Genomic DNA, 144,179 nt, shown 5'->3' on the forward strand with positions numbered 1-144,179 from the left:
ATATACAGGACACAGGGGATGATATACAGGACACAGAGGATGATATACAGGACACAGAGGATGATATACAGGACACAGAGGATGATATACAGGACACAGAGGATGATATACAGGACACAGAGGATGATATACAGGACACAGAGGATGATATACAGGACACAGAGGATGATATACAGGACACAGAGGATGATATACAGGACACAGAGGATGATATACAGGACACAGAGGATGATATACAGGACACAGAGGATGATATACAGGACACAGAGGATGATATACAGGACACAGAGGATGATATACAGGACACAGAGGATGATATACAGGACACAGAGGATGATATACAGGACACAGGATGATATACAGGACACAGGATGATATACAGGACACAGGATGATATATAGGACACAGGATGATATACAGGACACAGGAGATGACATATAACATATATAACACATACACACAGTACAGGACACAGGATGATATACAGGACACAGGATGATATATAGGACACAGCAGATGACATATAACATATATAACACATACACACAGTACAGGACACAGGATGATATACAGGACACAGGGGATGATATACAGGACACAGGATGACATATAACATATATAACACATACACACAGTACAGGACACAGGATGATATACAGGACACAGGAGATGACATATAACATATATAACACATACACACAGTACAGGACACAGGATGATATACAGGACACAGGATGATATATAGGACACAGCAGATGACATATAACATATATAACACATACACACAGTACAGGACACAGGATGATATACAGGACACAGGGGATGATATACAGGACACAGGATGACATATAACATATATAACACATACACACAGTACAGGACACAGGATGATATACAGGACACAGGATGATATACAGGACACAGGAGATGACATATAACATATATAACACATACACACAGTACAGGACACAGGATGATATACAGGACACAGGATGATATATAGGACACAGGAGATGACATATAACATATATAACACATACACACAGTACAGGACACAGGATGATATATAGGACACAGGATGATATATAGGACACAGCAGATGACATATAACATATATAACACATACACACAGTACAGGACACAGGATGATATACAGGACACAGGATGATATATAGGACACAGGAGATGACATATAACATATATAACACATACACACAGTACAGGACACAGGATGATATACAGGACACAGGGGATGATATACAGGACACAGGATGACATATAACATATATAACACATACACACAGTACAGGACACAGGATGATATACAGGACACAGGATGATATACAGGACACAGGAGATGACATATAACATATATAACACATACACACAGTACAGGACACAGGATGATATACAGGACACAGGATGATATATAGGACACAGGAGATGACATATAACATATATAACACATACACACAGTACAGGACACAGGATGATATATAGGACACAGGATGATATATAGGACACAGCAGATGACATATAACATATATAACACATACACACAGTACAGGACACAGGATGATATACAGGACACAGGGGATGATATACAGGACACAGGATGACATATAACATATATAACACATACACACAGTACAGGACACAGGATGATATACAGGACACAGGATGATATACAGGACACAGGAGATGACATATAACATATATAACACATACACACAGTACAGGACACAGGATGATATACAGGACACAGGATGATATATAGGACACAGGAGATGACATATAACATATATAACACATACACACAGTACAGGACACAGGATGATATATAGGACACAGGATGATATATAGGACACAGCAGATGACATATAACATATATAACACATACACACAGTACAGGACACAGGATGATATACAGGACACAGGATGATATATAGGACACAGGAGATGACATATAACATATATAACACATACACACAGTACAGGACACAGGATGATATACAGGACACAGGATGATATACAGGACACAGGATGATATACAGGACACAGGATGATATATAGGACACAGGAGATGACATATAACATATATAACACATACACACAGTACAGGACACAGGATGATATACAGGACACAGGATGATATATAGGACACAGGAGATGACATATAACATATATAACACATACACACAGTACAGGACACAGGATGATATACAGGACACAGGATGATATATATAGGACACAGGATGATATACAGGACACAGGATGATATATAGGACACAGGATGATATATAGGACACAGGAGATGACATATAACATATATAACACATACACACAGTACAGGACACAGGATGATATACAGGACACAGGATGATATACAGGACACAGAGGATGATATACAGGACACAGAGGATGATATACAGGACACAGGATGATATACAGGACACAGGATGATATACAGGACACAGGATGATATACAGGACACAGGATGATATACAGGACACAGGAGATGACATATAACATATATAACACATACACACAGTACAGGACACAGGATGATATACAGGACACAGGATGATATATATAGGACACAGGATGATATATAGGACACAGGAGATGACATATAACATATATAACACATACACACAGTACAGGACACAGGATGATATACAGGACACAGGATGATATACAGGACACAGAGGATGATATACAGGACACAGGATGATATACAGGACACAGAGGATGATATACAGGACACAGGATGATATACAGGACACAGGATGATATACAGGACACAGAGGATGATATACAGGACACAGAGGATGATATACAGGACACAGGATGATATACAGGACACAGGATGATATACAGGACACAGAGGATGATATACAGGACACAGGATGATATACAGGACACAGAGGATGATATACAGGACACAGGATGATATACAGGACACAGGAGATGATATACAGGACACAGGAGATGATATATAGGACACAGGATGATATATACAGGACACAGGATGATATACAGGACACAGGATGATATACAGGACACAGGATGATATACAGGACACAGGATGATATACAGGACACAGAGGATGATATACAGGACACAGGATGATATATACAGGACACAGGATGATATATACAGGACACAGGATGATATACAGGACACAGGATGATATACAGGACACAGGAGATGATATATAACATATATAACACATACACACAGTACAGGACACATCTCTGTGCTGCAGATGACACGTGACTTCCCAGCAGCCCCCGCGCTCCATCACTATGACCGGGATTATTACACATGGAGATCACATAAAGAGACCGCATCACACGGCCGCCCCCTATTCAGGCTCCCGGTAGTCCCGTGTGGCCCCGGGGCGGGATGTACGGCGGCCGGGCCGGGACAGTTCTCTCACCTCTCGTCCTGCGGCGCTCGCCCCACGTGACTCGGCGCTCCAGCTGTACGTCAGGTGGGCGGGGCCCGGGCACTTTCCCCGACCAACCAGAGCACTGCCAGCGGACACGCCCCCGGTCTCTAACCCGTTACCATGGTGACCGCTCATCCTGCAGGACGGCGATGAGCCAGCGTCACTCCGCCCCGCCCCCTGGTGTCACGTGTCTCCCAGGTATGTATAATGTGATGTCACTGAGCGAGGTCAGGGCGCCCCCTGGTGGTCTGTACCTTCCTGTGAGGGATAATGGCGGCTCAGCCTCTGTATATAACATGTGTTATACACAGTGCAGGGATGACTGCCTCACACTGGATGATTATCACATATATATATAATATCATGGCCATACTGAGTCTCGCATTAAGGCACATACTGCATCCAGCGTATGTTGTTATAACACGCATGCGCAGTGGGTACACGTCCTGCCCAGTACAACAAGGAGCGGATGTGAAGATCCCTGTGATGATGAATACGGGTCTAGGTGCGCTCTGCTCTACTCGTCAGTGCACGGTACGTCCAATGCTCATGTGCAATGTAAACTCACAAAAGAACGCACAGAAATAAAATGATTAATGTCACCTGCCATGAAATGTTTATTAGGATTTTCATTGTGTCTCCTGCACATAAAACACATGTTGTTGCTGCATACACAGCGTCACCACTAGAGATGAGCGCACTCGGATTTCCTGAATCCGAGCCCACCCGAACGTTGCCGATCCGAGTCGGATCCGAGACAGATCCGGGTATTGGCGCCAAATGAAAACTTGAAACTGAGGCTCTGACTCATAATCCCGTTGTCGGATCTCGCGATACTCGGAACCTATAAATTCCCCGCTAGTCGCCGCCATCTTCACTCGGGCATTGATCAGGGTAGAGGGAGGGTGTGTTAGGTGGTCCGCTGTGCTGTGCTGTGCTGTGCTGTGCTGTGCTGTGCTGTGCTGTGCTGTGCTGTGCTGTGCTGTGCTGTGTCCTTCTGAGGTCAGTGGTGCTGCTGGGACCTGTGCTGTGTCCTGTTCATTCCAGTGGTGCTGTGTCCTGTGCTCTGTGCTTCTAAGGGCATAGTTATTTCCCCAATATTCCCAAGTGTTTAAAAATTTTAAAAAAAAAATACAAAAAAATTACAACAAAATTTGCAAAACCAATCCTGCAGTATAAGTCCAGTGGTACTGCAATATTACCAAGTTCACTGATTCAGCAGTATAAGTCCAGTTGTCACGGGCACTAGGAGTCTTTGCCCAGGATATCACCAGATGATGTTCTTACCAGAGTAATATAGCTGGTACTATGGTCCTCTGGTAGCAGGGTGACAACGGAACAGGAGAAACAGCAGATGGTGAGAGAATGCTCAAGGAAAGTCTATGACTAGCAGCAACTGGTAATGAGTAGATGAATGTACACGAGGATCCAGATGGACAAGGAAACGTGAGGAGAGTCAGTGGTCTGCGTACAGCAAGTTGTACCACTGCTATAGTGAGGAGGAATGTCCAGGAGTAGAGAGGAGAAAGTGAAAGTCAGTGGTCTGCGTATAGCAAGTTGTACCGCTGTCTATAGTGAAGGAATGGATTCCAGGTGCAAGTAGGTAACGGGGAATTCAGTGGTCTGCGTTCAGCAAGTTGTACCACTGCTATATATATGTGAGGAGGGACACGAGGAGATGAATGTAATGCAGAAGATACACGGGGCACACGGAACTTGATCCCACGATGATAACCACAATACAATAATAACTGACAAGCGCTGCTTGAAGTATACAAAGTCACTATAGAGATCCAGGTAATAGGGAACAAAGTCAATATTAACAATAGTCTCAGTAGATGGAAGACTATGGAGATGAACACAACACAGTCCAGACGGATATGCAATACAATAGCAAAGTCAATGGAAAGTATTACCGCGGTTCAGGAGAGCAGGCTGTCAAGGAGACGTGCAGGGATACCTGAACGGCTGAACGCCGGCAGGAGGAGAGACCACTGGAGGATGGAAGCGGTAATCAGGTTGGTGCAGCGCACGGAAGGTAACCGGTAATCAACGGAGCAATACTCAGGAAGCAGTAGTAAGTAAAACTGGAAACATGATGAACACAGGAGAGTTGAGACGGTCTGGAAACCGGCAGGAGTAACGGAGGCAGCGGAGAGCAGACACGCTGAACACAGGAGAGTTGAGGCGGACTGGAATCCGGCAGCAGTAGCAGATAGGAATCAGCTGAGTGCAGACACGATGAACACAGGAGAGTTGAGGCGGACTGGAATCCGGCAGCAGTAGCAGATAGGAATCAGCTGAGTGCAGAAACGATGAACACAGGAGAGTTGAAGTGGTCTGGAAACCACAATCGAAGTAGACAGGAATCAGCAGGAGCTGAATACACGAGGAAACACAGGAACACCTTCAGAGGCTCATGGGGAATGAGACTCCAAGATCAGGCAACCAGGTAATGATCACAGGTGGTTTAAATAGGGAGGGTTGCCTGATCATCCAATCAATTAAAAGCAACAGGTACTGAAGGTTTCATAAGGGCTGCACATGCGCAGACCCTCAGGATGGCGGACGGCCACGGTTCCTGAATACAGGAGAAATGGCACTCACAGTCCGGTGAGTGACACCAGTGGTACTGATATATTACAAAGTTCACTGATTCAGCAGTATAAGTCCAGTGGTACTCTCCTGTGCCGCATATAATTTTTAAAGGCTTTGGCGAGTGTGTGTGGCTTAGGGGTACGCTCTCTTGTGCTACATATAATGGAAAACCAAAATTTGGAGTATAAAGTAGGGAAAGATCAAGACCCACTTCCTCCTAATGCTGAAGCTGCTGCCACTAGTCATGACATAGACGATGAAATGCCATCAACGTCGTCTGGCAAGCCCGATGCCCAATCTCCTAGTACAGGGCATGTAAAATCCAAAAAGCCCAAGTTTTCAAAAAATAGCAAAAAGAGAAACTTAAAATCATCTGAGGAGAAACGTAAAGTTGGCTTAGGCCCTGGCCCATGTTCATGAGTAGTGGTCCAGCTTCACCCAAGGATCTAAGCCCTCCTCCCCCCCCTACAAAAAATTTAAGAGAGTTATGCTGTCAGCAACAACAACAAAACAGCAAAGAACTCTGCCTTCTAAACAGATGGCATCACAAATCCCCAAGGCGAGTCCAAGGGGGTTGTTGGTTGTAAACCCTGACCTTCCCATCACTGTACGGGAAGAGGTGACTCCATCCAGCATTTGCAGCACGCCCTCTGCATATGCTGGAAGGATCACCCACAGTCCAGTTACAGATTTGGCTAATGAAGGTGTGAATGTTGTACACGGGGAGGAGGATATTGATGTAGCTGGCGCTGAGGAGGATGTTGATGATTATGATGCAGACAGATACCAAATTGCCTTTCTCAATTTCTATTCATATTCTAGATTATATAACGGCTGAATAGTATTTTACTCCTAGTGGAGAGGGGATCTGATGCAGACAGATACCAAACTGCCTTTGTCCATTTCTTTGTATATTTGAATTTCTAGTTCTACAGTCTATGCAGGCTGCTTTTTTTATATTCAACTACAAGTGTAGGGCGGGGGGGGGGGGGGGGGGGGCATAGATAGCCACCAAAGTAACGTGGTCCATTTAAATTCACTTTCTAGCTCCACAGTCTGTGCAGCCTGCTTTTTTATCTTCAAAGTATTTATATTTACAAGCCTTGCAATCTAAATTAACTAGAGGTAGTGACGTGCTAGAACTCCAAAAGGCAGTTTGGAAGCCCCTGTACAAACTGGCTCTATTTTACCTGAGTTGTCCCCCCTCCAGTGTGTACTCGGAAAGAGTTTTTAGTGCAGCGGGGAACCTGTTCAGTGAGCGGTGAAGGAGGTTGCTTCCTCACAACGTTGAAAAAATGATGTTTATAAAAATGAATAATCAATTCCTCAATGAAGTACAGCACTGCCCTCCAGACAGTACAGAGGGACCTGTGGTTGTGGAGTCCAGCGGGGACGAATTGATAATGTGTGAGGAGGAGGAAGTACACACTGTAGGGGGAGAGGAATCAGAGGTTGAGGATGAGGACGACATCTTTCCTCAGTAGAGCCTGTTTAGTTTGTACAGGGAGAGATGAATTGTTATTTTGGTGTGGGGGCCCAAACAAACCAATCATTTCAGCCACAGTTGTTTGGTAGGCCCTGTCGCTGAAATGATTGGTTTGTTAAAGTGTGCATGTCCTATTTCAACAACATAAGGGTGGGTGTGAGGGCCCAAGGACAATTCCATCTTGCAACTATTTTTTTGGCATTATGTGACCATTCAACAGTCGTTTGCCATGTTCAAAAAGTAAAAGAAAATGTCAACAAATTCAAAAAATTTAATCAAAAGTTAAATGCCCTGTCATTATTTAAAACAAGAGGGTTTGACGTGCTAAAATTAGTGTAGTGTTAATATGTTATAAACACTACACTTGGAACTTGGAGGAGGTATTGTGGCCCCGGTATCAAATCTAGTACCGGGGCCACCCCACTACGCAGTGTTATGTGCGTATTGTCGCTAACCAATAACGATTGTCGAATCTCGATTTGTGTTTCCAACGCACAAAGATTTATTCGCAATAAGTAGAATAATATGCTCAAGCGAAGTAATAGTAAATACAGCCGTTACTTATCGCAGGTGCTCTGGATCCAGTGCAGTCATTCAATCCTGAAGTCTGGGGACAAGATGTCTGCACACTGGATCACAAGCTGCTGCTTATATACACAATCAAATACAGTGATACAATGAAGATGGTATAGCTTGCATCTATTGGTCCAGGTCTCAGGAATGTCCAAGGGGTCGTCAATCATTGGCTGGTTCATCCTAAGGAATCCAAAGGAGGGGGTCATCTCTGCAGGGGGTATGCTCTGCTCTTCCCGCCAAGATTCCTTAGTCTTAAGTAGTTCATAATTCCCTATCATTCATAACTTGTGTATGCACTCTGCGATTCCCTCGCAGAGTGAACCAAACAGTAGGATATGTAACAAGGTTCATTATGATACCACTCATGATGTTATTCCTTCAACCCGTTCCGTGTATTTCACTAATGTATGTAACTCTGATATAACATATAAATACTACTATATTTCGACATAACTGACTATGTGTTGCAACTACCATTAATGTGTACTATTTTATAAGTATGCGTGTTTGTGCGAATGTATGGTAAAAGACCAATTACTGTTGCTGCCACGTGTAGTGGATGCGTACGCCCTTTCACGCCGCAGCGTGCCCTGGTACGTCGTAGCGTACCGTACGCATCTATTCAGACAAAGACAACCAAGTTCGCTAGACTTTAATTGAAATGACTTTATCCAATTTGCTGACTTCGACAGCAGTCCAGATACTTGTTTGTTGGAATTCTGACCAGTTGAGGGTGTAACTATTTATTATATTGTGGCCCCGGTATCAAATTTAGTACCGGGGCCACCCCACTACACAGTCCAGATACTTGTTTGGTGGAATTCTGACCAGTTGAGGGTGGAACTATTTATTATATTGTGGCCCGGTATCAAATTTAGTACCGGGGCCACCCCACTACGCAGTTCAGATACTTGTTTGGTGGAATTCTGACCAGTTTAGGGTGTAACTATTTATTATATTGTGGCCCCGGTATCAAATTTAGTACTGGTGCCACCCCACTACGCAGTCCAGAATTTTTTTGGGGGAAATTCAGAGCCGTGGAGGGTTTTTTATTAATTATATTGTGGTGACCACTCCTCTACGCAGTCCAGGTACATTTTTTGGTGCGATTCATACCAGTTGATGGTTTTCTTATTATATATATTGTGGTGACCACTCCTCTACGCAGTCCAGGTAGATTTTTTGGTGCGATTCATACCAGTTGATGGTTTTCTTATTATATATATTGTGGTGACCACTCCTCTACGCAGTCCAGGTACATTTATTGGTGCGAATCATACAAGTTCAGGGTTTTTAAATTATATTGTGGTGACCACTCCTCTACGCAGTCCAGATACATTTATTGGTGCGAATCATTCAAGTTCAGGGTTTTTAAATTATATTGTGGTGATCACTCCTCTACGCAGTCCAGGTACATTATTCGGTGCGATTCAGACCAGTTGATGGTTTTCTTATTATATTGTGGTGACCACTCCTCTACGCAGTCCAGATACATTTATTGGTGCGAATCAGACCAGTTGATGGTTTTCTTATTATATTGTGGTGACCACTCCTCTACGCAGTCCAGATACATTTATTGGTGCGATTCATACAAGTTCAGGGTTTTTAATTTATATTGTGGTGAGTGACCACTCCTCTACGCAGTCCAGATACATTTATTGGTGCGATTCATACAAGTTCAGGGTTTTTAATTTTATATTGTGGTGAGTGACCACTCCTCTACGCAGTCCAGGTACATTTTTTGGTGCGATTCATAGCAGTTGATGGTTTTCTTATTATATTGTGGGGACCACTCCACTACGCAGTCCAGAAAAATACCTCTTTGCAACCTTTTGGACTAATAACTATATTGTGAGGTGTTCAGAATACACTGTAAATTAGTGGAAATGTTTGTTATTGAATGTTATTGAGGTTAATAATAGCGTAGGAGTGAAAATAAGCCCAAAAACTTGATTTTTGAACTTTTTATGCTTTTTTCAAAAAAAATCCGAATCCAAAACCTTAAATCCGAATCCAAAACCTTAGATCCGAATCCAAAACCTTAAATCCGAACCAAAACCTTTCGGCAGGTGTTTTGCGAAACAAATCCGAACCCAAAACATCACGAAAATCTGAATCTAAAACACAAAACACGAGACACCAAAAGTTGCCGGTGCACATCCCTAGTCATCACTGGTAATTGGCACTTGGACCTGTAGTCGGCTGAGAGATGTTCAGATGTTGCATGTGTTTGAGATTGGCACGAGACTGACACGCCCTTACTGTATATTTCCTATGGGCAAATGCTCTTTCTCCGCCCTGTTGTAGGCTGTAGTAAAGGTCCTTTACTGGAAAATGAATTGGACGTTGATGTGTTCTGTGGCTTATTGTCCAGACACGTGCAGAGTAATTGTGTAGATTATACGTACAAATTTGCCGTTTATGTGCCTTAAATGCATGTCTATTGTATGATGAAGGCCCCAGAGACAGTAAATCACATCCAGACATAAACTGATCACCTGAATAAGCCTAAATATGGAGACAAATTAATTGAGGCAGAGCTTAAACCCTGTGCTGTGTCCTGAGATGGTGGTGGATGATTTCAACTCTGCGGAACGGCGATGGGGACGATTTTTGAACCTAGTTTTGCTAATTTATTTATGGGTAGTTTTGTAAAGTAATTTATCTATACTAATAATATATGCTCTGAGGACATCATACTGAATAAAGGTAAAGTATATATGGGCAGCACGGTGGCTTAGTGGTTAGTACTTCTGTGTGAATCTGTGAGGAGTTTGTATGTTCTCCCTGTGTTTGCGTGGATTTCCTCAGGGTGCTCCGGTTTCCTCCCACATTCCAAAAATATACTGGTAAGTTAATTGGCTGCTAACAAATTGACCCTAGTCAGTGTCTGTCTGTCTCTCTCTCTCTCTGTCTGTCTGTCTGTGTGTGTATGTTAGGGAATTTAGACTGTAAGCTCCAATGGGGCAGGGACTGATGTGAATGAGTTCTCTGTACAGCTCTGCGGAATTAGTGGTGCTATATAAATAAATGGTGATGATGATGATGAATTGGTTCCTTATTATACTATATGCCGCTTTGCATCGATATGCACTGTTATTTCATGCAATGCCCCTTGCCCCCTCTATATAGTGAGTATTACAGGACAGTGACGTACCTGGACTGCAGCAGGGACCAGCAGTGAGGAACATGCCATCAGCACTTAGCAGTCCTTTATCGCTGCCACCACATACACCGCTGTGCAGCTAGTAGTTTGAGATTAGTTACAGACTATGATTATGAAGAGCTCGATGTGTGCATGTGTTCCTATCGCTTAGTCCTATGTACGCAGCGGGTTACTTATCTCTGCCAGAGTTTTGCTTTTCAGTGGGGGAACCTATCTGTCAATTTATTACAAGTATTATTAAGTATTGTGTGGTGGTCAGAAGCCGCAGGAAAACATTGTTTTACATCTAGCATTTCTCAGTGTGGACACTAGATGTCACCAGAGGTCACAGAGCTGGACGAAATGGGAATGTAGTGATTTCTCAACATCCTTGTTTATTTATAGGAGGCCACAGATTCCGTAGCGCCAGAAGATCATCTTACAGATGACATACGTGAATATAATAAACATAATAAATCTACACCATTAAGCATAATAACATATGGATATTCACGAACTAACATATACAGCTGGCAAACGGCAGCAGATTCAGCATAAGACAAGAGGGTCGTACAAGGTGGACAGACATCAGATATAGGGTAGAGAGGACCCAACTCACATTCTATAAGGGGGGGGGATGGGAGATACTAGGTGCAGGTAGGATACCAGTGGATGTGGTGGATGCAGGAAGTAGAGGGAGTGGACATGGGGGTCTAGATGAAGTAGGGTAGACAAGCATGAAAAGGTGAGTTCTGAGGCAGCGTTTCCAGTGGTTAAGGCAGTGAGCTCCATAGGTGGGGAGCAGTGTGGGAGAAGTCTTGGAGATAGGAGAGGGAGGATGTTATAAGAAGGGAAGTGAGGTGAAGGTCAGAGGCGGAGCAGAGTGGTGGAGCCGGGGTTTATCTTGTGACGAGGTCAGAGATGTATGAGGCTCCATCATTGTAGTATTCTCTTGTGCTCTCCTGTGTTACTGACCTCCTCTAGTTTGACCACTTGTCTGATATTATGCCCCACACTTCCTTCACCATCCAGCCTGCTCTTACTAACCCATCGCAACATGAAGCAGATCGTAGGACCGCGATCTATGGACTCTCTGGTTCCTTGTGGGGGCTCCTGGTGAATACCTGGGAGGTTCCGCTAGACTCCGTGCCTCTATTCAACCAGCGATAAGCTTGCTTGACAGTAAGAATCCACCTTCTAGCTGCAGCGTTCAGGATGGAGGGTGGGTGAGGGAAGGCCAGTAAGGTCAGGGTTACAGGAGTCAAGGTGGGAAATAATGAGCGAGTGACCAGGGTTTTATTAACTTCCTGAGTTAGGAAGGGGCGTATTTTGGGACTGGATGTGAAAGCTGAAGCTGAGGATGGAGTCAAGGATTACAGAGGCAGCAGACATGGGGAACAGGGGAGAATGAAATTGTCGAGTATCTTCATTTATTTATATAGCGCTGGCTTTACAATTGGGAACAAACATTAATAAAACAACACCGGGTAGTACATACAGACAGAGAGCCTGAGTCATTAAGGAAAGTAAGGTAAAAAAGGAGTAAATATTCTCCGGGACAAACCATGTTACAATGCAACGGGTGCAAATTAGTTTATTATTTTGCAGATAAGTTTAAATACTGGTTGTTTTTTCATGTAGCACACAAATACTTGATAGCTTATTTGTACACTAAAATTTAAAGTTGATATTTGTGTGCTACATGAAAAAATAGTCAGTATTTAACTTATGTACAAAACAGAATGCTAGTTTGCACCCCTTGCATTGTGACATGGTTTTGTCCAGGAGACTGAAATAAGAAGTTTCTCAAGCTAAGATCCTTAATGAATCAGGCCCTATGGGACAATGGGAGTAAGTGCTACATCATATTGCACACTGGACCAGCTAGAATGCAAAGGTAAAAGTACTGAGTGGGTTGTGTGTGTACCAATGTTGGTCAGAGGGTTGTTGTCTTGTGTTAGCTATGTAGATGGTGGTAATAGGGTAACTTAGGGAGGATAAGAGGGTGGTTGAGGAATATTATAAGCTTGTCTGAAGAGGTGGGATTCAGAGATCGCTTAAAGATTTGAAGACTTACTGTGAGGGAGATGGTGAGGAGGTGACGTTAGCAGGGGGAACGAAGATAAGGTCAGGTTAGGACTGTTAAGTTGGAGATGATTGGAGAGGCAATTGGACATATGGATATGAAAGAGGATGAGAGGCCAGGGGAGGAGAGGTAGATTTGGGTGGCATCTGTGTAGAGGTGGCAGTGGAGACCGAAGAAATGCATATGAGTTCACAGAGCGAGGAGAATAGAGAAAGAGGACAGATACCGAGAGATACATCCAGAATACAGAACAGGAGAAGTTGTACTGGGCCTCTCTACACATACAGAACGAGGACAGATACTGAGAGTTAAATCCAGAACACAGAAAGAAGTAGTATTGTGCTCACAGAAAAGCATATTTGTAGTAATAAGGTATTTGCAGGGTAAATGCTGTTACTGAACAGAGAATATACTACTATATAACACTGGGACTAGTGACTTGCATTGCCAGGTTATATAGGTACAATATATTCCTGACTGATCAGTTATTGTCACAGTTTATTCTTGTTAGGTAAAAGGTTTTCTACGTCTTCCGGTCTCCTGTGTTCCTGTGTTATAACCATGGGTACATGTATGTGTGCATGGATTTAAGGTCAGGAAATGGTTAAAGTAATGAATAAATTAGTGGAAGTGACAATGTAACATATTCGTATCACTGTAACCCAGGCTCCTCATCTGTCAGCTGGGTATATGGGGAATAACATCCTGTATGGTGTAAACATTGTGTCCCTCCGCTATCTATCTATCCCACAAGGAGGATGAGCTGGAATAAGATCAGCCAGCCAGCCCAGATACGTATCATATTAGTAAAGGCTCGTCAGTCTCGTCCAGCCGGATGGCACCCATTGTTCCTGCAGTCTGAGGGACGCGGGCGCCAGGGATCTGGGATGACAGAGGCTTTCATCAGGGGTTGGTGGCAGCCTGGTCCTTCTCTAATATAAACAGCAAATCCCCCTTCTGGGTAAAGTCTACGTCTCTGTCTGGCCAGCGCTCTACGCATGTAGTGATGTTACAGGGACAGCGATCCCGGTCTCATGGCATCAGGATCCATCGCTTCTAATGCTTTGTGTGATAACACAATTTCTAATGCTTTGTCTAATAACACTGTGAGTACATAACACAGAAGCACCACAGGAAACATGTTTTCTGATTGTCTTTTAACAATCAATACACAAAGAGAAACAGAAGGAAGCTGACGGAACAAGAAGTAGAAAGATGAACTGTGGGATTAGGGGGAGAAAGGGGGGGGGGATATTTGTGGGGTGTGAGCCGTATCATTGTAACCATATGGCAGAACTCTTGGGGGTAATTGTATGAAGCTGCTGGTTTGAAAAAGTGGAGATGTTGCCTATTGTAACCAATTAGATTGTAGCTGTCATTTTTGAGATTGTAATAAATAAATGATAACTAGAATCTGATTGGTTGCTATAGGCAACATTCATCATCATCATCATCATCATCATCATTTATGTATATAGCACCACTGATTCCGCAGCGCTGTACAGAGAACTCACTCACATCAGTCCCTGCCCCATTGGAGCTTACAGTCTAAGTTCCCTAACACACACAGACTAGGGTCAATTTTGTTAGCAGCCAATTAACCTACCAGTATGGTTTTGGAGTGTGGGAGGAAACCAGAGCACCCAGACTAAACCCACACAAACACAGGGAGAACATACTAACTCCACACAGATAAGGCCATGGTCGGGAATTGAACTCATGACCCCAGTGCTGTGAGGCAGAAGTGCTAACCACTGAGCCACCGTGCTGCCATTTCCACTTCTTCAAACCCGCAGCTTGATACATTTACCCCCTGGGATCTATCAATCGCTGCAGTGCTGAATTCATTGACAAATAAAGAGCTAAACGACTGAACCATTCCCTGATGGAGGGGGGCAAATAAGAGCTCAAGACATCGGACACAATGATAAAAGATCTGTGGATAAATAAAAACAGCAGTTTATTAAACACATCAAAAAACCTTTAGAATTGAACCAATTTGCACAGATGTTATAGTGATCACCATCCAACTGCTCCTGACAATACACCGATCGCTGTGAATATTAGCAGTAACGTATGGTAATAGTATATATAATATAGATCATAAAATGTCTTGGCATCAGTTATCAGCCACGAGCACCACTGCTCATAATAGTTGTTTCATTAGGTATCTCATCTGGTTTTCCTATTGCCTTCAGCCATGTTCCGTCCATCTTTAACCCCGCAAAACCCAGAGATATTAAGCCCTACAACTATGAGTCCATTCCTTTGGGCCGCCGTGTGATATGCTCTACTCAGTGGCCCAAAGGAGGCTTGAAGTATTAGGGAGCGGCGAGGAGTGTAGGTAGAGATGAGGTTGGAGATGTAGGGGGGTGAGGACTGATTGAGAGCTCTGAAGGTGAGGGTAAGAAGTTTATATTTAATTCTGTAGGCCACGGAGAGCCAACGTAGCAACTGGCAGAGAGAGATGGCAGACATAGAGCTGCTGGAGAGAAATATGAGGCGGGTAGCAGCATTGAGGATAGACGTAAGAGGGGCAAGACGAGTGTCAGGTAGGGCAGAGAGAAGGAGGTTACAGTAAGTCCAGAGAGTACAAGGGACTGAATACCTGACTGTGACATTCGGGGGGAGGCGATCTACAGAAGGCTGTTTTTTCCAACCTTGTTCAGATCGAGCAAGAAAAATTTTAAAAAAATAAATAAAATAAACCATTAATTATTTCCCCAACTCTCTATGCTTCGCAGCAGCGTTTTTTTTTTTTAATGATTTCCTTCAATTTAAGAAAGGTGAATTCACCAGCGATGTTTAGAGACCTTGGAGCTTTTCTCCACTCATTACAATGGGGTTTCCAGTTGTCGCACTAAACGTAGAAACCCCAATTGATTTGACTGGATATTGAAAGCTCTACCTGCAATTCCATTGATGGAATAGTTGTTAGCTTTCAATATTGAGCATTTTTTTCACTATCGAGCATAATGAAACTGACAGCAAATTTGCTTTTATTTCCACTGATGTGGAACTAAATTTATTTTAAAAAATAGAATAAAATGAATCTGTTATCTCCATCCGAAGTTGTCAGTAATTGTTAATAAGGTTTTTGCAAGCCTTGGTCGTTGAAACTTTCCACCAGTAGGGTTATGGAGTCTCCTCACAAGCATAGTGGCTGAAATATAACCCCAGAGAGACATAACACCCAGGGAAGCCCCAGCTCAGGCACAGCAATGATGCACAATACAATACAAGTACAGTACTCATTTTATAAAAACTTTAAATATTGTTTATTTAAAAACAAAAAAACTTGGTGCTGCTCAGACGGGTTATTAAAGATACCAGAGGACCATTTGTCAGGCCCTCGTAACATGTTAGAGACAAGGAAAACATGGGAGAAGTTGTATGATTTCTCTCTGATATCATAAAATAATTTACCAGATAATTGTAAAGTCTTGTGTATGATATATATTACCGGCTGTATATTCACCAGCAGGCTGCATTCACCGATAGGCCCTGCCCTGACCAACACCAGTGTCAGCAGGTGAATGTAACCGTTTCAGAGGACTGTGTCCTATTCTGCTCCAGTTTTCCTCACTGACGTTTCGTTTGCAGTGATCTGGCGAAATAAGCTCATTACTGCTAAAAACACTGATAAAATGACTTCATACGTCCGGTATAGGAGGAAGGTACTCTGGGCCTTCAGAGTTCATCATGCGGTGTTATCTGGACACTTTCTGGGAGGAGACACAACGTCGTGCTCCTGACACTCCGGAGGTAGGTGTACCAGGGGCTGCAGGGAGTAACTTTCTTGCCCATTGTCTTCCGTCTTGGGGATCACCCGAGAGGTGAACGTTCCCTTCACTGTTCCGTGAACGGCATCTTTCAGCTGTGGAAATTCAGAGATTACTTATTTAGATGATCTAATAACCAGGATGAGTCCATTGCCCATCAGGCCCCACTAATAGCATCACAGACCTCTCTTGTGCTAAGTGTAACCTCCATACAAGCCCCCACAGCTCAGACTGGAATGCTGTGACACCCTGGCATATGCTCAATGCAGGACATGAGTAGGAATTAAAGTGGACCTACACAGTGTGAACTATGAACCCCTATCTTGTGAATATTATCTAGGCAATGCCTAAGTGATGTCACTGGATCTGAGCAAGGTGATAGGCTGCATACTGGTACAAAATGGCCGCCTCCACGGTGTGGAGGGGATAGGTCCACTTTAAGGACAAATGAATGTTGTCATTGTGGGGATAGAAGCGATGTGGTAAGTTGAGATCAGCCAGTTAACCTACCAGTAAGTTTTTGGACTCTGGGAATAAACCGGAGCACCCGGAGAAAACCCAGGTAGACGTGGGTTAGATAGGGACCTGCTTGGGAATCGAACTTATGACCCTAGTGCTGTCAGGCAGCAATGCTAACCACTGAGTCACCTTGCCAGGTGCTACAGTCCATGATGTCATGGTAAGTGCAGGCTTAAGTTTTCAGTAAATCACTAGTAAAGTTCTCAAATGAGAATAAGGGGTCAGTTTATTACCAGAACCCTTATCACAGCGATGACAATCATTTATCGCTGGTGTTTATGAACAAAACACCAAGGCAGATGAGCGGTAACACAGTGGTCAGCATTGCTGCCTCTAGGTCATGTCTCGGCTCCAGGGAATGATGTGAATGGTTATATATATGTGTAATAGTGTAATATGGTGGCGCTATGTAAATAAATAATCAGATACCGTATGACATATCTCTACATAAACACATCCTGGCAGTCATATGATACTCACCTCACACAGAGACACCACACCCACCAGCCTGCCCGTACTGGTGACGTAAGCTGTGCGCAGCCCCAGGAGGTTAAACAGGTCGTAGCACTGTGGAGACAGGAGGGAGATGGATGCGTTGTGTAGAGTTATTCCTGAACATGGCAGCGCTCATTCAGTCCCCCAATTCCATCCTCTCATCTATGGCTTCCTAGACTGGCACTGGGCATGATGCAGTCATTCCAGCCCTTCTGGCATCACTAGGCGCGGTTAGTGTGGACGGACATCATCCAACGCCATTTACCGATGTGCCCAGTGATGATCTTATCTACTTCCATAGGCTCATTATCTTCCATTGTGCCACACTGCGGCATTGGGACATGGGACAGTAAATGAGTGCCCTTGAAGCCTCATGCACTGAGTGTCTGACTTTCTGTACAGAGCATTACATTGGGCACAGTACGCAGCCATGGAATGGAGGCAGTAACCATTTGTGGATAGTGTCATATTACACCCAGGTTGTAAATGGTCCCACATTAGATCCATCCCGGATCAGTTCCAGAGGATGAACAATCTTCCGTTCAAAGTAGTTGCTGATCTGATGGTCAGTGTCTCACCTGGTATAGAGTCTGCTTCTCTACCAGTCTGTATGGAGCTGGATCGATGGTCAGGTCCTCCGCCGGCACCACTTCATTAAGCTGACAGCACTCCCATTCCTCCACCTGTAATACACAGAGTCCTGATAACCTCCACCTGTATGTATACACCCGTAACGTAGTGTTTGTAGTCGCATTACCCTATTTGTGCATAATATAGTCATGTACAGAATGCCATAGACACGAGAGAATAATGTCAGTAACAGTGTTAATAAATGTGAACGTTGTACTCACCATTCTTAGGTAATGGTTCCGGAATTTAGACGATCGTCTCTTGCGGCTTTCGGGTCTCTGTCTTTGTATCTGGGAATGAGATAACGTCAGAGATCTGTCAGGTGCATGTAGGCCCTCTGTGTGCCCTCTAAGGTGTACATAATGTCATTCACTCTACATCCAGTAGTAATGACCAACAAGTGTATCTAAGGCTTCATTTATGATTAGAGTTTTCGACTGCCGGGGATGGATCTTCACCTCTTACCTCTTCACTTTCATATGTCACAGTGTCCTGAGTGCTGTACGTCACGTCAGCATGTTCTGTCTCGTCTGTTGAAGAGAAGAAATATAAATTGGTTTGGTTACATCGAGGACAAGAATCTAATGAAATTAATCAACACTCCATCCAACAGCACTACTCTCTGTTCTGCTGACCATACACATTGTGATAAGGAAGGGGATATTTAGTGGCCTAATAAAACCAAAGTGACTGTAATACCTGATAATGACCCTATTGGAATTGTGTGGTAAAATCACCAGATACCCACCTAATAGAGCAATGTAATCCTGTCATGTTACACCTGGTTCTCCATAGTGTCATAGAGGACACATTCACCTCTGGTCTGTCCCATGTACCCTCACACAACCATCCACTTTCTCTGCCCTTTAACACACCATAGCCCTATGTCTTCTGATCACCCTTCCTCGATCCTTACACGATCTATCCACCCCACAATCCTCTTTGCAGCCATTGCTTAATGTTGGCCATGTATGGACCAATCCTGATGCTGCGACCAAGCACCAGGATCAGATGACAATTTGGCTACACTTGTACCCTATCAGTGCAGATCACAGCAGATGTTCGGGTATCCCTATAGTTTTGGGGCCACCCACACTAATGTTATTGAGAAACAAGTCAGAGATTACCTGTCTCTTTAGAAAAACAAACAAACTCAGATAATGAATTGAAATATAGCCGTGAAGAATAGATAACGATGACTGATAATTAGCAGGAACTAATAATATTACATACTCACCAGTTCTGGGCAGTCTGGATCGGCTGGTGGAATAATCCCCCATAGACTGAAATAAAGGAAATATGATAAGATACATTTACAGTCTTCTATCTACTCCACCACCAACTGCTCTAATATCTACCTGTTCCCACCACCATTGTCCTTTACTCTAACTCTTCCTCTTTATTGCTCTAACACCACTTTATATCTTTCTTCTCAGGTGTCTCTGGCTCATTCCCATCATCCCCTCTCTCCACCTCCAACTGCTCTATAATCGTTCTGTTCCCACCATCGCCTTTTGCCCTATAGCTCTACATCTCCGTCAGTCTAACATCACTTTATATCTTTCTTCTCAAGTGTCTCCGGCACATTCCAATCATCCCCTCTCTCCACCTCCAACTGCTCTATAATCTTCCTGTTCTCACCATCGCCCTTGGCCCTATAGCCTTACATCTCCGTCTCTCTAACACCACTTTATTTAATCTTTCTGCTGACATATCTTTGACATGTTCCTCAGCATCCCCTCTCTCCACCTCCCAGTTGTTCTCTCACAGTTAAAGTCATGGTGTTGTCCATGTTGGTCCCAGTTTGATTCATCATGTATTGGATCCTGCGCTCTGTGCCAAGTTGATCTGAGAGTAGTTTACTGAGAGTTTTACGACTGACGGAACCAAGTAGGATCTTAGAATCTGGGGGAAGGAGGAGACAGGGGTTATAAAGTTACTGTGGAGAAAAAGGAAAATTGAAAGCTGATAGTGAGAGGCACAGGTTAGCAGAGGCATTTTGATCAGTAAGATGCTGGGTGGCACAAATCCATTGAACAATTCTTGGCTTCATATCCTAAATAATTCATTATTAGTTGTGGCTGAAATGTTGAACTGTGCATCAGAAAGATAACACTGCAGGCACCATCCATGTTACTGACCAGTAGAGAGAGCAGCTTCGTTGTACAGCCAATAACAGCTAGCAGGCACAGTGCCTCCCATTCCCTAGCATATGCTGACTATAATAATCTGCCTGCATTGTACATTAATTGTGGTTGTAGACCTGGTGGTATACTGGGTTACAGAGTTCTGGTGAACTTGGACGTCAGTAAATGGTTGGGCTTTATAATGGTAAAGAGGACATTAGAGGACAATGATAGAGCTGACGATGAAGGAGTCTGAATGAGATAAGAGAGGAAAAACCTTCAGCATCCACGATAGGGTACTGCCTAAGATCAGAAGATTTCAAGAGACTCCGGACGTCCTTAAATTTAAATCCTTGCACCAGATATTGCAGGTCGGTCACCATGATGTCCTCGGCACATACATCATGGGCACTAGGAATGAAAGAAAAGGTGACTATCGTACACACCAGAGACTGAGCTTCCATATTCCCAGCCTAAGTTACCAATACTCCTGCCCAACCAAACATGTTTAACCCAGATTGGGGAATCCGCCCCTACCAGGGTTACCAGCACTCTCATCCAGTCCATCTCACCTGTTCTGTCCCATTGCTAGCTTTGGGAGATATGGAAGCTTCTTGATAATAACTATAAGGTCAAAGAAGGAGTTCTGGCAGCTTTGGCTGATAGCATTTGCTATAAGAACTGCAATCAGGACAGGTAGAATATGTGACATTTGTCCTGTTAATTCAAATACAAGCAGAGCCGTAGAGATAGTATGAGTGACGGCTCCAGAATATGCTGCAGCACCTGCAAGAGAAAACACTGAATGAGAAGAGGGGGTCAGTGGCAGAGAGTGAGGAGACAGAAATTGCACCGACATACATCTCCTCACTTGTCTCAAAATATCTCCCAACTCAACACCTCCGTTCTGCACAAGATCTACGTCTCTCCTCCACTCTCATCACATCCTCCCAATCTCGGTTACAGGACTTTTTTCGGGCTGCACCCACTTTGTGGAATTCCCTCCCTCACACAGTAAGACTTTCCTCTAGTCTTCAAACCTTCAAGTGTTCTCTGAAAACCCACCTCTTTAGACAAGCTTATAGTATACATCAACCACTATCTTAATCTCCCTAGGTTACCCTATTACCACCCTCTACACAGCTAACACAAGACAACAACCCTCTGACCAACATTGCCACACACAGCCCACTCAATACTTTTACCTTTGCGTTCTAGCTGGTCCATTGTACAATATGATGTAGCACATGCCCTTTTGTTTCAAACTGCCATTGTCCTATAGATTGTAAGCTTGTGAGCAGGGTTCTCTTACCGCTCTGTCTGTATGTATTACCCAGTATTGTTTTATTAATGTTTGTTCCCAATTGTAAAGCGCTACGGAATTTGCTGGCGCTATATAAATAAATGTTGATGATGATGATGAGAGGGGGGACAGTGACAGAGAGAGTGAGGATAGGGGGGGCAGTGATAGAGTGAGGAGAGGGGAACAGTGATAGAGAGAATGAGGAGAGGGGGACAGTGATAAAGAGAATGAGGAGAGGGGGACAGTGATAGAGAGAATGAGGAGAATGGGGACAGTGATAGAGAGAATGAGAAGAGGGGGACAGTGATAGAGAGAATGAGGGGAGGGGGACAGTGACAGAGAGAGTGAGGAGAGGGGGACAGTGATAGAGTGAATGAGGAGAGGGGGACAGTGATAGAGAATGAGGATAGAGGGACATTGACAGAGAGAGTGAGGAGAATGGAGACAGTGACAGAGAAAGGTTAAGGAGAGGGGGGCAGTGATAGAGACTGAGGAGAGAGGGACAGTGATAGAGAGAGAGTAGGGAAAGGGGGACAGTGATAGAGAATGAGGAGAGGGGGACAGTGATAGAGAGAATGAGGAGAATGGAGACAGTGACAGAGAGAGGGGAAGGAGAGGGGACAGTGATAGAGAATGAGGAGAGGGGGACAGTGATAGAGAGAGAGAGTAAGGAGAGGGGCACAGTGATAGAGAATGAGGAGAGGGGGACAGTGATAGAGAGAATGAGGAGAGAGGGGGACAGTGAAAGAGAATGAGGAGAGAGGGGGGCAGTAATAGAGAGAATGAGGAGAGGGGGACAGTGATAGAGAGAATGAGGAGAGAGGGGGACAGTGAAAGAGAATGAGGAGAGAGGGGGGCAGTAATAGAGAGAATGAGGAGAGGGGGACAGTGATAGAGAGAATGAGGAGAGGGAGACAGTGACAGAGAGAGTGAGGAGAGGGGGGCAGTGATATAGAGAATGAGGAGAGGGAGACAGTGACAGAGAGAGTGAGGAGAGGGGGGCAGTGATATAGAGAATGAGGATAGGGAGACAGTGACAGAGTGAGGAGAGGGAGACTGACAGAGAGAATGAGGAGAGGGGGACAGTGAAAGAGAATGAGGATAGAGGGACAGTGACAGAGAGAGTGAAGAGAATGGAGACAGTGACAGAGAGAGGTTAAGGAGAGGGGGGCAGTGATAGAGAATGAGGAGAATGGGGACAGTGATAGAGACTGAGGAGAGAGGGACAGTGATAGAGAGAGAAAGTAAGGAGAGGGGGACAGTGATAGAGAATGAGGAGAGGGGGATAGAGAGAGAGAGAGTAAGGAGAGGGGGACAGTGATACAGAATGAGGAGAGGGGGACAGTGATAGAGAGACTGAGGAGAGAGGGACAGTGATAGAGAGATAGTAAGGAGAGGGGTACAGTGATAGAGTAAGGAGAGGGGGGCAGTGATAGAGAGAGAGAGTAAGGAGAGGGGGACAGTGATAGAGAATGAGAGGGGGGCAGTGATAGAGAGAATGAGGAGAGAGGGGGATAGTGATAGAGAGAATGAGGAGAGAGAGGGACAGTGAAAGAGAATGAGGAGAGAGGGGGGCAGTGATAGAGAGAATGAGGAGAGGGGGACAGTGATAGAGAATGAGGAGAGGGGGACAGTGATAGAGAGAATGAGGAGAGAGGGACAGTGATAGAGAGATAGTAAGGAGAGGGGTACAGTGATAGAGTAAGGAGAGGGGACAGTGATAGAGAATGAGGAGAGAGGGACAGTGATAGAGAGAGAGAGTAAGGAGAGGGGGACAGTGATAGAGAATGAGAGGGGGGCAGTGATAGAGAGAATGAGGAGAGAGGGGGGACAGTGATAGAGAATGAGAAGAGGGGGACAGTGATAGAGAGAATGAGGAGAAAGAGGGACAGTGGAAAAAAATGAAGAAGAGAGGGGGGCAGTGATAGAGAGAATGAGGAGAGGGGGACAGTGATAGAGAATGAGGAGAGGGGGACAGTGATAGAGAGAATGAGGAGTAGGGGACAGTGATAGAGAGATAGTAAGGAGAGGGGTACAGTGATAGAGTAAGGAGAGGGGACAGTGATAGAGAATGAGGAGAGAGGGACAGTGATAGAGAGAGAGAGTAAGGAGAGGGGGACAGTGATAGAGAATGAGAGGGGGGCAGTGATAGAGAGAATGAGGAGAGAGGGGGACAGTGATAGAGAATGAGAAGAGGGGGACAGTGATAGAGAGAATGAGGAGAGAGAGGGACAGTGAAAGAGAATGAGGAGAGAGGGGGCAGTGATAGAGAGAATGAGGAGAGGGGGACAGTGATAGAGAATGAGGAGAGGGGGACAGTGATAGAGAGAATGAGGAGAGAGGGGGACAGTGATAGAGAATGAGGAGAGGGGGACAGTGATAGAATGAGGAGAGAGGGGGACAGTGAAAGAGAATGAGGAGAGAGGGGGACAGTGATAGAGAGAATGAGGAGAGAGGGGGACAGTGAAAGAGAATGAGGAGAGAGGAGGACAGTGATAGAGAGGGAATGAAGAGAGGGGGACAGTGACAAAGAGTGAGGAGAGGGGGGACAGTGACAAAGAGTGAGGAGAGGGGGGACAGTGACAAAGAGTGAGGAGAGGGGGGACAGTGATAGAGAATGAGGAGAGGGGGACAGTGATAGAGAGAATGAGGAGAGAGAGGGACAGTGAAAGAGAATGAGGAGAGAGGGGGGCAGTGATAGAGAGAATGAGGAGAGGGGGACAGGGATAGAGAATGAGGAGAGGGGGACAGTGATAGAGAGAATGAGGAGAGAGGGGGACAGGAATAGAGAATGAGGAGAGGGGGACAGTGATAGAGAATGAGGAGAGGGGGACAGTGATAGAATGAGGAGAGAGGGGGGACAGTGAAAGAGAATGAGGAGAGAGGGGGACAGTGATAGAGAGAATGAGGAGAGAGGGGGACAGTGAAAGAGAATGAGGAGAGAGGGGGACAGTAATAGAGAGGAAATGAAGAGAGGGGGACAGTGACAAAAAGTGAGGAGAGGGGGGACAGTGACAAAGAGTGAGGAGAGTGGGACAGTGACAGATAGAAAGTGGGGGATTGAATTGTTAATAAGTAAGAAATGAGATATTCTGCTGGATATACCATTAGATATATATATATTTGAAGGGGTAATGTTACATAGATAGTGTTGTTACCTGCCAGTGCATATCCGGCCGGAGTGATCTTGATGGGGATGCCCTCTGAGATGAACCCATCGGGGAAGATTTTGGCAATTATTTCTCCATAGAGTCGACCTAATCCAGCACCTGTAGGTAAAAATGGAAGATGTTCAGTAGGGAATGAGCGAGAATCAATCCAATGTCATCAAATGTTGATAACCAAACATAGTGCTCAGAAGGTGTCCTACAGCTGTTTCACCTACCTGGGATATAAAGCTGCAAAACACTAATGGCCTCTAACACGTAAGTACACAGTATCAGGACTTAACCGGGTGCTAAAAACCACTAATAGTCGTAAAATACATGTAAACGTGAATTTGCAGGGGGTGGATGGAACAGAGCAATGTTCTGCAGATCTCTAGAGAGGTCAGTAATGTAATAATCTGCAGAATATATCACTATGTATCTGTCAGGGGGTAGATGGGACAGTTCTGGAGATGTTGAGCTTTAAGTAGTGATGAGACATCCAAGTACAAATGGCATAGAAACAGTTGGAGACATGGGATAAAAGAGAAGTGGACAGATCAGGGGAGGAGAGGTAGATTCGAGTGTAGTCATCGTAGATGTGGTAGTGGAGGCCTAATGATATTAAATTGCAGAGAGAAGAGGTATAGAGAGAGAAAAACCAGAGGGCGATGAACAGAGCCTTGAGGAACGTCAATAGATCAAAAATGGCAGAGAGGTTAAGGATGATGAGAAGCAAGAAGTTACCCTTTTAGCTGTGAGCAGATTGTTGCTCACTCAGTCGAGTGTAGAAGGCAGAAGTCCGATTGCAGAGGGTCGGCAGGAGTAAGTGGAAAGAAAGTGGGTCAGGTGGTTGTACACAACCCACTCAAGTTGTTTATATTCTCTGTCGCTCTCTATTCCAATAGATATCTCACCCCATAAGTAACTCACCCCATAGGCAATGCAGCGCTATAACTCGCCTCTATAGGTAACTTACCATATACAAACACAGGCAGGAAGTATCCGGCTGGGATGATCATGGTGTTGGCAAAGAGCAGCAGGAAAAACTAAACAGAGACAGAAAGGAAACACTAAGTCCTGGATATTCCAGTTATAATGAGTAATATGAGCACACAGCTCTCAGCTGAACAACAGTAAAAGAGTCAATAACATAACATGGAGATAGGGGGGTTCATACAGTGAGGCAGGGTTAGGAGGGTCAGGCCGCTGTATGGTTGGGGTATAAATGGAGGCACGGACCCCAGTAGATACACAGTGAGCCAGGGTTAGGAGAGTCAGGCCGCTGTATGGTTGGGGTATAAACGGAGGCACGGACCCCAGTAGATACACAGTGAGGCAGGGTTCGGAGGGTCAGGCCCCTGTATGGTTAGGGTATAAATGGAGGCACGGACCCCTGTAGATACACAGTGAGGCAGGGTCAGTAGGGTCAGGCCGCTGTATGGTTAGGGTATAAATGAAGTCACAGAGTCCGTAGATACACAGTGAGACAGGGTTAGGAGGGTCAGGCCGCTGTATGGTTGGGGTATAAATGGAGGCACGGACCCCGGTACATACACAGTGAGGCAGGCTTAGGAGGGTCAGTCCACTGTATGGTTGGGACATAAATGGAGGCACGGACCCCGGTAGATACACAGTAACCCAGGGTTAGGAGGGTCAGGCCACTGTATGGTTGGGATATAATGGAGGCACGGACCCCGGTACATACACAGTGAGGCAGGGTTAGGAGGGTCAGGCCAATATATGATTGGGGTATAAATGGAGTCATGGACCCCGGTAGATAGAGCGTGCCGCCCTACTGTTCATACTGGATAATACCAATTATAAGGTATTTATTAATAGTTCAAGACCAAGGTAACAAAAGCCAACTCATTAAATGGCTGAACCAACATCAATCGCGTGAGGGCTACTTACCTTCAACACAACAAAGATGGCCAGTTTCTCTAGAGATGACAAATGTGGATGTGTCCATTGCAGCCAATTGTTGTCATACGTGGGGTTGGGCGGCTGCCTGGAGGAGTTTATATTGAGGGATAGTTCTTCCACTCCCCACGTGATGTTGTTGAAGAAAGTCTCTAAATGTTCCTTCATGGATAACTGCTCGGAGGTAAAGAGGTCCGTTAGTGACCACTCGTGAGGGCCAGCACTTTGTATATCTCTTTTTAAATTGCCTCGGCATATTACTCACCCGAGTTCCACCCATGTACTGGCCAAATCCATGTGGGAAGGTGATGCTGGCCAATACCACAGAGACAAAGGCAGCGTAGACAATCTTACTGCAAGAGGAAAGCAGGACATTGAGTGGGTTCAAGTGTCTGATCTCCATCACTGAAAACTTAAGGTCGAATGTGTTGCGATTCCATAGAACTCACTGATGAAAGATCAATGTAAGGTCAAGAGGAAACATGCCATAGGATAAATAAAAGTACCTACTTGTTGCGTAAGATATTTCCGATACGCTCATTGTTATTGAGGAAAAGTAGGGTGACACGGTGGAGAAAGAGGTAGACACAGCAGATGCAGCCGCACACAACGCTGGAACAACAACAAACAAAGAGGGTACAAATGGTCCTAATAACAAACATTCTGCTGCCCCGCCTGTGTGACTTTATCAATTTCTACACAATAGGTGGCAAAGTTGGGTGAGATCCATCCATTCTCCACATGGCATGAGCTGACGGTTCTCTTTCGGCATCAGTGAAGCCTCTTAGTGCAATCAGAGGATGACCATAGACAAAAGCCTATAGCGGCCACCTCCTGGCTGCATGTACCAAAATGTCCAATTATAATCCAATTGGATTAATACTGATGAGGCAGTTAAAGTGTTAGGGCTAGATTTACTAAACTGCGGGTTTGAAAAAGTGGGGATGTTGCCTATAGCAACCAATCAGATTCTAGCTTTCATTTAGTACCTTCTACAAAATGACAGCTAGAATCTGATTGGTTGCTATAGGCAACATCTCCACTTTTTCAAACCCGCAGCGTAGTAAATCTAGCCCTAAGTCTCAGTTATTGTACAATAGATCATTGTTGCGTTATTGTGTCTATGGTCTCAAAGCAGCTGCAATATCTCGACATGCAAGGCCAGCAATGGGCTATTCCGTGCAATTATTCTCTACAACTACTAACTCCAGCTGTGTCCAATATATTTATTTATTATTTGTTAACCTCTACATAATGCCCACATGACTTCTCTTCATCCAGTTGTTTTACCTTCCTGCACGAGCATATGGAAATGCATTTAGAGGAATATAATAAATTAATTCTACTTTATTACTAATACTCATGGACTGTTGCCTGTGTTAAGAGTGTCAGCTCTTCCTTAAACTCCACAGCTTAAAAAAAGTGACCAAACAATTTCACCCTCGATAGAAAATATTTTCTACACGACTAAATGCAAGTCAATCCACATCCTGAAGACACAAAGAACATTCAGCAGCATTATCCACAGATACTCACCCCAGGATGGCGTAAGACAAGTATTCGGGGAGGTCAAAGGGGAATTCTACGCGCCAATTTGTACTAAAGAGAATGGCAACAGTCTCTGAGAGAGAGAGAGAGAGAGAGAGAGAACAGATGAATGTCAGGGGAAAAGGAGGGACAGTCAAATTACATTTTATGAAAATTTTGCATGCTGTTAATTACACCGGTGGTAGTAATTACACAATTTTTGCTATCAGCCTTTATTGTCTAGTCTAACATCAACCCTTAAACTTAAAATTTTTTTTTTTTTAAAAAATTTGTATAAGCTATGTTGAACTAGGAAGAATTTAAATTCAGACAAAGTAGGGATCAGTAAATGGCCCATATATATGGGCCCGGATCAAAACCGACCATGCAGCAAAGTTGCTACTTATAGTGCTTTCACCAAGGTCAGTCTACTTGAGCTGGTCCTGTTCTGATGGGCAATGGGAAGAAAGTTATGCCCATCTTTCACATAGTACCATGCAAACTGGGTATCCAAGTCTTTAAGGAGCAATAATCTGCAGGACTCACCTCTCTCACTATTAATGACTGCCAGCAGACGGAACATTAATGCTGCACAGGTAGCTGCAAAAAAGCCGCGCCAGTAATTCCGGATGGCGAAATGCGTAGCTGTCGCCTCCACACTGAACAGGACACCTGGAGCAAGGAACAGCATGAAATTAGCTATGAGAAATCAGAGAATCATTAATATATATATATATATATATATATATATATATATATATATATATATATATGTATACAGGATATGTATACGGGAAGAACTTTGTTTGTAGGCGAATATCTTCCACACCCCTGCACCGCTTCGGATCAAACCAATTGGAGGTCGTCCAGTTGGATCCCGGTTTAGAGACCCAGTCAGACCTTCCGTTCGTGTAAGCTGGCCAGAACTTTGACCTGGGGAACCTGTTCTGGGCCCTCCACTGGATGGATTTGGTTTGTTTGCATTCGTACCCCGACGCGAGGTGGTCCAGTTGGATTCTGGGCAGGTTTTAAGGGGGTTAGTGTCCCTGTCGGACCTCCCGTTGATGTACGCTCGACAGAACTTAGACCCAGGGAGATTGTTCTGAGCCTTCCACTGGATGGATTTGGCCAAAAACTTCACAGACATGTAACATTGGATCCCAGAAGACATATTAGGGGATTAAGGTCCCGGTTGAACCTCCCGTTGGTGTACGCAGGCCAGAACTTTGACCTTGGGCACCTGTTCTTCGCCTTCCACTGAATGGATTTGAAAAACATCTATATATATATATATATATATATATATATATATAAAATAAGAAGCTTGTTTGTTTCTTTGTTTGTTGGCGAATAACTTAAACACCCCTGCACCGATTGTGATGAAATCAACGCAGGATGCTCCAGTTGGATCCTGGCCAGGTTTTAAGGGGATTAGAGTACATGTCGGACCTCCCATCGGTGTACACTGGGCAGAACTTTGACCCGGGGAGCCAGTTCTGGGCCTTCCACTAAATGGATTTGGATAACATTTAATATAAAAACAAAAACGACACTGGGCAGCCACCTCATGGGTGTGTTGGAAGAGCTTCTATGCTGCTAGTTATTTTTAAAACGTTGACAGTTACATCCAACTCATTGATAACTTAATAAGCTGAAGATTCAAACACGGGGAACGTCGGGTACTTCAGCTAGTATATATATATATATATATATATATATATATATATATATATATACATATACATATATATATCACTCTGCTGAAGTCTTGATGACGACACACTTCAGCGTGTGGCTTGGTGCATTACAGAATTAACTAACATCGGTTCTTTCCTTCTCTTGGTTTGATCTTTGGATGTATCCGACTCCACATCTGCAGCATATGCCTCTGTAGCAGTTGCAGAAGGTACGCCTCCTAACAGGTATACACATGTCTTTTTACTGTACTCGGTCAACGTTAGATTAATTGAAAATGTGGGTTAAGCCTTCTGGCATCCCCTCTCACCAGGGTAAACTGTATTAAAGTACACAGTTAATATTAAAGAATGTCTTATTGTTATATTGTTAAAAATGTTCTTAAGTGCGCCAGGTGGGTTCTATAACCCAGCAGTATTGTGTACCATGCCCTCTTTAGAGCTATTGTCACTGGCACTACAGATACCCTGACATCATTCTTGCAGGACGTCCTCTGTTAGTGGTCGGCCATATTTCACAGGAAGTGCCAGTCAACTGGAAGCACCATGTCACCCAGAGGGTTAATCAGGAGGTGGCTCTAGATGCCCAGATACAAGGGTAATCCTGCTCCATTGTATGGCCAAATGGGATCCCATTGTTTAACATCTAGGCCAAGCAGACTTGCCGGAGCCCAACACTACCGGGGACCCTGCTGACTACCAGTGGGATGAGGGGGGAAGACCTATACTGTGGGAATCTAATGAGTGATAAAAGGTGTTATCTCCTGAGTAACAAGAGTCTTATATTGGGAGGGTGCTGATGAGAAGGGTGGGTGCTGATGGCTGTGGCTAACCAGAGGGATAAAATGTTAGTGCAATAGCTGATTCAGACAAGCTGGGGCTGACAGAGGGAGTTGGCTGGTTAGACTTATAGGTTATGTAGCAGTATACAAGTGACATGAGTTTCCAGAGACAACAATCTGAAATTGACCTACCTCCTACAGGAGCAACAAAGCAGCATGCAACACCCACCGCAGCTCCGGCTATTAGCAGCTCATACTTCCGGCTTGGATTCTAGAAGAAGAGTTCACATTGCAAGGATATGTGCAGTGACATAGCCAAAAGGACCCTTGACCCTACTGCTAAATCTGTGTTGGCACACATCGGATAAGCGAAACCTTCAAAGATGCTTAGAAGATATTGGTGTCTTTCTACATCTCACTAGAGAGCTTTGTGGTTATGTAAGACCTTCAAGGGCTTCTAAAGTGGCCAAATTGGTGCCAAACAAGTATCTCTGATGTCTAAATTTTTATAGTTACATCATTAGATCTGTGTCCCGCACACATAATTCCTGTAAGTTATAGGGTCAGTGACCTCTCTGATTGGATAATAGTGTCTCACACACAAGATACCTATAAGTTATAGGATAAGTGACTCCTCTGATGGGATAATAGTGTCACATACACAAGATACCTATAAGTTATAGGGTCAGTGACTCCTCTGATGGTATAATAGTGTCACACACACAGGATACCTATAAGTTATAGGGTCAGTGACCCCTCTGATGGGATAATAGTGTCACATACACAAGATACCTATAAGTTATAGGGTCAGTGACTCCTCTGATGGTATAATAGTGTCACACACACAGGATACCTATAAGTTATAGGGTCAGTGACTCCTCTGATGGGATAATAGTGTCACACACACAGGATACCTGTAATTTATAGGGTTTTACCTCTTTTGCTCCAACTAGTTTAACCATGGCTTTTCCTAGAAGAGTCGCAAGTATAGCTGCCATATGTACAAATGGTCCCTGTATGGGGATGAAGGTAAAACAAAATTACTACAAATCCTATTTTATCAGCTCCTTTAACTCACCACATTATCCATCACCTCCATCCTGTCCTGTATCTCTCTGCTATTCCTGTACTGACCTCACACACAGCTCTGTCACTACACCTCCATCCTGTCCTGTATCTCTCTACTATTCCTGTACTGACCTCACACACACACAGCTGTCACTACACCTCCATCCTGTCCTGTAACTCTCTACTATTCCTGTACTGACCTCACACACACAGCTCTGTCACTACACCTCCATCCTGTCCTGTAACTCTCTACTATTCCTGTACTGACCTCACACACACACAGCTCTGTCACTACACCTCCATCCTGTCCTGTATCTCTACTATTCCTTTACTGACCTCACACACACAGCTCTGTCACTACACCTCCATCCTGTCCTGTATCTCTCTACTATTCCTGTACTGACCTCACACACAGCTCTGTCACTACACCTCCATCCTGTCCTGTATCTCTCTACTATTCCTGTACTGACCCCACACACACACAGCTCTGTCACTACACCTCCATCCTGTCCTGTATCACTCTACTATTCCTGTACTGACCTCACACACACACAGCTCTGTCACTACACCTCCATCTTGTCCTGTATCTCTCTACTATTCCTGTACTGACCTCACACACACAGCTCTGTCACTACACCTCCATCCTGTCCTGTATCTCTCTACTATTCCTGTACTGACCTCACACACACACAGCTCTGTCACTACACCTCCATCCTGTCCTGTATCTCTCTACTATTCCTGTACTGACCTCACACACACACACACACACACACACACACACACACAGCTCTGTCACTACACCTCCATCCTGTCCTGTATCTCTCTCTACTATTCCTGTACTGACCCCACACACACAGCTCTGTCACTACACCTTTTGTAGCTTTCATGTAACAATACTTACCACTTTTCCCAAAAATATTGTGCTACCAGCAGCAAGTGTGCAAGTCACACCGATTAATTTGGCAATAAATGTACGGAAAGTGAAAAATTCAGCCAAGACAACTCCACGCAATGTGACCTTAATCTCTGGGATTCCAGAACCTGTAAAATATAAAAAAAATAAATAATTAATCATTATTTTGTCTGTGTCACCCTGCATTGGACTCCAGGAATAAATGCTTACTACCCCCAAGAATTGGGGAGGTCTGTCCGTATTGTGGGAGCCTCCTGTGAAACAGACAAACCTCTGAGGTAACTGAGTGTATTAGGAACTCACCTGCAGCCTGCGGAGCGATGTATTTGGCCACTCCGGCAGAAACAATCATGAGTAACATATGATACAGAACCCAGGAGAAATACTGCAGGTATCTGTACTGCTCAAGAGTGTCATACACCCACAAATTAACTGCAAAGGATCAGAAAAAGGGAGAGGAGAGGAGGAACACAAAATTGTGAGTTAAACATAGCAGGATTAGTCAATATATAGATATATTTGAATATATAGGGTATAATAGAATTATATTATGAACATGTCCAGTGGTCAGGTCATGTTGGGGGTGTAGTGTCCTATGTCTGTATATAGTGTAATAGAATTGTATTATGATCATGTCCAGTGGTCAGGTCATGTTGGGGGTGTAGTGTCCTATGTCTGTATATAGTGTAATAGAATTGTATTATGATCATGTCCAGTGATCAGGTCATGTTGGAGGTGTAGTGTCCTATGTCTGTATACAGTGTAATAGACTTGTATTATGATCATGTCCAGTGGTCAGGTCATGTTGGAGGTGTAGTGTCCTATGTCTGTATACAGTGTAATATAATTGTATTATGATCATATCCAGTGGTCAGGTCATGTTGGGGGTGTAGTGTCCTATGTCTGTATAGAGTGTAATAGAATTGTATTATGATCATTTCCAGTGGTCAGGTCATGTTGGGGGTGTAGTGTCCTATGTCTGTATAGAGTGTAATAGAATTGTATTATGATCATGTCCAGTGATCAGGTCATGTTGGGGGTGTAGTGTCCTATGTCTGTATAGAGTGTAATAGAATTGTATTATGATCATTTCCAGTGGTCAGGTCATGTTGGGGGTGTAGTGTCCTATGTCTGTATAGAGTGTAATAGAATTGTATTATGATCATGTCTAGTGATCAGGTCATGTTGGAGGTGTAGTGTCCTATGTCTGTATAGAGTGTAATAGAATTGTATTATGATCATTTCCAGTGGTCAGGTCATGTTGGGGGTGTAGTGTCCTATGTCTGTATAGAGTGTAATAGAATTGTATTATGATCATGTCCAGTGGTCAGGTCATGTTGGGGGTGTAGTGTCCTATGTCTGTATACAGTGTAATAGAATTGTATTATGATCATGTCCAGTGGTCAGGTCATGTTGGGGGTGTAGTGTCCTATGTCTGTATAGAGTGTAATAGAATTGTATTATGATCATGTCCAGTGGTTAGGTCATGTTGGGGGTGTAGTGTCCTATGTCTGTATACAGTGTAATAGAATTGTATTTTGATTATGTCCAGTGATCAGGTCATGTTGGGGGTGTAGTGTCCTATGTCTGTACAGAGTGTAATAGAATTGTATTATGATCATGTCCAATGATCAGGTCATGTTGGGGGTGTAGTGTCCTATGTCTGTATAGAGTGTAATAGAATTGTATTATGATCATGTCCAGTGGTCAGGTCATGTTGGGGGTTTAGTGTCCTATGTCCTATGTCTGTATATAGAGTGTAATAGAATTGTATTATGATCATGTCCAGTGGTCAGGTCATGTTGGGGGTGTAGTGTCCTATGTATGTATAGAGTGTAATAGAATTGTATTATGATCATGTCCAGTGGTCAGGTCATGTTGGGGGTGTAGTGTCCTATGTATGTATAGAGTGTAATAGAATTGTATTATGATCATGTCCAGTGGTCAGGTCATGTTGGGGGTGTAGTGTCCTATGTCTGTATACAGTGTAATAGAATTGTATTATGATCATGTCCAGTGGTCAGGTCATGTTGGGGGTGTAGTGTCCTATGTCTGTATAGAGTGTAATAGAATTGTATTATGATCATGTCCAGTGGTAAGGTCATGTTAGGGTGTAGTGTCCTATGTCTGTATTCAGTGTAATAGAATTGTATTATGATCATGTCCAGTGGTCAGGTCATGTTGGGGGTGTAGTGTCCTATGTCTGTACAGAGAGTAATAGAATTGTATTATGATCATGTCCAGTGGTTAGGTCATGTTGGGGGTGTAGTCTCCTATGTCTGTATACAGTGTAATAGAATTGTATTTTGATTATGTCCAGTGATCAGGTCATGTTGGGGGTGTAGTGTCCTATGTCTGTACAGAGTGTAATAGAATTGTATTATGATCATGTCCAATGATCAGGTCATGTTGGGGGTGTAGTGTCCTATGTCTGTATAGAGTGTAATAGAATTGTATTATGATCATGTCCAGTGGTCAGGTCATGTTGGGGTGTAGTGTCCTATGTCTGTATACAGTGTAATAGAATTGTATTATGATCATGTCCAGTGATCAGGTCATGTTGGTGGTGTAGCGTTCTATGTCTGTACAGAGTGTAATAGAATTGTATAATGATCATGTCCAGTGGTCAGGTCATGTTGGAGGTGTAGTGTCCTATGTCTGTATAGAGTGTAATAGAATTGTATTATGATAATGTCCAGCAGTCAGGTCATATTGGGGCTGTAGTGTCCTATGTTTGTATATAGAGTGTAATAGAATTGTATTATGATCATGTCCAGTGGTCAGGTCATGTTGTGGTGTAGTGTCCTATGTCTGTATACAGTGGAATAGAATTGTATTATGATCATGTCCAGTGGTCAGGTCATGTTAGAGGTGTAGTGTCCTATGTCTGTATAGAGTGTAATAGAATTGTATTATGATCATGTCCAGTGATCAGGTCATGTTGGGGGTGTAGTGTCCTATGTCTGTATAGAGTGTAATAGAATTGTATTATGATCATGTCCAGTGGTCAGGTCATGTTGGGGGTTTAGTGTCCTATGTCCTATGTCTGTATATAGAGTGTAATAGAATTGTATTATGATCATGTCCAGTGGTCAGGTCATGTTGAAGGTGTAGTGTCCTATGTATGTATAGAGTGTAATAGAATTGTATTATGATCATGTCCAGTGGTCAGGTCATGTTAGGGTGTAGTGTCCTATGTCTGTATTCAGTGTAATAGAATTGTATTATGATCATGTCCAGTGGTCAGGTCATGTTGGGGGTGTAGTGTCCTATGTCTGTACAGAGTGTAATAGAATTGTATTATGATCATGTCCAGTGATCAGGTCATGTTGGGGGTGTAGTGTCCTATGTCTGTATAGAGTGTAATAAAATTGTATTATGATCATGTCCAGTGGTCAGGTCATGTTGGGGTGTAGTGTCCTTTGTCTGTATACAGTGTAATAGAATTGTTTTATGATCATGTTCAGTGGTCAGGTCATGTTGGGGGTGTAGTGTCCTATGTATGTATAGAGTGTAATAGAATTGTATTATGATCATGTCCAGTGATCAGGTCATGTTGGGGGTGTAGTGTCCTATGTCTGTATAGAGTGTAATAGAATTGTATTATGATCATGTCCAGTAATCAGGTCATGTTGGGGGTGTAGTGTCCTATGTCTATATAGAGTATAATATAATTGTATTATGATCATGTCTAGTGGCCAGGTCATGCTGGGGGTGTAGTGTCCTTTGTCTGTATACAGTGTAATAGAATTGTATTATGATCATGTCCAGTGGTCAGGTCATGTTGGAGGTGTAGTGTCCTATGTCTGTATAGAGTGTAATAGAATTGTATTATAATCATGTCCAGTGGTCAGGTCATGTTGGGGGTGTAGTGTCCTATGTCTGTATAGAGTGTACTAGAATTGTATTATGATCATGTCCAGTGGTCAGGTCATGTTGGGGGTGTAGTGTCCTATGTCTGTATAGAGTGTACTAGAATTGTATTATGATCATGTCCAGTGGTCAGGTCATGTTGGGGGTGTAGTGTCCTATGTCTGTATAGAGTGTAATAGAATTGTATTATGATCATGTCCAGTGGTCAGGTCATGTTGGGGGTGTAGTGTCCTATGTCTGTATAGAGTGTAATAGAATTGTATTATGATCATGTCTAGCGGTCAGGTCATGTTGGGGTGTAGAGTCTATCCACTGGCTCTTCCCGAGACAAAGGTGATGTCCTTATATATCACAGACAACCTTCAAAGAGGATTTATCAGAAAATCCACCTCGCCCGCAGGAGCTGGATTCTTTTTCGTAAAGAAGAAAGACGGTTCATTAAGACCTTGCATCGACTACCGCCGTCTTAATGCCATCACCATCAAGAATCGTTATCCTCTCCCCTTAATTACAGAACTGTTTGATCGAATCAGAGGAGCCAAGATCTTCTCTAAATTAGATCTCAGAGGGGCCTACAACCTGATCCGCATTCGGAAAGGCGACGAGTGGAAAACGGCATTTAACACCCGTGATGGGCACTATGAGTACTTAGTGATGCCTTTTGGTCTTTGCAATACCCCAGCAGTTTTTCAAGACTTTGTAAACGAAATCTTCATGGATCTCCTGTATCAGTTCGTGATTGTCTACCTGGACGATATTTTAATATTTTCATCTGATATATATTCTCACCGCCTTCATGTCAAGACTGTTCTTTCTCGTCTCAGAAAATATTCCTTATATTGTAAACTGGAGAAATGCCTTTTCGAATGTTCACAAGTTCTGTTTCTGGGGTACATAGTTTCCGGCACCGGTCTACTGATGGATCCAAGCAAAGTAGAGGCCATTATCAGCTGGCCATTACCAACTGGCCTCAAGGCTACTCAGTGCTTCATCGGGTTTGCCAACTATTACCGTCAGTTTATTAAAGGTTTTTCGTCCATCATCTGTCCCATCACAGCTTTAACCCGCAAAGGTGCCTGTAGCAAACCGTGGCCTGTCGAAGCCATACAGGCTTTTAAAACTCTTAAAGAAGCATTCCTTTCGGCCCCTATACTCAAACAGCCTGACCAGGGGAGACCGTTTTTTCTTGAGGTAGACGCTTCTTCGGTAGGAAGTGGAGCGGTACTGTCCCAGAGATCTTCTTCGGGTACACTTGCGACTTGTGGATTCCTGTCTAAGAAATTTTCCGGGGGTGAACTAAATTATGGAATCGGCGACAAGGAATTGCTAGCCATCAAGATTGCCCTTGAGGAGTGGCGCCATTTGCTGGAAGGTGCCTTACATCCCGTTACGGTAATGACAAACCACAAGAATCTTACTTACCTCCAGGAGGCACAATGTCTTAACCCCCGTCAAGCTCGCTGGTCTCTATTCTTCTCCAGATTTCAACTTATCCTTACTTTCCGTCCCGGTTCCAAGAACTCTAAGGCCGATGCACTTTCCAGGTCCTTTGACAAAACGGATGCTCTCCCCTATCCGGACAACAAGATGATTCTTAATCCGTTACAAGTAGTGGCCATTACCAATTCCTCAGCAACCTCTCCTCCTCCGGGATGTTCATTTGTGGAACCACATCTCCGCTCTAAATTACTAAGTTGGGCACATGAGTCCAAATTTGCGGGTCATGCCGGTTACAAAAAAACGAAGGAATTCCTTTCCAGATACTACTGGTGGCCTAAACTTGCTTCGGATGTTCTGAGATTCGTTTCGGCATGTTCAGTTTGTGCCCGCCATAAAGTGCCAAGACAAAGTCCTCCTGGTCTTCTTTTTCCTCTTCCTATTCCTGATCCCCCCTGGACCAGCATCACGATGGACTTCATCACCGATCTCCCTTTGAGCAACGGCTACAATACCATCTGGGTCGTGGTAGACCGCTTTTCAAAGATGTCACACTTCACTCCTTGTAAAGGTCTCCCTTCAGCTCCTAAGCTCGCAGATTTGTTTCTAAAGAATATCTTCCGTCTTCATGGATGTCCTCAGGAGATCATCTCTGACAGAGGAGTACAATTTGTCGCTAAATTCTGGAGAGCCTTTTGTAATAAGATTGGAGTCAGTCTCAAATTTTCCTCCGGATATCACCCTCAAACTAACGGACAAATGGAACGAGTAAATCAGGACCTAGAGTGTTTCCTACGGTGTTTTGCCTCTGATCATCAAACGTCGTGGAGTGATCTTCTGTATTGGGCCGAATTCGCCCACAACAATCTTCTACATTCCTCCTCTGGTCGTTCTCCATTCTTCGATATCTATGGCAGACATCCCACTCCTCCTTTCTTATTCGAAGCTCCCTCTTCTCTAGTACCAGCGGCTGATACTCTCATCCATGACTTCTCTCAAATCTGGTCTCAAACCAAAGAAGCACTGTCTACTTCAGTACAGAGACAGAAGAAAGCGGCTGATCATCATAGGAGAGTTGCTCCAGTCCTGAGGGTGGGAGACCGTGTTTGGTTGTCTACGCGCAACCTTCGACTTCAAGTTCCATCCATGAAATTGGCTCCTAAGTTTATTGGTCCCTTTTCCATAGCACAAGTCATCAATCCTGTTTCCTTCAAGCTTTCATTACCTCCGTCTCTCAAGATCCATAACACATTTCATATTTCACTGCTGAAACCGCTGATTCTCCACGAATTCTTCAGAGAACCTGCTCCTCCTCCACCTATTAAAACATCTTTAGGTGATGAATTTGAGATCGAGAGGATTCTGAAGAGACGTCTCTTCCAGCGCAAACCTTAGTATCTAGTACACTGGAGAGGCTACGGTCCCGAGGAGAGATCGTGGGTCTCGGAAGCCGACCTTCATGCTCCTCGTCTCCTTGCAAAATTTCTGAAGAAAGACAATCCTTCTCTGAGAGGGAGGAGGGGAGGGGGTACTGTCAGACGCCATCCCCGCTGATTCCCCGTCAGACGGGGAACGGACGTCTGACTCCTCTGTCGGCTGCCGCGGACTTCCGGGTATCGGGCGCATGCGCCCTGGTCTCATTCCCGTTGATAGGCAATGGGACGCCGCTTCACTAATCCACTGCCACCTCCCACTCTCCGCCAATCACCACAGTCTGGATCCTATTTAAACCTGCCTCTGGCGCCATTAGGGTGCCAGAGTAACAGGTTCACCACCAGTGTTCCTGGCTTCCTTAGTATCCATACTTCTGAGTATCCTGCTTACTGTCTTCCTGTTGTGACCCGGCTTGGCGACCATCCTACTCTTCTATGTGACCCCTTCGGTACTGTGACTTCGGTTTGGCGACTACTGTACTGGATTACCCTTCTGTACCTGATATTCCTGATTGCTGTGACCCGGAACCGTCTGACCTTTATACACTACACTGTTGGGGGTGTAGTGTCCTATGTCTGTATACAGTGTAATAGACTTGTATTATGATCATGTCCAGTGGTCAGGTCATGTTGGGGGTGTAGTGTCCTATGTCTGTATAGAGTGTAATAGAATTGTATTATGATCATGTCCAGTGGTCAGGTCATGTTGGGGGTGTAGTGTCCTATGTCTGTATAGTGTGTAATAGAACTGTATTATGATAATGTCCAGTGATCAGGTCATGTTGGAGGTGTAGTGTCCTATGTCTGTATACAGTGTAATAGAATTGTATTATGATCATGCCCAGTGGTCAGGTCATGTTGGAGGTGTAGTGTCCTATGTCTGTATAGAGTGTAATAGAATTGTATTATGATCATGTCCAGTGATCAGGTCATGTTGGGGGTGTAGTGTCCTATGTCTGTATACAGTGTAATAGAATTGTATTATGATCATGTCCAGTGGTCAGGTCATGTTGGGGATGTAGTGTCCTATGTCTGTATACAGTGTAATAGAATTGTATTATGATCATGTCCAGTGGTCAGGTCATGTTGGGGTGTAGTGTCCTATGTCTGTATACAGTGTAATAGAATTGTATTATGATCATGTCCAGTGGTCAGGTCATGTTGGGGGTGTAGTGTCCTATGTCTGTATAGAGTGTAATAGAATTGTATTATGATCATGTCCAGTGATCAGGTCATGTTGTGGCTGTAGTGGCCTATGTCTGTATAGAGTGTAATAGAATTGTATTATGATCATGTCCAGTGGTCAGGTCATGTTGGGGGTGTAGTGTCCTATGTCTGTATACAGTGTAATAGAATTGTATTATGATCATGTCCAGTGGTCAGGTCATGTTGGGGGTGTAGTGTCCTATGTCTGTATATAGTGTAATAGAATTGTATTATGATCATGTCCAGTGGTCAGGTCATGTTGGGGGTGTAGTGTCCTATGTGTGTATATAGTGTAATAGAATTGTATTATGATCATGTCCAGTGATCAGGTCATGTTGGGGGTGTAGTGTCCTATGTCTGTATATAGTGTAATAGAATTGTATTATGATCATGTCCAGTGGTCAGGTCATGTTGGGGGTGTAGTGTCATATGTCTGTATACAGTGTAATAGAATTGTATTATGATCATGTCCAGTGGTCAGGTCATGTTGGGGGTGTAGTGTCCTATGTCTGTATAGAGTGTAATAGAATTGTATTATGATCATGTCCAGTGGTCAGGTCATGTTGGGGGTGTAGTGTCCTATGTCTGTATAGAGTGTAATAGAATTGTATTATGATCATGTCCAGTGGTCAGGTCATGTTGGGGGTGTAGTGTCCTATGTCTGTATATAGTGTAATAGAATTGTATTATGATCATGTCCAGTGGTCAGGTCATGTTGGAGGTGTAGTGTCCTATGTCTGTATACAGTGTAATAGAATTGTATTATGATCATGTCCAGTGGTCAGGTCATGTTGGGGGTGTAGTGTCCTATGTCTGTATACAGTGTAATAGAATTGTATTATGATCATGTCCAGTGGTCAGGACATGTTGGGGGTGTAGTGTCCTATGTCTGTATAGAGTGTAATAAAACTGTATTATGATCATGTCCAGTGGTCAGGTCATGTTGGGGGTGTAGTGTCCGATGTCTGTATACAGTGTAATAGAATTGTATTATGATCATGTCCAGTGGTCAGGACATGTTGGGGGTGTAGTGTCCTATGTCTGTATAGTGTGTAATAGAACTGTATTATGATCATGTCCAGTGGTCAGGTCATGTTGGGGGTGTAGTGTCCGATGTCTGTATACAGTGTAATAGAATTGTATTATGATCATGTCCAGTGGTCAGGACATGTTGGGGGTGTAGTGTCCTATGTCTGTATAGTGTGTAATAGAACTGTATTATGATCATGTCCAGTGGTCAGGTCATGTTGGGGGTGTAGTGTCCGATGTCTGTATACAGTGTAATAGAATTGTATTATGATCATGTCCAGTGGTCAGGACATGTTGGGGGTGTAGTGTCCTATGTCTGTATAGTGTGTAATAGAACTGTATTATGATCATGTCCACTGGTCAGGTCATGTTGGGGGTGTAGTGTCCGATGTCTGTATACAGTGTAATAGAATTGTATTATGATCATGTCCAGTGATCAGGTCATGTTGGGGGTGTAGTGTCCGATGTCTGTATACAGTGTAATAGAATTGTATTATGATCATGTCCAGTGATCAGGTCATGTTGGGGGTGTAGTGTCCTATGTCTGTATAGAGTGTAATAGAATTGTATTATGATCATGTCCAGTGGTCAGGTCATGTTGGGGGTGTAGTGTCCTATGTCTGTATACAGTGTAATAGAATTGTATTATGATCATGTCCAGTGATCAGGTCATGTTGGGGGTGTAGTGTCCTATGTCTGTATACAGTGTAATAGAATTGTATTATGATCATGTCCAGTGATCAGGTCATGTTGGGGGTGTAGTGTCCTATGTCTGTATACAGTGTAATAGAATTGTATTATGATCAGGTCCAGTGATCAGGTCATGTTGGGGGTGTAGTGTCCTATGTCTGTATACAGTGTAATAGAATTGTATTATGATCATGTCCAGTGATCAGGTCATGTTGGGGGTGTAGTGTCCGATGTCTGTATACAGTGTAATAGAATTGTATTATGATCATGTCCAGTGGTCAGGTCATGTTGGAGGTGTAGTGTCCTATGTCTGTATAGAGTGTAATAGAATTGTATTATGATCATGTCCACTGGTCAGGTCATGTTGGGGGTGTAGTGTCCGATGTCTGTATACAGTGTAATAGAATTGTATTATGATCATGTCCAGTGATCAGGTCATGTTGGGGGTGTAGTGTCCGATGTCTGTATACAGTGTAATAGAATTGTATTATGATCATGTCCAGTGATCAGGTCATGTTGGGGGTGTAGTGTCCTATGTCTGTATACAGTGTAATAGAATTGTATTATGATCATGTCCAGTGGTCAGGTCATGTTGGGGGTGTAGTGTCCTATGTCTGTATAGAGTGTAATAGAATTGTATTATGATCATGTCCAGTGGTCAGGTCATGTTGGAGGTGTAGTGTCCTATGTCTGTATACAGTGTAATAGAATTGTATTATGATCATGTCCACTGGTCAGGTCATGTTGGGGGTGTAGTGTCCTATGTCTGTATACAGTGTAATAGAATTGTATTATGATCATGTCCAGTGATCAGGTCATGTTGGGGGTGTAGTGTCCTATGTCTGTATAGAGTGTAATAGAATTGTATTATGATCATGTCCAGTGATCAGGTCATGTTGGGGGTGTAGTGTCCTATGTCTGTATAGAGTGTAATAGAATTGTATTATGATCATGTCCACTGGTCAGGTCATGTTGGGGGTGTAGTGTCCGATGTCTGTATACAGTGTAATAGAATTGTATTATGATCATGTCCAGTGATCAGGTCATATTGGGGGTGTAGTGTCCGATGTCTGTATACAGTGTAATAGAATTGTATTATGATCATGTCCAGTGGTCAGGTCATGTTGGGGGTGTAGTGTCCTATGTCTGTATACAGTGTAATAGAATTGTATTATGATCATGTCCAGTGGTCAGGTCATGTTGGGGGTGTAGTGTCCTATGTCTGTATAGAGTGTAATAGAATTGTATTATGATCATGTCCAGTGGTCAGGTCATGTTGGAGGTGTAGTGTCCTATGTCTGTATAGAGTGTAATAGAATTGTATTATGATCATGTCCACTGGTCAGGTCATGTTGGGGGTGTAGTGTCCGATGTCTGTAAACAGTGTAATAGAATTGTATTATGATCATGTCCAGTGATCAGGTCATGTTGGGGGTGTAGTGTCCGATGTCTGTATACAGTGTAATAGAATTGTATTATGATCATGTCCAGTGGTAAGGTCATGTTGGGGGTGTAGTGTCCTATGTCCGTATACAGTGTAATAGAATTGTATTATGATCATGTCCAGTGATCAGGTCATGTTGGGGGTGTAGTGTCCGATGTCTGTATACAGTGTAATAGAATTGTATTATGATCATGTCCAGTGATCAGGTCATGTTGGGGGTGTAGTGTCCGATGTCTGTATACAGTGTAATAGAATTGTATTATGATCATGTCCAGTGGTTAGGTCATGTTGGGGGTGTAGTGTCCGATGTCTGTATACAGTGTAATAGACTTGTATTATGATCATATCCAGTGGTCAGGTCATGTTGGGGGTGTAGTGTCCTATGTCTGTATAGAGTGTAATAGAATTGTATTATGATCATGTCCAGTGGTCAGGTCATGTTGGGGGTGTAGTGTCCTATGTCTGTATAGAGTGTAATAGAATTGTATTATGATCATGTCCAGTGGTCAGGTCATGTTGGGGGTGTAGTGTCCTATGTCTGTATACAGTGTAATAGAATTGTATTATGATCATGTCCAGTGGTCAGGTCATGTTGGGGGTGTAGTGTCCTATGTCTGTATACAGTGTAATAGAATTGTATTATGATCATATCCAGTGGTCAGGTCATGTTGGGGGTGTAGTGTCCTATGTCTGTATAGAGTGTAATAGAACTGTATTATGATCATGTCCAGTGGTCAGGTCATGTTGGAGGTGTAGTGTCCTATGTCTGTATAGAGTGTAATAGAATTGTATTATGATCATATCCAGTGGTCAGGTCATGTTGGGGGTGTAGTGTCCTATGTCTGTATAGAGTGTAATAGAATTGTACTATGATCATATCCAGTGGTCAGGTCATGTTGGGGGTGTAGTGTCCTATGTCTGTATACAGTGTAATAGAACTGTATTATGATCATATCCAGTGGTCAGGTGATGTTGGGGGTGTAGTGTCCTATGTCTGTATATAGTGTAATAGAATTGTATTATGATCATGTCCAGTGGTCAGGTCATGTTGGGGGTGTAGTGTCCTATGTCTGTATATAGTGTAATAGAATTGTATTATGATCATGTCCAGTGGTCAGGTCATGTTGGAGGTGTAGTGTCCTATGTCTGTATACAGTGTAATAGAATTGTATGATGATCATGTCCAGTGGTCAGGTCATGTTGGGGGTGTAGTGTCCTATGTCTGTATAGAGTGTAATAGAATTGTATTATGATCATGTCCAGTGGTCAGGTCATGTTGGAGGTGTAGTGTCCTATGTCTGTATACAGTGTAATAGAATTGTATGATGATAATGTCCAGTGGTCAGGTCATATTGGGGGTGTAGTGTCCTATGTCTGTATAGAGTGTAATAGAATTGTATTATGATCATGTCCAGTGGTCAGGTCATGTTGGAGGTGTAGTGTCCTATGTCTGTATACAGTGTAATAGAATTGTATTATGATCATGTCCAGTGGTCAGGTCATGTTGGGGGTGTAGTGTCCTATGTCTGTATAGAGTGTAATAGAATTGTATTATGATCATGTCCAGTGGTCAGGTCATGTTGGAGGTGTAGTGTCCTATGTCTGTATACAGTGTAATAGAATTCTATGATGATCATGTCCAGTGGTCAGGTCATGTTGGGGGTGTAGTGTCCTATGTCTGTATACAGTGTAATAGAATTGTATTATGATCATGTCCAGTGGTCAGGTCATGTTGGAGGTGTAGTGTCCTATGTCTGTATAGAGTGTAATAGAATTGTATTATGATTATGTCCAGTGATCAGGTCATGTTGAGGTGTAGTGTCCTATGTCTGTATAGAGTGTAATAGAATTGTATTATGATAATGTCCAGTGGTCAGGTCATGTTGGGGGTGTAGTGTCCTATGTCTGTATAGAGTGTAATAGAATTGTATTATGATCATGTCCAGTGGTCAGGTCATGTTGGGGGTGTAGTGTCCTATGTCTGTATAGAGTGTAATAGAATTGTATTATAATCATGTCCAGTGGTCAGGTCATGTTGGGGGTGTAGTGTCCTATGTCTGTATAGAGTGTAATAGAATTGTATTATGATCATGTCCAGTGGTCAGGTCATGTTGGGGGTATAGTGTCCTATGTCTGTATATAGTGTAATAGAATTGTATTATGATCATGTCCAGTGATCAGGTCATGTTGGGGGTGTAGTGTCCTATGTCTGTATACAGTGTAATAGAATTGTATTATGATCATGTCCAGTGATCAGGTCATGTTGGGGGTGTAGTGTCCTATGTCTGTATACAGTGTAATAGAATTGTATTATGATCATGTCCAGTGGTCAGGTCATGTTGAGGTGTAGTGTCCTATGTCTGTATAGAGTGTAATAGAATTGTATTATGATCATGTCCAGTGGTCAGGTCATGTTGGGGGTATAGTGTCCTATGTCTGTATATAGTGTAATATAATTGTATTATGATCATGTCCAGTGGTCAGGTCATGTTGAGGTGTAGTGTCCTATGTCTGTATAGAGTGTAATAGAATTGTATTATGATCATGTCCAGAGGTCAGGTCATGTTGGGGGTGTAGTGTCCTATGTCTGTATAGAGTGTAATAGAATTGTATTATGATCATGTCCAGTGGTCAGGTCATGTTGGGGTGTAGTGTCCTATGTCTGTATAGAGTGTAATAGAATTGTATTATGATCATGCCCAGTGGTCAGGTCATGTTGGAGGTGTAGTGTCCTATGTCTGTATAGAGTGTAATAGAATTGTATTATGATCATGTCCAGTGGTCAGGTCATGTTGGAGGTGTAGTGTCCTATGTCTGTATAGAGTGTAATAGAATTGTATTATGATCATGTCCAGTGGTCAGGTCATGTTGGGGGTGTAGTGTCCTATGTCTGTATACCGTGTAATAGAATTGTATTATGATCATGTCCAGTGGTCAGGTCATGTTGGGGGTGTAGTGTCCTATGTCTGTATATAGTGTAATAGAATTGTATTATGATCATGTCCAGTGGTCAGGTCATGTTAAAGGTGTAGTGTCCTATGTCTGTATATAGTGTAATAGAATTGTATTATGATCATGTCCAGTGGTCAGGTCATGTTGGAGGTGTAGTGTCCTATGTCTGTATATAGTGTAATAGAATTGTATTATGATCATGTCCAGTGGTCAGGTCATGTTGGAGGTGTAGTGTCCTATGTCTGTATACAGTGTAATAGAATTGTATTATGATCATGTCCAGTGGTCAGGTCATGTTGGAGGTGTAGTGTCCTATGTCTGTATATAGTGTAATAGAATTGTGTTATGATCATGGCCAGTGGTCAGGTCATGTTGGGGGTGCAGTGTCCTATGTCTGTATACAGTGTAATAGAATTGTATTATGATCATGTCCAGTGATCAGGTCATGTTGGGGGTGTAGTGTCCGATGTCTGTATACAGTGTAATAGAATTGTATTATGATCATGTCCAGTGGTTAGGTCATGTTGGGGGTGTAGTGTCCGATGTCTGTATACAGTGTAATAGACTTGTATTATGATCATATCCAGTGGTCAGGTCATGTTGGGGGTGTAGTGTCCTATGTCTGTATAGAGTGTAATAGAATTGTATTATGATCATGTCCAGTGGTCAGGTCATGTTGGGGGTGTAGTGTCCTATGTCTGTATAGAGTGTAATAGAATTGTATTATGATCATGTCCAGTGGTCAGGTCATGTTGGGGGTGTAGTGTCCTATGTCTGTATACAGTGTAATAGAATTGTATTATGATCATGTCCAGTGGTCAGGTCATGTTGGGGGTGTAGTGTCCTATGTCTGTATACAGTGTAATAGAATTGTATTATGATCATATCCAGTGGTCAGGTCATGTTGGGGGTGTAGTGTCCTATGTCTGTATAGAGTGTAATAGAACTGTATTATGATCATGTCCAGTGGTCAGGTCATGTTGGAGGTGTAGTGTCCTATGTCTGTATAGAGTGTAATAGAATTGTATTATGATCATATCCAGTGGTCAGGTCATGTTGGGGGTGTAGTGTCCTATGTCTGTATAGAGTGTAATAGAATTGTACTATGATCATATCCAGTGGTCAGGTCATGTTGGGGGTGTAGTGTCCTATGTCTGTATACAGTGTAATAGAACTGTATTATGATCATATCCAGTGGTCAGGTGATGTTGGGGGTGTAGTGTCCTATGTCTGTATATAGTGTAATAGAATTGTATTATGATCATGTCCAGTGGTCAGGTCATGTTGGGGGTGTAGTGTCCTATGTCTGTATATAGTGTAATAGAATTGTATTATGATCATGTCCAGTGGTCAGGTCATGTTGGAGGTGTAGTGTCCTATGTCTGTATACAGTGTAATAGAATTGTATGATGATCATGTCCAGTGGTCAGGTCATGTTGGGGGTGTAGTGTCCTATGTCTGTATAGAGTGTAATAGAATTGTATTATGATCATGTCCAGTGGTCAGGTCATGTTGGAGGTGTAGTGTCCTATGTCTGTATACAGTGTAATAGAATTGTATGATGATAATGTCCAGTGGTCAGGTCATGTTGGGGGTGTAGTGTCCTATGTCTGTATAGAGTGTAATAGAATTGTATTATGATCATGTCCAGTGGTCAGGTCATGTTGGAGGTGTAGTGTCCTATGTCTGTATACAGTGTAATAGAATTGTATTATGATCATGTCCAGTGGTCAGGTCATGTTGGGGGTGTAGTGTCCTATGTCTGTATAGAGTGTAATAGAATTGTATTATGATCATGTCCAGTGGTCAGGTCATGTTGGAGGTGTAGTGTCCTATGTCTGTATACAGTGTAATAGAATTCTATGATGATCATGTCCAGTGGTCAGGTCATGTTGGGGGTGTAGTGTCCTATGTCTGTATACAGTGTAATAGAATTGTATTATGATCATGTCCAGTGGTCAGGTCATGTTGGAGGTGTAGTGTCCTATGTCTGTATAGAGTGTAATAGAATTGTATTATGATTATGTCCAGTGATCAGGTCATGTTGAGGTGTAGTGTCCTATGTCTGTATAGAGTGTAATAGAATTGTATTATGATAATGTCCAGTGGTCAGGTCATGTTGGGGGTGTAGTGTCCTATGTCTGTATAGAGTGTAATAGAATTGTATTATGATCATGTCCAGTGGTCAGGTCATGTTGGGGGTGTAGTGTCCTATGTCTGTATAGAGTGTAATAGAATTGTATTATAATCATGTCCAGTGGTCAGGTCATGTTGGGGGTGTAGTGTCCTATGTCTGTATAGAGTGTAATAGAATTGTATTATGATCATGTCCAGTGGTCAGGTCATGTTGGGGGTATAGTGTCCTATGTCTGTATATAGTGTAATAGAATTGTATTATGATCATGTCCAGTGATCAGGTCATGTTGGGGGTGTAGTGTCCTATGTCTGTATACAGTGTAATAGAATTGTATTATGATCATGTCCAGTGATCAGGTCATGTTGGGGGTGTAGTGTCCTATGTCTGTATACAGTGTAATAGAATTGTATTATGATCATGTCCAGTGGTCAGGTCATGTTGAGGTGTAGTGTCCTATGTCTGTATAGAGTGTAATAGAATTGTATTATGATCATGTCCAGTGGTCAGGTCATGTTGGGGGTATAGTGTCCTATGTCTGTATATAGTGTAATATAATTGTATTATGATCATGTCCAGTGGTCAGGTCATGTTGAGGTGTAGTGTCCTATGTCTGTATAGAGTGTAATAGAATTGTATTATGATCATGTCCAGAGGTCAGGTCATGTTGGGGGTGTAGTGTCCTATGTCTGTATAGAGTGTAATAGAATTGTATTATGATCATGTCCAGTGGTCAGGTCATGTTGGGGTGTAGTGTCCTATGTCTGTATAGAGTGTAATAGAATTGTATTATGATCATGCCCAGTGGTCAGGTCATGTTGGAGGTGTAGTGTCCTATGTCTGTATAGAGTGTAATAGAATTGTATTATGATCATGTCCAGTGGTCAGGTCATGTTGGAGGTGTAGTGTCCTATGTCTGTATAGAGTGTAATAGAATTGTATTATGATCATGTCCAGTGGTCAGGTCATGTTGGGGGTGTAGTGTCCTATGTCTGTATACCGTGTAATAGAATTGTATTATGATCATGTCCAGTGGTCAGGTCATGTTGGGGGTGTAGTGTCCTATGTCTGTATATAGTGTAATAGAATTGTATTATGATCATGTCCAGTGGTCAGGTCATGTTAAAGGTGTAGTGTCCTATGTCTGTATATAGTGTAATAGAATTGTATTATGATCATGTCCAGTGGTCAGGTCATGTTGGAGGTGTAGTGTCCTATGTCTGTATATAGTGTAATAGAATTGTATTATGATCATGTCCAGTGGTCAGGTCATGTTGGAGGTGTAGTGTCCTATGTCTGTATACAGTGTAATAGAATTGTATTATGATCATGTCCAGTGGTCAGGTCATGTTGGAGGTGTAGTGTCCTATGTCTGTATATAGTGTAATAGAATTGTGTTATGATCATGGCCAGTGGTCAGGTCATGTTGGGGGTGCAGTGTCCTATGTCTGTATAGAGTGTAATAGAATTGTATTATGATCATGTCCAGTGGTCAGGTCATGTTGGAGGTGTAGTGTCCTATGTCTGTATAGAGTGTAATAGAATTGTATTATGATCATGTCCAGTGGTCAGGTCATGTTGGGGGTGTAGTGTCCTATGTCTGTATACAGTGTAATAGAATTGTATTATGATCATGTCAAGTGGTCAGGTCATGTTGGGGGTGTAGTGTCCTATGTCTGTATACAGTGTAATAGAATTGTATTATGATCATGTCCAGTGGTCAGGTCATGTTGGGGGTGTAGTGTCCTATGTCTGTATACAGTGTAATAGAATTGTATTATGATCATGTCCAGGGGTCAGGTCATGTTGGGGGTGTAGTGTCCTATGTCTATATAGAGTGTAATAGAATTGTATTATGATCATGTCCAGTGGTCAGGTCATGTTGAGGTGTAGTGTCCTATGTCTGTATAGAGTGTAATAGAATTGTATTATGATCATGTCCAGTGGTCAGGTCATGTTGGGGGTATAGTGTCCTATGTCTGTATATAGTGTAATATAATTGTATTATGATCATGTCCAGTGGTCAGGTCATGTTAGGGGTGTAGTGTCCTATGTCTGTATAGAGTGTAATAGAATTGTATTATGATCATGTCCAGTGGTCAGGTCATGTTGGGGGTGTAGTGTCCTATGTCTGTATAGAGTGTAATAGAATTGTATTATGATCATGTCCAGTGGTCAGGTCATGTTGGGGTTTAGTGTCCTATGTCTGTATAGAGTGTAATAGAATTGTATTATGATCATGCCCAGTGGTCAGGTCATGTTGGAGGTGTAGTGTCCTATGTCTGTATAGAGTGTAATAGAATTGTATTATGATCATGTCCAGTGGTCAGGTCATGTTGGAGGTGTAGTGTCCTATGTCTGTATAGAGTGTAATAGAATTGTATTATGATCATGTCCAGTGGTCAGGTCATGTTGGGGGTGTAGTGTCCTATGTCTGTATACCGTGTAATAGAATTGTATTATGATCATGTCCAGTGGTCAGGTCATGTTGGAGGTGTAGTGTCCTATGTCTGTATATAGTGTAATAGAATTGTATTATGATCATGTCCAGTGGTCAGGTCATGTTGGGGGTATAGTGTCCTATGTCTGTATATAGTGTAATAGAATTGTATTATGATCATGTCCAGTGATCAGGTCATGTTGGGGGTGTAGTGTCCTATGTCTGTATACAGTGTAATAGAATTGTATTATGATCATGTCCAGTGATCAGGTCATGTTGGGGGTGTAGTGTCCTATGTCTGTATAGAGTGTAATAGAATTGTATTATGATCATGTCCAGTGGTCAGGTTATGTTGGGGGTATAGTGTCCTATGTCTGTATATAGTGTAATATAATTGTATTATGATCATGTCCAGTGGTCAGGTCATGTTGAGGTGTAGTGTCCTATGTCTGTATAGAGTGTAATAGAATTGTATTATGATCATGTCCAGGGGTCAGGTCATGTTGGGGGTGTAGTGTCCTATGTCTGTATAGAGAGTAATAGAATTGTATTATGATCATGTCCAGTGGTCAGGTCATGTTGGGGTGTAGTGTCCTATGTCTGTATAGAGTGTAATAGAATTGTATTATGATCATGCCCAGTGGTCAGGTCATGTTGGAGGTGTAGTGTCCTATGTCTGTATAGAGTGTAATAGAATTGTATTATGATCATGGCCAGTGGTCAGGTCATGTTGGAGGTGTAGTGTCCTATGTCTGTATAGAGTGTAATAGAATTGTATTATGATCATGTCCAGTGGTCAGGTCATGTTGGGGGTGTAGTGTCCTATGTCTGTATACCGTGTAATAGAATTGTATTATGATCATGTCCAGTGGTCAGGTCATGTTGGAGGTGTAGTGTCCTATGTCTGTATATAGTGTAATAGAATTGTATTATGATCATGTCCAGTGGTCAGGTCATGTTGGAGGTGTAGTGTCCTATGTCTGTATACCGTGTAATAGAATTGTATTATGATCATGTCCAGTGGTCAGGTCATGTTGGAGGTGTAGTGTCCTATGTCTGTATATAGTGTAATAGAATTGTATTATGATCATGTCCAGTGGTCAGGTCATGTTGGGGTGTAGTGTCCTATGTCTGTATATAGTGTAATAGAATTGTATTATGATCATGTCCAGTGGTCAGGTCATGTTGGACGTGTAGTGTCCTATGTCTGTATATAGTGTAATAGAATTGTATTATGATCATGTCCAGTGGTCAGGTCATGTTGGAGGTGTAGTGTCCTATGTCTGTATATAGTGTAATAGAATTGTATTATGATCATGTCCAGTGGTCAGGTCATGTTGGAGGTGTAGTGTCCTATGTCTGTATACAGTGTAATAGAATTGTATTATGATCATGTCCAGTGGTCAGGTCATGTTGGAGGTGTAGTGTCCTATGTCTGTATATAGTGTAATAGAATTGTATTATGATCATGTCCAGTGGTCAGGTCATGTTGGAGGTGTAGTGTCCTATGTCTGTATACCGTGTAATAGAATTGTATTATGATCATGTCCAGTGGTCAGGTCATGTTGGAGGTGTAGTGTCCTATGTCTGTATATAGTGTAATAGAATTGTATTATGATCATGTCCAGTGGTCAGGTCATGTTGGGGGTGTAGTGTCCTATGTCTGTATATAGTGTAATAGAATTGTATTATGATCATGTCCAGTGGTCAGGTCATGTTGGAGGTGTAGTGTCCTATGTCTGTATATAGTGTAATAGAATTGTATTATGATCATGTCCAGTGGTCAGGTCATGTTGGAGGTGTAGTGTCCTATGTCTGTATATAGTGTAATAGAATTGTATTATGATCATGTCCAGTGGTCAGGTCATGTTGGAGGTGTAGTGTCCTATGTCTGTATAGAGTGTAATAGAATTGTATTATGATCATGTCCAGTGGTCAGGTCATGTTGGAGGTGTAGTGTCCTATGTCTGTATAGAGTGTAATAGAATTGTATTATGATCATGTCCAGTGGTCAGGTCATGTTGGGGGTGTAGTGTCCTATGTCTGTATACCGTGTAATAGAATTGTATTATGATCATGTCCAGTGGTCAGGTCATGTTGGAGGTGTAGTGTCCTATGTCTGTATATAGTGTAATAGAATTGTATTATGATCATGTCCAGTGGTCAGGTCATGTTGGAGGTGTAGTGTCCTATGTCTGTATACCGTGTAATAGAATTGTATTATGATCATGTCCAGTGGTCAGGTCATGTTGGAGGTGTAGTGTCCTATGTCTGTATATAGTGTAATAGAATTGTATTATGATCATGTCCAGTGGTCAGGTCATGTTGGGGGTGTAGTGTCCTATGTCTGTATATAGTGTAATAGAATTGTATTATGATCATGTCCAGTGGTCAGGTCATGTTGGACGTGTAGTGTCCTATGTCTGTATATAGTGTAATAGAATTGTATTATGATCATGTCCAGTGGTCAGGTCATGTTGGAGGTGTAGTGTCCTATGTCTGTATATAGTGTAATAGAATTGTATTATGATCATGTCCAGTGGTCAGGTCATGTTGGAGGTGTAGTGTCCTATGTCTGTATACAGTGTAATAGAATTGTATTATAATCATGTCCAGTGGTCAGGTCATGTTGGAGGTGTAGTGTCCTATGTCTGTATATAGTGTAATAGAATTGTATTATGATCATGTCCAGTGGTCAGGTCATGTTGGAGGTGTAGTGTCCTATGTCTGTATACCGTGTAATAGAATTGTATTATGATCATGTCCAGTGGTCAGGTCATGTTGGAGGTGTAGTGTCCTATGTCTGTATATAGTGTAATAGAATTGTATTATGATCATGTCCAGTGGTCAGGTCATGTTGGGGGTGTAGTGTCCTATGTCTGTATATAGTGTAATAGAATTGTATTATGATCATGTCCAGTGGTCAGGTCATGTTGGAGGTGTAGTGTCCTATGTCTGTATAGAGTGTAATAGAATTGTATTATGATCATGTCCAGTGGTCAGGTCATGTTGGAGGTGTAGTGTCCTATGTCTGTATAGAGTGTAATAGAATTGTATTATGATCATGTCCAGTGGTCAGGTCATGTTGGGGGTGTAGTGTCCTATGTCTGTATACAGTGTAATAGAATTGTATTATGATCATGTCAAGTGGTCAGGTCATGTTGGGGGTGTAGTGTCCTATGTCTGTATACAGTGTAATAGAATTGTATTATGATCATGTCCAGGGGTCAGGTCATGTTGGGGGTGTAGTGTCCTATGTCTATATAGAGTGTAATAGAATTGTATTATGATCATGTCCAGTGGTCAGGTCATGTTGAGGTGTAGTGTCCTATGTCTGTATAGAGTGTAATAGAATTGTATTATGATCATGTCCAGTGGTCAGGTCATGTTGGGGGTATAGTGTCCTATGTCTGTATATAGTGTAATATAATTGTATTATGATCATGTCCAGTGGTCAGGTCATGTTGGGGGTGTAGTGTCCTATGTCTGTATAGAGTGTAATAGAATTGTATTATGATCATGTCCAGGGGTCAGGTCATGTTGGGGGTGTAGTGTCCTATGTCTGTATAGAGTGTAATAGAATTGTATTATGATCATGTCCAGTGGTCAGGTCATGTTGGGGTGTAGTGTCCTATGTCTGTATAGAGTGTAATAGAATTGTATTATGATCATGCCCAGTGGTCAGGTCATGTTGGAGGTGTAGTGTCCTATGTCTGTATAGAGTGTAATAGAATTGTATTATGATCATGTCCAGTGGTCAGGTCATGTTGGGGGTGTAGTGTCCTATGTCTGTATAGAGTGTAATAGAATTGTATTATGATCATGTCCAGTGGTCAGGTCATGTTGGGGGTGTAGTGTCCTATGTCTGTATACCGTGTAATAGAATTGTATTATGATCATGTCCAGTGGTCAGGTCATGTTGGAGGTGTAGTGTCCTATGTCTGTATATAGTGTAATAGAATTGTATTATGATCATGTCCAGTGGTCAGGTCATGTTGGAGGTGTAGTGTCCTATGTCTGTATACCGTGTAATAGAATTGTATTATGATCATGTCCAGTGGTCAGGTCATGTTGGAGGTGTAGTGTCCTATGTCTGTATATAGTGTAATAGAATTGTATTATGATCATGTCCAGTGGTCAGGTCATGTTGGGGGTGTAGTGTCCTATGTCTGTATATAGTGTAATAGAATTGTATTATGATCATGTCCAGTGGTCAGGTCATGTTGGAGGTGTAGTGTCCTATGTCTGTATATAGTGTAATAGAATTGTATTATGATCATGTCCAGTGGTCAGGTCATGTTGGAGGTGTAGTGTGCTATGTCTGTATATAGTGTAATAGAATTGTATTATGATCATGTCCAGTGGTCAGGTCATGTTGGAGGTGTAGTGTCCTATGTCTGTATATAGTGTAATATAATTGTATTATGATCATGTCCAGTGGTCAGGTCATGTTGGAGGTGTAGTGTCCTATGTCTGTATACAGTGTAATAGAATTGTATTATGATCATGTCCAGTGGTCAGGTCATGTTGGGGGGTGTAGTGTCCTATGTCTGTATAGAGTGTAATAGAATTGTATTATGATCATGTCCAGTGGTCAGGTCATGTTGGAGGTGTAGTGTCCTATGTCTGTATACAGTGTAATAGAATTGTATTATGATCATGTCCAGTGGTCAGGTCATGTTGGAGGTGTAGTGTCCTATGTCTGTATAGAGTGTAATAGAATTGTATTATGATCATGTCCAGTGGTCAGGTCATGTTGGGGGTGTAGTGTCCTATGTCTGTATAGAGTGTAATAGAATTGTATTATGATCATGTCCAGTGGCCAGGTCATGTTGGGGGTGTAGTGTCCTATGTCTGTATAGAGTGTAATAGAATTGTATTATGATCATGTCCAGTGGCCAGGTCATGTTGGGGGTGTAGTGTCCTATGTCTGTATAGAGTGTAATAGAATTGTATTATGATCATGTCCAGTGGTCAGTTCATGTTGGGGGGTGTAGTGTCCTATGTCTGTATAGAGTGTAATAGAATTGTATTATGATCATGTCCAGTGGTCAGGTCATGTTGGGGGTGTAGTGTCCTATGTCTGTATAGAGTGTAATAGAATTGTATTATGATCATGTCCAGTGGCCAGGTCATGTTGGGGGTGTAGTGTCCTATGTCTGTATAGAGTGTAATAGAATTGTATTATGATCATGTCCAGTGGTCAGTTCATGTTGGGGGGTGTAGTGTCCTATGTCTGTATACAGTGTAATAGAATTGTATTATGATCATGTCCAGTGGTCAGGTCATGTTGGGGGGTGTAGTGTCCTATGTCTGTATAGAGTGTAATAGAATTGTATTATGATCATGTCCAGTGGTCAGGTCATGTTGGGGGTGTAGTGTCCTATGTCTGTATACAGTGTAATAGAATTGTATTATGATCATGTCCAGTGGTCAGGTCATGTTGGAGGTGTAGTGTCCTATGTCTGTATATAGTGTAATAGAATTGTATTATGATCATGGCCACTGGTCTGTAATACTCACGTCTTTGTAACTTGGCGATTGTCACATCCAGTCCAAAGCTGATCGTTGCCATTGTGATTCCCAACAAGAAGAGGAAGATCCAGTCCTCTCCGAAATGCATGAGTGTATATCGCAACATCCGTCCCACAGCTGTGATACATAAATTGTATTATGTATTGTGATCCAGAGCATCTGTACACCATAAAATAATACTGAGTATACACTGATAATGATCACACTGTATAATAATACTGAGTATACACTGATAGTGATCACACTGTATAATAATACTGAATATACACTGGTAATGATCACACTGTATAATAATACTGAGTATACACTGATAATGATCACTGTATAATAATACTGAGTATACACTGATAATGATCACTGTATAATAATACTGAGTATACACTGATAATGATCACTGTATAATAATACTGAGTATACACTGATAATGATCACTGTATAATAATACTGAGTATACACTGATAATGATCACTGTATAATAATACTGAGTATACACTGATAATGATCACACTGTATAATAATACTGAGTATACACTGATAATGATCACACTGTATAATAATACTGAGTATACACTGGTAATGATCACACTGTATAATAATACTGAGTATACACTGATAATGATCACTGTATAATAATACTGAGTATACACTGATAATGATCACTGTATAATAATACAGAGTATACACTGATAATGATCATACTGCACTGTATAATAATACTGAGTATACACTGATAATGATCACACTGTATAATAATACTGAGTATACACTGATAATGATCACACTGTATAATAATACTGAGTATACACTGATAATGTTCACTGTATAATAATACAGAGTATACACTGATAATGATCATACTGCACTGTATAATAATACTGAGTATACACTGATAATGATCACACTGTATAATAATACTGAGTATACACTGATAATGATCACACTGTATAATAATACTGAGTATACACTGATAATGATCACACTGTATAATAATACTGAGTATACACTGATAATGATCACACTGTATAATAATACTGAGTATACATTGATAATGGTCAGACTGCTCTGTATAATAATACTGAGTATACATTGATAATGGTCAGACTGCTCTGTATAATAATACTGAGTATACATTGATAATGATCACACTGTATAATAATACTGAGTATACATTGATAATGGTCAGACTGCTCTGTATAATAATACTGAGTATACACTGATAATGATCACACTGTATAATAATACTGAGTATACACTGATAATGATCACACTGTATAATAATACTGAGTATACACTGATAATGATCACACTGTATAATAATACTGAGTATACACTGATAATGATCACACTGTATAATAATACTGAGTATACACTGATAATGATCACACTGTATAATAATACTGAGTATACACTGATAATGATCACACTGTATAATAATACTGAGTATACACTGATAATGATCACACTGTATAATAATACTGAGTATACACTGATAATGATCACACTGTATAATAATACTGAGTATACATTGATCATGGTCACACTGTATAATAATACTGAGTATACACTGATAGTGATCACACTGTATAATAATACTGAGTATACATTGATCATGGTCACACTGTATAATAATACTGAGTATACATTGATCATGGTCACACTGTATAATAATACTGAGTATACACTGATAGTGATCACACTGTATAATAATACTGAGTATACATTGATCATGGTCACACTGTATAATAATACTGAGTATACATTGATCATGGTCACACTGTATAATAATACTGAGTATACACTGATAGTGATCACACTGTATAATAATACTGAGTATACACTGATAATGATCACACTGTATAATAATACTGAGTATACATTGATCATGGTCACACTGTATAATAATACTGAGTATACACTGATAATGATCACACTGTATAATAATACTGAGTATACACTGATAATGATCACACTGTATAATAATACTGAGTATACATTGATCATGGTCACACTGTATAATAATACTGAGTATACATTGATCATGGTCACACTGTATAATAATACTGAGTATACACTGATAGTGATCACACTGTATAATAATACTGAGTATACATTGATCATGGTCACACTGTATAATAATACTGAGTATACATTGATCATGGTCACACTGTATAATAATACTGAGTATACACTGATAGTGATCACACTGTATAATAATACTGAGTATACATTGATCATGGTCACACTGTATAATAATACTGAGTATACACTGATAGTGATCACACTGTATAATAATACTGAGTATACACTGATAATGATCACACTGTATAATAATACTGAGTATACATTGATCATGGTCACACTGTATAATAATACTGAGTATACACTGATAATGATCACACTGTATAATAATACTGAGTATACACTGATAATGATCACACTGTATAATAATACTGAGTATACATTGATCATGGTCACACTGTATAATAATACTGAGTATACATTGATCATGGTCACACTGTATAATAATACTGAGTATACACTGATAGTGATCACACTGTATAATAATACTGAGTATACATTGATCATGGTCACACTGTATAATAATACTGAGTATACATTGATCATGGTCACACTGTATAATAATACTGAGTATACACTGATAGTGATCACACTGTATAATAATATTGAGTATACATTGATCATGGTCACACTGTATAATAATACTGAGTATACATTGATCATGGTCACACTGTATAATAATACTGAGTATACACTGATAGTGATCACACTGTATAATAATACTGAGTATACACTGATAATGATCACACTGTATAATAATACTGAGTATACATTGATCATGGTCACACTGTATAATAATACTGAGTATACACTGATAATGATCACACTGTATAATAATACTGAGTATACACTGATAATGATCACACTGTATAATAATACTGAGTATACATTGATCATGGTCACACTGTATAATAATACTGAGTATACACTGATAATGATCACACTGTATAATAATACTGAGTATACACTGATAATGATCACACTGTATAATAATACTGAGTATACACTGATAATGATCACACTGTATAATACTGAGTATACACTGATAATGGTCACACTGTATAATAATACTGAGTATACACTGATAATGATCACACTGTATAATAATACTGAGTATACACTGATAATGGTCACACTGTATAATAATACTGAGTATACACTGATAATGGTCACACTGTATAATAATACTGAGTATACACTGATAATGATCACACTGTATAATAATACTGAGTATACACTGATAATGGTCACACTGTATAATAATACTGAGTATACACTGATAATGATCACACTGTATAATAATACTGAGTATACACTGATAGTGATCACACTGTATAATAATACTGAGTATACACTGATAATGATCACACTGTATAATAATACTGAGTATACACTGATAATGATCACACTGTATAATAATACTGAGTATACACTGATAATGATCACACTGTATAATAATACTGAGTATACACTGATAATGATCACACTGATCTGTATAATGATACTGAGTATACACTGATAATGATCACACTGTATAATAACACTGAGTATACACTGATAATGATCACACTGTATAATAATACTGAGTATACACTGATAATGATCACACTGTATAATAATACTGAGTATACACTGATAATGATCACACTGTATAATAATACTGAGTATACACTGATAATGATCACACTGATCTGTATAATGATACTGAGTATACACTGATAATGATCACACTGTATAATAATACTGAGTATACACTGATAATGATCACACTGTATAATAATACTGAGTATACACTGATAATGATCACACTGTATAATAATACTGAGTATACACTGATAATGATCACACTGATCTGTATAATGATACTGAGTATACACTGATAATGATCACACTGTATAATAATACTGAGTATACACTGATAATGATCACACTGTATAATAATACTGAGTATACACTGATAATGATCACACTGTATAATAATACTGAGTATACACTGATAATGATCACACTGATCTGTATAATGATACTGAGTATACACTGATAATGATCACACTGTATAATAATACTGAGTATACACTGATAGTGATCACACTGTATAATAATACTGAGTATACACTGATAATGATCACACTGTATAATAATACTGAGTATACACTGATAATGATCACACTGATCTGTATAATGATACTGAGTATACACTGATAATGATCACACTGTATAATAATACTGAGTATACATTGATCATGGTCACACTGTATAATAATACTGAGTATACATTGATCATGGTCACACTGTATAATAATACTGAGTATACACTGATCATGGTCACACAGGCTACTCCGTCTGATCCCATCCCACAGAAGAGCTACTGTAGAAAAAGTTCTTTATAAGTTACTGCTGGGTATGATAGGAAGGTGACAGAACACGCAGAGCATCGCAGCTTGCTGCGTGTGGGGCTGTGTAGCCGCAGACCGGTCAGAGAGCCCATGCTGACCCCTGTCCACCTCCTAAAGCGCCTGCATTGGTCACGTGAGCACCAGGACTGGACCTTGGAGTAGTGGAAGAAGGTGGCCAGGTCTGAAGAATCACGTTTTCTTTTATATCATTAGGACGGTCAGGTGCGTGTGCATCGCTTACCTGGGGAAGAGACGCACCAGAATGCAATGTGACGCTCTGGGCAATGTTCTGCTGGGAAGCCTTGGGTCCTGGCATTCATGTGGATGTTACTATGACACCTACCACCTACCTAAACATTGTTACAGACCACGTACACCCCTTCATGGTAACAGTTATCCCTGATGACAGTGACCTCTTTCAGCAGGATAATGCGCTCTGCCACACTGCAGGAATTGTTCAGGAATGGTTTGAGGAACATGACAAAGAGATAAAGGTGTTGACTTGGCCTCCAAATTACCCAGATCTCAGTCTGATCGAGCATCTGTGGGATGTGCTGGAAAACAAATCTGATCCATGGAGGCCCCACCTCACAACTTACAGGACTTAAAGGATCTGCTGCTAACGTCTTGGTGATAGATACCACAGGACACTTTCAGAGGTCTTGTAGAGTCCATGCCTCGACAGGTCAGAGCTGTTTTGACGGCGCAAGGTGATAATATTAGGCAAGTGGATTTAATGTTGGGGCTGATCAGTAATATATATACATATATATATATACGAGAGATGCTCACTGACCCCCGTGTTTTGGTTTTGGATCTGGATTACCGTCGACACACAAAGCAGATTGTCTTCCTCTCCATCTATGCATATTGGCAATGCAGCCATCATCTTTGGGTGTATATTACACTTATACTTAAATATCTAAAGAAATGGACAAAGCCAGTTTAGGGTCACTCTGTCTATGACACCCTACCCGTAAGGAGAAATTGCCCAAACAGCAGCCTTTCAAGACGGTACGTGATATGGAAATGCCCCAAGTCCCTTTCCTCTTTGGGGGTAGATTGCACCCTACACTTAAATAGAAAGTTTTAAAGATGTAGTTCATTTTTCTAAACATAATTTTCTCCACATTTTTGGGAAGTAACCTTCTACGGCGATCACTGACTAAGTTCCCGGCTGTGCTAAACACTCGTTCAGAGTACACACTGGAGGAAGGGCAGCTTAAGTATTGCAAAGCAAGTTTGTACATGGGTTTCCAAATTTCCTGCTTTTCTTCCCAGTAAGGAAATGGACTGTCTGACATTTACCTCTTGAAAATAATCCTCCACCATCCTTTGCATGTTAATACTCGGATTGGATGGAGTTATGGGCAAGGTCACACATTTTTTTGAAAAATCCTTCAAACCAGCCCAGATGTTAAACTATTCTGGTCTGCCCTTTGTGTCTTCCCTGCTTCTTTTTTGAAAATTTTATTTTTTACGAGCAGCAGCTACTTGAGAAACTGAAGGAGGACACGTCGTCAAGCAAAGGCCCAGTTCAGTGGACAACTTGCTGAGCAATAGCTCCTTGCAAAAGTTCTCATCTCGTTCATTTTGAAGCAAAGACTCAATGTAGGTCTTAAACCTTGGATCAAGCACAGTGGCCAAAACGTAGTGATCCGAGTTCAAGATCTTAATAACTCGAGGATCATTGTGAAGCGAATTAAGTACTTGATCGACAAGGCCAACATACTTTGCGGAATTGCTTGCTTTCAGCTCCTCCTTCATTTTCTCAAGCTGCTTTTCCAATAGTCTAATTAAAGGAATGACTTGGCTCAAACTAGCAGAATCTGCACTCACTTCACACGTCACAACTTCAAATGGTTTCAGCACCTTGCACAGGACTGAAAGGATTCCCCACTGTGCAAGAGTGAAATACATCCCCCTCCTTTCCCAATGTCATGGCTTGTGCTATACGCTTGGATGGCTTTGCGCTGTTCCTCCATCCTCTGAAGCATATACAGCGTGGAATGCCACCTAGTTACCACCTCTTGTTAAGTTGGTGGCAGGGCAAGTTAAACTGCTCTTGGAGCTGCTGCAATCTCCTACATGCTGGGGCAGAATGCCGGAAATGCCCTGAAATTTTACGGGCCACCAAAAGCATCTCCTGCACCTCACGGTTATTTCGTAGGAAGCTCTGCACCATCAAGTTGATGGTGTGAGCAAAACAGGGAATGTGCTGGAAATCACCCAGCTGTAATGCTCGCACTATATTGTTGGCGTTATCAGAAATGACATACCCTGGGGAGAGTCCAAGTGGTATAAGCCATGTATCAATCACATATCTTAGTTTGCGTAACAAATTGTCAGCTGTATGCCTGTTAGTGAAGCCGGTGATACAAAGAGTGGCCTGCCTGTGACAAATGTTATGTAGTGGTGTACATGCTGCTGCTGTTCCTGCTGGTGAAGGTGAATGACCAACCCAGTGGGCTGTCACAGTCATATAGTCTTTGGTTTGCCCACTTCCACTTGTCCACATATCTGTGGTTAAGTGGACAGTGGGCAGAATGGCATTTTTCATCTCAATCTCTACATTTGTACACACTTTTTGGTATAGCTGTGGAATAGCTTTACGGGAAAAATGGTGTCGCAATGGAATTCTGTAACACGGACACAAAACCTCAATTAACTGTGAAAAATCAGCTGCGTTTATTGTGGATATTGGACGTAGATCTAACTAGTGATGAGCGGGCTCGGATTTCGCTAATCCGAGCCCACCCGAACAGTGCGGATCCGACGGGATCCAAGCACTGTTCGGGTACTTCCGCCCGCAAAAAAAATCCCAAACGAGGCTATGACATCCAAGTCTCGCGTTGGATCTCGCGAGACTCGGATGTCATAAATTCACCGCTCGCGGCCGCCATCTTCATTCTGGCTGCGAAAACTCATGAGGGAGGTTGTAGTTAGGGAGCTCCTGTCCTGCTTTTGTTTTCAGTGGTTTCCTTTGAGATCCTGTGCTGAGTCCAGTGGTGCTGCCTGTGTCCTGTGCTCTGTTCTGCTAAGGGCATTGTTATTTGAAAATTATTAAAAAGTTATAAAAAAATAAAAAATAAATTATAAAAAACTTATACAAAAATAATTTTTAAAAAATATAAAAAAATTAAAAAAAAAGTCTCTAAAAATTTCTACTGAAATATATATATAGTTTATATAAACTACGTTCACTGTTGCTGCTGTACCAAAAAATATGTACTGCTATTTCAAGGTCAAACTATGTTTATTGTTGCTGCTGTACCCAAAAATAGGTACTGCTATTTCAAGGTCAAACTACGTTCACTGTTGCTGCTGTACCAAAAAATAGGTACTGCTATTTCAAGGTCAAACTACGTTCACTGTTGCTGCTGTACCAAAAAATAGGTACTGCTGTATAACTCCAGTCCAGTGGTACTCTCCTGTGCCGCAGATAATTTGTAAAGGCTTTGCCGAGTGTGTGTGGTTTAGGGGTACGCTCTCTTGTGCTGCATATAATGGAGTACCAAAATTTGGAGGATAAAGTAGGGAAAGATCAAGAACCACTTCCTCCTAATGCTGAAGCTGCTGCCACTAGTCATGACATAGACGATGAAATGCCATCAACGTCGTTTGCCAAGGGAGATGCCCAATCTCCTAGTACAGGGCATGTAAAATCCAAAAAGCCAAAGTTCACTAAAATTAGCAATAAAAGAAAATTGAAATCATCTGAGGAGAAACGTAAACTTGCCAATATGCCATTTACGACACGGAGTGGCAAGGAACGGCTTAGGCCCTGGCCCGTGTTCATGACTAGTGGTTCAGCTTCACCCAAGGATCTAAGCCCTCCTCCTCCCCACCCTCTAAAAATATTAAGAGACTTAAGCTGTCATCAACAACACAGCAAACAACTCTGCCTTCTAAAGAGATGGCATCACAAATCCCCAAGGCGAGTCCAAGGGTGTTGGTGGTTGCGAAGCTTGACCTTCCCATCACTGTACGGGAAGAGGTGGCTCCTTCCACCATTTGCAGCACGCCCTCTGCATATGCTGGAAGGATCACCCACAGTCCAGTTACAGATTTGGCTAATGAAGGTGTCAATGTTGTACACCGGGAGGAGGATATTGATGTAGCTGGTGCTGAGGAGGAACTTGACGAGGAGGATGCTGATGTGGTTATCTTAAATGAGGCACCAGGGGGGGAAACAGTTGTTGTCCATGGGATGAAAAAGCCCATCGTTATGCCTGGTCAGAAGACCAAAAAATCCACCTCTTCGGTCTGGAGTTATTTTTATCCCAATCCGGACAACAAATGTATGGCCATATGTACCTTATGTAAAGCTCAAATAAGCAGAGGTAAGGATCTTGGCCACATAGGGACATCCTCCCTTATACGTCACCTGAAGAACCTTCATAATTCAGTGTTTAGTTCAGGACCTGTGGCTAGAACCATCAGCAGTCCAGGGACACCTAAATCCCTTGGTCCTGTTGTATACACACCACCAACACCCTCCTCGTCAACTTCCTCCACGATCTCCATCAGAGATAGTCCTGCAGGCCATGTCACCGGCATGACTGAGTCCTCTTCAATCCGGGATTCTTCCAGGGAATCCTGCAGCGGTACGCCTACTACTGCCGCTGCTGCTGTTGCTGCTGGTAGTCGGTCATCTTCCCAGAGGGGAAGTCGTAAGAACGCTACGTCTTTCACCAAACAGTTGACCGTCCAACAGTCGTTTGCTATGAGCACGAAGTACGACAGTAGTCATCCTATGGCAAAGCAGATAACTGCGGCCGTAACAGCTATGTTGGTGTTAGACGTGCGTCCGGTGTCCGCCATCTGTGCAGTGTAATTTAGGCGGTTGATGGAGGTATTGTGTCCCCGGTACCAAATCCCGTAGAGATTCCACTTCACTAGGCAGTCCAGAAATATTAGTATCAGATATTAAACTACGTTCACTGTTCCTGCAGTGCACAAATATTAGTATCAGATATTAAACTACGTTCACTGTTCCTACAGTGCAGAAATATTAGTATCAGATATTAAACTACGTTCACTGTTCCTGCTACATCATAAAAGCATGAACCTGCCCTGCCATCAACTAAAACAAGAAGTAGTGACGCGCTTGAACTCCACCCTCTATATGCTGCAGAGGATGGAGGAGCAGCAAAAGGCCATTCCAGCCTACACAGCCACCTACGACATAGGCAAAGGAGTGGGGATGCGCCTGAGTCAAGCGCACTGGAGAATGATTTCCGTGTTGTGCAAGGTTCACACTGGTACACACCGAAGGGGGCGAGGAATCAGAGGATGAGGATGAGGACGACATCTTGCCTCAGTAGAGCCAGTTTAGTTTGTACAGGGAGAGATGAATTGCTTTTTTGGTGTGGGGGCCCAAACAAACCAATCATTTCAGCCACAGTTGTTTGGTAGGCCCTGTCGCTGAAATGATTGGTTTGTTAAAGTGCGCATGTCCTATTTCAACAACATCAGGGTGAGTGGGAGGGCCCAAGGACAATTCCATCTTGCACCTCTAGCAAACTCTTGCAAACTGCCATCCTGCCTGCCACTGCAGTGCCACTCCTAGATGGGCCACGTGTTTGTGCCGCCCACTTGTGTCGCTTAGCTTAGACATCCAGCTACCTCGGTGCAACCTTTTGGACTAAAAACAATATTGTGAGGTGTGAGGTGTTCAGAATAGACTGGAAATTAGTGGAAATGAATGTTATTGAGGTTAATAATAGTGTAGGAGTGAAAAAAAAACCAAAATATGGATTTTAGCACTTTTTATGCTTTTTTAAAAAAAAATCAGAACCCAAAAACCAAAATCAGAACCAAAACTTTTCGTGGGGTGTTTTGGCAAAACAAATCAGAACCCAAAACCTCAAGCTAATCAGAACCCAAAACACCAAAAGTGGCCGGTGCACACCCCTAGATCTAACACTAACATGGCAGCCATGGCGTCTGTGATTCGCTTGGCGACTGGGTGACTGCTGTCATATTTGCTTCCCCTCGCAAATGATTGTTTCACAGTTATTTGTTGAAATGTAGGACTGCTCATTTTCTTGGCCTTCCTCTGGGATGACGATTCACCCCCAGCAGCAGCAGCAGTGGGACTAATGCTTTCTTCAGGGGAATCAGTTATAGTGCAGGAGTCATCCAGCCTTAAGTGGGATGCAGGCAGGGCCGGATTAACCCGAGGTCTAACTGGGCTATAGCCCAGGGGCCTCGGGCATCCAGGGGGCCCTTCAAACTCCTCAGCAGCATTATTGATCGGTCGGGGGCGGGGGCGCCCCCGGCCCGATCGATGCTGCTGAGTACTGTCAGTGCAGTCCTCCGTCCCGGCGCGCTGTAGTCTGCTTACTGAGGATATCTCGCGAGAGTTCATGAACTCTCGCGAGATCTCCTCAGTAAGGAGCTTACAGCGCGCCGGGACGGAGGACTGCACTGACAGGTAAGTGCTTGGGGGGGTCCTCGCGCGGGGGGGTCCTCGCGGGGGGTGGGGGGCGGCGGACGGCTCACATTGGGGGCCTCGCGGGGAATGGAGGGCCCCTTAGCCCAGGGGCCTCCATTCCCTTAATCCGGCCCTGGATGCAGGGCTAACTCCGAGCGCAACTGAGGATATTGATGAGGATGGTGTGGTGGGTGTATTTTGTAGCCGTCGGTATGTCGGTGAGCGGAGGGTCTTAGCTGATGAGGGAGTGCTTGTAATTTTTTAGGAAGAACTTTCAGCTTTTCCCAACACTTTGCCATGAACTCTCAATAAAAGGCGTAACATAGACGAAGTTCCAAGAATAAGGTCCCTCCCTCAACTGACTGTGGCTTGACATACACTACAAATGGCTATACAATTGTTGTCTGGATTGGGGTAGAAATAATTCCACACATAAGAGGTGGATTTTTTTGTTTTATGCCCAGGCATGACAATGGCCTTTTTCTTGTCACGTGCCAGAACTGCTGCCACTGGTGCAGGACTTACACAAACAACCTCATCCTCATCAACATCCTCATTAGCGCCCTCGTCGCCTACACAAATCTCCCCCTCATCCTCTTCTAATTCCAAAGTGGCATCCTCAATTTGTGTATCACCGGCTACACTGGGGCTGCTCAGGCACACATCAGCAGTACTGCTGAAAGGGCCCCTCTTTATGGGTACACTAACAGAATGCTCACGATTAGACATCACACTGGCCTCATTCTCTCTTTGCCACTGCGTGTGTAGAATGGCATGTTGGCAATTTTTTTTTTATCGGCAGTTAACTTTTCCTCGGTTACACTTCTTTTTCGCTTCAACACAGTAAAAAATTTTTCGGTGTGTATTTTTTTTCCTGATTTCAAAAGACTGTGTAGTTTGACATCGCCTTTCCCAGATGACGTACTGGGAACACTACCATCAGGACTGGTGACAGAACCTGGTTGCTGATTATGCTCATATGTGGACTGCTTTGAATCCATTATAATGAGGCCAAAGCACTTGTAGTGCTATAAATTGTTTTAGATACTGCTACAAATATGACTTTTGACAGCCAGAAAAATTACAGTAAAACACTGGGGAATATGGGACACCCCAAAAGCACTTGGAGTGCTAAATATTATTTTTTTAGACTGCTGATAAATAGGACTTTTGACAGCCAGAAAAATTAATGCAAAAGAATGGGGAACACCCCAAAAGCACTTGGAGTGCCAGATACTGAACACAAACCCTCCTCTATCCTCCTTATACTGCTGTAACAACTGGTATTAAGATTAGAATTTTATTGAATAGAAACAATAATGTGTCCAATTACTGCTCTGTCCCTGCGCTGATATAGCCAGTGTGACCTAACCATGCTCTCTCCCTCTGTCACATGGCGTTGGATTGCTGTGGAGGTATTTATGCTTTTCAAATATCGCGAGAACCGAGCTCAGAAATACGAAGACGTCACAATGACGTTTTGCCTCGATTTAGATTCCGAACGGGCGGGAGAGTAACGAGCCTGCTCGGCTCGGTACTCGGATAGGTTGAATTCGGATGAATTCGGATCTCTGGGAACCGAGCCCGCCCATCTCTAATATATACCAAGATGGAGAAAACACTTAATACATCAACATATCCAAAAGAAAACAAATCAATACCAACAATTCCACTGTTCGGGGTCCATAATAGCACTCCAGCCGTCATATGTTCTAAACAGAACAGACCAGCACAGTCATGTAATATAATCCCAAACTGAAGGTTTTGTTTTCCAGCATTTTATTGAAGAAGTTCAGATACAAATAACACAAAAGTATACAAGTGTCATAGGGTGGCAAAGGAGCCACATGAAGAGTATGTTGAGTTTTGTTCCTAATTCCATAGGCAAAAATCAGATTTAGTTAGTATGAGAATTCCCATCATGGGCAGGCAGCAAAATATAACAAAGATAAAATATGATTATATCAAGATGTTGAGGCATATCAAGTAGGAGAAAGTACGTAGAGCGTTCAGATCTCCGATCCCACACACAAATAACTGGAGAAACACTCTAGATTCATACCAAAGCGATTGTCTAAAGCAGTCATGGAGTTGTAGTGGTGAGGGAACAGGGAGTACGTTGAAATCCAAGAACTTACAGGTTAATGTTAAGGGAAGTGTGGCCATCAGCCTAAACGAAGTTAAAATCACGTGGGTGAGTGATTAGGTGTTTAGCCTATGGGCTGCTTATATTTGTTGACCAATAAGGCAGAGGAGGGGGGTGGTCTAGTTTTATATAGGAGATGTTCTCCTGCATTTCCCCCTCTCTGCTTCCGGATTCCTCCCGCCCACCCGGCAGTTTTCAGGTTTTTTATCTGTGGTTCTTCTAGGTGGGAGAGCAGTGCAGTCGGTAAGTTTGCATATGGTGCTTGTATTATCTCGTCATAGGTCACTACCCCCCCATTGGATTGTGTTGTCATCACGTGTGTTGGGTCCAGTGAATAAGACTCTGGGCCAGTATGTGGAATATTTTACTGGCGGTTATAGGGGGGCGTAGTCTTGCCGTTGGACAGATATTTTGCACCGGCCAATAGATAAGGTATGATCCTGGGTTGGTGGTACAATGGTCTGACCTTTCCACCGTTATTGGTTTTGTGTTTGCTTACTGCCCTGCTCTCGTCCGCCTTCCAGCCCCTTTAGTTTTTATATTAGTCATTTAATAAATAATATTTCATTCCAACGTTAATCTGGTGTCCGTGTCTTTATTGGTTTTCATTATGGTATTATGGTAAACACTAAGAACTTCCACACTGTGCATTTTATAACCCAAACTGAAGTGTAATACAAAATATGGAAATACTGAGCGGAACAGACGTACGTTTCAGTTAAAAGTGCTGACTTTAATCAGGGGCCTGTTATGACACATAGCTGTGTGTGTGGATATAATGACACATAGCTGTGTGTGTGGATATAATGACACATAGCTGTGTGTGTGGATATAAGGACAGATAGCTGTGTGTGTGGATATAAGGACAGATAGCTGTGTGTGTGGATATAAGGACACATAGCTGTGTGTGTGTGGATATAAGGACAGATAGCTGTGTGTGTGGATATAAGGACACATAGCTGTGTATGTGGATATAAGGACACATAGCTGTGTATGTGGATATAAGGACACATAGCTGTGTATGTGGATATAAGGACACATAGCTGTGTATGTGGATATAAGGACACATAGCTGTGTGTGTGGATATAAGGACACATAGCTGTGTGTGTGGATATAAGGACACATAGCTGTGTGTGTGGATATAAGGACAGATAGCTGTGTGTGTGGATATAAGGACACATAGCTGTGTGTGTGGATATAATGACACATAGCTGTGTGTGTGGATATAAGGACAGATAGCTGTGTGTGTGGATATAAGGACAGATAGCTGTGTGTGTAAATATAAGGACACACAGCTGTGTGTGTGGATATAAGGACACATAGCTGTGTGTGTGGATATAATGACACATAGCTGTGTGTGTGGATATAAGGACACATAGCGGTGTGTGTGGATATAAGGACACATAGCGGTGTGTGTGGATATAAGGACTAGAGATGGGCGGGTCCGGTTCTCCGAGAACCGAACCCACCCGAACTTTGGGTATCCGAGTACCGAGCTGAGCAGCTCGGTACTCTCCCGCCCATTCCGAATCCAAATCGAGGCCGAACGTCATTGTGACGTCGTCGGATCTCGGGGCTCGGTTCTCGCGATACTTCAACTTTATAAATACACGCCTCCACAGCAATCCATCGCCATTGGACAGAGGGAGAGAGCAGGGTGTAGTCATAGGCTGATTAGAGCAGGGACAGAGAATACAATATTGTTCTTGCAATTGCTCTAACCAAAATCGCTAGTGCAGAGAGGAGGATAGAGGTTTATTATTTTTTCTTCATATTTGGCACTCCCCAGCGCTTTTGGGGTGTCCCCCATAATTGTGCATAAATATTTCTGGCTGTCAAAAGTCATATCTGTCAGCAGTATCTACTAAATAATTTGTAGCACTCCTCAGTGCTTTTGGGGTGTCCTCCCTAATTGTGCATTAATATTTCTGGCTGTCAAAAGTCATATCTGTCAGCAGTATCTACTAAATAATTTTTAGCACACCTCAGTGCTTTTGGGGTGTCCTCCCTAATTGTGCATTAATATTTCTGGCTGTCAAAAGTCATATCTGTCAGCAGTATCTACTAAATAATTTGTAGCACTCCTCAGTGCTTTTGGGGTGTCCTCCCTAATTGTGCATTAATATTTCTGGCTGTCAAAAGTCATATCTGTCAGCAGTATCTACTAAATAATTTGTAGCACTCCTCAGTGCTTTTGGGGTGTCCTCCCTAATTGTGCATTAATATTTCTGGCTGTCAAAAGTCATTTCTGTCAGCAGTATCTACTAAATAATTTGTAGCACTCCTCAGTGCTTTTGGGGTGTCCTCCCTAATTGTGCATTAATATTTCTGGCTGTCAAAAGTCATATCTGTCAGCAGTATCTACTAAATAATTTGTAGCACTCCTCAGTGCTTTTGGGGTGTCCTCCCTAATTGTGCATTAATATTTCTGGCTGTCAAAAGTCATATCTGTCAGCAGTATCTACCAAATAATTTTTAGCACTCCTCAGTGCTTTTGGGGTGTCCTCCCTAATTGTGCATTAATATTTCTGGCTGTCAAAAGTCATATCTGTCAGCAGTATCTACCAAATAATTTTTAGTACTCCTCAGTGCTTTTGGGGTGTCCTCCCTAATTGTGCATTAATATTTCTGGCTGTCAAAAGTCATATCTGTCAGCAGTATCTACTAAATAATTTGTAGCACTCCTCAGTGCTTTTGGGGTGTCCTCCCTAATTGTGCATTAATATTTCTGGCTGTCAAAAGTCATATCTGTCAGCAGTATCTACTAAATAATTTGTAGCACTCCTCAGTGCTTTTGGGGTGTCCTCCCTAATTGTGCATTAATATTTCTGGCTGTCAAAAGTCATTTCTGTCAGCAGTATCTACTAAATAATTTTTAGCACACCTCAGTGCTTTTGGGGTGTCCTCCCTAATTGTGCATTAATATTTCTGGCTGTCAAAAGTCATATCTGTCAGCAGTATCTACTAAATAATTTTTAGCACACCTCAGTGCTTTTGGGGTGTCCTCCCTAATTGTGCATTAATATTTCTGGCTGTCAAAAGTCATATCTGTCAGCAGTATCTACCAAATAATTTTTAGCACTCCTCAGTGCTTTTGGGGTGTCCTCCCTAATTGTGCATTAATATTTCTGGCTGTCAAAAGTCATATCTGTCAGCAGTATCTACCAAATAATTTTTAGCACTCCTCAGTGCTTTTGGGGTGTCCTCCCTAATTGTGCATTAATATTTCTGGCTGTCAAAAGTCATATCTGTCAGCAGTATCTACCAAATAATTTTTAGCACTCCTCAGTGCTTTTGGGGTGTCCTCCCTAATTGTGCATTAATATTTCTGGCTGTCAAAAGTCATATCTGTCAGCAGTATCTACTAAATAATTTGTAGCACTCCTCAGTGCTTTTGGGGTGTCCTCCCTAATTGTGCATTAATATTTCTGGCTGTCAAAAGTCATATCTGTCAGCAGTATCTACTAAATAATTTGTAGCACTCCTCAGTGCTTTTGGGGTGTCCTCCCTAATTGTGCATTAATATTTCTGGCTGTCAAAAGTCATTTCTGTCAGCAGTATCTACTAAATAATTTTTAGCACACCTCAGTGCTTTTGGGGTGTCCTCCCTAATTGTGCATTAATATTTCTGGCTGTCAAAAGTCATTTCTGTCAGCAGTATTTACTAAATAATTTTTAGCACTCCTCAGTGCTTTTGGGGTGTCCTCCCTAATTGTGCATTAATATTTCTAGCTGTCAAAAGTCATATCTGTCAGCAGTATCTACCAAATAATTTTTAGCACTCCTCAGTGCTTTTGGGGTGTCCTCCCTAATTGTGCATTAATATTTCTGGCTGTCAAAAGTCATATCTGTCAGCAGTATCTACCAAATAATTTTTAGCACTCCTCAGTGCTTTTGGGGTGTCCTCCCTAATTGTGCATTAATATTTCTGGCTGTCCAAAGTCATATCTGTCAGCAGTATCTACTAAATAATTTTTAGCACTCCCCAGTGGTTTGCGCTCAAAATGGATTCAAAGCAGTCCACATATGATCTGAATGAGCAACCAGGTTCTGTCACCAGTCCTGATGTTAGTGTTCCCAGTACGTCATCTGGCCAAGGCGATGTCAAACAACAGAGTGTTTTCAAATTAATGCAAAAAACAAAAACCAAAAAAAAATTTACTGTATTGAAGCGAAAAAGAAGTGTAACTGAGCAAAAGTTAAGTGACGATAAAAAAAAAATTGCAAGCATGCCATTCTACACACGCAGTGGCAAAGAGAGAATGAGGCCTTCACCTTTGGCTATTAGTGGCAGATCCCAAAAAGTTACCCAGCCTACAATTGGTGCACAACTACTGTTACGCGTCAAAGCCGAGCTGCAAGATAACAGTGAGGCATTACAGGAGAATATTTGCTCTGATTCACAAATGACAACAATCCCTGTGGAGAGTCCATCCAACAGTGGGATGTCTAATCGTGAGCATTCTGCTGATGTGTGCCTTAATAGCCCGAGTGTAGCCGGTGATACCCAAATTGAGGATGCCACTTTGGAATTAGAAGAGGATGAGGGGGAGATTTGTGTAGGCGACGAGGGCGCTAATGAGGATGTTGATGAGGATGAGGTTGTTTGTGTAAGTCCTGCACCAGTGGCAGCAGTTCTGGCACGTGACAAGAAAAAGGCCATTGTCATGCCTGGGCATAAAACAAAAAAATCCACTTCTTATGTGTGGAATTATTTCTACCCAAATCCAGACAACAATTGTATAGCCATTTGTAGTGTATGTGAAGCCACAGTCAGTCGAGGGAGGGACCTTAACCATCTTGGAACCTCGTCTATGTTACGCCATTTAACGAGAGTTCATGGCAAAGTGTTGGGAAAAGCTGAAAGTTCTTCCCAAAAGAATACAAGCACTCCCTCATCAGCTAAGACCCTCCGCTCACCGACATACCGACGGCTACAAAATACACCCACCACACCATCCTCATCAATATCCTCAGTAGCGCTCGGAGTTAGCCCGGCATCCCACTTAAGGCTGGATGACTCCGGCACTATTATTGATTCCTCTGAAGAAAGCGTTAGTCCTGCTGCTGCTGTTGCTGCTGCTGGGGGTGAATCGTCATCCCAGAGGCAGGTTAATAAAATGAGCAGTCCTACATTTCAGCAATTAACTGTGAAACAATCATTTGTGAGGGGAAGCAAATATGACAGCAGTCACCCAGTCGCCAAGCGAATCACAGACGCCATGGCTGCAATGTTAGTGTTAGATCTGCGTCCAATCTCTACAATAAACGCAGCTGGTTTTTCACAGTTAATTGAGGTTTTGTGTCCGCGTTACAGAATTCCATCGCGACACCATTTCTCCCGTAAAGCTATTCCACAACTATACCAAAAAGTGTGTAAAAATGTAGAGATTGCGCTGAAAAATGCCATTCTGCCCACTGTTCACTTAACCACAGATATGTGGACAAGTGGAAGTGGCCAAACCAAAGACTATATGACTGTGACAGCCCACTGGGTTGGTCATTCACCTTCACCAGCAGGAACAGCAGCAGCATGTACACCACTACGTAACATTTGTCACAGGCAGGCCACTCTTTGTATCACCGGCTTCACTAACAGGCATACGGCTGACAATTTGTTACGCAAACTGAGAGATGTGATTGATGCATGGCTTATACCACTCGGACTCTCCCCAGGGTATGTCATTTCAGATAACGCCAACAATATAGTGCGAGCATTACAGCTGGGTGATTTCCAACATATTCCCTGTTTTGCTCACACCATCAACTTGGTGGTGCAGAGCTTCCTACGAAATAACCGTGAGGTGCAGGAGATGCTTTCGGTGGCCCGTAAAATTTCAGGCCATTTCAGGCATTCAGCCACAGCATGTAGGAGATTACAGCAGCTCCAAGAGCAGTTTAACTTGCCCTGCCACCAACTTAAGCAAGAGGTGGTAACTCGGTGGAATTCCACCCTGTACATGCTTCAGAGGATGGAGGAACAGCGCAAAGCCATCCAAGCATATTGCACAAGTCATGACATTGGGAAAGGAGGGGGGATGTATTTCACTCTTGCACAGTGGGGAATCCTTTCAGTGCTGTGCAAGGTGCTGAAACCATTTGAAGTTGTGACATGTGAGGTCAGTGCAGACTCTGCTAGTTTGAGCCAAGTCATTCCTTTAATTAGACTATTAGAAAAGCAGCTTGAGAAAATGAAGGAGGAGCTGAAAGCAAGCAATTCAGCAAAGTATGTTGGCCTTGTCGATCAAGTACTTAATTCGCTTCACAATGATCCTCGAGTTATTAAGATCTTGAACTCGGATCAGTACGTTTTGGCCACTGTGCTTGATCCAAGGTTTAAAACCTACATTGAGTCTTCACCTGTAAATGAGCGAGATGTGAACTTTTGCAAGGAGCTATTGCTCAGCAAGTTGGCCGCTGAACTGGGCCTCGGCTTGACGACGTGTCCTCCTTCACTTTCTCAAGCTGTTGCTCGTAAAAAATTAAATTTCCAAAAAAGAAGCAGGGAAGACACAGGGGGCAGACCAGAACAATTTAACATCTGGGCTGGTTTGAAGGATTTTTCAAAAAAATGTGTCACTTTGCCCATAACTCCATCCAATATGAGTATAAACATGCAAAGGATGGTGGAGGATTACTTTCAAGAGGTAGTTGATATGGAAATGTCAGACAGTCCCTTTCCTTACTGGGAAGAAAAGCAGGCCATTTGGAAACCCATGTACAAACTTGCTTTGCAATACCTAAGCTGCCCACCCTCCAGTGTGTACTCTGAACGAGTGTTCAGCACAGCAGGGAACTTAGTCAGTGATCGCCGTAGAAGGTTACTTCCCAAAAATGTGGAGAAAATGATGTTTATAAAAATGAACTACATCTTCCACGAGGAAGGCCTTCACCATCCAAGACATCCAAGCACTGACTGTTCTCTAATGGCAGATTCAAGCGGCGATGAATTGATAGTCTGTGATGATGACGTACACACTGATGAGGGTGAGGATTAAGCTGAAGATGATGCCGATAACATCTTTTTAAAACTTTCTATGTAAGTGTAGGGTGCAATCTACCCCCAAAGAGGAAAGGGACTTGTGGCATTTCCATATCACATACCATCTTGAAAGGCTGCTGTTAGGGCAATTTATCCTTAAGGGTAGGGTGTCATAGACAGAGTGACCCTAAACTGGCTTTGTCCATTTTTCATAATATTGTACAGTCTATAATGGCTAAATTTTTGGGTATTTTATACAAGTGGAGGGGGGCCTAGAGAGACAGAAACCAAACTGGCTTTTTCCATGTCAATTAATATTGTACAGTCTATAATGGCTGAATTTTTTGGTATTTTATACAAGTGGAGGGGGGCCTAGAGAGACAGAGTGACCCCAAACTGTCTTTCTCCATGTCAATTAATATTGTACAGTCTATAATGGCTGAATTTTTTAGTATTTTATACAAGTGGAGGGGGGGCCTAGAGAGACAGAAACCAAACTGGCTTTCTCCATGTCAATTAATATTGTACAGTCTATAATGGCTGAATTTTTTGGTATTTTATACAAGTGGAGGGGGGCCTAGAGAGACAGAGTGACCCCAAACTGTCTTTCTCCATGTCAATTAATATTGTACAGTCTATAATGGCTGAATTTTTTAGTATTTTATACAAGTGGAGGGGGGCCTAGAGAGACAGAAACCAAACTGGCTTTCTCCATGTCAATTAATATTGTACAGTCTATAATGGCTGAATTTTTTGGTATTTTATACAAGTGGAGGGGGGCCTTGAGAGACAGAAACCAAACTGGCTTTTTCCATTTCTTTACATATTTAACTATAAGTGTAGGGTGTAATACACATTCAAAGACGATGGCTGCATTGCCAATATGCATAGATGGAGAGGAAGACAATCTGTTTTGTGTGTAGAATAGGCCTACCAACGAAGAATTAAACTGTTTTTTTGGATGATTTATTACCTCAACAATTAGATTACTTGTCTCTAAAACAGTTGGAGCACTAAATTGGGTTAATTTAGGCCCAAAAACATGGATTTTCCAAAAAAATAGCAAAACAAAACCAAACAAAACCAAAACCAAAACCAAAACACGCAATGGCGGTTTTGCAAAACCAAAACCAAAACCAAAACCCGACGGTAATCCAGATCCAAAACCGAATCCAAAACCGAAACACGGGGGTCAGTGACCATCTCTAATAAGGACAGATAGCTGTGTGTGTGGATATAAGGACACATAGCTGTGTGTGGATATAAGGACACATAGCTGTGTGTGTGGATATAAGGACACATAGCTGTATGTGTGGATATAAGGACACATAGCTGTGTATGTGGATATAAGGACACATAGCGGTGTGTGTGGATATAAGGACAGATAGCTGTGTGTGTGGATATAAGGACACATAGCTGTGTGTGTGGATATAAGGACACATAGCTGTGTGTGTGGATATAAGGACACATAGCTGTGTGTGTGGATATAAGGACACATAGCTGTATGTGTGGATATAAGGACAGATAGCTGTGTGTGTGGATATAATAACAGATAGCTGTGTATGTGGCTATAATGACAGATAGCTGTGTGTGTGGATATAAGGACACATAGCTGTGTGTGTGGATATAATGACAGATAGCTGTGTGTGTGGATATAAGGACAGATAGCTGTGTGTATGGATATAAGGACACATAGCTGTGTGTGTGTATATAATGACAGATAGCTGTGTGTGTGTGGATATAAGGACAGATAGCTGTGTGTGTGGATGTAATGACAGATAGCTGTGTGTATGGATATAAGGACACATAGCTGTGTGTGTGGATATAATGACAGATAGCTGTGTGTGTGTGGATATAAGGACACATAGCTGTGTGTGTGGATATAAGGACAGATAGCTGTGTGTGTGGATATAATGACAGATAGCTGTGTGTGTGTGGATATAAGGACACATAGCTGTGTGTGTGGATATAATGACAGATAGCTGTGTGTATGTGGATATAAGGACAGATAGCTGTGTGTGTGGATATAATGACAGATAGCTGTGTGTGTGGATATAAGGACAGATAGCTGTGTGTATGGATATAAGGACAGATAGCTGTGTGTGTGTGGATATAAGGACACATAGCTGTGTGTGTGGATATAATGACAGATAGCTGTGTGTGTGGATATAAGGACAGATAGCTGTGTGTATGGATATAAGGACAGATAGCTGTGTGTGTGGATATAATGACAGATAGCTGTGTGTGTGGATATAATGACACATAGCTGTGTGTGTGGATATAATGACAGAGAGCTGTGTGTGTGGATATAATGACAGAGAGCTGTGTGTGTGGATATAATGACAGATAGCTGTGTGTGTGTGTGGATATAATGACAGATAGCTGTGTGTGTGGATATAAGGACAGATAGCTGTGTGTGTGTGGATATAAGGACAGATAGCTGTGTGTGTGGATATAAGGACAGATAGCTGTGTGTTTGTGTGGATATAATGACAGATAGCTGTGTGTGTGTGGATATAAGGACACATAGCTGTGTGTATGGATATAAGGACACATAGCTGTGTGCGTGGATATAAGGACACATAGCTGTGTGTATGGATATAAGGACACATAGCTGTGTGTATGGATATAAGGACACATAGCTGTGTGCGTGGATATAAGGACAGATAGCTGTGTGTATGGATATAAGGACACGTAGCTGTGTGCGTGGATATAAGGACAGATAGCTGTGTGTGTGTGGATATAAGGACACATAGCTGTGTGTGTGGATATAAGGACAGATAGCTGTGTGTTTGTGTGGATATAATGACAGATAGCTGTGTGTATGGATATAAGGACAGATAGCTGTGTGCGTGGATATAAGGACACATAGCTGTGTGTGTGGATATAAGGACAGATAGCTGTGTATGGATATAATGACACATAGCTGTGTGTATGGATAAAAGGACAGATAGCTGTGTGTGTGGATATAATGACAGATAGCTGTGTGTGTGGATATAATGACACATAGCTGTGTGTGTGGATAATATATTGACAGATAGCTGTGTGTGTGGATATAATGACACATAGCTGTGTGTGTGGATATAATGACACATAGCTGTGTGTGTGGATGTAAGGACAGATAGCTGTGTGTGTGGATATAAGGACAGATAGCTGTGTGTGTGGATATAAGGACAGATAGCTGTGCGTGTGGATATAATGACACATAGCTGTGCGTGTGGATATAATGACACATAGCTGTGTGTGGATATAAGGACAGATAGCTGTGTGTGTGGATATAATGACAGATAGCTGTGTATGTGGCTATAATGACAGATAGCTGTGTGTGTGGATATAATGACAGATAGCTGTGTGTGTGGATATAATGACAGATAGCTGTGTGTGTGGATATAAGGACAGATAGCTGTGTGTATGGATATAAGGACAGATAGCTGTGTGTATGGATATAATGACAGATAGCTGTGTGTGTGGATATAATGACAGATAGCTGTGTGTGTGGATATAAGGACAGATAGCTGTGTGCGTGGATATAAGGACACATAGCTGTGTGTGTGGATATAAGGACAGATAGCTGTGTATGGATATAATGACACATAGCTGTGTGTATGGATAAAAGGACAGATAGCTGTGTGTGTGGATATAATGACAGATAGCTGTGTGTGTGGATATAATGACACATAGCTGTGTGTGTGGATAATATATTGACAGATAGCTGTGTGTGTGGATATAATGACACATAGCTGTGTGTGTGGATATAATGACACATAGCTGTGTGTGTGGATGTAAGGACAGATAGCTGTGTGTGTGGATATAAGGACAGATAGCTGTGTGTGTGGATATAAGGACAGATAGCTGTGTGTGTGGATATAATGACACATAGCTGTGCGTGTGGATATAATGACACATAGCTGTGTGTGGATATAAGGACAGATAGCTGTGTGTGTGGATATAATAACAGATAGCTGTGTATGTGGCTATAATGACAGATAGCTGTGTGTGTGGATATAATGACAGATAGCTGTGTGTGTGGATATAATGACAGATAGCTGTGTGTGTGGATATAAGGACAGATAGCTGTGTGTGTGTGGATATAATGACAGATAGCTGTGTGTGTGTGGATATAAGGACAGATAGCTGTGTGTGTGGATATAAGGACAGATAGCTGTGTGTTTGTGTGGATATAATGACAGATAGCTGTGTGTGTGGATATAATGACACATAGCTGTGTGTGGATATAAGGACAGATAGCTGTGTGTGGATATAATGACAGATAGCTGTGTGTGTGGATATAATAACAGATAGCTGTGTGTGTGGCTATAATGACAGATAGCTGTGTGTGTGGATATAATGACAGATAGCTGTGTGTGTGGATATAATGACAGATAGCTGTGTGTGTGGATATAAGGACAGATAGCTGTGTGTATGGATATAAGGACAGATAGCTGTGTGTATGGATATAATGACAGATAGCTGTGTGTGTGGATATAATGACAGATAGCTGTGTGTGTGGATATAAGGACAGATAGCTGTGTGTGTGTGGATATAAGGACAGATAGCTGTGTGTGTGGATATAAGGACAGATAGCTGTGTGTTTGTGTGGATATAATGACAGATAGCTGTGTGTGTGGATATAAGGACACATAGCTGTGTGTGTGGATATAAGGACAGATAGCTGTGTGTGTGGATATAATGACACATAGCTGTGTGTGGATATAAGGACAGATAGCTGTGTGTGGATATAAGGACAGATAGCTGTGTGTGTGTGAATATAATGACAGATAGCTGTGTGTGTGGATATAATGACACATAGCTGTGTGTGGATATAAGGACAGATAGCTGTGTGTGGATATAAGGACAGATAGCTGTGTGTATGGATATAAGGACACATAGCTGTGTGTGTGGATATAAGGACACATAGCTGTGTGTGTGGATATAATGACAGATAGCTGTGTGTGTGGATATAATGACACATAGCTGTGTGTGGATATAAGGACAGATAGCTGTGTGTGGATATAAGGACAGATAGCTGTGTGTGCGTGGATATAAGGACAGATAGCTGTGTGTGTGGATATAAGGACAGATAGCTGTGTGTGTGGATATAATGACACATAGCTGTGTGTGTGGATATATTGACAGATAGCTGTGTGTGTGGATATAATGACACATAGCTGTGTGTGTGGATATAATGACACATAGCTGTGTGTGTGGATGTAAGGACAGATAGCTGTGTGTGTGGATATAAGGACAGATAGCTGTGTGTGTGGATATAAGGACAGATAGCTGTGCGTGTGGATATAATGACACATAGCTGTGCGTGTGGATATAATGACACATAGCTGTGTGTGGATATAAGGACAGATAGCTGTGTGTGTGGATATAATAACAGATAGCTGTGTGTGGATATAAGGACAGATAGCTGTGTGTGGATATAAGGACAGATAGCTGTGTGTGCGTGGATATAAGGACAGATAGCTGTGTGTGTGGATATAAGGACAGATAGCTGTGTGTATGGATATAATGACACATAGCTGTGTGTGTGGATATAATGACACATAGCTGTGTGTGGATATAAGGACACATAGCTGTGTGTGTGGATATAATGACAGATAGCTGTGTGTGTGGATATAATGACAGATAGCTGTGTGTGTGTGGATATAAGGACAGATAGCTGTGTGTGTGGATATAATGACAGATAGCTGTGTGTGTGGATATAAGGACAGATAGCTGTGTGTGTGGATATAATAACAGATAGCTGTGTATGTGGCTATAATGACAGATAGCTGTGTGTGTGGATATAAGGACAGATAGCTGTGTATGGATATAATGACACATAGCTGTGTGTATGGATAAAAGGACAGATAGCTGTGTGTGTGGATATAATGACAGATAGCTGTGTGTGTGGATATAATGACAGATAGCTGTGTGTGTGGATATAAGGACACATAGCTGTGTGTGTGGATATAAGGACAGATAGCTGTGTGTGTGGATATAAGGACAGATAGCTGTGCGTGTGGATATAATGACACATAGCTGTGCGTGTGGATATAATGACACATAGCTGTGTGTGGATATAAGGACAGATAGCTGTGTGTGTGGATATAATGACAGATAGCTGTGTATGTGGCTATAATGACAGATAGCTGTGTGTGTGGATATAATGACAGATAGCTGTGTGTGTGGATATAATGACAGATAGCTGTGTGTGTGGATATAAGGACAGATAGCTGTGTGTATGGATATAAGGACAGATAGCTGTGTGTATGGATATAATGACAGATAGCTGTGTGTGTGGATATAATGACAGATAGCTGTGTGTGTGGATATAAGGACAGATAGCTGTGTGCGTGGATATAAGGACACATAGCTGTGTGTGTGGATATAAGGACAGATAGCTGTGTATGGATATAATGACACATAGCTGTGTGTATGGATAAAAGGACAGATAGCTGTGTGTGTGGATATAATGACAGATAGCTGTGTGTGTGGATATAATGACACATAGCTGTGTGTGTGGATAATATATTGACAGATAGCTGTGTGTGTGGATATAATGACACATAGCTGTGTGTGTGGATATAATGACACATAGCTGTGTGTGTGGATGTAAGGACAGATAGCTGTGTGTGTGGATATAAGGACAGATAGCTGTGTGTGTGGATATAATGACACATAGCTGTGCGTGTGGATATAATGACACATAGCTGTGTGTGGATATAAGGACAGATAGCTGTGTGTGTGGATATAATAACAGATAGCTGTGTATGTGGCTATAATGACAGATAGCTGTGTGTGTGGATATAATGACAGATAGCTGTGTGTGTGGATATAATGACAGATAGCTGTGTGTGTGGATATAAGGACAGATAGCTGTGTGTGTGTGGATATAATGACAGATAGCTGTGTGTGTGTGGATATAAGGACAGATAGCTGTGTGTGTGGATATAAGGACAGATAGCTGTGTGTTTGTGTGGATATAATGACAGATAGCTGTGTGTGTGGATATAATGACACATAGCTGTGTGTGGATATAAGGACAGATAGCTGTGTGTGGATATAATGACAGATAGCTGTGTGTGTGGATATAATAACAGATAGCTGTGTGTGTGGCTATAATGACAGATAGCTGTGTGTGTGGATATAATGACAGATAGCTGTGTGTGTGGATATAATGACAGATAGCTGTGTGTGTGGATATAAGGACAGATAGCTGTGTGTATGGATATAAGGACAGATAGCTGTGTGTATGGATATAATGACAGATAGCTGTGTGTGTGGATATAATGACAGATAGCTGTGTGTGTGGATATAAGGACAGATAGCTGTGTGTGTGTGGATATAAGGACAGATAGCTGTGTGTGTGGATATAAGGACAGATAGCTGTGTGTTTGTGTGGATATAATGACAGATAGCTGTGTGTGTGGATATAAGGACACATAGCTGTGTGTGTGGATATAAGGACAGATAGCTGTGTGTGTGGATATAATGACACATAGCTGTGTGTGGATATAAGGACAGATAGCTGTGTGTGGATATAAGGACAGATAGCTGTGTGTGTGTGAATATAATGACAGATAGCTGTGTGTGTGGATATAATGACACATAGCTGTGTGTGGATATAAGGACAGATAGCTGTGTGTGGATATAAGGACAGATAGCTGTGTGTATGGATATAAGGACACATAGCTGTGTGTGTGGATATAAGGACACATAGCTGTGTGTGTGGATATAATGACAGATAGCTGTGTGTGTGGATATAATGACACATAGCTGTGTGTGGATATAAGGACAGATAGCTGTGTGTGGATATAAGGACAGATAGCTGTGTGTGCGTGGATATAAGGACAGATAGCTGTGTGTGTGGATATAAGGACAGATAGCTGTGTGTGTGGATATAATGACACATAGCTGTGTGTGTGGATATATTGACAGATAGCTGTGTGTGTGGATATAATGACACATAGCTGTGTGTGTGGATATAATGACACATAGCTGTGTGTGTGGATGTAAGGACAGATAGCTGTGTGTGTGGATATAAGGACAGATAGCTGTGCGTGTGGATATAAGGACAGATAGCTGTGCGTGTGGATATAATGACACATAGCTGTGCGTGTGGATATAATGACACATAGCTGTGTGTGGATATAAGGACAGATAGCTGTGTGTGTGGATATAATAACAGATAGCTGTGTGTGGATATAAGGACAGATAGCTGTGTGTGGATATAAGGACAGATAGCTGTGTGTGCGTGGATATAAGGACAGATAGCTGTGTGTGTGGATATAAGGACAGATAGCTGTGTGTGTGGATATAATAACAGATAGCTGTGTGTGGATATAAGGACAGATAGCTGTGTGTGGATATAAGGACAGATAGCTGTGTGTGTGGATATAAGGACAGATAGCTGTGCGTGTGGATATAATGACACATAGCTGTGCGTGTGGATATAATGACACATAGCTGTGTGTGGATATAAGGACAGATAGCTGTGTGTGTGGATATAATAACAGATAGCTGTGTGTGGATATAAGGACAGATAGCTGTGTGTGGATATAAGGACAGATAGCTGTGTGTGCGTGGATATAAGGACAGATAGCTGTGTGTGTGGATATAAGGACAGATAGCTGTGTGTGTGGATATAAGGACAGATAGCTGTGTGTGGATATAATGACACATAGCTGTGTGTGGATATAAGGACACATAGCTGTGTGTGTGGATATAATGACAGATAGCTGTGTGTGTGGATATAATGACAGATAGCTGTGTGTGTGTGGATATAAGGACAGATAGCTGTGTGTGTGGATATAATGACAGATAGCTGTGTGTGTGGATATAAGGACAGATAGCTGTGTGTGTGGATATAATAACAGATAGCTGTGTATGTGGCTATAATGACAGATAGCTGTGTGTGTGGATATAAGGACAGATAGCTGTGTATGGATATAATGACACATAGCTGTGTGTATGGATAAAAGGACAGATAGCTGTGTGTGTGGATATAATGACAGATAGCTGTGTGTGTGGATATAATGACAGATAGCTGTGTGTGTGGATATAAGGACACATAGCTGTGTGTGTGGATATAAGGACAGATAGCTGTGTGTGTGGATATAAGGACAGATAGCTGTGTGTGGATATAATGACAGATAGCTGTGTGTGTGGATATATTGACAGATAGCTGTGTGTGTGGATATAATGACACATAGCTGTGTGTGTGGATATAATGACACATAGCTGTGTGTGTGGATATATTGACACATAGCTGTGTGTGTGGATATAATGACACATAGCTGTGTGTGTGGATATAATGACAGATAGCTGTGTGTGTGGATATAATGACACATAGCTGTGTGTGTGGATATATTGACACATAGCTGTGTGTGTGGATATAATGACACATAGCTGTGTGTGTGGATATAATGACACATAGCTGTGTGTGTGGATGTAAGGACAGATAGCTGTGTGTGTGGATGTAAGGACAGATAGCTGTGTGTGTGGATATAAGGACAGATAGCTGTGTGTGTGGATATAATGACACATAGCTGTGTGTGTGGATGTAAGGACAGATAGCTGTGCGTGTGGATATAATGACACATAGCTGTGCGTGTGGATATAATGACAGATAGCTGTGTGTGTGGATATAATGACAGATAGCTGTGTGTGTGGATATAATGACAGATAGCTGTGTGTGTGGATATAAGGACAGATAGCTGTGTGTATGGATATAAGGACACATAGCTGTGTGTGTGGATATAATGACAGATAGCTGTGTGTGTGGATATAATGACAGATAGCTGTGTGTGTGGATATAAGGACAGATAGCTGTGTGTGTGGATATAATAACAGATAGCTGTGTATGTGGCTATAATGACAGATAGCTGTGTGTGTGGATATAAGGACAGATAGCTGTGTATGGATATAATGACACATAGCTGTGTGTATGGATAAAAGGACAGATAGCTGTGTGTGTGGATATAATGACAGATAGCTGTGTGTGTGGATATAATGACAGATAGCTGTGTGTGTGGATATAAGGACACATAGCTGTGTGTGTGGATATAAGGACAGATAGCTGTGTGTGTGGATATAAGGACAGATAGCTGTGTGTGGATATAATGACAGATAGCTGTGTGTGTGGATATATTGACAGATAGCTGTGTGTGTGGATATAATGACACATAGCTGTGTGTGTGGATATAATGACAGATAGCTGTGTGTGTGGATATAATGACACATAGCTGTGTGTGTGGATATATTGACACATAGCTGTGTGTGTGGATATAATGACACATAGCTGTGTGTGTGGATATAATGACAGATAGCTGTGTGTGTGGATATAATGACACATAGCTGTGTGTGTGGATATATTGACACATAGCTGTGTGTGTGGATATAATGACACATAGCTGTGTGTGTGGATATAATGACACATAGCTGTGTGTGTGGATGTAAGGACAGATAGCTGTGTGTGTGGATGTAAGGACAGATAGCTGTGTGTGTGGATATAAGGACAGATAGCTGTGTGTGTGGATATAATGACACATAGCTGTGTGTGTGGATGTAAGGACAGATAGCTGTGCGTGTGGATATAATGACACATAGCTGTGCGTGTGGATATAATGACAGATAGCTGTGTGTGTGGATATAATGACAGATAGCTGTGTGTGTGGATATAATGACAGATAGCTGTGTGTGTGGATATAAGGACAGATAGCTGTGTGTATGGATATAAGGACACATAGCTGTGTGTGTGGATATAATGACAGATAGCTGTGTGTGTGGATATAATGACAGATAGCTGTGTGTGTGGATATAAGGACAGATAGCTGTGTGTGTGTGGATATAATGACAGATAGCTGTGTGTGTGTGGATATAAGGACAGATAGCTGTGTGTGTGGATATAAGGACACATAGCTGTGTGTGGATATAAGGACAGATAGCTGTGTGTGTGGATATAAGGACACATAGCTGTGTGTGGATATAAGGACAGATAGCTGTGTGTTTGTGTGGATATAATGACAGATAGCTGTGTGTGGATATAAGGACACATAGCTGTGTGTGGATATAAGGACAGATAGCTGTGTGTTTGTGTGGATATAATGACAGATAGCTGTGTGTGGATATAAGGACACATAGCTGTGTGTGGATATAAGGACAGATAGCTGTGTGTGTGTGAATATAATGACAGATAGCTGTGTGTGTGGATATAATGACACATAGCTGTGTGTGGATATAAGGACAGATAGCTGTGTGTGGATATAAGGACAGATAGCTGTGTGTATGGATATAAGGACACATAGCTGTGTGTGTGGATATAATGACAGATAGCTGTGTGTGTGGATATAATGACACATAGCTGTGTGTGTGGATATAATGACAGATAGCTGTGTGTGTGGATATAATGACACATAGCTGTGTGTGTGGATATAATGACAGATAGCTGTGTGTATGTATATAATGACACATAGCTGTGTGTGTGGATATAATGACACATAGCTGTGTGTGGATATAAGGACACATAGCTGTGTGTGTGTGGATATAAGGACACATAGCTGTGTGTGTGGATATAATGACACATAGCTGTGTGTGTGTGGATATAAGGACACATAGCTGTGTGTGTGGATATAAGGACACATAGCTGTGTGTGTGGATATAATGACACATAGCTGTGTGTGGATATAAGGACACATAGCTGTGTGTGTGGATATAATGACACATAGCTGTGTGTGTGTGGATATAAGGACACATAGCTGTGTGTGTGGATATAAGGAAACATAGCTGTGTGTGTGGATATAATGACACATAGCTGTGTGTGGATATAAGGACACATAGCTGTGTGTGTGTGGATATAAGGACACATAGCTGTGTGTGTGGATATAATGACACATAGCTGTGTGTGTGGATATAAGGACACATAGCTGTGTGTGTGGATATAAGGACACATAGCTGTGTGTGTGGATATAAGGACAGATAGCTGTGTGTGTATGGATATAATGACAGAGAGCTGTGTGTGTGGATATAAGGACAGATAGCTGTGTGTGGATATAATGACAGATAGCTGTGTGTGTGTGGATATAAGGACAGATAGCTGTGTGTGTGGATATAAGGACACATAGCTGTGTGTGTGGATATAAGGACAGATAGCTGTGTGTGTACGGATATAATGACAGATAGCTGTGTGTGTGTGGATATAATGACAGATAGCTGTGTGTGTGGATATAATGACAGATAGCTGTGTATGTGGATATAAGGACAGATAGCTGTGTGTGTGGATATAAGGACACATAGCTGTGTGTGTGGATATAATGACACATAGCTGTGTGTGTGGATATAAGGACAGATAGCTGTGTGTGTGGATATAAGGACACATAGCTGTGTGTGTGGATATAATGACAGATAGCTGTGCGTGTGGATATAATGACAGATAGCTGTGTGTGTGGATATAATGACAGATAGCTGTGTGTGTGGCTATAATAACAGATAGCTGTGTATGTGGCTATAATGACAGATAGCTGTGTGTGTGGATATAATGACAGATAGCTGTGTGTGTGGATATAATGACAGATAGCTGTGTGTGTGGATATAAGGACACATAGCTGTGTGTGTGGATATAAGGACAGATAGCTGTGTGTGTGGATATAAGGACAGATAGCTGTGCGTGTGGATATAATGACACATAGCTGTGCGTGTGGATATAATGACAGATAGCTGTGTGTGTGGATATAAGGACAGATAGCTGTGTGTGTGGATATAATGACAGATAGCTGTGTATGTGGCTATAATGACAGATAGCTGTGTATGTGGCTATAATGACAGATAGCTGTGTATGTGGATATAAGGACAGATAGCTGTGTGTGTGGATATAATGACAGATAGCTGTGTGTGTGGATATAAGGACAGATAGCTGTGCGTGTGGATATAATGACACATAGCTGTGCGTGTGGATATAATGACAGATAGCTGTGTGTGTGGATATAATGACACATAGCTGTGTGTGTGGATATAATGACAGATAGCTGTGTGTGTGGATATAATGACAGATAGCTGTGTGTGTGGATATAATGACAGATAGCTGTGTGTGTGGATATAAGGACAGATAGCTGTGTGTATGGATATAAGGACACATAGCTGTGTGTGTGGATATAATGACAGATAGCTGTGTGTGTGGATATAATGCAGTGCCGTAACTAGACATTTTGGTGCCCTGGGCGAGACTGGGCACCGGCGCCCCCCATCTAAGTGGGAGTGGCATTTGACGAGTGGGTGTGGCCAACCTAGTGTGGGTGTGGCTAGCACTTTACTGAAAGAATTTGTATATTATAATATATATATATATATATATATATATATATATATATATGTACACACACACACACGTTGCATTTTTAATTCTTTGCAAAACATTTTTACTTTATTAATTTGTCCTTTATGGGGGGAAATATATTTTTATTTGTACTCCTATTGCAATAGTATGTATTAATATAGGACTAAGTGATAATAAAGCAGTTACCACTAGCGATATTCACAGCCCATCATTCGCAAAGGCTTCCCTATTCCTTGGCATGGGGAAGTCTATTCAACGAGTATTATGCATACTTGCTAACTTTTCCTCGTTGGCTTCAGGGAGATCCCGGGGGACGTGGGTGTGCGGGGGCAGGGCTTGACAGATAGCATCATTTTGGCTCCGCCCCTAAACGATTGTCACAATTTTGACCAATTACAGCAGTGGCCACCGCCACTTATCTATTGTGGGGCAGAGAACCGGGAGGTTGCCCTGCTTTCCCGGGAGCCCTCCCAGAAATGCGGGAGTCTCCCGGACATTCCTATGCGTTAAAGAAAAGCCGCTAATGAATCTCTAGAGACTGAAGTGTCTTTTACATTTCTGTCTCCATTACTGAAGTCATGTTATCTCACCTGTCAGTCTTTGACTAAATCTTGGTCTCCATGAAAATGGCCACCTCCATAGGCATCAATACATGGACATAGGACACAATTTCTGAACACTGTCATCCTGCCACAGATGGCGAAACCAACCACGTCTTGTACTGGCTCAGCATCAGGGAGAATGCCAGACTCTTCAGGGAGTGAGGGAGATCACCCCTATTTCAGGGAGTCTCCCTGACATTCAGGGAGAGTTGGCAAGTATGGTATTATGACACTAATGCCATGACACCTGTTCTGTTAATAGACCAAAAGCATAAAAAAAATGCTTTATTCATAGAATAAATCTTCAGATATGAGCAACTCAAAACAACTAGGTAAGAGTGCAATTTTGTACCTTTGGGACGAAAAATTGCTTTCACCTTTAAATGAGGCCAGATATGTTCCTCTACTGCATCTCCGCTCTACCAATTGTTTCCCGGTGCTTTACACAAATCAATTAAAAATACTTCTATTAATATACAAAGCCATAACAAAACTAGCTCAACATATATCTCTTTAATTCCCTCAAAATATTATTGTTTTATTGCTGTATCTGTTTCTAAGCAATGATAAATTCTCTGTCTGGTTTTACTATCTCCCTAGGCTATATGCAGGACATGTTCAGCTTCAAGACAGGATGAGGTTTACATAAAATACTTTTGTTGTAAATAGACTCACTTTTCTGTGTGTGCCGCTGCTCTCTTCCCTTGTATGTAAAGGTGGTGGTGGCTGAGCCTTTTTAAAAAAACTGCTGAAGGTTTGTCTGCTATGGTTTAATGGAAGAGCAAGGTAAAAGACTCCTCGCTATGTGTTCCAATGCAAGCCTATATAAATATATATGTCCTTATGTAGATCACGCCCCTACCTCCGACTAGTAGAATCCTGGGTTTTTTGTCTTCAGCCTTTTACCGTCCTGCATTCCGCCCGATACCTGACTCCGTGCCCAGAGGAATCGCTGCTCTAATTCAGCTCACCTACAAGTAACAATCCATTCCCGGCAATGCATGTGTTCCAACAACAGGAAGTTCTGCATTTGAAACGCAAAAGCGTTCCAAATGCCGAACTTCCTGCTTTCGGTGGAACGCACATGCGTTTCACTGCATTGCCGGGAATGAATTGCTGCTTGTAGGGGAGCTGAATTAGAGCAGCGATTCCTCTGGGCACGGAGTCAGGTATCGGGCGGCTGCGCCCCCTTGGGCTTGCGCCCGGGGCGGTGGCACCGCCCGCACCGCCGTCGTTACGGCTCTGATATAATGACAGATAGCTGTGTGTGTGGATATAAGGACAGATAGCGGTGTGTGGATATAATGACAGATAGCTGTGTGTGTGTCGATATAATGACAGATAGCTGTGTGTGTGTCGATATAATGACAGATAGCTGTGTGTGTGGATATAAGGACAGATAGCTGTGTGTGTGGATATAATGACAGATAGCTGTGTATATGGATATAATGACAGATAGCTGTGTGTGTGTCGATATAATGACAGATAGCTGTGTGTGTGTCGATATAATGACACATAGCTGTGTGTGTGGATATAAGGACACATAGCTGTGTGTGTGGATATAAGGACACATAGCTGTGTGTGTGGATATAAGGACAGATAGCTGTGTGTGTAAATATAAGGACACACAGCTGTATGTGTGGATATAAGGACACATAGCTGTGTGCGTGGATATAAGGACACATAGCTGTGTGTGTGGATATAATGACACATAGCTGTGTGTGTGGATATAAGGACAGATAGCTGTGTGTGTGGATATAAGGACACATAGCTGTGTGTGTGGATATAAGGACAGATAGCTGTGTGTGTGGATATAAGGACAGATAGCTGTGTGTGTAAATATAAGGACACACAGCTGTATGTGTGGATATAAGGACAGATAGCTGCGTGTGTGGATATAATGACAGATAGCTGTGTGCGTGGATATAATGACACATAGCTGTGTGTGTGGATATAATGACAGATAGCTGTGTGTGTGTCGATATAATGACACATAGCTGTGTGTGTGGATATAAGGACACATAGCTGTGTGTGTGGATATAAGGACACATAGCTGTGTGTGTGGATATAAGGACAGATAGCTGTGTGTGTAAATATAAGGACACACAGCTGTATGTGTGGATATAAGGACACATAGCTGTGTGCGTGGATATAAGGACACATAGCTGTGTGTGTGGATATAATGACACATAGCTGTGTGTGTGGATATAATGACAGATAGCTGTGTGTGTGGATATAAGGACACATAGCTGTGTGTGTGGATATAATGACAGATAGCTGTGTGTGTGGATATAAGGACACATAGCTGTGTATATGGATATAAGGACACATAGCTGTGTGTGTGGATATAAGGACAGATAGCTGTATATGGATATAATGACAGATAGCTGTGTATATGGATATAAGGACACATAGCTGTGTACTCACGTTTCATACATCTTAGGATCCTGTTGCCCAGTTGGATGAGTGCGCTCTGATTCTCCTTGTGCATAGTTTTGTAGGAATAAGCCTCACTCTCCGTCATCTCGCTCTCTGCCTTACTGTCCCCCCTCTTCTCCTTAGTCTGTGGTAACACCATCACCTCCGGCTTCCCCTCCTCCCCATTCTGCTCCTCCACCTTCACCTGAGACATTGTGACTGAGCTTGCCTCTGTCACCTCATCCTTATATAGAGGTATCCAGGTAAGAGCCACACCTGTCTGGACAGCCCAGCACTGGTGTATAGTGTGTGAATACACAACAGGGATTGTTTAGTGCTGTGTACAAGAGGAGGGGGGGGGGGGGCGGGGAAGGAGATAAGAACTTCTTACCTGGAAGTGAGAAGATCCAGAGATAGCAGCAGACATAGAGATATGTAGAGATAGAGGTGTATAACACCTTTCTGCAGTGTGTATCCTCCCAGATCAGACATATAGATCCAGACACATCAAATACTGCAGCATTTGCCAAAACCTGGCATTCAAAACCCCCAGTGTGAACCACTCATGTGAACGTCAGACGCAGGCCCCAGACTCCTGCATAATATTTGTCCGCACCCAGAATCCCGGTGCAGTTATAGATGAGGGATCTCCCTGTTTTGTCCACAGAATTCCAAATTCATCTCCCCAATAATTTATTGCACATAGGCTGAATTATATAACTGACATACAGGTAGATGCAGGAGGTTGATTGGAATTAACCAGAGGGAATGCGGTCACTCTGCTTAGTGCGGCATATACACAAGTGCCCGGGTATCACTCCGTTGTGTGCTGCGACCTTGTACGACTATTGAGGGTTTGGAATCTGATAGGACTGTGTCAGCAAGAGTAAAAAGCATCCCTTGTAAGTCCTGCCTATTATCACCATGTCTTTATTTCATTTTATTACACTTTATGCTATTTGCTGTATAAAGGCATCGGGATGCTGTAGGAGCGGCCCTCTAAATGCAGCGCTCACACCCCTATGGAACACGGTGACGCTCCTCAATCCTGGGGAGCTGGGCTGGGCAGTGACATCATAACCTGGATCACTGTCTGCTGCCCCATCCCCTGACGTTGGGAGCAGCAGCCGCCAGCTTCATGGGTAATAAGCTGCCAATGTCGGTGGTCAGCCCTCCGCGTGGGGGTAATAAGAACAGGGATGGAGATACAGGCAGGAGATCGAGCCGAGAGACACGACATGACTCTGCACACTCCATAGAGATCTATGGACACTGCCGGTCCTGAGAGCAGACACTGCAGGAGTGGAACGACATCGTTCCATCGATGAAACATTTTTAGTCCGGCTTAAAAATTAAATGAAACGATACAATGAGCTTTGGAATGATAATCGCTCATCGGTGCAGTGTACACACTAATGTGATATTGGGACGAGTGGTCGTTTATCGTGTGATTGGCCCGATAATTGTCTGAATACCCTGTAGTATGTACCCAGCCTAAGATAACGCTGGGTTTAATTAAAAGAGACCTGTGCAAACTTGAAGGTACACGAAGGATATGAGGTAGATCCAATTTGTAAGAAATGGACGAGTGTTTCTCTTGAATCCAGTCGTTGGGACTAAATGGACTAGATTTACTGAACTGCGGGTTTGAAAAAGTGGAGATGTTGCCTCAGATTCTAATTATAATTTATTTAGTACATTCCCACAAAATGACATCTAGAATCTGATTGGTTGCTATAGGCAACATCTCCACTATTTCAAACCCGCAGTTTAGTAAATATACCCCCATGGAAAGCTGCAAACAGACATTTTTGAGGATATCCAGTTGTATTGAGCAGCCTCAGTGTCTGGTGGGCTGTTTTACCTGCTATCAGAACATTTGGTTTGTTGAAAGTGAAACTAAGCATAACGATATCTTGTTGAACTTTAGCCCGTGTGTGATGTAAACTGTGAAGATAACATTACACAACAAGGATGGAGGAGACCATAGACTTGATGGATAAAGGTGTTAGCACAACCAATAGTGGTCTCCATTCCTGTGATTGTAAACAAGTCAGCAACATGATACTTGTGCTCAGCTGAAGATCACTTATAGGACATAAAGCACAAGGCGTTGAAATGAATGAAGACCTGCCCCATTTCTGGTGGTGGAAGCATCATCTTCTACAGGAAAGAGACGGCGGTATCTGAATATGAGACGACAAGAAGAAGTAATCATTGAAAGGGATCAAATGCTAATTGAGCAAAACACGCCGCTAATTACACCGCACCGTACAGAGAGTATCTGTCACTCACATCAGTGTGGGAGGAAACCGAAGCACCCAGAGGAAACCCAGGCAAACACGGGGAGAACATACAAACTCCTCATACAGAAGGCCATACCCCCATAACCCCCATACTGTGAGGCAGATGTACTAACCACTGAGCCACCTCGCTGACCACCATTCTGTAGTTTATCACATGGGAGATTATGTATCAGGAAGACACCGATATGTAAGAATTTTAATAGAACCTTATTGCAGCAATAAATATCCCTTATTGTCACAATTTATAAAACAAAACTATCACCTGTCCTGTAGGACACAAGTAATTGTCTCAGTTCTACTCACCACTCTGTATATCTCCTATTTGTAGATGTTATATACATAGAGATAGAAATCATATTACTACTGCTTACTACTATTACTACTCCTGTGTATATTACTACTCCTGTGTATATTACTACTGCTGGGTATATCACTACTGCTTACTACTATTACTACTCCTGTGTATATTACTACTGCTTACTACTATTACTACTCCTGTGTATATTACTACTCCTGTGTATAATACTACTGCTGGGTATATCACTACTGCTTACTACTATTACTACTCCTGTGTATATTACTACTGCTGGGTATATTACTACTGCTGGGTATATTACTACTAATTACTAATATTACTACTGCTTACTACTACTTACTACTGCTTACTACTATTACTACTGCTGGGTATATTACTACTGCTTACTACTATTACTAGTGATTACTACTATTTCTACTGCTGGGTATATTACTACTGTTTACTACTGTTACTACTTCTGGGTATATTACTACTGCTTACTACGGCTTAATACTATTACTACTGCTGGGTATATTACTACTATTTACTACTGCTGGATATATTACTACTGCTTACTACTATTACTACTGCTTAAAACTATTACTACTGATTGCTACTATTACTACTGCTCGGTATATTACTACTGATTACTATTATTACTACTGCTTGGTATATTACTACTGCTTACTACTATTACTACTGCTGGGTATATTACTACTGATTACTACTTTTACTGCTGAGTATATTACTACTGATTTCCACTATTACTACTCCTGGGTATACTACTACCGCTTACTACTATTACTACTACTGGATATTATTACTAATGCTTTCCATTATTACTACTGTTGGGTATATTACTACCGCTTACTACTATTAGTACTGCGGGGTATATTACTACTACTTACTATTATTACTAATGCTGGGTATTTTAACACTGCTTACTCCTATTACTACGGCTAAGTATATTACTTCTTCTTACTACTATTACTACTCCTGGGTATATTACTACTGCTGACTACTACCACTTACTACTATTGATACTGCTGCGTAAATTACTACTACTTACTACTATTGCTAGTGCTGGGAATATTACTACTTCTTAATACTGCTGGGTATATTACTATGGCTAACTACTATTACTACTCCTGTGTATATTACTACTGCTTGCTACTGTTACTACTACTAATACTACTGCTGGGTATATTACTACTGCTTACTACTATTACTACTGCTGGGTATATTATTACTACTTACTACTAGTTGGTATATTACAACTGCTTGCTACTTTCACTACTGCTTACTACTATTACTACTGCTGGGTATATTATTACTACTTACTACTATTACTACTGCTTGGTATATTATAACTGCTTGCTACTTTCACTACTGCTTACTACTATTACTACTGCTGGGAATATTACTACTACTTAATACTGCTGGGTATATTACTATGGCTAACTACTATTACTACTCCTGTGTATATTACTAATGCTTACTACTGTTACTACTACTTACTACTAATACTACGGCTTACTACTATTACTACTGCTGGGTATATTACAACTGCTTGCTACTTTCACTACTGCTTACTACTATTACTACTGCTGGGAATATTACTACTACTGACTACTGCTTACTTTTACTACTGCTGGGTATATTACTATAGCTTACTCCTATTACTACTCCTGGGAATAATACTACTGCTTACTACTATTTCTACTGCTGTTTATATTACTATTGCTTACTACTATTACTACTGCTGATTATATTAATACTGCTTACCAGTATTACTACTGCTGGGTATATTACTATTACTGCTTATTACTATTAATATTGCTGAACATATTACTACTGCTTACTACTATTACTACTGCTTGGTATATTACTACTGATTACTACTATCCCTACTGCATACTAGTATTACTACTGCTGGGTATGCTACTACTGCTTACTACTATTACCACTGCTTATTGCTATTGCTACTGCTAGGGATTTTAACACTGCTTACAACTACTGCTTACCAGTATTATTACTGCTGGGTATATTACTAATACTGCTTATTACTATTAATACTGCTGAGAATATTACTACTGCTTACTACTATTACTACTGCTTGGTATATTACTACTGCTTACTACTATCCCTACTGCTTACTACTATTACCACTGCTTATTGCTATTTCTACTGCTATGGATATTACCATTTCATACTACCATTACTACTGCTAGGGATATTACCATTTCTTACTGCCATTACTACTGCTAGGAATATTACCATTTCATACTACCATTACTACTGCTAGGGATATTACCATTTCTTACTACTATTACTCCTGCTAGTGATATTACGATTTCTTACTACCATTACTACTGCTAGTGATATTACCATTGCTTACTACTATTACTACTGCTAGGGATATTACCATTTCATACTACCATTACTACTGCTAGGGATATTACTTCTGTTTACTACTATTACTACTGCTATGGATATTACCATTTCATACTACCATTACTACTGCTAGGGATATTACTTCTGTTTACTACTATTACTACTGCTAGGGATATTACCATTTCATACTACTTTTACTCCTGCTAGGGATATTACCATTTCATACTACCATTACTACTGATAGGGATATTACTTCTGCTTACTACTATTACTACTGCTAGGGATATTACCATTTCTTACTACTATTACTACTGCTAGGGATATTACCATATCTTACTACTATTACTACTGGTAGGGATATTACCATACTACAGAAGGCAGAACAGTGGCGGTAGGGACGTGCAGGTGGCCTAGTACAGTAAAGTGGTGTTTATAGAAGTGCGGCTCATCTGCAGAATTACGCTTGTACACCTGCTAGGTGGCAGGTGCAAGTTCTGTCTGATGATGAGAACGTCACGTGAACTGTGCTTATATGCTACCAATATCCAGGCAGACGTATCTCGAGATGTGTACGGCACTGGATATGGGTGGAAATAAACCATATTTCTGTGTGCTTTTATTTACATCAGCCCCATGTAATGGACATTAGGGGCTCAAGATTCTGGTCATTGCCCTCGTTCCTCACCTTAGATCTTATTATTATGTATATAAATACACCTCGTGCAGCATGATCTGATGGATTTAGGAGCTAAGCTGACATTTATCAGACCTGGACAGATGTGTTCCTGTAGTAAATAACTGCACTCAACTGAAATCAGGGACAGTCAGCGAGAGAAGAGGAACAGGTGGAAACACGACAGCTGAGTACTTTGTACATTGAAAGGAGAACTTGTGGCTCATCCCATATAATGATGCTGCATTGCCAGGTGGACACAAATGGAGAGAGCTCTGGCGCTGTCATTTCATCAGGATCTGATGAATTTTCTGCCCCCTGATATTCGTGAACGGGCTCACAGCGCGACAACAGCGCAGAAGGGGCCCAGGAAATACACCGGAGGTGGCCGCCAGGTTGGGTAAGTTTGCTCCACCTATGACTGCTTTAGCAGACGCTGCCACCTTGCCAACTAGTGGGTGACAGATTTGGCTCTGAACCCATCTCTGAATCCCCTGTAGTGGAATAGGCCCACAGAATTCCAAACCAACCACTGACATGGGGAACACCGGCTGACTAATTACCGAGATAGGGATAGGATTCTCCCTCTGGCACGTGGAAGAGGCCAAATACAATGCTAAGGTGTCATTGTATCTGGAATGTTCTATTCTCATACAACACAGATTCATTTTGGATGGAAAAAGGAAGGTGAGAGAACAGCCCCTTTACTCTGCCTTTTCCTGCTAATCTCAAGGTGATAGACGGCCACAAACTTTCATTGCTCCTGGCGATCAAGACGTTTGGCTGGAACATTAACCACCCAGGTTAATATTATATCTCTGAATGTCACCTGAGTATATGATACCAATGTATTCTACACTCAGGGAGTTGGGAATTTATGACAAGTTCTATAAAATTATTGTCCTCTAACAATCATTTGCATGATAGCAGCTGCATTGTCCTTTAGCTACTGAACGAAGAAGAGGTTTATTCTAATCCCCCTCAATGGTTAGTTGGTTTAGGACTTATGATTTTTCCAGTCGGGAGGAGGAAGCAGTGAGGTGGAGATGGAGGTGGGAATTCAGTATCATTTAAAAGTTAATAAGTATATAAGTGTAAATTAAGAGTTTAGAATGTGTGTGTTTACATATATATATATATATTTGTGGCAGAAGCACTGGGGAAGTGATTGATGGGAGGTATATATGTTTTAAGTTCCCAGAGAGATTGTTTGTGTTTGGCGAAAGAAGTTTCCAAATATCCTTTTTGCAGTAAGAAGAGCGGATGTGGGGTCCCTGGGGTTATAGATGGAGAGAGAAGGGCGGGCTCCATCCATTAGGCCCATTTTTTGTCTTTCAACTTGACAGACGCTTGCTGGCTCATTAGGAGTTGCACCTGTGAGGTTAAAGGCTATGATGTTGTTCTCCAAGTCTCTCACTACCTGGGGAACCAATCAGAGGCCTGCTGAGAGACATTGCTATTGTTACTTGTAAGTTTAGTTATTTTGTGTGTGTGTGTGTGTGTGTGTGGGACATTAGGTCCTTCCACCTTAGAGAAGGAACTCTTTATTGTGTTAGTTAGAGCCAGACAGGCCAGGTTTTATGTTATGTTTTGCTTATGTTACGCTGCTAAATTAAACTAGCTGCGGCTACATGTAAGGAGGCACTGGACTGGTGTGCTATTACTTGGCTGATGCAAGAGAAGTGTTGTGGTTTACCCACTAGAGGGTAAGGAAAATTCTGGCCAACTCAGATCACAGACATTCAGCTGCAGGATGTAGTTGCGGTAACGTCGAGCAGTGGTGTCAGAAGGCAAAAACAGTTCAGCGCTGCTCAAAGTTGTATGCAAAAATGTTCTGCTCCCCAAGCATCACATATGGTCTGAAGAGCAGGCTTACGTTTAAATGGGGAATACTTTGTCTGCATTGAGTGGGAAGTTGGGGCAGGAAAAATTAATTTCACGTAAGCAAAAAGTTCCACTTATTGTGCTGAATTGAATCATCCTTGATTAGTATTTTGCGTTGATTGGTAATACAATTCCAGAATACATTAATTCATAATTATATATTCATTATTTGTACTAGACCACACACAGCAAAGACACTAAAGGGAGAAGACCTTAGATTCCCATTCGATACATATGTCTGTCCACCTGGCAATCTCTTGTCCACTTGTGTAACTCTTAGATAAGATCTTAATCCATGCAATTCTCTATGTACACTGTGCAGCCTCCCATTGTATGAGTACAATACCTAGAAGAGAGCACTCAGCCTTACAGCCCATTCACTGCCTGGAAACTCAAACACACAGCGGCTGATTAGCACCCCTTCTGCAATCATGAAAGTGTCATAGAAAGTGTCCTAAATGGTAAGGTCATAAAATAAACCCACACACAGTTTAATGACAATGTCCTCTCATTAGCACTGAAACTATAACGTAATCTAAAAAGAAAAAAAAAGTTTCAAACTGGCAAAATGATGTTATATTCTTTATTTTGTGGGTGAAGGTCACATATATCGCAGCACAGGATGAGCAAGTCTTGTATTAGGTGGATATACAATGTCTCTGCTGTGGAGAGTATATAAAAGTTGATATGACCCAGCCGGTGGGAGACTTTTCTCTCACTTTATGTTGCACTCACTTTTCAATATAATGTACCTGGTTCACGTTCAGATAAAAGTCTGTTAGAGTGCCGTATATTGCATGAAATAACTCTGCGGATTCTCAGAAATAGACCGTACATCAATGAACACATGTAAATTCTTGTCCGAACAAAAATGACACTTATGACAGAACAGGGGAGGAAAGGGGCAGATGGACATAAACATTGTACAGAAAGGGATTGCAGACGTATCACTTGCACCAGCTACAGGGTAGGTGTAAGTGCCGACTGATAGTGATGACTTGACACGGTATGTGTACCACTACCTAGCACAGGACATGTGTATGCAATCAGGGCCACCAACATGAATTTTGGGCCCCAGTACAGCACCTTCATGGGGCCCCCTATAGGTGATTAGCATGTAAACTTATGCGCCGCCGCGCACCGTCAAAGTGGTGTGGCCATACCATTGGGGGCATGGTTTGGCATCATTGTGGGCGTGTCTAGCAGGTGAAAAGCAGTACGCTACCCTCCTAAAGAAAAATGCATTACTCACACATGTCCCCTCTGCCTGGCACCTTTAGTCACACATGTCCCCCTCTGCCCGGCACCTTTATTCACACATGTCCCCTCTGCCCGGCACCTTTAGTCACACATGTCCCACTCTGCCCGGCACCTTTAGTCACACATGTCCCCTCTGCAGGGCACCTTTAGTCACACATGTCCCCCTCTGCCCGGCACCTTTAGTCACACATGTCCCCCTATGCCCGGCACCTTTAGTCACACATGTCCCCTCTACCCGGGACCTGCCATCCCTGCAGCAATGAATGCATCATTTAAATATGGGGCTCAGAGCACACAACACCCACAAATATACATCTAGAAACAGGAAATGCCATCATCGCCATTCTTTTTAATGTACAGCTTTGTGTATAGCGTACGTTTGGCAGCTCCGTTCACAACTGTACACTTGCTATAATTTATTGTAATATAAAGGCCACATTAAATCCAGGAAAAGCTTGTGGTGTGTTGCTTCTCATCATGGCAAGGATAGTGGAAATGCAGACTGGAAGGGAAAGAAGGATAAAGAATCGGACCTGTTGGACCAAGGAGTGGTTCCGGAGGAGAGATTTCTTTCACATATGCCCCTGCTGCAGGAGATACGGGACAATTTAGATGACTTCAGGAATTTCCTGCGGATGAATGATGTAACATCTGTGGGGGAACAGGACAGACGCACACAGGTATCTTACCTTCCAAACGATGACCGCCTACCATCTGCTTCAGACTCACCCCAGTCGCTCTCCGTCTAAGCCCCGCGTTCAGTGAAGGTCTGACTCCTGGATCTTGCAGGGGAATACACTAAAGGAGACAGGCGCATTCAAATAATAAACAATTTGGTATGTCACTTGCTAGTGACCACCTCCACCAATGGTCACCAGCTACTTACCTGGGAACAGACCGGTACCGCTCCTACTTTCCGCTGGAACTCAGCCATCCCACAGGCCTCCTCCTCCTGTGGCCTGAACTTCCGCTGTTAAGCCTGCCTTGTCTTGAGGCTCAGGACTTTAGGTGCCCTGTCGGACGGGTAGAGGGGCCTTGTATGCCCCTCTCAGTAACTGCAACATTTAACTATCAAGGGACAAAGTATCCCCTACACTACCAAGAACCTAGCGTCCTGCTAAACCAAGGCCTATCGCCTACTATCAACTATAAGGGCCTACTGCCCTGCTAACAACCAGGACCTACAGTCCCTCTAACCACAAGGACCTAATGTTCTTCTCACAACTACAGGGCTACTGCCCTGCTACCCTATCAGGAGCCTTGCGCCCCACTAACTCAGAGGCCTGTGCCTCTTTACACCTAAGGGCCTTGTGCCCTGCCTCTATCTATTGGGCCCTGTGCTCAAGTTCTGCTAATTGGGCCTTGTGCCCAAATTATATTACTGGGGCCTTGTGTCCCCTCTCTTACTATGGGGCCTAGTGCCCAATCTAAGCTAAGGGCCTGGTGCCCCCTTACCTACCTGTACCCTAACATCACCAGGGCCTTGTGCCCACCAACTGTGCCAGTGGGCCTAGTGCCCGAAGTGCCTACGGGCCTTGTGCCCGACCTAACAGCAGGAAATATACTCACCTGCTCCGCACAGGATTCTCAACTTGCCCCGATGTCTTTGTCGACGGGTCTTCCAGACCCTCCAGCCGGCAACGCCTCTTCCCCTTTTTGGCTCACTGCTTCCCGCTGTCTTCTTGGAGGGGGAGCTCTTAGCCCTCACAAGGTCTCCCCGCCGATGATCTCTACCTTTTCTTGTTCTCTGCCTCTTCTATCTTGCGTGCCGTCTTCTTCTGTTGCCGTGCCATTTTCTCCGTTGTCTTCTAGTGGCAGGGTAGGCCTTACAAGGGCTCCCTGACACTTCAGCCGGAGTCCGTGTCCTTTTAGCTTATGGACGTCCTGCAATGCCTTTCTCCGACGGCTCCGCCGTCGCACTGACCTGAAAAAGGCGACTCCCGGCGGCTTAAATAGCCGCCGGTGCGCTGACTTTACTCGGTGGTGCTGCGAGTCCTGATTAGCGCCAACAATTCAAATGGCCGGAGGTGAACTAGGATTGGCTCACCTATCCGGACGCCGATTGGCCAGCAGGGAAAGATGAGCCCTGATTGGCTCACTCGCCCTCTGCTGCTGAGACCGGCCAGGGAGAAGAGAAGTACTCACCGCTGGAATGTAGGAACGGTATGTTCAAATGTCTTCTATCTACGCACACTTCACGGTCACTTCCTCGGGCACATTTGCCCTCTTCCTGTGCACGGCAGCTGCAGGGCACATCTCCACAAATGATCCCACATTCCAGGAGCTTGTCGCCCCATTCATCCAGAAGTAGGACACCCATTTAAGGAGACCCATATCTGCAATGCAGAGACTGGCTGCTACCCTACGATTTTTGGCCACAGGAAGGACACTGGCTGATCTCAAGTACAGCACATTAATTTCATCCCAAGCTCTGGGTATGATCATACCTGAGACCTGTGAGGCTACAATACAAGCACTACGAGGACAATATATGAAGGTTGGTGAAAGAAATAGGCTGATTTCAAACAACCTTTTTAGTAAAATAGAAAGTGAATATAGTAACATATTAAAAGCAACACCGACAAAAAATATATATGCTTAAAACTTAAAAGAAAATACACAAATATATATATATATATATATATATATATATATATATATATGCCACTCCTGCCTTTAGGGCCAGCATACAATGTGGACGAATGGACGTTTGCTCGCAATGCTCCACTCTGCAGCTCGAGCTGCTGTGATTGGTCCACACCAACTATTTATGTCCACATATGCACTAGAAGCTTCTATATAAACAGAGAGGAGCCAGGCTTTGGCCAGTGGTACGTGACAACATGGCAGATGAGCAGGCAAAAGATAAAAGTGATGGAGGAGTGGAGGGGAGAAGAGAAGAACAGGTGCCATTGGAAGTTGTGAAAAGAGCCAAACCAATGAATCCTAGGGGAATGGAAATAGTGGGCAGAGAGCTGGACCAACATGACTATGATTGCAACGAAAAACAATACCGAAAAGTAAATTACAGAAAGAAAATAATTATGCAGAAGCTGATTAATATGCTACGCAACAAACTTGGAAAAAGAAGAAGCAACCAGATACAGAGAAGAAGGTCAGATTTGAAGAACAAGGATCAACAAAAGTGGAAGAAAATACAAACGAACAGTAACAAAGTGAGTAGTAAAAGTGGTTATTAAAACTTTGTAAAACTTGTTATTAAACGGTGTTAATAACAGTTACGATTAGTATGATTAGTAAAACAGTGGCATCTATTTACAGAAAGAAAAATATGTGATAAAGTGTGTACCACAACACAGCAAAAAGAAAAGAGAGGGTCCCATAGCCAATGTGGACATAAAAGAGGAAGACATAGGACTGGGGGAAATAAAAGAGGACCCAAAAGAAGGTAATTAAAAATCATTAAAAAGTCAACAAACGTAATGTGGACCCTGTACCTATATGTCTACATTTCATATCTATATTTCAGTTGGTATGGACCATCACAGCATCATACCCGGACAAGTCCAGGAGGGACATCAGCACAAAGTGATTTCAAGCAGTGGTGAGCTCGTAGTCCGGGAGAGTGTTACAAATGGTGCTGTGTTCCGTTTCATTGTTAAACATAACTACATTTCGGTTTCCGCTCTTTATTTAGATTCCATCGTCATTTCTGGCGAAGGTTTGGAAGAAGGGAAGGAGAGGCAATGCGTCTGTTGGGGTATCGGGGTTCACCGATACTTCTATCGATCACCTTCAATGTCAGTCAGATCTTCATTGATTTTCAGTCGACTGGTGAACAGAAAAACACTCAACACCTGTATGATATAATTCTGATTAATTCTGATTCTGTTCCAACCAGAGCTTACTTCAGGGTCTTTATTTATAACAGTAGAATATTAGAGGTATAGAAGCTTAACAACCAATTATAAGACAGTAAATCATGAAAACAACAAGCTACTTATACATTATGTGTACTCTGCAACTTATAAGTTTAAACAAATCTTCCTTATTTATGCTTTTATCTTCTCAGGCATTCTGTCACCAGTCTTGTTGTTACTTTACATAGAACGTTCAGCTGTGTGTCATTGGGTTGTTCATGTTCTCTGAGAACATCTTGTTGTAACATTTCTCAAGGCTTCAATCTTTTTCTTTTCTAATTCTGAGTAAAATATCCGCTAATTTCTTTTAAGGCTATAACATATTCATCACCATTTATTTATATAGCGTCACTAATTCCGCAGCGCTGTACAGAGAACTCAGTCACATCAGTCCCTGCCCCATTGGGGCTTACAGTCTAAATTCCCTAACACACACACACACACACACACACACACACACACACACAGACTAGGGTCAATTTGTTAGCAGCCAATTAATCTACCAGTATGTTTTTGGAGTGAGGGAGGAAACCGGAGCACCTGGAGGAAACCCACGCAAACATGGGGAGAACATACAAACTTCTCACAGATAAGACCATCGTCGGGAATTGAACTTATGACCCCAGTGCTGTGAGGCAGAAGTGCTAACCACTGAGCCACTGTGCTGCCCATATCGGATCTAATGGTAGTTTATCATGTAATCGGCTCAAAAAATTGGGTGAAACACCTGTAGTGTGTACCCAGCTTTATTCTTACCTTCCTGAGTTCAGAGGAGGTATATTTGTTAAGCTTCAGACTCTATTTATACACTATTCTCTCTATTGATATAACATTGCGATCCCCAGGAAGGGTCTCACCACTACTCTGTCCAACCACAGCAAAGCCGTTGTGTACTGCTTAATCACCACAGGCAGAGGCCTGACATTAGCATTGCAGCTCCATTTAGAACAATTCCTCTTCATTCCAGATGTCCCCCTCCCAAATGGATTACAAAGCAGTTAGAATGAAGAGGCTCTCCACACCAGGCTTCAGGTGAGAATTAAATTGGTGAACAAGGGTCTGTGTGTATGTGGCTGTTTTTATTTTTAATAAAGTACTTTTGTCACAATGTCTGTGTGTTTACTTTGCAATGTTTTTTTACAGGTAAACTACAGGTCCATATGTGCTATCTCCTTTACTGATCAGTGCTAGCAATAAAAACATAATTAGACAAAATACTCATTTTTGTATTTCTTATAACTAGTTTTATTTGCATTCCATTGGTGGAAAATTATTTTGAGATACTCCTCTTGCAGGAACCGATTCAGCCATCGATTCTGTAACCTTTCCTGTGTTGAAGATTAGTCACCTGGATCTTGGAACAGGACTAATTGGAAGACTTTTGGTTAGAGAGTTTGATTTCAACAAGACATAGGAAACATTTGAGGTTTTGGGTGGTAACAGTAGCTGAAGAAACAATGACATAGATTAAAAATCTCAATGATTTACCCATTCAGGACCAAGTTTGGCTGACGGAAGCCAAGGTTGGATATCTCTAGAGGACAATTAGACGGTTTTTGTGCTGTTTCACATGTAGGTGCTCCAAGATTCTTTCTATTCTGCAATTGAGCACTGGAGCAATGAATGCACCTCTTTCCGAATGTTAACCATGTTTGAAATGTTCTTTGAGGCTCAAAAACAAATAAAGGTGAGGTTCCTATATATGTATACAGGGGGGGGGGGGAGTAATTGTTAGCAAATTCTTCCTAAGGCAAATAATCGTCCCAATCAGAGATGCGACCCCTTAGGAATTGCTCCAAGGGTTGGTTGTTATACTTAGTTTGACCATTACTCTGTTGGTGAAGATAAATCTGCACCTAACATTTTAGAAAAGTTCTAGAAAGTGGGTCCCATTGTCAGATACAATATATTCTGGCACTGCATGAGATTTATCTAAATGATGTATAAAAAGGGAGGATAAATTATGATCTTAGGAACATATATGGCGACGAGAATGATGGGAGTCTGGCTCTAGATTTCAGAAGACAAATCTCAGTGTTGAACGTGTTTGAGACTTGGTAATAATCAAAACATTGTCAAGATGCAGTGCCACAGTGACTCTGCTACAGTATCAGAGCGAGTTTATCTAGTAAGGGGATTATTCTTTAGTATACCGTCACATAAAAAGTTTTCAAACCTTCCGTAATTTTCCCTAGTTAAAATGATATTTTACTGCTCTTAAACCTAGGTTATGTTAATTGTGTAAAGGGAACCCAGCTCTTCACTATAGCTTATCCTACCCCACCTGATACTCTTTGCATGCTCTGCCAGATCCAATTCCATGCACACTCTACGTCCCGCATGCTCCTATTCTCCTAAGTATCTCCCTCTAGACTGTAAGTTCTCAAAAGTGGGGTCCTCTCTGCCCTCTCTCCCATGCTTGCACCCCTTCCCCAACCTCAACTGTACTTGTTTACTCTTTTTATGTGTGATTGTATTTAAATAAATGCTGATTACTGTACTTCAGATGCATTCGCACGTAACCGATTCCCCTCTCCGGTTGGAGGGATCACAAGTGCAACACTTATGTGAAACTTACACAACACAGTAAAAGAAAACAGAATTTAGTGTTTGAAAAAATTTTCAACTCTCAATGATGCCCATAATCTACAGCACACGATTCCGTTCTCACGCTTACTATTTACATTATATAAAACATGATACACATTATTCCTTATATTAAAAAAGAGTGAAATATAAGGCAGAGTGTGGTGAAATCATTTTTTTATTTCCAAAATTTATTGGATTTTAGCTAATTTGGGTGTCTTGAATTATTGTATGAGGTGAGACACCCAAAGTTCTCTTACAGGGGATTACTTGATAATTGGAATAATTGATAAAAGGGATAATTATGCTGATTTGAAGTCTTGCTTTTCAGAAAAAGAAACATCCAAAATGAGTAAAACATAAAGAAGAAATAAGATTGTAGAATAAAGAGGTGAAAACAGATCTTCCATACAACAAACCATGGGGTGCACCCATCTCTAAATGTCAGCATTAATATAATTGACCAAGCAGTGTGCTGTGTGCAATGAGTAGCAGCTGTAATGTTTCATGGCTGAGCCATTCGCAATCTCCTTGAGGGCTCGGTGACCTGTCAGGAATGTACCCCCCTCTCCTGGGGTGTGAGAGTCACTGTCAATAAACAACAAAATATTTACAGCGTACACTCTGGGAGTGTCCTGTCCAGCCAGCACAGTACTTGGATATTGTAACTTTGAAATCTGTGCTGCACAGGAGCAGATGTTGTCACATTACATGTCCTCAAAGTACATGTGCTGTTCTGGTGAAGCGTTGTGGACACGGTCATCTAATATACTAATATAAAGGTATATTTATCAGTAATAGGCCCATTTCTCCAGCTGTCTGAAAATGAGAGTTGAATGTACATATAAGTTGAATTCATTTTATTATACTGATGTTGTTCAATAAAGACATGAGATGCGATTAGCTACGAATTACATAAATAACTAGTCATACTTTAGACCAGCGGTTCCCAAAGTGTGTGCTGCGGCTCCCAGGGGTGCCGCGGCGCTGTCACAGGGGTGCCGTGGCCAGGAAGTAAAGAAAAAACAAAACTTACCAATCCGGCAGCATCTGGGACCCAGCATCCTCCTCCCTCGTCGCTTCTCACTGAATGTCGGGCGTGAGGTCATGACGTCCGAATTATTCAGTGAGAAGCGGCGGGAGAGAGGAGGATGCTGACCTAAATACTTATTACCTTATTTTGACCCAACTACTTATAAAACGGTACTGCTCAGCAATTAATTTGGAGGGGTGCCTTGAAAAAATTATTGAAACTCTAAGGGTGTCGTGAACTGAAAAAGTTTGGGAACCACTGCTTGAGACATTTCCCTGATAAAACCACAATAAAACGCGTCAACAATGCTGAAGGACCGTCCCATTGTAACTATCTGGGATTCAAAGTTCTAAACAAGCTGCGGAGAGAGAAGGATGATGGGACCACATAATACAATGTGCTACTGACACAACAGCGTTAAGACATCAAGTGACTGAAATCATGTGAGAATGATAATTATTAATTATATGTGCCACTGAATTAATAAGTGGCGTATGTGTGGGACTAAGTGTGCTGATAACATGGAGAATTATAACACACACTTGTTTCCTCTTACCACTAATCAGATTTCCAGTATTATCCAAAGCTATAAAGACATTTGTCTAAGATAAGATACAGTTATGAAATACGATGTGGCCAACTCACCATTTGTATCTATCGTCATTTTAGGGTTGTTCGATCCTTATTAAGTGATCTATTTTCAATCTTAGCTTGATTTATTTAAGTGTTTGTATGTTGTTTTGTTATTACATCTATATAAACATACAACTGCCTTGGGAATATGTCTTTTCATTTTTTTTCCATTGTTTTTTTCTTTATTCAAAGTCGGCGTTACTGTCATTGGCATGCAATGATTACAAGTCAAATAACCATTTCAGCTTTAGATTACATAAAATATATATGATACGTTTCTCCAATGATTCCTGAGTTTCTATACACTACAACATTTCCTTAAATGATGGAGCTTTATTGAGCTATTATGCGTCTTCTTGTAATGAGCTGACACTGAATTTTTAAATATACAATTACTGTGACATTTGGGAATCCCCACATCGGGAGACGGCGTGTGACCACATTACGATGAGGGCGTGACCACACCACTTTTGAAGGGCTAGTCTGACCCTAAACTCCTCCCCTCCTAACACCTCTATTGCTTTGTGCATCAGTACACACGGTCACCAACAGTGAATGAGACACACCTCCCAAATTTCCCACCAATCGGGGCAAAGCTGTCCTGATTGGGATGGCTGAACCGAGCCCTCAAATCAGGACTCTCCCACCTAAATTGGGATGGTTTGGAAGTATACTAATGGTGACAGTGAAAGAAATATCATTTATTTTTCTTTACTGCTACAGGATCTCCATATTAAGCACCCCCACAGCCATGGTTTTAATGTTACCTCTTTTCGATGATGTGGATACAGTCTTTTTATATTTGAATTTTGGGGTCTCGAGAATGATATTAGCTGTTACACGATCAAGGGAAAGGACATTCAATTTGTTAAAATTGTGCAGTAAATCTAATGGTAAAGGGGAAATTCATTTCTTGCGCTAAACTGGTTGATTGTTTGGGAGTCTCATAAACTGTTCCAGCCTTGATGAAGGTCCAGAGTAATGTTTGTTATAAAAAAAAGTGCAATACAAGATAGGAATTATGATCCACAGACTGTATCCAGATTAGCAGCTGGTTTGGACCTAAATAAACACAGCGAGAGTTAATCTGATGATGTCCTGATGAACATAGATGCTGGAGGGAATTCTTGTGCTTATAAGGGCCAGTCAATGATCTTTTATCACTTGAAACCTCTGTCATCTTGGAATTGCGCTGCTTGGTGCCAGAGGTGGAGGCTTCTCAGCAACTGGGGTCTAATCCTGCTTGGGTTCAAAATTCACAGAAAAAGTTTTTGAACCCTTCCGTAATTTTCTCTGGTTAAAATTATATTTTTACTGCTCTTAAACCTGGTTTATAATTGTTTAAAGGAACTCATTTTGGCTGTGACCAGAATGTTATCCTGCCCCCATAAGTATTTAGGACATCCATAGTATCTTTCAAATAGGCTTTTATATCTCTCACATGTGGTTGTAAAGGGGAAAGATTTGCAGTGATGGAATCTTTACCCACCACTGTGGGTCTCTTAGGTGGATTCAAGGGGATAAATGTATTAAGCTTCTATTTTCAGATGGGTTTGAAAAGTGGAGATGTTGCCTATAGCAACCAAACAGATTCTTGCTGTCATTTTTTTAGGACAATCTACAAAATGAAATCTAGAATCTGACTGGTTGCCATAGGCAACATCTCCACTTTTCAAACCCGCTGGAATCTCACAGCTTGATACATTTACCCCTAGGAATCTTTATGCACATTCAGTGATGTGTAGAAAACAGGAATTGTAGGATTCTGTATGAGCAAATACTCAACCTCCTGTTCTGTAATGATCCCTTGCTGGTGATATTTTGTGATTAATGCGAATATGTTCTTCTAATATTTTCTGTATAACTGAAAGATACGTCTCCTGGTCATTAAGTTAATCTTCGGTACGGCTTTGCTACCTCCTTAGTCTGCTAGTTTTATAGTGATCATCTTTTCCCTTTTCAATTAATCTAAAGCTAACCACTCAGTCTTATGCTGGGTACACAATACAGAAAATTTCTCCCGATATTGTTAACGTATTTGCCAACGACGGAAAGTCCCGATCAGCAGCTGATTCCTGTGTACACACCATACATATTTTACACAATTTACCTTCAGATCTGGGCTCTTCATCTGTCATAACCATCTGCTGAAAAGATTGTGACTCTGTAAACTCCATAGAGATCTATGGACACTGCCGGTCGTGAGTGTGTACACACTGCAGGATTGGAACCACATTGTTCCATCGTTTACTGAGATTTTTAGTCAGTTTATAAAATCAAAACAAATGATACGATGTGCTCTGGAACGATAGTCGTTGATCGTGAGAGCGTTTATATTAATGCGATATCGGGCAGAAGGGTTATCGTGTGATTAGCCCAGTAATTGGGTGAAAAACCTGTAGTGTGTACCCAGCATTAGTTACACTGGCTGGTTTCTTAGCTATGCAAGAATTTTCCAAATTTGTTCAGAAAACATCCCTTTATATATTTAGGATTAAATTGATATTTATTTCTAAAGATATCCCCATTGTATTTCTTCTAATATAAATCTCCAATGCCGCCTTCTTCTTTAAACATCATTCATGATAGATTTATTTACACCTATTGGGCATTGATGCATATCTCAAATTGATTGATCCAACGAGTAGGTCCAAATTTGAATTTTGTAAGAAGGATATCTCCTCCATGGTTATTATTATCTTATTTATAAGGCGCCACAAAGGGTCCGCAGCGCCGTACATGACATATACAGAAAGCAGTGATCCATAACACAAAACATGATACTGCATGACTGCATACACTGAATGAATAAAAATACAAGTAACACAGTAATTAGATCAAATTATATGAGGGACAGTGAGAGTGATGGTAGTAAAAGACAAGAACTTATAATAAACATTTTTACATTGCCGTCCCACTTATTCAGTCCCCTTTTATTTAATGCATTTTAAAATCCTATTTTTGACCCATATTTTGCACCTTGGTTTATGTACCTATTTTCTTATTCACTTTCATTTGCATGCACAAGGTGATATAAAAAATATTTTTAACATCCTCAAATTCATTCTCCAATACAACAAATATATCAAATCTATTCTGAATTGTGAGCGGTGTGGTTTCCATATGTCATCGTTACGTGAGTCGTGTCTCTAGCTTGTCTCTCCAACCATTGTTCTTACATGGGCGGGATATCTTCTATTTTTGTAGGTCCGTTGAGGATACTGTGATTATAGGACATAGTCTCTCTCTCTCTTTCTTGTACAAAATTAAATGGTTTAGTATATTTCTCTGAAGTATATTCTGAGGTTATTTCTTCACTTGATGGAGTTTTATTATATGTAGTGAAATCACAGTAATTCAGAGTTTTATTATGTGTAATAAACCCATGACATGCTCCGGAATGCATCTCTTTATGGCTGTAATGTTTATCTGTTGTGAAATCAACTTCATCTCTGAAATATTTCTTGTTTTCTGGACATGAGTTCTTCCTGTTTCATGGAATGATAGTCTTCCAGGTCTTCAAGCAGAATAATTATTGTATGTGATTAGGGATGTGCACCGGACACTTTTGGTGTCTCGTGTTTTGTGTTTTGGGTTCGGATTTGCTTGAGGTTTTGGGTTCGGATTTGTTTCACAAAACACCTGACGAAAGGTTTTGGATTCGGATTTATTTTGAAAAAAACATAAAAAGTGTTAAAATCAATTTTTTTTTGGTTTATTTTCACTCCTACGCTATTATTAACCTCAATAACATTCAATAACAATCATTTCTACTGATTTCCAGTCTATTCTGAACACCTCACAATATTGTTTTTAGTCCAAAACGGTTCACCGAGGTAGCTTTCTGGACTGCATAGTGGAGTGGTCCCGGTACCCAATTTGGTACCGGGGCCACAATACCTCCTCCGACTTTCAAGTGTAGTGTTTCTAAGTTATAAACCCTACAGTAGTTCGAGCACGTCAATACCTCTTGTTTTAGACGACCATGGTACTGAGCATTCATCATTGAGATCCCATCAAGTATGTGAAAGACAGACAGGGTCTAAGTGTTATTTGTTGACTTTGTTAACCAAAAAACTGTCCCTGTTGCAAATATTCGTGCAATGAAGAGTGACTTTTTCATTTAAAGGCTCAAGCTTTCAAGTGTAGTGTTTCTAAGTTATAAACACTACAGTAGTTCGAGCACGTCAATACCTCTTGTTTTAGACGACCCTGGTACTGAGCATTCATCATTGAGATCCCATCAAGTATGTGAAAGACAGACAGGGTCAAAGTGTTATTTGTTGACTTTGTTAAACAAAAAACTGTCCCTGTTGCAAATATTCGTGCAATGAAGAGTGACTTTTTCATTTAAAGGCTCAAGCTTTCCAGTGTAGTGTTTCTAAGTTATAAACAGTACAGTAGTTTGAGGACGTCAATACCTCTTTTTTTTTATTATGACTGGGCCTTTAACTTTTGGTTTAATTTGTTTAATTGGTTTTAATTTTGTTTTACTTTGTGCTCATGGCAAACGACTGTTGGACGGTCAATTGTTTTGTGAAAGACGTAGTGGTCTTACGACTTCCCCTCTTGGAAGATGACCGACTAACAGCAGCAACAGCAGCAGTGGCAGTAGTAGGCGTACCGCTGCAGGATTCCTCGGATGAATCCCTTATTGAAGAGGACTCAGTCTGGCTGGTGACTTTGGTTGCAGGACTGAATCTGATGGAGATCGTGGAGGAAGTTGACGAGGAGGGTGTTGGTGGTGTGTATCCAACAGGACCAAGGGATTTAGGTGTCCCTGTACTGATGACGGTCCTAGCCCCAGTTCCTGAACTAACCACTGAACTATGAAGGTTATTCAGGTGACGTATAAGGGAGGATGTCCCTAGGTGGGCAAGATCCTTACCCCTGCTTATTTGAACTTTACATAAGCTACATATCGCCATACATTGGTTGGCCGGATTTGGATAAAAATAACTCCAGACCGAAGAGGTGCATTTTTTGGTCTTCTGACCAGGCATGACAATGGGCTTTTTAATCCCATGGACATCAGCTGTTTCCCCCCCTGGTGCCTCATTTACAATAACCACATCAGCATCCTCATCATCAAGTTCCTCCACAGCGCCAGCTACATCATCAATAGGCTCCTCCCGAGCCACCTCTTCCCGTACAGTGATGGGAAGGTCAGGCTTGACAACCACCAAAACCCTTGGACTCGCCTTGGGGATTTGTGATAATTTCTCTTTAGAAGGCAGAGTTGTTTGCTGTTTTGTTGCTGACAGCATAACTCTTTTCAATTTTTTTGTAGGGGGAGGGGAGGAGGAGGAGGGCTAAGATCCTTGGGTGAAGCTGAACCACTAGTCATGAACACGGGCCAGGGCCTAAGACGTTCCTTGCCACTCCGTGTCGTAAATGGCATATGGGCAACTTTACGTTTCTCCTCAGATGATTTTAAGTTTCTCTTTTTGCTACTTTTACTGAACTTGGGCTTTTTGGATTTTACATGCCCTGTACTAGGAGATTGGGCATCGGGCTTGCCAGACGACGTTGATGGCATTTCATCGTCTATGTCATGACTAGTGGCAGCAGCTTCAGCATTAGGAGGAAGTGGGTCTTGATCTTTCCCTACTTTATCCTCCAAATTTTTGTTCTGCATTATATGTAGCCCAAGAGAGTGTACCCCTAAGCCACACACACTCGGCAAAGCCTTTAAAAATTATATGCGGCACAGGAGAGTACCACTGGACTGGAGTTATACAGCAGTACCACTGGACTTATACTGCAGAATCAGTGAAATTTGTAATATGGCAGTAAAAACAATGGACTTATACTGCTGAATCAGTGAACTTTGTAATATTGCAGTACCACTGGACTTATACTGCAGAATCAGTGAAATTTGTAATATGGCAGTAACAATGTACTTATACTGCAAAATCAGTGAACTTTGTAATATTGCAGTACCAATGGACTTATACTGCAGAATGTGTGAACTTTGTAATATTGCAGTACCACTGGACTTATACTGCAGAATGAGTGAACTTTGTAATATTGCAGTACCAATGGACTTATACTGCAGAATGAGTGAACTTTGTAATATAGCAGTACCACTAGACTTATACTGCTGAATCAGTGAACTTTGCAATATAGCAGTACCAATGGACTTATACTGTAGGATTGTTTTGGGATTTTTTTATTTTTTTTTATAATTACTTCTTTTGGGATTTTTTTTATAACTATTTTTGAAATTTTTTATAATTTGGGAATAATGGGGAAATAACAATGCCCTTAGAAGGACAGAGCACAGGACACAGCACCACTGGACTGAACAGGACACAGCACAGGACCCAGTAGCACCACTGAACTCAGAAGGACAGAGCACAGGACACAGCACCACTGTACTGAACAGGACACAGCACAGGACCCAGCAGCACCACTGAACTCAGAAGGACAGAGCACAGGACACAGCACCACTGGACTGAACAGGACACAGAGCACAGCACAGCACAAAACTGAACAGCACGAGATATAGCAGGACAGAGGACCACCTAACACACCCTCCCTCTACCCTGATCAATGCCCGAGTGAAGATGGCGGCGACTAGCGGGGAATTTATAGGATCCGAGTATCGCGAGATCCGACAGCGGGATTATGACTCAGAGCCTCGGTTTCAGTTTTGCAATTGGCGGGAATACCCGGATCTGTCTCGGATCCGGCTCGGATCCGGCTCGGATCCGCAACGTTCGGATGGGCTTGGATTTCAGAAATCCGAGTGCGCTCATCTCTATATGTAATGTTGTCATCTCCTAATTCAACTACATTCAACTACACAAGGTCTATCCTTCTTTTCTTTTTGGTGGGATACATGCATGAAACAAGGGTATGTGTCTAAAATTCCAGACCACCCCTTAGTAACTATCTGTTTCTATATTGAAAGTTGGTCATTTCATAACTCTCAAACCATTTTGTATGATCTGATCTGTAATGGATTTTTCTAACATCTCTTTCCCTCCATAATTTAATTCCTTTAATAGGCCTACTTCTAGTTTATTTGTGCTAGAATTAAACATTTCTTTTAGTGGATGCTTCCTTCTCTCTCCATACCAAAATATATCAGTGCTGATTAATCAAAGGAAAGGGAAATATCAATAAACAATATCACTAAAACCTTCTCAAGCACTCCTTTAAAAGTTGCCAGAGCTCCAATGTGCTGAAGGCCTAACTGTTCTCATCTGTCGGTTCCTTGGACTACGTCTGCATTCATAGACTCCCGGTTGTTACCTTTTAGGGACTGTACCGAGAAGCATTAAGTATCAGTGAGTATAATAGTGTGACAGGACCAATCCCTGATGCAGAGCATCACAGATAAAATGATAATGAAGAAGGTGCAGTAAGTTGTTAACTGAGCCTGTGGCTCACTATGTAGAGGCAATACAAAATTTGCTGTTTGAACCCTGCAGTTCCAGATTCCTCCTGGGCATTGGTGGTATCAGGGGGCATGACTAAACACCTTGTCTGCTTGCAGGGCCGGTGCTAGGGTTTGCGGCGCCGTAGGCAAAAATTCGCCGCCGCCCCCCGAACACACTAAATAAAAAAATAATTTGATTTTATTTACCTTTTCTTCCTTTAGCTGCTCCTCGCGATGCATGCTGGGAGGGGAGGGGAGCGGGGCGTCGGGAAGAACTTTATTCACACTGTCTGTTAGTGACAGACAGTGTGATACTTCAGAGGCGCCGCCGGACAGACTATCACATGATCACAGTGATCATGTGTGAGAGTGAGATGCGCCGCGGACATTGAAAAACAGCGGCGGGGTCTCTCCAGAGAAAATCTAGTCAGCGGCGCCCTGCAGGTCCCGGCGCCCTAGGCAACTGCCTAAGGTTGCCTAATGGGAGCGCCGGGCCTGTCTGCTTCAGTGGAGCAACTACGCCAGATTTTAAAAAAGCGTGTTTTTAAAAGTTGACATCTGCGTACTAATAGTGAGGCTTTCAGGGCATACAATGATGATGAACAGAGTCAGGGACTAAGCAAGCAAAACCTGACAGGGAGACTTTGGTATTGGTGAGTATAAAACAGATATACAGGGCATTACTTGTAAACCCTTAACAAACCGTTTTCACTTGCAGACTCGTAGGTTCATCTTCACAACAATTTTCATATGCCCTCTAATAAAGTGCCCCTCCTGCGTCAAGAGGTGAAGGAGACTCCTCAGTTACTCCCTCTCGGAACTAATTGGCATTGAGCCCTTCTCCTTTGGGAGTCATCTCTCCGTCTCCCAAGACCTATGGGGTAAAACACTTGGTGACTTATAGTGAAATACAGTGTAGCTATTTCTCTTGAACTTGCTGTCTATTGAAAGACTGAATGCCCGCAGATAGTAGCCATGGGCTGTCTCCTAGATATCCCTTCCACCCTCTAGGAACCACTATGCACACCCCTCCATCAAGTGCAACTGTGAGGCTGTCTCTTACCAGGAGTACCACCTCGAGGATAGCCTTCTAAACACCAGTATAATTCCTCATAGGGCTACAGATATGCTACTGGCTTGCTCCCTGTCCACCAAATCCACCAATACCAAAATGCCTTTTCCATGGCATCCCTGGCACTTTTCCACCATAGCATTCTATTTATAGTACTTAGCCTATACATGCATACACAACATTATTTCTCCTTTTCCTCTTCGTATCCAACAGTATGGTTCATATATACATTAATTCATATAGTCCTCCCGACAGCTAGCACTGAGCACACTTCTGTCCCTCAACATCCCCTTCAACCAACCCTCAGTGTCACACACAAATAGAACCAAAAGAAATTCCCTGCTGCCACTAAGACATTATCATATTCTCAAATAACTCCAATAACTCAAATAACAAAGAAAAAATCATTTTAATTACCCCCCTCCCTGTTTTAATATGGTCCACAGTCTCTATTAGCAGTCTAATGAATAGCAACAGCAGTTCATGCGGTTATGCCAACAGATCTTCTCTGGCACTGGACTCACTCTGGACCTGTACCCATGTGTCTGGATGGGGTCCCACACGTCTGCCTCCTCCAGTTGTCCCCATTCCACACAACCCCCGGGTCTCTGCCTTCTATTCTCAGAAGCATATGGGTGGGTTTTCTCTCCTCTTCCCCCAGTGCCAATTATGGTGGGTTATGAATAGTCCAGGGTCAGCTAGCATTGTCCTTGAAGTGCAGAAGTTCTTCATCCAGCTGCCCCATCACTGCAGATCCTAAGATCATATAAGTAAAAGGGATTACATAGTACAAAAAATGTGCTAGGGTAATGCAACAGGAAAGCCATAGGCAGGGGTACTACTGGCCTAGCGTGTAATCCGGCCCTGCCATAGTCCACCCCTAGCAACCTTACTGCCAACCCCCTAACCTCCAATCCGAGTCAAGGACCCCTACACCCAGATCCGCTCTCTGGGTTTCAGTTCTTGATTGACAACTGAGGCTGATCTTTTACTACTCTCATACCCTTGGTCATGTGACTTGTTTTAGCAGGAGCAGACTGAGGCAGCTCTCTTTACAATTTATTCTACACCCCCTTGTCCAGATTCAGATAGCTACAGAAGGTGTAAACTGATGAATCCCTTAAATACAGTGCATTCTTGACATGCTAATCCATGTAGTAATACGTCCCAAATATTCTAATTTAGGCAGGACAGTCCAGATTTGAGGAAACTGTCCCAATTTTCCACCAGTCAAGGCTTTTATCCTGATCCCAGGACAATTTGGAGTTTGGCTTCGCTGACAAGTGAAAGGGTGTTTTTTGTTGTTGTTTTTTTAAACTCTTTGGGCTAGATTTACTAAGCTGCAGGTTTGAAAAAGTGGGGCTGTTGCCTATAGCAACCAATCAGATTCTAGCTGTCTATTTGTAGAAAGTACTAAATATATGAAAGGTAGAATCTGATTGGGTGCTATAGGCAACATCCCCACTTTTTCAAACCCGCAGCTTAGTAAATCTAGCCCTTTATCTTCAAACCGCATCAGAAATACAGTACAACTTGAGATCCCAGTGGACAAATCCCCCCCAAAACAAATTGTACATGGTTTGGTTCTATAAACAACAGATAAACAGCTTATGAGGTATAGGGTGGATGTGTGGTGACCCATGGAGAAAGCCGCCATGAAATGGTGTTTTTATGAGAGAAAAAGTGATGTTGGGGTTGACCCCGATGGGATATGCCATTACCCAACATGACATGCCCATATGTAGTGCCACCATGTCCAAGTTCTACCCCCTCCCCCACTATTAGCCCCGATACTTTTCCTCTCTTACATAGTCGTCAGGCCTGTAGGACAGAAAGCCAGAGGGCTCAGTAGATTACTGGAGACAGACTAGGTTTCTCCTTTTAGTATCATGTGAGGTAATGTATCCCAGTTAAACATTCACTTCTTGGGGGCAGTAAAAGAGTTTATAGCATCAATAAATGTCAGATTATAGGAGTCAGGGTCATTGGGCGAAGGGACAGTTATAATATAAAATCACACACAGACACATCTATAGCTCTCTCTCTCTCTATATATACATACACATTAATATAGATATTGATATAGATCTTCACAAGCTGCTGTCAGGGAAACTTTTCTGTGATGATTATCTCTCTCCAAGGCTTCAGTTATTACTGTAGATAAGAAGTTTATAGTGACACCTTGGTAACCTTCACCTTTCTAGCAATGAGGATCTAGTGACTGAGCACAAGTAACTGTTTCGTGTTTACTATAAACAGTACAAAGGTGACAGAGCACGTGGCTGCAATGACAGAAAAGTATTCACATGTCGTAGGCACCCACAGCAAGACTGCACAGTAAGCTTCTTTCTAATAATCAGATCTTCTGTAATAGGGATTCTCTGACTTGTTCCTCCACCAATGAGTCATGCTTTGTGGATATTCCTCTGCGAGAACAGTGGGGTCATTTATAACCCAGCGATATAGATACGTTTTCCTCAATCATGATCTGTTGAGGGTACATGCGGAGCAGATTCTAGAAACCCTTCTTTGGAAGACTTGGCTGAAGCGAAGTAATCAGGACCCCCCAAACATTGCCAAAACTTTACATAACTCCATAATTATGGAGTGCAAGTCATAGTACAACACACAGGCATGTTCAAAAGTTAGTGGGTTCATGTTTAAGCTAATTGCATCCCCCCTGGTATGAGTACTCTTACCACCACCGAAGAGAGCGCAGGAAATATGGAGGGGCCGCGCGCACAGAATTTAGCAATATTTTGTAATATCTATGTCTATTTATGTGTGACATTCCCATCTGTTTCTTTTATTAATTAGTTATTTGTTTACCATTTGTTTATACACCGATCAGCCACAACAGTAAAACCACTGACAAGTGAATAACACTGATTATCTTGTTACAAGGACCCCTTTCAGGGGTGGGATATATTAGGCAGCAAGTGAACACTCAGTTCTAGAAGTTTTGTTGGAAGCAGGAAAAATGGGCAAGCATCACTTTGACAATGGTCAAATTGTGATGGCTAGACTACTGGGTCAGAGCATCTTCAAAACGGCCGGTTTTGTGGATGTTCCTCGGTATGCAGTGGTTAGTACCTACTTGTGACTGTGGGGGTGGCATGGTAAATGTTATTTTTTATTATAATGTATGTAATATATAATGCATGCTAAAAATAAATCCCTTATATATATATATATATGTTATTGAAGGTGTGCACATATTTTTACATACACACACACATATACAGTATATAATAATTTGTTTGTATTGCGAGACATAGGGGAAGATTCAATTGGGCGCAATGTGTCTCTGGAACTTCCACAAGACACCTCGTGGTTGAGATTTTTTACTGTAATTGCCGGTAATGTGCACAGCGCAATGTTCGCGTGCCACAATGCCGGCAACTTAATCTCCCCCATATTGTTACTTTATGAATAAATTAGTTTGGAGTTATGTAATTTCTCTCATCATTACTGAATTTATGTTTAAGGGTTTTCGAGCACCGCTTAATTTTTATTGTGTATTTGTCTTTGTATGGGGTTGCAGAGCCGCTAGATTCAGTCATTTCTCTTATACAGCTACAATTGTGCCATTACCTGACCATTTGCAAACATATAGATATCTGTGATTCATTTTATCACATATTTTGCTCGTTATATAATATATACTGTGTGATCTGTGCTGTGTACTGTGTTCACTAATTATTTTATATATTTCATGTATATTTTCCAAACAGGTTCCAACATTCCAGGATCCATACAAGAAACCAGTACCAGGTTGTGAAAGCTGCAATAACAGGTAGGTGAGAGCAACACCATTTTAATACATAATGGCAGGAATTCAACTGCTGGTGATGAGGCGCATGGGCATCGCGCTGCGCACATTGCTGGCAATTATGGTAGCAATTTCTGTCAAAATCTTCGCAGTGTAGTGTCTCACGGATGTTCCGGAGACACTTTGCGGTTAATTGAATTGTACTCATCATGTCATGTGTAAAGAAGCGCAGCCACAGCCCATGTTGGCTAGCCCCATCACTATGTGGCCATGCCCTCTTCTATGGCACCGCCATTATCCCTTGCTATTCTGCTATGTGTGGAGGGGGGCCCAGAATGTTGCTCTTGGCGGCCCTGGTTACCATTTGGTGTCTGGATCTCCCTGTGTACCCTTGTGCTACATTTTGGTGTTTTCCCTGTGTATAACCTATTGGCTTGTTAAACCTCTGCTTCTGGAGATCCATTCTGCTGTCTTTGCTCCTGTGTATCCGACCCGGGTATCCGTACCGACCGCGTGTTTTTGATTACCATTTTGGACTTCCCCTAGTGCTGTGTCTCTTCAGTGTATCCAACCCGGTATTCCACTGATTACGGCTTAGGATTCTTCTGTGCTATATCTTCAGCGAATTAATCCTACTTGCCTTGATGTACATCTCTACCGCTACAAAGTCTGCTCTCCTCGATCCAGCCTTAGGTATCCTACCGACCATCTAACTCCTATCACATCAGAGGGCTAACCTAAGGGCCGTGACCTGCAAAACTTCAACAGAAAATTTCACCCCACCTTGCAGGGGCTCTTGGTGAAGACCATGAGTTTGTTAGACTTCATGGCTTGGGAAGGACTGTGATAACTCTGACTGATAGAAATTCCCTGTGAACGTAGCAGCTCCAGCCCCACAGATAAACTACTCTAGCACAAATTGCTGAAAAAGTTAATGTTGGCAAAAGGTTTCAGTACACACAGTGCATCGTGACTTGCTGAGTATGGTGCTGTGTATCCACAGACCAGTCTGAGTGCCCATGCTAAACCCTGTCCACTGCCAAAAGTGCCTACACTGGGCACGTGAGTGTCAGAACAGATCCATGGAACAATGGAAGAATGTTGCCCGGATTTGTGAATCATGGTTTCTTTTAGAACATGACGGCCTGGAACGGTTGTGCCGTTTACCTGGAAAAGAAATGGCATCAGTATGCACTAAGGGAAGAAGACAAGTTGTTGGAGGCAGTGTGATGCTCTGGGCAATGTTCTGTTGGGAAAACTTAGGTCCTATCATTCATGAGGATGTTACTTTGACACCTACCACCTACCTAATCATTGTTGAAGACCAAGTACACCCTTTCATGGTAAGGGTATTCCCTGATGGCAGTGACCTCTTTCAGCAGGATAATGCACCCTGCCATACTGCAAAAATTGTTCAGGAATGGTTTGAAGAACATGACAAAGAGATCAAGGTGTTGCTTTGGCCTCAAATTCCCCAGATATTAATCTGATCGAGCATCTGTGGGATGTGCTGGAAAAACAAGTGCGAGCCATGGAGGCTTCAGGTCACAACTTACAGAACTTAAAGGATCTGCTGCTAACGTCTTGGTGCTAGATACCACAGGACACCTTCAGAGGTCTTGTGGAGTCCATGCCTCGATAAGTCAGACCTGTTTTAGTGGTATGAGGAGGAACTACACAATATTATGCAGGTGGATTGAACGTTGGGGCTGATCGGTGTATAGCGGCACAATATTCTGCATCGCTGTACAGCATATAGGTACTCATTCACATCAGTCCCTGCTCCATTGGAGCTTACATTCTAAATCCCTACCACACACACATACACTAGGGTCCATTTTAGCAGCAGCTCCAAGGGGAAATCCAGGCAAACACGGCGAGAACGAAAACTCTACACAAACAGGGTCCTGTCGGAATCACAATCATGACCCCAAAGATGTTAGGCAGCAATGCTAACCACTGTGCCACGGTGCTACCTGAACTAAGGGTTACATTCAGCATATATAATAAGGGGCGTAGTACTATGTAAATGTCCATCTGAGCTCTTAGTGCCACTCAGAGACACCATAAGTCAACCATTACCACTATAAATTGCTGATAAATATCATCTTGAAAGTAAAATTTTACTTGATTTGATATAGTCCAAATATATCTGGCTAAACCAAATTTTATCCTCAAATTTCTGACATTAGCCTAATTTCTGTTGTAGCAGAGATACCTAATAATAATATATGCGCAGACCTCTCTGCTCTTGCAGTCTCCTGGAATTGAAGTCTCAGAGCATGGACAGAATGTTTTCTCACCTTGACTTTTCTGCTCGTGGGGACAAACTCTAGGTCCTGCTCATTCCTGCTTCAGTTGTTACCGTGCAATTCTCTGCTTGCTGTGTAAACAGGTTACATGAGGGGGGGTATATGCGCCTGTGAATGGGGATAGGGTATATATGGGACTAATTGCGTGTGTATACACTACAGTCACTTGTTACTTTCATGTTTAGCCCAAAACAGACCCTGCTTTCCCTCACCCCCTGCAGCCAATTCTTCTGTCTTCTACTGAACCTCCTCACCTTGTCTCATGAATTGTGCAAAATGTCCTCATCTTCTGAATTCCTCTGAATTATAAGGATAAAGTAATACTCTATACAGAGGCAAGGTCACAGACATATTATGGTACACAAAGATATGCAGCTACGTGCTTTTTGAAAACATGCCCCGCAATACACAAGCAGAGAGTATAGAGGTTTCATCCAGTTTCAGGCATTTACAGCTGCAGACGTACTTATATCAGTGGGGGGAATATACTGACAGCATATTTCATGCTCAGGCACTCTAATAAGACATTTTTCAGTTGATTCTTTAATATCACAAATATAAAATAAGACTTTGCTATAAACTCATTTAGTCAGTAACTTTCTAGGATGCCGACCAGAACATACCTCCCTGACAGGTCAGTCCCTGGCAGCAGGACAAGGGGTGTGGCTAAGCATCATGATGGGGGTGTGGCTACGCATCAGAGGGCTGCTCATCACTGTAAAGCGATAGGCTGGTCATTAGAAATCTCCCTTCCCCCAATGTTCCCACCCGCGGGACAATCGTGTCCCTAAAATCGGGGGTGTTCTGGTGAAATCAGGACAATTGGGGTATGGACTAGGGGGTAAATTGACTAAACATTAGTTTTTCTTATTGTTTAGAAACGGCCGCACATAGCTGGCAACTTTGCCTTTCACACTACTGTGTTAATCAGCAATGGGCCTGGTCCTCTAGGGGGAGGGGGGCCCTGAAGGTTGTACCTAGAGATGCCCAGCGCAATGAAAAGTAGTATCCCTTCTACTCAGGGCCATCATAACAACATTAAGGGCCCCCGGGCAAAGCAGTGCACCGGGGGTTTAGGTTGAGTAACTTGTTAGAGTTAAAACGTTAATTTGGTCAGATGTGCGTCCGCATATGCCTTTGATAACAAAAAGATCTTAGCCAAGTTGTCATACTTTTTTACTTACTTAGCCACAAGGTGATGATGTAGAGTTTGTCATTAAAGGTTTTGTCCTCGCTCTGTGCTGCACTCCTCCGTGCTGTGTTCGCAGTGAATTTCAAGCGTGATGACGTCATCACGCCCTACATTCACTGTGAGCGCAGCACGGAAGAGGGGACCAGGGCGGGAGCCGGAACGCCTCTTGACCTGACCGGTCAGGTGACCACAATAGGTAAGTTTTTTTTGGTTTTTTTTACAGGATTTTTTATTTTCATTGAAAGTCCTGCCTGGGCCCCCCTTTCCCGCTGGGCCCCCGGGCACTTGACCATCGTGCCCAGTCGGAAAGACGGCCCTGTGTCTACTTAATAAGACATGCAGCCAATAAGGTGTGGTTTCTCATATGTGTTATTAATATATACCTTATTTAATAAAAGGCGGCACATATATTTCTTATTCTATACATAATGCTGGTATCACCTTTTATGATATTAGTCTGAAGCAGGGGCGGATCTAGGCAACTGCTCTACCCGGGGCGATTTTAGGGGGGGGGATTTAGGCCCCGCCCCCTTTCTAATTTCTAAGGCTGCTGACGGCTGCACAGTATGTGCAGGTCCGTTCAGCATTGGCAGTGTGCTGTCCCGCTGCTCTGATTGTGTTTAAAACACAATCAGAGCAGCCGGGCAGCACACTGTCAATGCTGAACGGACCTGCACAGTGTGCAGCCGTCAGCAGCAAGCCCCTGCTAGGGGGGGCGATCGCCCCCCCTGGATCCGCCACTGGTCTGAAGTCTAAGGATAAGCATGCTTATACAGCATAATGTCAAATTAAAAAATGCATTAGGTTGCTGTAACAAAGCTCTTCTTAATGTTTTAATTTGTTCATAGTTTACATTATTAACAATCCCAATCCATTTAAACATTACTGCAATTGCTGTGGGTATAGCAAACATCTGCAGAGCACTGATCAGGGATTTGATATTGGGGATGAGGAGGGCTCACTAGCACTGCATCTCTAAAATTATTCTGAGTATAAGCAATGTAAAGAAAAAAAAAAGAAGTAAATCAGTGGACGAAACACAAAGTTATTACTTCCGGGAGGTAAAAATAAACTCCTGGAATCCAGCAGAATTGTTAGGTAAGTGACTGATTCCCTCACTGGATAATTGTAAAAATGAGGAACATAATCTTTCAGGGAATGGACAAGATAAAAGAGAGAAGAGACAGACTGAGTTGTACCAATGATCTGCTAGAGAACGAGCTCCTTGATTTATATAAACTATGACTGACAGACGGCAGCTGTCAGAGGTGGAGGCAAAACCAGAACGGTAGAACTGTATGACCAGCACAGACAAAACAATAGTGATAAATGACAGGCAGTAATTGGGAAGATTACGCAGCAGTATAAGTATAAATTACCTCTCTATGGATAAGGATCCGTCACCCGATCTCTAATAGAAAAAAAACAAAAAAGTGGTGTGAAAAGGTGTGTAAATGAGACTGTGAATGTAAAATCAAAGAGTAACAATATCTTGTGATCTCTAAAATGTCTCCAGTGGGAGATCTGGATTAACTTCGTGTTTTGGCAAAACCACCCTCGTGTGTTATTAGAAAAATAGTTAAAATATGCTAAAATCACATAATTTTGCTTGTTTTTTGTTCCTACATTAATATTAACCTCAATAACACTATTTTCAAGTCATTTGCAGTCAATTTTGACCACTTCACAGGTCACAATATTATTTTCTTACATTTTCGGAAAAATACTGCAGCGACCTGGCTGGATGGTAAGCGACAAAGCAATGACTCAAACACACGGCAGTTCCTACCACATCTAGGAAACACTGGTACACAGCGGTGTCAGAAAAGAAAATTGGTGCAAGATGGAATTGTACTTGGGATCATGAAATCAATTATGGTTCATTTGATGGCTCCACCCGTTCCTTGGATAACTGGGGTAATTCTACAGCTAATACATGGACAGCGTGAAGCGGGCGGTCATGTACAAGTAGACCCTCAAAGGTGGGAAAGGGATCCTGGATATCCCCACCATGCTGCGCACCTTCTTTGTTTGGAACTGCGTCCGCAGAACTCTTATTGAAAAGAACATTTGCTCTGCTGGGAAGTTCATGTCTCTCTTTTTCCTCCTGTCTCTTTGGAGCACCCTTGGTTAGGACAAGTGGGACAGCTCCTTCCCTTACAATTGGACTACACCTTGGTTTACCTGGATGTTGGACAATTTGTGAGAGAACACCATCTGGAGGGACTTGTGGAAGCCAAAAACTGTCCACAAGCTCATCAGAGCGAATACATTATGGAGTCTGTTCTAGGGCTCTCTGCTGCAACAACAAAACATGTGTGATAGAATGTGGCATCTAAAAGGCTAATAGATACAAAGACATTGCATGGATGGCTATCCAGGGACATCTGCCTCTCAGGACATTCATGAACTCCCGTAACCGATATGTCCACTGCCCCTTTTGCATCACCAGAAGGGAAACAGCACAGCATATTTTTTGGGCCTGCCCCACTGTTGCAGTAGGGCACATGAACTTAAGGACAGTGTGCACAGAACTTGCCTTTCATGTCATTCTGTATTTTATGGATAATTTCCTGGGACCCACACCATTGGAGCAATCCAGTAGGCCTTGCGCCTTATGAACTGCTTTAAGGATGCTATTTGGCTTGCCAGGAATCACCTCATCTTGAAAAGGGAGAAGATGATCATCCAGGACTGTCGCAGGCTGATCCACTGCCTGCTAAGAGACTATAACACCATTAACAGTCCTGAGGAAGATGATTCATTTTCTGTTTCTCTCTTCTCCCCCCTATGTGTGTTTATTGAATAAAACCTTGGGCATGTGTCTCCCCCTTCCTTACCCCCTCCAACCTATTCCCCCATCACTGTTTGAAGTTTTGTTGAATGTCTTGCCTTAATTTATGCACCCTTCCTTATATTTGTGTCTGTCTCAATAAAGCTTCAGTCTTCTGTGTACTGCTGTGAATCCATTTTGATAACACAGTTGTCACGGTTGGCTACTGGAAATAGATCCCTAGGCTCTGCTGAACATGGCTAGGCCCACCCACGGGCGCGGAGTCTAACAGGCAGGTGGTTTTCACCATGAACCACCGCAAGAAGATATGGTCTTAGTGGCACCAAACCTGGTCGTGGTCCCGTGAGTGAACAGCAGAACGATGTGGGGGAGCCAGGTGAAGCAGGTAGAGACGATGGAACCCACTGATGAGTGGTATAAATACAGGAACAACAAATATATGCTGATAGTTAGCAGCCAATGAGTCACTAGGAGAATAGGAGCTCTGTGGAATAACAATGGGAGAACAGGAGCTGTCACAATGGTGTACTCAAGAGTAGATAGTAGAGATACTGGAACAGCGGAAGTTCAACACTAGACATAAGCTGGACACACTGAAGTAGCGGAGGCAACTCAGGATAACAGTTGATGAGTCATAGATGTAGTTGAGGCTCTGGGAGGCAGCAGTGAGAGAACAGAGGCTGTCACAATGAAGTACTCTGGAGATGGTAATGGAAGTACTGGAGCAGCATAGGTTCAACATTGCCACAGACTGAAGACAGACTAGAGAAGCGGAGGTAACTCGTAGTAACAGTTGATGAGTCACAGGTGTAGTAGCGGCTCTGAGTGGTAGCGATGAGAGAACCGGAGCTGTCACAATGATGTACACTGGAGATGGCAATAGTAGTACTGGAGCAGCGATGGTTCAGCACAGGCCACGAACTGAGAACAGGCTGGAATACACGCAAACCACAAGGAGAACAGGAATCAGAACCACAGGCTTCAGGAAGTGAGCTGGAAGAACAGGCATCAGACAGGTGAATCCAGCAGGTTTAAATAGTGCTCCAGAAATGCTTAGACAATGAAAAGAGGAAGGAGGTCCTGAGGTGCAATAGGCTTGCACCTGCGCAAATCTGAATATAGTTGAATGAATGAAGAGTGTTTGACGCTGGGACATGGCAGTTTCTAGATGAATGGACTGCAGGTAACGAGACAGGTACTATTTGCTGGACCGGAGCGTTACAACAGTACAATGTGACTGCAGATTTACACCAAGCCTGCCAGCTCTAGTATTTGTATTTCAGCAATGAAATTAGCAATGGAGCTCTCCTCTTTGTGTTTTATCTATATAGCACAGTACAATGTGACTGCAGATTTAGAAGACCAATCCTGCCAGACCTACTAATTCTATTTCAGCAATGACAAATAGCAATGGAGCTCTCCTGAATGTCACTGTAGACTTTGAAGAACACTGCTACCCCCTCCTCTTTTATTCTACCTATGACGCTGCCCAACTGCTCTACAGACTACCAAGAACTGTGCTATCTCTTCTGTGTCCCTCTGTGAAATGGCGCTGGATCGCAGTGGTGGGCGGTACTTATAGAATCCAAAAATTGCAAAATCCGATAACATAACAATTACATTTTGCCTCATTTTCAATTCCGAGGGCCCGCAAAAGTAACAAGCCGGCTTGGCTCTGCAAAGTTCGGGTGTGTTCAGTTCTCAGGGACCCGAGCCTGAGCATCTCTAGTTGTAAGTGAATGCCTACAAGGGAAGATTGTTTTTGGGATTGGCCTAAGGATGGTGGGTGTATTGCTCTTGTGACTGGCTGATTGTAATTCCCTGGACCATTGGAGATATATGGCCTGATTCATTAAGGAATTTAAATGCAGATACGTGCTGTCTTTTTTGCATAAAATCACTCTGCATATTCACAGAACTGGACAATACAAAGGATGCAGCAATGTCCAATTCATCTTCGAATGCAAAGAACCCTTATGACTTTATAGGCGGTATGGGGAGGGGAAAGGGTGTATGCACGTAGTAAATGTACAGTAAGGGCGTGCCAAGCTCGAGCACACGCAACTTTGTCTCCTTCATGCTTTGGGCATTTCTAAGGTACATGTTTTTCTGTCGTATTACTTGCACCAGCTACAGGTCAGGTGTAAGTGCCGATTACTAGTGGTAATGGTTCCGTATGCATGCTAAAACATATATTATTATAATTAATTAATTATTAGAATATTTGCTGAATAATTGTGTATTGTATAAGATGGCACCCATATGCTATATTATATGCTAAACAATGGAGGGAGGGCATTATTTGCAGGGTGGTGAGGGGTACAAAATGCTGAGCACTGGGGTTGTTACATTCGGGGTGTTCACGGTCTGTACAATAGGACTATGTTGTATTATAGTTATTTTGTGATTATATTTTAGGTATTGTCTTTAATGCAAAAACAGAAGGGAGACCAAGTGTGACGTACCAGCTCTTGTCACCTGGGATAAGGAGTCAGACTGGCAGGTTTAACAAGTGATGTTTACATTGGAAGTCATTTATTTTCCCGAATCAGTCAATGTTTAACATACTCTATATACCTGGAGTGGTCCTAGGACAATACCCCAGCTGGACCTCAAGGATACCAGGCAGAAGCTATCAAACAGCAGATCTCAGAGCTAGTTTGTATAGCTAATTAGTTGGCTTATCTCCCTTTCAGTCATTATATAAGGGGGAGGGGGTAAAGTAATATATGCTTCTTTTATAAGTGGTTTGGAATTTGACAGATTTGGACTATTTCAGTAGAAATATTAGCATAAAATGTAATTTTTTTTGGAAAAAATGAAACAAAGCAACGATAAGTAGTTGACCACATCTACATTCTAAATAACTTTCTTTTTACTCATTGCTATTTATCCAGCCTTTTTTCTGTCTAAGCCATAAATACAAGATTTGTAAATTGACTGGATAATAATAGAGCTTCTGGCTCAGTATTGTCTATTGTTCTGTGACTCGGGGCATCAGTCACAAAGCCCCTTTGGGTGTGGGAAGGGAGGGTAGGACTGGAGCGCCACCTACAGGTGTCAAGCTACATAACATTCAGACAATTTTCAGTAAGGTTGTGAATGTACAGCAGTATTATGTATGTGTGTATATCTATATCTAGAGATTGCTGCACAGTATTGATTTAAAGGTGGATGCGATTTCTCGCCAAATGTACGTAAGATAGCATATGGGTCATTCCACATCAGATCACCCAAAAAAATATGAAATGTCCACCACCCGTCTCAGATTTTTAGGAAAAATATTTAGGTAAGAGGGGAGGTCAAAATAAACTATTTCTGCCAAATATCTCAACTGTCTGACAATTAGTTGATAAATATTGATTTTTCAATTTATTAAATAATTTACTAATTGCGGCTTCTTTATCCAGTTTATTTGAAGTACCGCGGGTGTTTATTAAGGAATCACCACAAAATTTGGAACCTTAAGGTAACTCAAAAAATCCAAACCAAATTACTTTATCTGCCTCATGTTTTGCGTTACGGCAAAAACGCACATTTTTTTTATTGAGAATTAAAAACGCTAGGTTCAATTGACATTAGGGATCCCATTTTTGGGGGGCTGTTTAAAAAAGGTATACGTTACTACCACAAAAAAAATCAGCAGGGTACTCTGTTTCATAGTGGAGAACAAAAAAAAAATAAGTTGATGTTCGATTACTGTTGTACCGCATACATAATTAACACAAGAAACAATGAAATTTAAAACCTTTAACATAACTTAACTCCTTAACTGAAGTTGAGTCAACAATCTCATTATTTTTCCCTTGTTTGGAACTTGTTGTAATGGTCTGTAATTTTTCTTAAAGTGTCAGCAGAAAGAGTAAACCTAAGTGGAGCAACAGTGCGGTTTAAAGGTGGGAATACAAGCAGCATAAGTGGAATCAACAAGTCATATTAAAACTGCACCAGCCAAAAATAAGTGTAAGAAACAGATTAGCAGCTGTCACGGTTCTCACGAAGGAATTCAGTAGGTGCAGCGAATCCTAGAGGTTCGTACAGCTTTGCACTACTCCAGCAGGGCGCAGTCTAACGAGGAGACGGTGTTCACCAGGAACCGCCACACAGCAGTATGGGCTTAGCTGCGTCTGCCTCGCAGGTCGTGGTCCCCACTAAGAGTGCTGTACGGAAGACCTGGAGAAGACTACAGGGAATAGCACCGTAAGAGTGTCAGTTCTGTAGACAGATGTGTGGTAGATGAAGCAGGAGAAGCGTCAGCTCTGCAGGCAACTGTAGAGTAGATTCAGGAGATGAGCATCAGCTCTGCAGACCACTGTGTGGTGGATGAAGCAGGAGGTGAGCGTCAGCTCTGCAGGCAAGTGTAGAGTAGATTTCAGGAGATGAGCGTCAGCTCTGTAGAGGAGATTTCAGGAGATAAGCGTCAGCTCTGCAGGCCATTGTGTGGCAGATGAAGCAGGAGGTGAGCGTCAGCTCTGCAGACGAGTGTAGAGTAGATTACAGGTGATGAGCGTCAGCTTCTGCAGACCACTGTGTGGCAGATGAAGTAGGTGAGCGCCAGCTCTGCAGACGAGAGGATTAGAGAATGCAGCAGACAAAAGGCAGGGTACGTAGAAAAGCCACTTCTATCGCCAGGAGGTGACTCAAAGAATAGGCACTGAGGAAAGTGAGGAGGTGCCTTTTAAAGTTACCCGCCAAGGAGATGGACCAATGAGAAGGCAGAGGGATTTAATGCATGTGCAGACCCGGATCCAAGATGGCGGCGCCCACCGGGAAACGGATCGCCGAGGACAGGTAAGTCTGCCAGGTGTCGGGTGCACTGCCCGAACACCCGGCGCGTGATATTAGGGAGTGTTCAGACAGTTGACAACGCAGGTGGTGGAGGATATCAGAGCTCAGGCTGATTGTGGAATGTTGTCCTCATGTAGCAGTGTTTGCAGGTAGAAGGTTCCCCTCATGTTAATCTCTTGTATATCTCTTATTATACTAAATTTGTTAACCATACCATATAGCTAAAAGACAAGATTACACATATGTCCCTTTACAGATATCCTGTCTGCTGACTGTACTGACCTCTGCTTGTTACATTATATCCTGTCTGCAGTCTGTACTGATCTCTGCTTGTTCCCATTTATCCCTGCCTGCTGCTCACCCAGACCTCGGCTTGTGTCTCTCTCTATTAGCTGTCTGCTACAATTTTCTATTGGATCTGTTTACATTATAGCCTTTACTCCTAGTAGGCTTGGGTAATTATTTTCATTTATATTTTGTGGGGTTAGTATCTTATATTCTCTGCTCCTATCCACCCATATATAAACCTTTAGTACTGCACACAAGACCTGGGGGAAACTGAGCCCTGGTAAGCATATAGAGCTCTATAGGAAATTGGGGCCGATACATATGAAGACCGGTTGTTGTTCTATAGGTGTATTGGGATGCTGGTGGCAACCATTACAAACCCATATAAGAGGAGATATTATTGAAAGAGGTGTGAAGAAATTGGAGGAGTGGAGTCAATGGGCAGAAAACCCAAGGGCAGGGGCGAACGGAGGATTGTCGGGGGGGGTTTCCCCAAAAAAAACCACCCCCCGCGAGAGCTGCTCCGTTTCTTCAGCGCTGTCCTATACAGCAGCCGCGGCGCTGTCTAAGAAGCGTCCGCGGCGGTGCTGTATACACTACAGCACCGCCGTCGACGCTTCTTTGACAGCGCCGCGGCTGCTGTATAGGACAGTGCAGCTATAGCGGCCACTTAGTTAGCGCAGGGGGGGGGGGTTTCTGGAGACTCAGAAACCCCCCCTGCGTGCGCCACTGAAGGGGAAGGTGCATAGTGTAGCTGGTAAAGTTATAGGTAATGAGAGCAGGAGAGAAGAGGGCCCTGGCTTAGAACAGAGAGCACGCAACACCAATATATGCATCGTGCCATATATCACAGCCAAATGCGGAATGAGGTGAATATTAAACAGAACATCTTGAACATTTTGCTGATCGCTGAATATGGGTTTCCCGCTGTGACCACTAGGGGGAGACAGATTTCCTTATTTGCTTTTAGTTCAACAGGTTAATCCAAGGTATGCAGTTTTTTTAAAACTAATTTTAGCATCCCTTGGTGTTGTAACCTTGTTTCACAAAGATTCCTAAGGGCCACTAGATTTTTACCTTGGTTGGAAGTGTTGGAGGCAATAAAATCTCATGGATCCATATATAACAAGACCCGGGACCTGTACAAGGCGAAAGACAAACTACTTCAGGACTTATCCTCGGACAAGTTCACCAATACCCAACAAGAGGAATATCACCAAGCAACCGCTTCACTCTGAGGGAACACCAAAAAATAAGCCACTCTGGGACCACTCTACCAAACTAAATACAAGAAGCCAAATGAGGGGAACATCTCTCAACAACTTCTTCACTAGTCTAAAGGATTAAGAAAATGAAAATGGAGATTTTATTGCCATTCCAATTATTTGGGAAAATTGTTTATCAGCTACTGTGATGATTTGGAGTACTTAAGGCTCCTGAGAAGAGATTCAAGGTCCTTTGGAATATCCTGAAAAGGAAGAGTGGTGTTACAACAATTCTGCAGCTGTGCCACTTGGATCATTATGGTGTAACCAGCCTCAATACATTCTCCGTTCTGTAGGTAAATCCACATGGAGTGGGAGAAAGATCCTGTTTTGCTTTTAAGAAGGTTCTTGGACTTTATTATACGGAATAACAGCGGTTCCCAGTACTATGTATCCCTTGTTATATTATAAGAAGCGCCGATTTCACACCCTCATTCTGCATTTAACTTTGTTATTATTTGCAGTTTTGGGTGTTACTTCTTTGGGAGAGAACGGGCAGCGTCCTATTGGTGCTTGTTTTTTCTTTCTTATTTATATAATGGCCTAATACTTTTTGTACCTTAAACTTTATTTTATTCTCAGTCTTTGCTTTCTGCATAAACCGTTTCTGCTGACATTGTGGTGAATACTGTAGAATTAAATTTCAACTATTTTCATCAAATAACTTGTAAAGCAAATCACATTTGCCTGAATATTGATTGATTTTGGGTATAAGCACTGGATGTGCTCCGGCAACATTTCACAGACATACACGGAAAGGGTAGCAGTGTTCTTATCAATCTTCAGTGACATTGCTCTGTAGCATTACTTTTACAGAAACAGTAGGGGTGGCAGGTGTCCTTGTCACTCTCCAGTCACATTTCTGAGCGCCATAGCTCACAAAGAAAACAGGCGTGGTGGCATTGTTTTTATCAGTCTCCAGTGACATAGCTGTGTGCCATTGCGGATACAGAAATAGGAGGGGTGGCAGTGTCCTTGTCACGCTCCAGTCACATTGCTCAGTGCCATTGCTAACACAGAAATGGGTGGCAGTGTTCTTGTCACTTTATAGTCTCCAGTCACTCTGCTCTGTGCCACTGCTCATACAAAGAGTAAACAGGAGGGGTGGCAGTGGTCATGTCACTCACCAGTCTCAGCGCCATTGCTCACACAGAAACAGAATGGGTAGCAATGTTCTTGTCAGTCTCCAGTACCATAGCTCAGCGCCATTGATACAGCAAGCAACTGCTGGCACCATTCGTAATTACATTAGTCTTTCTACGTCATCTACTAATGCCTATACTCAAGGGCATAGTGAGTTTAAGTCAGGGAAACTGAAATCCAAAAAAACAAGCTTTTACATTGGTAAAGAAAAAAAACACCTCTTTAATAAAGGGAAAATATACAGATGAAAAACATAAAATTGCCAACATGCCATTCTACCCAAAATATTACCAAGCATACCATCATCAGCTAGCTCCCTTCTCTCAGCTAGATCCCAGCACCTGCAATCTATACTGTCATCATCCTCACCACATCATCAGTGTGTACATCATACTTGCACAATACTAATTCATCCCAGCTGGAATCCACCATTACAGAAGTTTCTGTACTTTGATGTAATTGTCGGTAATAGCCTTCCTAGAATTTGTAGTTCTGTCACTCACTGGACGGTTAGTGCCTCTGGTCTGGTACGTGGCTCTCTCTTATTCCTGCCGGCACCTGTCCTAAGCCGCGGCCATCCGCCATCTTGACTGGATTGTGCATGTGCAGGACTCTTGAACCTAAAACCTTGCTTTTAATCCTATTGGTGAATCAATCACCACTCACTATTTAAGGCACCTGTGTCCTTAGTATCGTTGCCTGTTCTTGGTTCTCATTCCCTTGAGACTCCTAGGTGTTTCCTGTGTTCTGCTCGTGTGATCGGTTTTGCTGTGGACAAGTCCTCTCTGCTCATCCGTGGTAAACTTGCCCGCTACAGACTACCTCTACTCTGCTGCATGCCTACACCTGGACAAGCCTTATCTGCTCTTCTGTGGTAAACGTACCAGCTATAGACTGCTTGCCATTCCGCTGCATACCTGCACCTGGACAAGCCTGCTCTGCTCATCAGTGGTAACGTACCCGCCACAGACTATTTGCTATTCAGCTGCTTGCCTGCATTTGGACAAGTCTCCCTTGCTCATCAGTGGTATACTTGCCGCTACAGACTACCCGCTATTCCGCCACCTACCTGCACCTGGACAAGTCTTCCCATCACCGCAGTGGTACAACTTGCTATCCGCAGACCACTGACGCTCCCGCTACCTACCTGCACCTGGACAAGTCTTCCCATCACCGCAGTGGTACAACTTGCTATCCGCAGACCACTGACGCTCCCGCTGCTACCTGCACCTGGACAACTCTTCCCATCACAGCAGTGGTACAACTTGCTATCCGCAGACCACTGACTCTCCCCGCTACCCACCTGCACGAATCTTCACTGCACATCAGTTGTTATACCTACCTCCGCATTATAGTTGCAAGTTGCTGACTTTCCTGCGCATAGCTGCAAGTCGCTGACTCTCCATTGACATTCCTTATCCTAAGTTGTTGTACTGTTCCAACCATTCACCATACTGCCCAGAGGATAGCTGTGATAAACTCCGCCCCTCTGGTAAGCATAATCACACCTGGTGAATCCTGGGTAGAAACTCCTAGTGCCCGTGACAGTAAGAACAGGCCATGACAGACCCAGGATCGGAACCAACAGCTAGGGAGATGCTGCAGCATCTGGTTACTCGGATTGAACAACAAGATGTTCGGCAGCAACAGCTGTTCCAATGTTTTCAGGCCCTAGCTGCCCGAGGAGACCCTGTGCAAAATGTATCAGCTTCTGTTGATCCTCCAGTGTCTTCTTCTCCCCCAGTGCCATCCCAGGTGTCTACCACTTCTACGCTACACCTGCCTACTCCCGCCAAATATGATGGAGACCCGAAAACTTGTAGGGGTTTTCTCAACCAGTGCTCCATTCATTTTGAACTTAACCTCACAATTTCCCTACTCATCCCTCTAAAGTTGCCTATCTAATTTCTTTGTTTTCCAGACAGGCTCTGGCGTGGGCCTCCCCTCTGTGGGAGGCCCACGCCAGAGCCTGTCTATTAGCCTATTAGAAGATAGTGCCATATTTATTTCAACTTTCCGAAGAATTTTTGACGAACCTGGTCGTGTTATTTCTGCTGCCTCCAGTATTCTCTGACTACGCCAAGGATCCCGTTCAGTAGGCCAGTACGTAATCCAATTCCGTACACTTGCCTCTGAACTCCAATGGAACAGTGAGGCGCTGATAGCTGCTTTCTGGCAGGGTCTTGCTGACAAAATAAAAGACGCTCTGACCTCACAAGAGTTACCCTCTTCCTTGGATGATTTGATTTCTCTGTCCCACAGAGTAGGCATGAGATTTCGAGAAAGAGATTCTGAAAGAGAAAGTTCATCTAAAGTCTCCGTTCACCCGACATCTCGAGTTCGTAACCTTCCACCTCCTGTAGAACCCATGGAGATAGGACGCTCTAGACTAACTTCTGAGGAGAGAGAGCAACGAGTGAAAAATAGACTTTGTATCTATTGCGCTGACCCTACTCATATGCTGAACTCTTGTCCCAGAAAGTCGGGAAACGCGAGTCCCTAACCTGTTCCGGAGAGGTAAGGTTAGGGTCCCTGGAATCCTCTCCATGTCTCATGGACTCTAAAATTTGTTCTTTCGCTGTTACTGTTTCCACTTCTACCAAGTTATTTACGTCTCAAGCACTTCTGGACTCTGGTGCTGCCGGAAGTTTTATTTCAAGTTCCCTAGTGTGTCAGTGGTCCTTACCAGTGATTCCTTTAAAAACAGCTATTGTTGTCACTGCTTTAGATGGCTCACGAGTTATCAATGGAATTATTACTCAACGTACCATTCCTTTGACCATTCAAATCGGAGCTTTACATCGAGAGCAAATTTCTTTTTTGGTCCTTCCCGTTACTACCAGTCCTATTGTACTTGGCTTTCCGTGGCTTCAACTCCATTCTCCTCAGATTGACTGGAACACTCCGCAAGTCATTTCCTGGGGTCCGAATTGTCATCACAAATGTCTGACTCGAGTTGTTCCAGTAAAAATAAATAAATCTTCTATAGCACCTTGTCCGCCCGGCCTTTCTCCACAGTATGCTTCCTTTACGGATGTATTCGATAAAGCCCAGTCAGAACGCCTTCCACCCCATCGGGTTTGGGATTGTTCGATAGACTTACAACCTGGCAAGAACCCTTCTAGGGGTCGTGTTTACCCTCTGTTGTTACCAGAGACTCAGGCGATGTCTGACTATGTCAAAGAAAATCTCCATCGTGGGTTTATTCGGCCGTCCACCTCTCCCGCTGGAGCGAGGTTCTTCTTTGTTAAGAAGAAGCATGGGTCATTACGACCTTGTATAGACTATCGAGGCCTTAATGCCATTACCATCAAAAATCGCTACCCTATCCTGTTAATTACCAAACTGTTTGACCGCATCAAGGGAGCTCGAATATTCACTAAACTAGATCTTCGTGGCGCCTACAACTTAATTCGGATCAAGGCCGGAGACGAATGGAAGACAGCTTTTAACACCAGGGATGGACACTATGAATATCTAGTCATGCCTTTTGGGTGTCACTCACCGGACTGTGAGTGCTTCTTCCCGGACATTTAGGAACCGTGGCCGTCCTCCATCCTGAGGGTCTGCGCATGCGCAGCCCTTTCCTATACTTCAGTGTATGTCCCTTTAACTCAATTGGCAGATCAGGCAACACTCCCTATATTAAGCACCTGTGGTCAACACCACGTGGCCTGATCTTGGAGTCTCATTCCCCATGAGTCTCTGAAGGTGTTCCTATGTTTCCTCGTGTATTCAGCGCTGCTGATTCCTGTGGTTTCCAAACCACTTCTACCTCTGTGGTTTCCAAACCACTTCTAACTACTGTGGTTCCCATACCACTTCTACCATCAACTGTATCATCGTGACTGTTGGCTGATTCCTATCCGCTGCCTCCGTGCACTACAGTCTTCTATACCACTTCAACGCTATCATATTCCATTGTGACTGTTGGCTGATTCCTATCCGCTGCCTCCGTGCACTACAGTCTTCTATACCACTTCAACGCTATCATATTCCATTGTGACTGTTTGCTGATTCCTATCCGCTGCCTCCGTGCACTACAGTCTTCTATACCACTTCAACGCTATCATATTCCATTGTGACTGTTTGCTGATTCCTATCCGCTGCCTCCGTGCACTACAGCCTTCTCTCCACATCCACTCACCTGTTCATCATCAAGTCTGTGAGCTGATTCCTATCCGCTGCCTCCGTGCACTACAGTCTCCAGCTTGCAACTCGTCTGTGTTCATCATCGTGACTGTTAGCTGATTCCTATCCGCTGCCTCCGTGCACTACAGTCTCCAGCTTGCAACTCGCCTGTGTTCACCATCGTGACTGTTAGTTGATTCCTATCCGCTGCTCCGGTGCACCTCAGCCTCATCTCATCTCTCCCGTGTTTCCTCGAGACTGCTGCTATTATTACCATCTGCTTCTCTACGTGATCAACAGCTCCTGGTCTACTCTGCTCTCCCGTGTTCCTTCGCTATTGGTACCTGTTGGTTGCTACTGGTTACCTCCGTGTGTCCGCAGAGCCCTGCTGCTGCTGTCAGCGCTATCGTCCATCCGCTGCTGATCCGCTCTCCACGCCTTCCTGTGTCCCGCTGGTCTCTACCCTCCTGTCAGCATTGGATTCGTATCTCATCAGCTACTCCTCTGCTAGATCATCTCCATTCTCCTGGGTCCTCCATGAGTCCAGTTCCACGTTCTACTGATTCATGTGGATTCGTGTCCCTGTTGGTCTACTTACCTGTGCGCTGCACCTACTAGACTCTTCCTCATCTATCCAGGGACTTCTCATCCTGCCGGTCTCCTGCCGCTCAGGTATCGCTGCACTCTTATCTGACTGCCTACTTCTGAACCACGGTATGCATACTTCTCATTGACTGTGCTGGTGTATTGCATACCTTGCTGGACTGTGTTGGTTCTCCTCTGGAGTCTGCTATCCGCTGAGTCTATTGCCATCATTGACTGTGTTATCTTGTGCTGGATTACTTCAAGAGACTTTCTATATTTGCAGACCTGTTCAGTCATTTATATATATTGTGCATATTATTGTGGATCGTGTTTAAGGTGTCCGTGTACATCCTGTGTTGCAGTCTCTCCCCGTACACCTCCTCACATATATATTCAGTGGTACAACTTGCTGAAGGCAGACCACTGATCCCTGTTTCCTGTATCACCTGTTCCAGTATCCTCTCACATAGCAGTGGTACAACTTGCTATCGCAGACCACTGACTACCCGGATACCTCCACTTGGATTCCATTCCTTCACTCTGACAGCGGTACAACTTGCTATCCGCAGACCGCTGACTCTCATCACCTCCTCGTTGCTGTTGGACATTCCTCCTCACTATAGCAGTGGTACAACTTGCTATCGCAGACCACTGACTACCTTCACGTGTCCTTGTCCATACAGTTCCTCGTGTATTAATACCTCCATATTACCAGTGCTGCTAGTCATAGACTTTCCTGAGCATCTCATCATCTACCATTGCCTGTTCCGTGATCACCCTGCTACCAGAGTACTCTATTACCATCTACATTGCTCTGGTAAGCCTACCACCTGGTGATCCCTGGGTAAAGACTCCTAGTGCCCGTGACATTGGGTTGTGTAATGCCCCAGCTGTCTTCCAGGGATTCGTGAATGAAATCTTCCAGGATCTGTTGTATGTTTGTGTCGTCGTCTATCTGGACGACATATTGATTTTCTCGCAAGATCTGTCCTCCCATCAACAGCATGTGGCAGAGGTCCTTTCTAGACTCCGAAAAAATTTACTATTCTGCAAGTTAGAAAAATGTTCCTTTGAATTATCCCAGATTCCATTCTTGGGATATATTGTTTCTGGAGTTGGTCTAGAGATGGATCCGGAGAAAGTCAATGCAGTGCTACTTTGGCCCCAGCCAACTACTCTCAGGGCGATTCAACGCTTCTTAGGATTCGCGAACTATTACCGACGCTTCATTCAAGGTTTCTCCTCCATTGTCTCCCCAATCGTGACTCTGACCCGTAAGGGCACCAATACCAAGCAATGGTCAGCTGAGGCACTTCAAGCATTTCAATTCCTTAAGGTGTTCTCCACCGCTCCTGTTCTTCGACAACCTGACGTGACCCTTCCCTTCTTCCTTGAAGTAGATGCTTCTAATATTGGACTAGGGGCCATTCTATCCCAAAGATCAGAACAAAGGAAATTCCATCCCTGTGCTTTCTACTCCTGAGCTCTTCTACCTGCCGAGAAGAACTATACTATCGGGGATAAAGAGCTATTGGCCATAAAAGTGGCTTTAGAGGAGTGGAGATATTTACTGGAAGGGGCTCGTCACCCCTTGACTATTTTTACTGACCACAAAAATCTTCTCTATTTACAGTCAGCTCAATGTATGAACCCCCGACAAGCAAGATGGTCACTTTTTTTCTCTCGCTTTGATTTAATCATAACTTTCAAACCGGCTTCAAAAAATAAAAAAGCTGATGCATTGTCTCGGGCGGTTGCTGCTTCCGCTGACGTTGAAGATTGTTTTGACCGTCCTATATTGGATCCTAAATCTGTGAGTTTGGCCACTTCTTCCACCAATGTTCTACCATTTGGGAAAACCCTTGTGCCACCACCTCTGCGTAAAAAGATTTTGTCGTGGTATCACTCCTCTCGTTTCACTGGACATTCTGGAGAACGAAAAACACTAGAGATTCTCTCTCGGAGCTATTGGTGGCCCTGGATTAGGAAAGATGTCAAAGAATTTGTGGCTGCTTGTGACATTTGTTCCCAATTTAAAACCTCCCGTAGAACACCGGTGGGCCTACTCCAACCACTACCTATTCCTTCCAAACGATGGACCCATATAAGTATGGACTTTGTCACTGATCTTCCCCCCAGCAAGAAATGTAATACCATCTGGGTAGTGGTAGATAGATTCTCAAAGATGGCCCATTTCATTCCTTTGACAGGATTACCCTCTTCATCTACATTGGCTGACCATTTCATCAAGGAAATTTTTCGGATTCATGGATGTCCATCTGAGATCGTTTCGGACAGAGGAGTGCAGTTCGTCTCCAGATTCTGGCGAGCCCTTTGCAAAACCTTGGGTATTCGACTGTCATTATCATCATCATACCATCCTCAGTCGAATGGGCAGACCGAGAGAGTCAACCAGGATTTAGAGACTTTCATAAGAATGTTTTCCTCAGCCAACCAGGACAATTGGGTAGACTTGCTTCCATGGGCTGAATTCACCCACAATAATATGTATCACGAGTCATCTTCGAAAACACCTTTCTTTGTGGTATACGGTCACCATCCGTCTCTCCCAGAATTTCCTGCCCTCCCTCCCACCCAAGTTCCTGCTGTGGAGAATTTATGCCAGAGATTTAAAACTATCTGGTCTCAGGTTAAAACCTCCCTGAAGAAGGCATCTTCCAGATATAAATTTTTTG

General features: G+C 42.5%; 2 protein-coding genes across 2 annotated transcripts in view; both read right to left on the bottom strand.

Moving 5' to 3' along the window:
- Positions 1-3,618, bottom strand: part of POP7 (POP7 ribonuclease P/MRP subunit) — a 19,557-nt gene extending 15,939 nt beyond the window's left edge. The window contains exon 1 of the mRNA XM_075204988.1: positions 3,443-3,618. Within this exon, the coding sequence (XP_075061089.1) occupies positions 3,443-3,589 (147 nt within the window). The 5' untranslated portion in view covers positions 3,590-3,618. The remainder of the gene's footprint in view (positions 1-3,442) is intronic.
- Positions 3,619-16,654: 13,036 nt separating this feature from the next.
- LOC142150969 (chloride channel protein ClC-Kb-like) lies at positions 16,655-94,003 on the bottom strand. Its single transcript, XM_075206179.1, has 22 exons — positions 93,819-94,003; positions 57,415-57,543; positions 33,557-33,685; positions 33,242-33,381; positions 32,208-32,285; positions 31,465-31,543; positions 29,343-29,468; positions 28,806-28,890; positions 27,780-27,881; positions 27,535-27,622; positions 27,261-27,443; positions 26,326-26,395; positions 25,359-25,469; positions 21,470-21,683; positions 21,175-21,308; positions 20,540-20,676; positions 20,009-20,054; positions 19,237-19,301; positions 18,993-19,061; positions 18,720-18,824; positions 18,127-18,213; positions 16,655-17,222 (listed from the first exon to the last, which is right to left on the bottom strand). The coding sequence occupies exons 1-22, from the start codon at positions 93,967-93,969 to the stop codon at positions 17,046-17,048; spliced, it is 2,505 nt and encodes an 834-aa protein (XP_075062280.1). The 5' UTR covers positions 93,970-94,003; the 3' UTR covers positions 16,655-17,045.
- Positions 94,004-144,179: the final 50,176 nt, after the last annotated feature.

Source organism: Mixophyes fleayi, chromosome 4 (genome assembly GCF_038048845.1).
Source record: "Mixophyes fleayi isolate aMixFle1 chromosome 4, aMixFle1.hap1, whole genome shotgun sequence".
Taxonomy (NCBI): Eukaryota; Metazoa; Chordata; class Amphibia; order Anura; family Limnodynastidae; genus Mixophyes; species Mixophyes fleayi.

What these genes read in the sequence shown, in the direction of transcription:
- LOC142150969 (XM_075206179.1), bottom strand. Translation starts at nt 93,969, where the DNA reads ATGGTGTTACCACAGACTAAGGAGAAGAGGGGGGACAGTAAGGCAGAG. An exon ending in CAATATTTTTGGGAAAAGTG is followed by an intron (nt 32,286 to 33,241) that starts GTAAGTATTGTT and finishes ATCCCCATACAG; the next exon opens with GGACCATTTGTACATATGGC. An exon ending in CTAGCAATGGGACAGAACAG is followed by an intron (nt 21,309 to 21,469) that starts GTGAGATGGACT and finishes TTTCATTCCTAG; the next exon opens with TGCCCATGATGTATGTGCCG.